This window comes from Eublepharis macularius, chromosome 7 (genome assembly GCF_028583425.1).
Source record: "Eublepharis macularius isolate TG4126 chromosome 7, MPM_Emac_v1.0, whole genome shotgun sequence".
Taxonomy (NCBI): domain Eukaryota; kingdom Metazoa; phylum Chordata; class Lepidosauria; order Squamata; family Eublepharidae; genus Eublepharis; species Eublepharis macularius.
The window spans coordinates 63,599,484-63,743,662 of record NC_072796.1 but is presented as its reverse complement, the minus strand read 5'-3'; positions in this window follow the sequence as shown (position 1 = coordinate 63,743,662).

The following is a 144,179-nucleotide window of genomic DNA, read 5'->3' as shown; positions in this document are numbered from 1 at the left end:
GAGGGACCAGTAAAGACTGTCAATTAGCACATCTGAAAAATACGTTATTGCAGTTTATAAAGAGGATGTGATCCAGATACAGTTAACTTACCTTGTTCAACATTCACAATTGGACTGTGAGTCTCTGGAGAAATGTCCTTCACCCAAGAATGCATCCCAATATTCCAACAATTGGGACTGTGCTCTGTCCATGTGCAGGAACTCATCTGTAAGCTTGGAGCTGGCAAAACAGGGGAAGAACCTATCAAGCTGCAAGAACAGAAGACTCTAGGTCATGCTAAAGATTCTGGCTGAAGTGGGACAATGGTTTATCACCCCACATCCTGCTGGAAGGCAACACCCAATGATACAGAGAGAAGAGTCAAATTACAAAAACATATGATTTCCCTCATAGGACAGGAGGAAGAAAATGTCACCAGGTGGACAGGGTGGATTATGAATTCTCAGGACAAAGGGGAGAAACTGTCTTATTTTTAGCTTTTAGCCCCTTGGATGGGTGTAAATCATGAATGACTAAGCTTTACCTAGGAACTCCATATTTTTCACATGGCTGGGGACAGAGGGGAGAAGACCAAACCCAGAGAGCTAAAGTAATGTTGAACTCTAAACTACAGCAGCTTCAAGTCAAGCTAGCCTGTTCTGCTTAAATATTGTTTAGGATAAACTCCAAGCATAAGGTAGGGAAAGGGGAATTCATGCTTTCACCATTTCTTTGTACCCTTGCTGTCAAGAGCCAGGCTGGGGCAGTGCAAGCCACACTGCCAGAAAATGGGATGAGTAAGGCAAGGGCACCAACTCAAGCAGTGTAGTCAAGGTTCGGTCCTAGGTCAAGGCATCAAATCAAGAGCCATCAGCAGTATGGTCCAAGGGTCAGTCTATACAGCAAGGTCTGGAGATCCAAGAGTTAACAGGTAGGTTCAAGGGCGAGACAAAGGCAGAGTCAGGTGACAGTGTGAAGATTTACAGGAGCCCAGGCAGGAGCCAAGGCAGGAGTGACTGTCAGAGAGATTCCAAGTTGTTACATCCACACCTAACAGCCTCCTTTGGCTGGTTTTTATAGCCATATGTTGAAGTATCATGTTTGCAGCCAGCTGTTTGGGAGTTATCTTGCAGCTATTCATTCTACTATCAGCAAGCAGCTGGCATCGGGCCATGATGTGTGCACTTTGTCATCTCTCCTGTAGCTCCATCCTTAGCATCCGTTTATGGTGCTCCACGTGTGTGGGTGACATTGGAGGGTTGGAAACAACCGAGTTTCACCTGTTGCATGGGGCAGAGAGTGTCAGTGGCTCTGCATCAGTTGCTGACTGTGAACCCTGACAAGCCTGCAGCTCATCTTCCTGCTTGCCAGCTTCTGCTGATTCAGAGCTGGCTACATGGGGCAACTCTTCTTCCTCATTGTTGCTGAGCCCTGGCTGACCCATGACACTTGCTCAGCCAGAATGATTGAATAGAACAAGGGTACTCCTTTTATTTATTTGTTACATTTTCCTGTACTTTGAATGTTTTAAACCTGGTTCCTGGAAACATACCACCCCTATTCAGTCGCTATTTGAAGTGTGGCAACTGGGAGAGGCCAGTAAACTGGTCTTCCCTGGAGCACAATAGTTCACAGTTGTGAGGGATCACCTGCTGCTAGCTTATAGGAGCAAAGTGGGAGGCACAGCAAGTACACAGAACATCTAAATATCAACACAGACACTGAATGCTAAATGTGTGACAGTTTGGCAGAAGAGCAAGATTTGAGTCCAGTGGCACCTTAGAGACCAACTAGATTTCCAGGATGTGAGCTTACAAGAGTCAAAGCTCCCTTTGTCAGATAGCTCCCTCAGCATCTCTCAAAAGCTGATCTCGAAAGCTCATACACTGGAAATCTTGTTAGTCTCAAAGGTGGAACTGGACTTGAATCTTGCCCTTCTGCTGCAGACCAGCATGGCAACTTGTCTGAAATTATCTTCTATTTAGCAGGATATACTAGTTTTCTGGTGGCAGAAGAATTACTGGATTTGTTTTTGGTGCCCTTTGGAAGGCTGGGAAAAGGCAGTGACCACAGTGGAGATCTGGGGTGGCCACAGGAACCATGTTTGAAATGTTTTCATGTTTTAGTTTTTGCTGCCTTGGGGACCCTGAATTGCATTGAAAAGAGGCATAGAAATGTCATGAATGAAAAAGTGACTGGAAGAAACGGGAGCGATTTACTAGTCTATTTACACTGGGATACGTGATTTAGACATGGGCATGGCTTTAAGCAGCACTAGGTGTGTAGTTAGCTTTCTTATATCAGAGTATTAATCAACTGGCAGGAGTACACAAGTGAGAATATTAGTAGAGAAACTTGCCTCCAATTTATATTTACATTCAAACATAATTTTTTGCACAAAATAAATTCACTTGAATAAACCATAGATTTTACAGAGATCATTAAAGGAAAGTGATTATGAGAGCCCGTTAATATGTCTTACCAAAAGTACGCAAGTTCAAAGAAGGTGCTCCAGATCAATTCAGTTTCCCAGATTTATAGGTTTTCAAAATCATCTTCTAACAGTACCTAACTGTTCCACCTGTCAGGGCTCACAAGCTTGGTTAATTATTTTATAACTTCTAAGATCATATAATATTATTTATACTCAAATATCTTCTTACAATATATAAAAGTTGTGTTCATTCTTGTTATTTTTTATCATAACAATTAATATTAAAAATAGGGATTGCAAGTCTCTCATATTCCAACTGATTCCAACTGATATACTCATCTTTGAACTATATCTTCACTTCTATATCTTGCCATACTTAGATTTTTCTTGCACTTGGGCCCAGACATATATCTATTGATATTAATTATATTATTCCTAATCTATTAAAGACCATATTCTTCTGTTACTCCTTTGTTTTTAACCCTCTCCAAGGCTGTTCTATTTTGTGTTTCTGGACTCACTATATGGTATGTTGAGCTGAAAGGCCGGCCAGCCCTGTCTCAGGCCTGCAGAAGCATCCTCCATGATTGTTTGGTCAAGACCAGCTAGTGCTTCCCAGTATTCCTGTCCATTTTTGTGTTGATAGGCTCAGATTGCATTGAGCAACTCAAATAGCTACTGAACAAGTTTGCAGATGCCTGTTGGTCATATGCTAAATCACATCTGATTGGGGAATCAGCTGGGGGTCAAATTCCCCACCAGCACAATAGCTACATAGTATACCGGCAAAAAGGAGAGGAGAAGGAGCTTGCTTCTCTTCTCCCTCTTTGAAGTTGGGCAGGAACAGAAGCATTGCAAAAGGCAGAGAAAGAGTTCATTTTTCTTCCCCATACATACTGGGCATGAATAGAAGCCAACTTCCAGCTGATCCCTCATCACCTGGGAGTCAGCTTCTGATGGTTGCAAGTAGCATGCTTCTGCAAACTGATGAACATTGATTGGTTGGCTGCCTAATGACCACTCACAGATGAGATGTGGGCAGAACTATCAGAGATTTGAGCATCCCTAGTTCTTTGTTGATTTATGGGTGTTAATGTAAGAGAATGGTCAGTGAAGTATTTGGTCAGACATCTATTAAGGGTTAAAGTTTGCTTAGTTGCCAAATGGGGGAAAAGGTTAATAGCATTCTATGGCATTTTTATATTAACCGATTTATTGTAGCATTTTTTTCATCATATGAAGTAGGCTATTGCCTACAAAAGGTCATGCCATAGTAAATTACTACATTACAAAAAAATCTATTATTTACCAAGGAGATCCATTCAAGTGAGGTGCTTTTACTGCATTGTTGTAGATTTTTATTTATTTAGTACATTTCTATCCCACCCTTCCTCCTAGGAACTCAGGGTGGTGTAATTGTTATTCTCTCCTCCATTGTATCCTTACAACAACCATATGAGGTAGGTTAGGTTGAAAGTATGTGATTGGTCTAAGGTCACATAGCAAGCTTCCATGACTAAATGGGGATTCAAAACTGGGTCTCTCAGATACACTGTGACCATTAAAACATGCTGGCCTGCTGGTAGAAATGTGGTAAAAAAATGAACTGTTCCTTATGATGTTCTAAGATCACAGATTTACCATTTGTACTTTACAAATTTTCTGTCAGAAACACTGGTGTGACACTCATGTACCTATGGCGGCCATCATTGTTTTATGAACTATGGAATTAATGCTCAGCATCTAAGCATATTTCATGTTGTTGCAAGACTGGAACGCGTGCTTAACTTCAACCCATTGACAACAGTGGGACTTAAATTTCCTTAACTTTGGCTCTTAGTAGTTATATAATATGTTAACATATTCAAACAAAAGGGAGGAGAATGATAAAAGCCAATTTTGGGTCCCCATTGGGGAAGGATGGGATATAAATGAAATAAATGAATGAAATAAACTTTACATAATTTAAATAATTATAAAAACAGCTCTTTAAGATTGGACAATACTATGGAATTCACAAATATGCTGATCCTTGATCAGGTGACTGAAAAAACTCTATTAATTGGCCCTATAAAACATTTTTTTAGACTTCTGGATCTTACCTCCAGGCTTTCATGTTGCATAATCTCATTGAATCCTTCTTTCATCTTATAGTAGCTCTTTTTCTTGCTTACTATAGAATCTTAAGTTGCAATGTAACACGAGTGATTTCAAGGAATCATTCATCTTCATGATCTTTCACTCAGTCTGGAAATGTTGATCCAGGATGTTTGAAATTAACTAAAATAGGTATACCAGACCTGGTAATGATCTCTACAATGGAAGACAAACAGAAGCAAGGCAGTTGTCCCACTATGCCACATGGTTATGCCAATCTTGTAAACTGAAGACTAAGTTGCAAATGCTGAGTGTACTAGTAGAAAGGGGTGGAAAACTCAGTCTGAAATATTTAATACTGGGCAAAAATTTTCTGAGTTAAATTATACTTTCATTTGAATATCTGTAAAATTTCTGCCTTCATATGAAATGATAATTACTCCTGCCTATGCAAACCTTGCAATCACTAAATTCCAGATGGAATTTGTGAAGCTGGTAAACATTATGCACCATCTAGATAAATGTCCAGCTTGGAGGAATGGCAATATTGTGTTTAGAGCTTCATTGCTATGAAAGTTTTGAAATTTCTTATTACGTAGTTTAAGTAAAATCACATCTGTGATCATTTTTTAGTGGCTTTACATGGTATTTTTTAGTATGCAAAGTTCTTATCAAATTTAAATTAATAGAAGGATGCTACATTAAGGCTATTCCTTTTGCAAATACAAAAAATGCTTGCACTTTACAAACTCACTGTTGCAAAGCAATTCTTTTAAACAGACACACTATTTGTACTTAATGTTTTCTATATTGCTGTTGAACTCAGAAAAACTACATGAAGCATTCAGATACATTATAAAAATCATTAAAGATCAAGCTTTTCCAATTACAAAGTCGCACTTGCTAGACAATAGGTTGATACAAGAAAAGCATGGCTGGGCAGTTTCATATTTGGAATGAGTTTGCAAAGAGAAGATGGGGTATCTGAATTTATTAGGCATGAATATTGTCCAGTATATGTTTTAGCAAAGTTAGTTAATTTAGAAGAAGTATCATCCTAAAACCCTGATGCTGACATATCCTTGATGCCAATGTCATGCTAGCACCACTAGTCAGTATCGTATGCCCACTCTGCTGGAAGGATGCAAGTGATAGAAACATTCCTTGCCAAGGCGCAGAGAGCATAGTGATGGCCCTGGAATCCACAGCAACCTTTGAGCATCCTCCAATCGTGAAGCAGCTTGGTATCAATTCCTCCACATGGACACAGCCCACGGACATCAGGCAGCAGCCTCCCATACATAGAATGCATCAAGGGAAGAACGAAAGAGAACATAGCTCCCTTTCTTAGAAGGAACATGGCTGCATGACCTGTAGGAGTCCTGGAGTGAACACACTCTAGGGAGCTCTATAGATGTGAGGTCAAATCTCTTCCTGTAGCCATTTCCCCTTTTGTTAGGAGGAAACACAGGAAACATGGTTGCTCCAGCCGTAGAATTTATATGGTCCTCCTGAAGCTTAGCAGACGCAACCATGACATGACATCCAAGACCTGTTTCATAAAGAATTCAGGTCTCAGGCAGGATGAGGAATGAGATCATTAGGCAAGGGGAATACAAGCTCAGGCAGCAACACAGGTTTTCAGTTCTAATATATGCTGAGTATAGACCAGATTTCAGTGGCTGGACTCCTGAGAAACCTTCATAGGAAACAGACAAGCTACTTTCCTCTTCTGTCTGGCTGTATGAGCATTATAACCTTGACCCAGAAGGTGGGAATACAAGAATTGATTCACCTGTATTGAAAGCTGTTTAATAGCATGCATTGATTACAAATGCTAGCAAATCCGAGAAAACACATTGTCATTTGGAACGTCTCTGAAATTAAAAAAGTATGACTCATTGTAACTCTTTCCCTCTATACTTCAGCTATAAAATTTGTCTTTCGATAAAAAGCCTTCAGGCCCTTTTAATTTCCTATTTGATCTTAGTAGGCCAATACTATGTTCATATTTTTTATTTAAGCAATGTCATTCATGATGTAGCATTCTTGGGGTCTTACAATCATGTTATACCATCCTGCATTCCTAAAAATAAATAAAATCACTGTGACTTTCAAGAACACCTTTCTTTCTTCTTTGTGCTCTGTAATGTACTTAGCTCTACACTATTAAAGATACAAAAATGAAAAGAGTATATTATTTTACCTTTCATCATTCATTGGAAAGATGTTTCAACTGAAAGGACCTTTGGAATCTATGATAATTTTAATTTGTTTAATGAAATGTGCCTAGGGGAGATGACGTCCATTGTTAATACCAAATTCACCACCAGTTCCCTCTGTGTGTACATGTATATGTGCTCATTTTTGTCCTTAATATAGGACTTCTGAAGGCACATTTTACTGGGGCCTTCTTCTGTATAATATACTGAAATGAATGGAAGCTATAAAAAAAGCACAGCAGTGATTTTGCACAACTTCCATTCATTTTAATGGAGCTTGAGCTGGAAAAGTTCCCAGTATATTTGCCTTTAATCATCCCTTGAGAAATGCTTGCATGCCATTGGAATGGTAAAGATTGTTCATGAGTCTGCCACCCACATTGTGTTTGCATAGATTGGTGCATAATTTGTAACTGTGCTGTGTAATTACTAGAATTAGTTAATACCAATCTCTTTTGTCTGTCTTTTAAATAAAACTCTTCATAAGCACCTATTTGTTAAGGCATTAGGGCACCATTTTGAGGGAAATAACATGGATTTAAAATATCAATTCTGAGGACAAATCACATAGACACTCCCATGAGGTAGACATGATTAGGACTCAGTTCAGTATTTTGCTTTTAATAAAGTAAGCTGCTCCCATCAAAATCCCTTTTATGTAGAGGTAAGCATTGCCCAGGGAATGCTAATTTTAAAAACATCTATGAATAAACCTTAGCTGAGTGTATGAATTCAGGGGTCATAGAGAATTTTTTCATTTCCTTTTCCTTTCCCCAAATGCTTTCATTTCTCAAAGCACTTATCTCTTCTCAAACCTTCCACTTACATTGCTTGTTTCTGCTCCTGAGAGTATCATCAAATGATCGTAGGGTCAATTGCTTGTCAAGGGTAAGACCTGGCAGTCCCATTCCTATCGCGAATACGTTGCTGTACACAGCACTAGTCCCCCCCACACACACACATCTTCTAGAAACACTAAAATTGGAGTTGTTACTGGAATTAGGATCTGAAACCCTAAGCATATAAGTTTGCGCAGGTATGTAGCTGGCCTAATGATTGCTGGCTCTGGAGACCTTTTGAAATGGTCTTGATTATTTTAATTCCCTTTACATAGCAACAGAAACAAACTAATCTAAGAGTCAGGTTTGCTTCTGAATGAAAAGTCTATGATGTCTATGTTTACTAACAGTCTTCAAGCATGCCTGTTTTTATGTAGGAAAATATAATGTGTGAACCAAGTTATGACTGAATAGTTCCATGTACTTAATAGCTCTCAAATACCCTTTCTTAAAACAATAATGAACACATGACATGAACACATGAAGTTACTTTATACTATCAGTCCATTTGTCTGTCAAGATCAGTCTTAGTTAAGGATGTGCAATTCAGGTTTGGTAATCCCTTAAAAATACCAACTTTAACCTGATTTGGTGAAATTCGGTATTACTAAATTCAAAAGGGAATACTGAATCAGATTTGGGTTAATTTGGTAAATTATGGTAACCATGACTGGACTTTTTCTTTGTTGTTCCTTTGTTAAAGAACAGCAAAGAAACACTTTTCCCACTCTTTTTTCCCAGATGGGAGAGGGAAGAGAGACAAGGGGAAAGGGAGGGGGAAGGAAGAAGAGGGGGAGTGAGTGGCTAATCCTTGCAGGAGTTCTCCTTTTCCGGTCAATTGAATTCTCTAGAAGGAAAGTGCCTTTTTAAAACTGCCCTGCAAGGAGTTAAATTAGGCAAGTTTGCCTCACTCAGCTTCTGTTTTGCTCTGGCCTTGAGATCGAGAGACACTGCCTGCCTGCTGCTGGCTGTTGGTTTTCTCTTTGTGTTTTGGCTGGCTTTGGACTTGTGGACTGGATCCTGCTGCCCGGTGGATGCCTGCTACTGCCTGCTGAGGACTTGTGGTGCTTGATGAGGTCTTCTGCTGCTGCCTAGTTTGAGAGTTGTAGACTCACTGGGTTTTTTTCTGTCTTTGGGGGGAATGGGTTGGCCTGGTATCTGGGAGGAATAGGGGTGGGGGGAAGGGGAAAGTGTTGTTAAGTTCTTTGTTTGCTGTTTTATAGTTTCTGCTTATCAGATTCACTTGTTCTTTGGTGGGACAGGGGCGGGGCGTCTATGTTTTCCCGTTATATTGTTTTTCTGTACATTTTTGCTGATTTTGGGGGGGAGGGGCTGTTTTCCCCTGTTGTTGTGGTTGCTCTTTCTTTATAGTAGTTTGGTTAGTGTTTCTGTTTTCTGTCAGTATAGAAGATTGGCTTGTGTAGATTTTTGTTGGTTCGTTGTTCTTCTTCCAGGGGATATGTTTGTAAGGGTGCTGCTTGGTTCACTTTTAATTAGTCGTGTTTGGGTGTGGTTTGGGTATTCAGAGAGGGTTGTGTGAACTTTTAAAAATATTTTTTAAGAAAGGCTAGTTGTAGGTTTTGTAAAGTAATACTTTATTAGCTTTTAGGTACTAACAGAGGTTTTTTCTCCCTTTAATAGGCTTGTGCAAAATTAAGAAGGGTTCAAGTGTGTTCTACTCAAATTCTTTTTTTTTTATAAAAATTTTTATTGGATTAGACACATATAAAATTTATTACAATCACATTCCCTTAAATTTTCCAATTCTAACCCCCTCCCTTTCCCCCCCTTTTTTGACTTCCAACAGTTTTCCAACCCCTTGTCTATTCTCCCTCTACTCATTTCAAACTTATTGTACTTATTATAATATACTTTCAAACTCTTCTAAGCTTTTCTATAGTAACATAGTGCTATCTCTAATTTCCTTCCCAAATGGGTAAAAGTATAACAGTCTTAACTTATCTTTTTCAATAATAGTAATAATAATCATTTTGGTATTCTGTACTCTATCTTACTCTTTCTAAGTACTTCAAAATGGGACAAACAATTTGTCCCTCTTTATGCATAACTTCACATACTTCTATAAACATTGCATACATTTATTATAAATCAATCAATTTGACTTGTACTCTATATGTTACTCTTTACTTTCTTTTACATGTCTTGTCCTTTTTGATTAACTAATTTCTCCATTATAAAACTACACAACAAACAATTCATGTACACATTCAACAAAAGTCTATCAATTAGACCTATATTATGTATGCTAATGTATATTAATTCTTCATTGTACAGTTATCTGCTGACTTAAAAAAAATTAATTAAATTCTATCCTTATAATCCTTATAATAGTAACACTATTGCTACCCAACTATTCATACTAATCAAATAAAATAATTGCTTAGAATTTTTTCACTTTACTCTCTCCCCCCGGTATAGTCACTCCCCTCTCCTTTTGTTATATTTCAATAATTATCAAACTGCCACAGTCCTCCCACCTCCCATTTTTTCACCAAATATCGTTTCAGCCTCTCCCAGTCTGTGTTAAACTGTCCCGGGTCAAGGTCTCTCAATTTTCTTGTCATTTTATCCATCTCCGCCATGTACAGCAATTTGTAAATCCAGTCCTCAATAGTTGGCACTTCTTGTACTTTCCATTTCTGCGCATATAAGAGTCTAGCTGCTGCTGTCATGTAAAATAGCAATGTCCTATGTTGTGCTGGAATATCTTCCATTCCCAAGTTCAGTAGCAGGAGTTCTGGGTTCTTATTAACTTGAAATTGTAAAATCTCACTCATTACTCTTATTATTGCCCCCCAGTACTGCCTAGCTACCTCACAAGTCCACCACATGTGATACAGAGATCCCTCATGCTTTTTACATTTCCAGAATTTATTAGATGTATTCAAGTTCCCTAGCGCAATTTTCTTTGGTGTCAAATACCAACGATAAATCATTTTGTAGAGATTCTCTTTGATACTGGTACATGTCGTAATCTTCAATGTATTTTTCCACAAATATTCCCACGCCTCCATTGTTATTTCTTTATTAAAATTTATAGCCCACTTCACCATTTGCACTTTAACTACTTCATCTTCCGTATACCATTTTAACAGTACTTTATATATCTTAGAGATTTCCTTTTTTTCTTCTTGTAGAATTGCTTTCTCTAAGTCTGAGTTCTCCATTCTTATCCCTCCCTTCACACAGTCCGAATAGTAAAGATCTCTAACTTGTCTATATTGAAACCAGTCATAATTTGGAGACAACTCTTGTTGCGTCCTTATTCTTATTTTAGAAAGTTCTATTCGCGTTAGCTCCTTGTACGTTAAGCACTGTTGTTCATTATCAACCGTTCTCGGATCTATTACTTCATATGGAACCACCCAGGAGGGGATTCCTTCTTGCAGGTAGTCTTTGTACTTCTTCCAAGTTAAGAAGAGGCTTCTCCGAATGTAATGGTGCAAAAACATAGAATCTGCTTTTACTTTGTCATACCATAAGTATGCATGCCATCCAAATAATTTTTTATATCCCTCTAAGGCCAGCAGTTTGCGATTTTTCAGCTTCATCCAATCTTTCAACCATACCAAACAAATTGCATCGTAATAAAGTCTCAAATTGGGCAATTGCATTCCACCTCTTTCCTTTGCATCCTGTAATACTTTCATTTTCACTCGAGGCTTCCTGCCTGCCCACACAAACTCCGATATTTTCCTCTGCCATTTGTCAAACTGCTTAGAGTCCCTAATGATTGGTATTGTCTGTAACAGAAACATCACTCTTGGCAACACATTCATCTTAACTACTGCAATTCTTCCCAACCATGACAAGTTCAATCTATTCCATTTAATCAAATCCTGCTCTATTTGAGTCCATAATTTCTCATAATTATTCTTGAATAGATCTATATTTTTTGCAGTCAGTTCAACTCCCAGATATTTCACCTTATTTGTTACTTCACAGTCTATTAGTTCCATCAATTGCTGCTGTTTTAACTTAGTCATATTTTTGCATAATATCTTTGATTTCTTTTTGTTTACATAAAAACCTGCCAAGTCTCCAAATTCTTTGATTTTTTCTATTACCTTAGGCATGTTTTCAATTGGATCTTCCACAATTAACATTATATCATCTGCAAATGCTCTGACCTTGTAGGAAAAGTCTTTTATCTTTATTCCACGGATTGCATTGTCTTCTCAAATCTGTATCATTAAAATTTCCAAAACCAAAATAAACAACAGTGGAGACAACGGGCAACCTTGTCTAGTACCTTTGCCAATAGTCAGTTTTTTAGTCAACTCGTCATTCACCACAATTGCTGCACTCTGGTCTCTGTAAATTTCTTTCACTGCTCTTATGAATCTTTCTCCCATTTGTAGCTGTTCCATAGTGGCAAACATAAAGTCCCAGTTCAAATTGTCAAATGCTTTTTCAGCATCTACAAAGAAGAAACCAACCTCCTTATCACAACGCCTATCGTAGTATTCAATAGCATTTATAACTGTCCTTAGGTTGTCTCTGATTTGTCTGTTTGGTAAAAAACCTGCTTGTTCTTCCCCAATAACTTCGGATAGCCATCCCTTTAGTCTCTCTGCCAAGACCTTCGCAAAGATCTTGTAATCATTGTTAAGTAAGGAAATAGGTCTATAGTTTTTAACATTAGTCAAGTCCTGTCCTTCTTTAGGGATCATGATATATTAGCTTCAGGTATCTGGAATTCTTTGATCTCTCAAAACACCATTGATCACTTCTTTTAGAAATGATGCCAGCTCATTGACCATTACCTTGTAAAATTTAGCTGTAAGTCCGTCAGGTCCCGGCACCTTCCCCAAATTTGTTGACTGTATTGCTTTCCTTATCTCTTCCTCTGTTACTTCACTGTTCAATTTAGCTCTCCAATCGTCCGAGATTACTGGAAGCTTAATTTTCCCCAAATATATCGCTATTGAATCTTTATTCACTTCTTTTTTGTCACACAATTTAGCATAAAATTTATAGAAAGCTCTACTTATAGCAGTCTGTTCCAGATGCACTTTATTGTCCTCACATATTTTATTAATTGTCTTTTTCTCCTTTCTCTTCTTCAATTGCCATGCCAAGTATCTCCCAGGTTTATTTGCACCTTCAAACGACTTTTGATTCATTCTTTTAAGATTCCATTCCAATTCTTTATTATTCATTGCCGTCAACTGCTCTTGAAGGATTTTAATATCTTGATAGATTCTCTTTTTCCCTGGTCTTTTCTTTAATTGTATTTCTTTTGCTTTTATTTTTTCCATAATCTCCTGTCTCTTCTCCTCTCTTTTCTTTCGAGCTCTTCCATTTAATTCCATTAGTATGCCTCTAATTACTGCTTTATATGTATCCCATACCTTGTTGGTTGGTACTTCTCGATTCATGTTATGCTGTATGAAGAATTTAGTTTCCCTTCTCAACATCTCCATATTTTCTCCCTCTTGTAACAAGTCCTCATTTAGTCTCCATCCTTTCCTCTTAATTCTTTTTCCAAACTTCCACATTACTGGGTTATGATCTGAGCCTACCATGGGCATTATTTCTACATCCTTAGTCCAAAGCACTAAGTCCTTTGAGGCCCAGATCATATCAATTCGTGATAGGGTAGAATGCCTTGCGGAGAAAAATGTATAATGTCTACCTGTGGGATTCTGCATTCTCCACACATCTTCCAGAGTTTCCTGTTGCATTAATGCAAAAAAAGTCTTTGGTAATAGTCCTCTTTTCTTTTGTGCAGTTACTGATTTTTTATCTTGTTCTAAATTTGTAACTCCATTGAAGTCTCCTGCAAGGATTATCTGATCATAAGAGAGTTCATCTAAATGCTTCCTTAAATCCTCAAAGAAGCTCTCTTTTGCTCCATTTGGTGCATAAATTCCAATCACCAACACTTTCTTTAAATTCCATGTACATTCCACTGCTATAAATCTGGCTTCCGCATCTCTAATCATTAGCTTTGGCTGTAGCTCCTCTCTTATGTATAATACCACTCCCCTTTTTTTCTTTTTTGAGGCCGCTACAAACTCATTGCCCAACTTGCCCAATTTAAGATATTTTACATCCTGATTTCTAATATGGGTCTCTTGCAAGCACACAATATCACATTTTTGTTTTAATAGCCAGTGGAAAATACTTTTTCTCTTATTAGGTGAATTAAGTCCATTTACATTCCAAGATAGTACTTTACACTCCATATTCATAGCCTTGTTGTTGGTAAGTCTTTTTCATTGTCTCTCATAAACTTTTCCATCTCAAATTCAGATCTGATGCGCTTTTTCACTCCTCCGAATTCGAAGGATATCCCCTCCGGTAATTCCCATCTGTATCTTACTTTCATGTCCTTCAAATTCTGAACTAAGACTTTATATTTTTTCCGATCAAGTAGCACCGATCTGGGTAACTCTTTCATGATGATAACCGTCTTGCCATCAACTATCAATGGATCTTGAAACTGCTTACTCACTATCATTTCTCTTGAATTCCTTGTCGTAAATTGCACAATCACATCCCTTGGTAGTTTCCTCTGGGTCGCCAATCTGGAATTTATTCAATACACCACATCAAGGATAGCCACAACCTCCTCCTCCTCCTTTCCCAGGTATTCAGCTAACACCTCTGTAACCTGTTCTTGTGCTGTCTTTCCATCTATTTCCGGCAAACCTCGAAACCTCAGCTGCTTCTCCATGTACTTACTCTCCGCAACTGCCATCCTTCCCCTCATCGCTCTCATATCCGTTCATTGCGTCTCTGTAAGATTCTCCACCACCTTCTCAACTACATTGACTTTTTGCTGCGCTGCTTGCAAGTCATTTTGTATTGTTTCCATTCCCTTCTTTACTTCTGCCAATTCATTTTTTACTGTCTCTTTGAAATCTTTGACTTCCCTCACCAACTCCTGTTTTGTCTCCTTCAATTCCTTTAACATTTCCAGAAATTTTTTATCCAGGTTCTCAATAGCCGTTTGCCACTCTTTTTTCGACATCGTGGGGCTTGATTTACCTCGCTCCCATGAGTCTGCACGTTTCCTTAGCTCCGTGGCATTTAAATTTATGTCCCTCTAAATTAATTTAACTGTCCCGATTCTTAAAAAAAGCAAAGGATGTTTCAAGAAGTCCAAAATGTCGGGCGTCTTTTCTCTATGGTTTTTCTGTAGTCTTTTTGCAATCCAAGATGTCCTACTTCCTCTCCTGTTGAAGTCAAAGTCCTTCCCTTTTCAAAAATGGCGATTCCCTTCTTCCTGTCTCCAATAAGGGTCGTCTCTCTCCAGCAGCTCTATCACTGTGACGCACTTCCTGTTTCCCGTCTCTCCACTGCAGCTCTCGCGATGATAGAAATTTTCTCACAGCCTGCTATCACTCTCTGACCACAGGTATGAAAAACAATTGTTCAGTTTCTTTAATAGCTTCATTTAACTTGGTCCTTTTTCTAAACTATTTCTTGCCGAGTCTTCCCCTCATTATATTCCGTCTGTTGCAGTTTAAAGTTTCACTTTAAAAGTTCGTTACTTTAAGCAATCCATCCCAATTCGAGAGATAGTGATCTTTACCTTTTCAAGCGTCTTTCTGGGTTGTAATCACTGCTTCGATCTCAATTTCTTTTCCACCTACTTTTCCCCTGTTGAAGCTTGGGCATGTAGGTCTTATGCCAGCCGCACTGGCCCCGGTTCTGCCGCAGAGATTTTAGCCGACCTGTCTTAGGGTGGGACCTCAAGGGACGAGAGAGAATCCTTAGCGCAGAACCCCCCCTTGCCCGAGATCGACGCGCCCTGAGGTCTTTGAGCGTTCTTTGCCTGTTCTCCGCCTGAGAGCAGGTGGCCGGGGGCTATTTGTGCCCCTCCGGCCGCTGAAACAGCAGCCCGGTCAGCTCTGCACTTAGAGCTGCGTTAGACCTCCATGGATCCCAAACCGGAAGTCTCGTGTTCTACTCAAATTCGATAGATTAATAGGGTGCCAATTACTGACATTTAACTAAGCTTTCTTTGCCCATCTCTGCCTCCCTTGGAGCCAGGCCAGGCACATTAGAAGTAGGTTGGGTTTTTTTTTTTGTCATAGCCTTGCCTATAGATTAGGATTCAGGGTAGCTTGATTCCATAAGAGGAAATCAGCTGCTCACTAATGTAGTGCCACTACACGCCTAAATAGGGCCTTTTAAAAAAAGATTTGTGTCCATCTCCAGGTTTTAACCCACAAAAAAGCAAGTTTTTATTTTTTTTTTAATAAAATTTTATTGGAATTAGAATCATATAATTTCACATTACAATCAATTCCCGTTTCCCAATTTCTAACCCCCTCCCTTTCCCCCCTTTTCTTTTGACTTCCAACAGTTTTCCAACCCTTTGTCCCTTTTCTCTTACTCATTTTAAATTCATCTATCTAACAAACATATACTTTCCCTTTGATCTAAGCAATAATTCTTTAACTATTTTTAATACTCTATACCTTATCTTTGAGTCCCTTCTTCCATATTAGACAAACAATTTGTCCCTTTTTAACATAATTTCATAGTTTCCTGGTTTCAAATATTTCTATAAACCATATACCATATAAACCATATAACCCATGCATTTGTATGTCAACCAATTTAACTTATATTCCGTATATTGCTTTGTATAACTATCCTCAAAAGTTATCAATCAATTTGATCCATATATTTCTTCAGGTAGGCTCATTCAGTTTAACATGTTACACGTTTATACCAGAAACAATGTTAATTAGTCAGTCCTTATAGTTAATTATTTTCTATCCATTTTCTATATATTTTTCTATATATAACAATCTAACAAAATAGCTGCTTAGACATTTTCATTTCTCTCTCTACCCTCCGGTAAAGTCACCCCCCTCTACATTTTGTCATATTTCAGTAGTTCTCAAACTGCCACAGTTCTCTTCCCACTTCCCATTTCTTCAGCACATATTGCTTCAGCTTCTCCCAGTCTGTGTTGAACTGTCCTGGGTCCAGATTTCTCAGTTTTCTTGTCATTTTGTCCATTTCGGCCATATACAGCAATTTGTAAGTCCAGTCCTCAATAGTTGGCACTTCTTGTACTTTCCATTTTTGCGCATACAAAAGTCTGGCCGCTGCTGTCATGTAAAATAACAGTGTTCTATATTGGGCTGGAATGTTCTCCATTCCCAGGTTCAGTAGCAGGAGTTCTGGGTTCTTATTAATTTGAAATTGTAGAATCTCACTTATTACTTTTATTATTTCTCCCCAGTACTGCCTGGCTACCTCACACGTCCACCACATATGGTACAAAGAGCCCTCATGTTTTTTACATTTCCAGCATTTATTAGAAGTGTTCAGATTCCCTAGCGCAATCTTCTTTGGTGTCATGTACCAACGATAGATCATTTTGTAAATGTTCTCTTTAATATTAGTACACGTTGTAATCTTCATTGTGTTTTTCCACAAGTGTTCCCATGCCTCCATTGTTATTTCTTTATTAAAGTTTATGGCCCACTTCACCATTTGTACTTTAACTATTTCATCTTCAGTATACCATTTCAACAGTACTTGGTATACCTTGGAAATTTCCTTCTTATCCTCTTTTAAAAGTGTCTGCTCTAGTTCCGAATTCTCTGTTCTTATGCCTCCCTTTGCACAATCCGAATTGTAGAGATCTCTGATCTGCCTATACTGGAACCAATCATAGTTGGGTGATAACTCGTCCTGTGTCTTTATTTTAAGTTTGGAAGATTCTATTCGGGTTATCTCCTTATATGTTAAACACTGTTGCTCAGTATAGACAGCTCTCGGATCTATTACTTCATACGGAACTACCCACATGGGGGTTCCTTCTTGTAGGAAGTCTCTATACTTCTTCCAGGTTGCATATAGGCTTTTCCGTATATAATGATGTAGGAACATAGAGTTCACTTTTACTTTGTCGTACCATAGGTATGCATGCCATCCGAATATTTTTTTATATCCCTCTAGGGCCAATAATTTCTTATTCTTCAACGTCATCCAATCTTTCAGCCACACTAGGCAAATTGCGTCATAGTAAAGTCTTAGATTGGGCAGTTGCATTCCGCCTCTTTGCTTTGCATCTTGTAAAACTTTCATTTTCACTCGAGGCTTCTTGCCTGCCCAAACAAAGTCTGATATTTTCCTCTGCCATTTTTCAAACTGCTTAGAGTCTCGGATAATTGGTATTGTCTGTAACAAAAACATTACTCTTGGTAACACATTCATCTTAACTGCTGCAATCCTTCCCAACCATGACAAATTCAATCTATTCCATTTGATCAAATCTTGCTCAATCTGAGTCCATAATTTTTCATAGTTGTTTTTGAATAGATCTATATTTTTTGCAGTCAGTTCAATTCCCAAATATTTCACCTTGGTTGTTACTTCACAGTCCGTTATTTCCATTAACAGTTGTTGTTTTAAGCAAGTTTTTAGAGTGGGTAGGTAGGTTTTTAAAAAACTCTCATTTTTGGCTCAGTGGTAGGTGGTTTAACTGTTTAATAAGGGTGGTTACTAGTAAGTGTAGGTTCCAGAGGGCAGAAAAATGAGTAACAGGAGACTCAAGAGGAGCCCTGGTGGAAAGGCAAGGGATAAGAGTAGGTGGGGGGGGGAGAGAAGGCTCGACCCAGCACAGCTGCTGTTCACTAGCTTGGCTTCTGGTGACAGCAAGAGAGTTTGCAAGGTCCTCTTTCCTGAGGTAGCTGCAGGAGCACCACCCCCACAACACAGATGACTGAAGCAGCAGCATATCTTTTGGGATGGGCTTGGGGATGTGAGTTTTCCATCCCTCGTGTTCACTCCAAGGACCCAGAGGATGTTGGAGGAACTGGTGGAGGGGCCCACCATTGGTGAGCCATCCTCAGTTTCCTCTGATGCCAGAGGCAGGCCTTTCATGGAGAGGCAGGAGGAGAGGATGATGGAAGAAGAGGAAGAGTGTGTGGAAGTAGTGACTCCCTTTAACCTCAGCCATCTTCTTTTGAGGGCATGTCCTTGGTGCCTCTTGGAATGTGAGGCACATGAGCCAGGATTTAGTGGAGACAATAGTCAAGAATTACCTTGCAGAACCCTGTGAGTTGCTGTCCATTGATCCACTGAGCTACTGGGCTGAGAAAGAGGTGGAATGGTAAGTGCCATTTCCAGCTAAAATAAAGAGGGCTTCTACTTTTCCCTGTCAGTTTCCTGGGCTGGACTAAGAAGCCAAAATTATATAGAACTGTCTGTGTGGGACAAAAAGACTTTCAAACCACTAAGATGTTACTTGGGGCTGCTCAGCAAAAGCAGGCAAACTGAATTTTATTGGGAAAATCTGCCTCACAGTGGGGGATTGAAGGGGTAGTGTGCCTTTAGGAGTGTTCCTCTGGTCATGGCAACCTTTGTCCATGTGTTTCTGCAGTAGGGATCAGCTTGGAATTTTTACTCACAATAGGAACAAATGGTGTGGCTGGGGGCACCTTTTTCGGGGGCCCACTGAATTGGATCACGGATCTTCCCCCAAACTTGGTTATCTTAAGAGGACAGTCAGGAGTTTGTCCCTCGAAAATTTGGTGAAATTTGATAACCAAATGACACACCCCTTGGCCACTGGATAAACCCAAATTGAATTTCTCATCAGAAACAATGGCCACATTTTACTACATTTGCTCTGTATTACCAAACCAAACTAGGGAATCAATTCTGTTTTTGGGGGAAACCATTTTTTTTTCCAGTTTGGCATCACCAACCTGAATTTACCAAATTATTTTTATTTGCACACCCCTAGTTTTGGTTACTCTGACAAGCTTTGCAGGGTATCAGGTAGAGATAGTTCACATCACCTATCACTTGATCCTTTTAACTGAAGATGTTAGGGATTTATTTTAGGACCTTCAATATGCAAAGCAGATGCTCTGCCACTGAACCAGAGCCCCACTAAATTTAATTTCTTTACATGATCATACCCATCACTATGTACAGCCATTTCAGTTCTGAGAATCACATTATCACAGCAGTAATGATAATAGGCGCAAGAGCCTAATTCTATATTCCAGTTTATAATCTTCTTGGAGATCACCTGTAATCTACTCTGAGTTTACCAAAACAAGGGCGCATGATATAAGTACAATAGAGTATAAAAGGACGTAATACATTGCAAAAGAAACCTGACACACAAAGCAATGGCAATAGTACACAATGATTTGGGACTGTGTTTACATCACCAAACTCAATAGTTTCAAACAAGGCTGAAGGAAAGCCTGGCTTTCATTGGAAATTCCTAAGTGAAAATGATCAGTATTGTCAGAGAAGCTTCAGCAAAAGACATCCTGACTACAATGACTCATCCACAATATGCAATTGTGAGAAAGTGTTTTCTAGGGTCCACTTTAAGGATCATGCAGGACATCAAACCAACAGCCTTGGCCTGTATTGCCCATAAACTGGTAACACTGGAACTATTTTTGTAATATTCAGGGAATATGCAGCATATAACCTGAAATAAAGATGTAGAATGCATTATATTTGGCTTCTCTTAGGTTCATCTATATTCAAGAAGCCCAAATTTTTCCTACTTTTTTTCTAAAATATATTCTGCTTCATGAGCGATGTGAGCTGCCTCACTCCCTCCTGTATGATTTACATCCACTGCCCACCCTCAGTGGGTCTCAGAATGGGGAGGACATGGGTTAGGCTGTACTCTAATGCTTCTCTCACCTTCCTAGTATTGCTCCTTCTACTCAGGAGTCAAGGACTGAGACTTTCCCACTGACATCCTTCTTCAGTCTTTTAAACTCAGCTTGGCCTCATCCTTCCCATGGGATGTTAGGACTGGACTCTCATACATTGATCACCTATCCTGCCTAAAACTCTGCCCTGGGGCCCGGCCCTTCCTGAAGTTCTGACAGGCAATTGCTTTCCCTTTGTCTGTGAGTAGGTCAATTCTCCCCTTTCCTCCCAGCTGCTGCTCAGCGGAGTATCAGCTGGGAATTTAAAGGACCAAGTTGCTCAAGCTGCAGATGGCTCTTGGTCCTATACATAGGCTGCCAGGCCTTTCATTCGGGCTACCACCACCACCACCACCACCACCATTATCCACATCAGTAGTGCTGTAATGTCACTTCCAGGGAAAACCCAGAAATTATGGCAGAGAGCTTCAGGAATTGCTGGAAATTCTATGTTCTTATTATGGTTTAACTGTAGAGTTTGGCAATTCCTAGAGCTACCCGCCATCACTTTCCAGAAAGTGACATTGTGGTACACATTGACACCATGCCTCTCCCATTTCCTCATTCTCGAAGCTCCCACCAGTTGCCAGGCATGGTATGGCAATCCTCGCTGGCACTATTACTTGTACTAACAATCAGCTGGATCAGCAAGGGCTCAGGTATCAAACTGCTGCCCACTGGCAGACGAGGTCCCATTCCCTGAATCAGATGGACAGTGGTCTCAGGCTGGGCCTTAAAGGGTCTGCCTAGAGTATAAGGGACTCCTCCTTCCCACCTACAGTATCCACCAGTCAGGTGGTACATTGCCATTGTCCCCTGACATGCTGTTTCACCAATTTTTAGTCAGCCATATGCCTTATTCACACCAGTTTTTCTCCTGTCGTTTTTAGTGTTTTGCACTTTTCAAGTTGATTGCAATGTCTCCTGATGTGTAAAATGCTCCAGCACAATTTGCAGATTGACAAAATAGGAAGTTGCCTGGCCAACTGCAAAGTACTTTCCTTTAAACGTTACCAAACTATGGTAGCCTAGAGCTTCTACTGCTTAATTTACAATCATCCAATAAAGGTTGGCTAGTCATCAGCATAACAAAAGAATGATCAATCAGTAGAAGTGCATGGTTAGAAATAAGCTATTTAATCTCAAAATCTTGACAACAGACTGCATTAATACTGAATGATATCTATTTTCTGGGATTTCTTCTGCCAGTTAAACAAAGGGCTCATGTCAGCATACCCTGAGGAAGGGCAGCTGCAAGGCTTCTGGCAAGGCCAACTGCTGCCACCCCCCACCTACATTCCTTCTTCCCTGCCAGCCCATGTACCTTCCCCTGCCTGCTCACTTGCTTGTGCACCATCCTGCCCAGGCTGTCCTGCAAAGTGTTTGCGAATGGAGTGGGTGGTTGGGAGTGCAGGTGGTGAGCAAGAGGGCAGACTAGTGAGTGGCTAAAGAAGGACACATGATGAGCACGTTTGTCTGGGGAAAGCACACAGGTAGGATGGGAAGGATGTGAGGGCAGGGGCAGGGGCAGAGCAGGAGAGAGGGCCTAGGCATTCTCTGCCTGGGACTTCCAAAACTTGAAACTCACTTTGGTCATACATGTTAAACATCTTAACATTCCTCAGCTTAAAAAAAAAGAAAACACTTCAGCCATCAAGTCTATGCTGAGTGAATATGAGCAATTCTTTTATGTCCCGATCATCAATACAGAAAATTTGAAAAGTAGAGCACTGAAAGGTGGTTAGGTTGGTTAGGGATCTAAGTGACTGATCAACCCATCTTATTCATATTCATTCCAAAGTAAAAAAAAAATCAGTCATTTCTTCAGTTAAAAAAAATTGATTGCTAACTAAATTAAGGCCCTGTTGGTAAAGATAACCAGTGCTAACCAAACAAACTGCAGGAGCCAGCTGTTTAATCATTACCCTGTGGTGCATGAGGATTTTGGATCAAGGCCACTGCATCTTGTAATGTTTTCACATCATCCCTTTGTGCAATGTCTCTTAATTAAACTTAAAAGCACCTGCAATCTTATTTCAACATTATGCTGTCATTTTACCTTTATAGATCTTCTAGCTTGCATGTAAAACACTTAATCAAAGGAGGATATTAATGTGTGTAGTTTAATGAGTGCTGCAGAAATTAATTGTTATTGCTTCATCATTAACAAATGTCTTGTTTATAGAACATTCTGAGAGGTGATTGCATATCTTAGAGAATGAATGTAAAAGATGCAAATTTTTTATGCTTGTTTATGTTTTGGTTGTAAAAAAAGGAAGTTAAAAAAACCCCTCAGGTTCATCATTTTGGAAGTATGTGTTTTAAAGCTCATAGTATTATTAGAGGGTAAGTTATCTAAATCTCATACATGTAATGAAAGTTTCTTTAGGTGTTAAACTACTGAATCTTCTGTCACTGTGATATAGGGAGGTTAGACAACAAAATGGATTGAGTTGTCCATCAAAATGTGCTTGAAGAAAATGTCAGTGACTTCTTGTGTAGCAATAAGACTTAAATGTAGAGCAATGGTGATATAGCAGATACCAAATCCAGAGTAACTCTTGGTACTTACACAAGAGAATGTATATATTGCTTCAATGAAATTGTTTGGGGACTGTAAAGATAACGAATGTAGAATGCAGAAAGTAAGCATTGCACAACCAGGCTTGCTTGGATTTCACTTAATGTACTTCATTATAGTAATAAATCAAACAGCTAAATGTCAATCAATAATAATAGCAAATTATAATTATTATCATTCTTATTAAACTCTGTCAGATGGTAAGCAAATATAAAACCCGCAACTGGAACCATGCAACTCAACCCAGCAAGCCCCACATTAGTTTTAATACATTCACACTTCAGATTATTTGGTAAGAAGGGAAGGATATTACAGAGCCGCATATAAAAAACTCTATCAAAGTATAATGTCCCCAGTGAAACCGCCATGCTGTATTGCAATCTGTCAGTGCTCCACAACCTGACAGGTACCTACTTATTCATCACACACATTTCTGCCAAGAAATCAGACTAAAGCATCGTTCCACCTGCTGAGCCATTATTTACATCCTTGCATCCTGGAAACCTAGTATACCCAAGGGCACAATCCAACCAATGTTAAACACTTGCAGGTCACATTGATTTCAATAGGAGAGATTTAAACATAGAATTAATGCTCCCATGGCAATCGATAAGGTGTTAAAATATTTAATCCAGGCTGGTTTGTGTTCAAAGTTGCTTACAGCACTGGGCTATGGTATTCTTGAGCTGACTGGAAGTGATCTGAGAGGGGGAAACTTTATTATCTTGCCCCCCTCCCACATGGCAGCATGTTAATGATTGTCTTTATCCAAACCAGAATGCATCTACAACCACAAAATAAACTACCCATATTTACCCAAAAGATTATCTTGAATCTCCCTCCAAAAGATAATACACTATTTTTATTCAAGTACATAAATTAGGGTTGCCAACAACCTGGAGGAAAAATGTTCTGTCCCTTTAAGAGAGGCTTGACCAGGGGATGTTACCTCCATGCCATGAAAATCTTCATCTTCCCATTTCAAATTTTGGCAAATTTGTGAGCAGGAATTTATATCCCATTAAAACAAAGTGTTCCATTAATTTTCTCTGATACTAATTGTTGTTTACAATAGAGCCATGCTCTTTACTAGGATGGTAATGAAAGCTCATTCTGGACATTAGTAAGCATTCTCCAAATGAGTTTAGCTTTCTCCCATAACAGCGGCTGTCAAAATACAGACCACAGGTACATGTCTACATATGCAAAATGATAACGTGAGAAAGGAAGTTGTGGGTACAACCAAATAAAACTGCAGACTTGCTCCAGCCTATCAGTTTCCAAGGGCTTAGACAGGAGTAACTCTGTACTAGGTTGCACTGTTAGAAAAGGAAAGCCATCAGTTGCATCTTGAATCCTGACATAGAATGAGGAAGATACAAAATAAATAGCAATACAATTGCAAAGTCAGCTTTTGGACAAGTTTGGTTGTAGTTTGCTATACACCTTGAAAATTGCTTAGACTTGCTGAAACTTAAATGCACTGCTTCTATTCTTGAAGGACATGCTCCTAACACCAGACTGGCTGTCAGTGAGCTGGAGGAAGTCCAAATGTTTGTTTCCTTGAATCTCCAGCCTGTCGCATCTTCAGGGCTTGGGATAGCTAGAGATATAATAAGCCTAATGAAATCAAAAGCATGAAGAAAATATTAAAGCACAACTAAAATACTTAAATATTATATACTATATTGAAATAGAATTATGATATGCTTTTCTGACTCCATCAATTAAAAGCTCATCTATATAAGCACTCAAAGAAATGCAGAGGTTTAAAATTTGGTGAGTCTTAAAGGCAAGTCACAAACAAAAAGTCTTATTTTTAATTTGGCACATGGCTGTATAAGAACATAAGAGAAGCCATGTTGGATCAGGCCAATGGCCCATCTAGTCCAACACTCTGTGTCACACAGTGGCCAAATACCAGGTGTCCTCAGGAGATCTGCCAGTGGGGAAGGGACACTAGAAGCCCTCCCACTGATTCCCCCCCCAAACACCAAGAATACAGAGCATCACTGCCCTAGACAGAGAGTTCCATCTATACCTAATAGCCACTGATGGACCTCTGCTCCATATGTTTATCCAATCCCCTCTTGAAACTGTCTATGCTTGAAGCTGCCACCACCTCCTGAGACAGTGAATTCCATGTGTTAATCACCCTTTGGGTGAAGAAGTACTATCCCACACATAATCTTGTAAACATCTATCATGTCATCCCTCAGTCGTCATTTCTCCAAGCTAAAGAGCCCCAAGCGCTTTAACCTTTCTTCATAGGGAAGTGTTCCACCCCTTTAATCATTCTAGTTGCCCTTTTCTGCACTTTTTCCAGTGCTATAATATCTTTTTTGAGGTGTGATGACCAGAATTGTACACAGTATTCCGAATGAGGCCATACCACAGGGTCATTATGATACTAGCTGATTTGTTTTCAATTCCCTTCCTAATAATCCTCAGCATAGCGTTGGCCTTTTTTATTGCCATCGCACACTGTATCGACATTTTCAGTGAGTTATCCACCACGACTCCAAGATCTCTCTCTTGGTCAGTCTCCGCCAGTTTGGACCTCATCATTGTGTATTCATATTTGGGATTTTGGGCCCCAATGTGCATTACTTTGCACTTGGTCACATTGAACCTCATTTGCCACATTGACACCCACTCACCCAGCCTCGACAGATCCTTTTGGAGTGCCTCACAATCCTCCCTGGTTCTCACCACCCTGAACAATTTAGTGTCATCAGCAAACTTAGCCACAGCTTACTCCCAACTCCAAGTCATTAATGAACAAGTTAAAAAGCACTGTGGTACCCCACTGCTTACCACCCTCCACTGTGAATATTGCCCATTTATACTCACTCTCTGTTTCTATTCATTAGACAGTTTTTGATCCACGAGAGGACTTGTCCTTTTACCCCATGACTATTGAACTTACTTAGCAGCCTTTGATGAGGAACTTTATCAAAAGCTTTCTGGAAGTAGAGGTAGACAACATCTATTGGTTCCTCCTTGTCCACATGTTTGTTCGCTCCCTCAAAGAACTCTAACAGGTTCGTGAGAGAAGGTCTTCTCTTAGAGAACCCATGCTGAGTTTTCCTCGATAGCTTTTGTTCATCAATGTGCCTACTAATTCTTTCTTTAATAATGGTTTCCACCAACTTACCCGGTATTGACATTAGACTGACTGGCCTGTAATTTTCTGGATCTTCTCTGGAACCCTTTTTAAAGATAGGGGTAACATTAGCTACCTTCCAGTCCTCAGGAATGGAGGCGGATGTTAATGAAAGGTTACATATCTTTGTCAGGAGATCCACAAGTTCACATTTGAGTTCTTTCAGAACTCTTGGATGTATGCCATCTGGGCCTGGTGATTTGTTAGTTTTTAAATTGTCTAGCAGTCATAGGACCTCCTCTCTCGTCACCTCAATCTGATTCAGGTCTTTCAATACTCCTTCTGAAATCAGCGGTTCTGGAGTCGACAAGCACTTCTCATCTTCTACAGTGAAGACAGAGGCAAAAAATGCATTTAGCTTCTCATCCATTTCCCTATCATCCTTCAGTAATCCTTTTACCCTTTGATCATCCAGGGGCCCTACTGCCTCCCTGGCTGGTTTCCTGCTTCTAATATATTTGAAGAAATGTTTATTGTTGGTCTTTATATTTTTTCAACATGTTCCTCATAGTCCCTTTTTGCCCGCCTGATCACAGACTTGCATTTTCTTTGCCACAGCCTGTGTTCCCTTTTATATACCTCACTCCGACTAGCTTTCCACCTTTTAAAGGAAATCTTCTTACCTTTTATAGCTTCCTTTACTTTGTTTGTTAACCATGCTTTTTATACTTATTTGTGCCTTTCCTAACCTGTGGTATATATTTTATCTGAGATTCTAGGATTGTAGTTTTAAATAGTCTCCAAGCTTCCCCAAGGGTTTTGACCCTTTTGATCTTTCCTTTCAGTTTCTTCTTCACATGCCCCCTCATCTCAGAGAAGTTACCCCTATTAAAGTTAAAAGTGGTTGTGTTGGTCTTTTTGGGCAATGCCCTATCTATGCAAATGCTGAACTCAATAACATTATGGTCACTGTTCCCAAGTGGCGCAACCACTTTTACATCTCTCACTAGATCTTGGGGATTACTTAGGACCAAGTCCAGGATCACCTCTCCCTGGGTAGGTTCTGCAACCATCTGCTCCATAGCACAGTCATTGAGAGAGTCTAGAAACTCAGTCTCTTTCTCTCGACTTGAGCACACGTTGACCCAATAATGTGTGTGTAATTGAAATCGCCTATTACTACACAGTTATTTTGTTTAACTGCTATCCTTATTTCTTTCATCATGTTATAATCATCTTCTATCTTTTGATCCGGTAGGCGATAACAAACTCCTAGAGTTAAGTTTCCTTTTGGGCCCATTATTTTAATCCATAGCATTTCCAGAAGTGAATCTAATTCTCTTACCTTCTCAATCTAACTGGACCATATACCCTCTCTGACATACAGAGCCACCCCGCCTCTAACCCTTCCCTTCCTACCCTTACAATATAATTTATATCCCAGAATTGCCGTATCCCACTTGTTTTCCTCATCCCACCAAGTTTATGTAATGCCCACATGTCTATGTCTTCCCCCAACACTAAGCATTCCCTGATTTTACCTCGGACACTTCAACCTTCGTATATAAATATCTATAATTTCCCAGGCACGTTTGGCCTGCAACCTTTTTCCTGCTGCCTCGAGACCTTGTCAGGCAGTCTAAATTGTTTGTCACCCTCTCAGTGGACAACTCTAATCCATTTCCCTGTAGAAAAGTATCAGCTAACCCTTCATCTCTTTGAGATGAACCATCCCGAACCAAAGAAATTTCATCTCCTGTCGGCCTTTCCCCAAGATTCAGTTTAAAAACTGCTCTGCCACCTTTTTGATTTTAAGTGCCAGCAGCCTGGTTCCTTCTTGGGATAAGTGGAGACCATCTCTTTTGTACAGCTCCCACTTGTTCCCAAAAGCATCCCAGTGCCTCACAAACTTGAACCCTTCCTCCTCATACCATCGTCTCATCCACACATTGAGACTCCTAATCTGAGCCTGTCTCTCTGGCCCTGTATGTGGAACAGGTAGCACTTCTGAGAAGGCTACCTTGGAGGTCCTGGCCTTGATGTAGTCTTAAGATGGCCTAAGATGTAGTCTTAGTGCATTTTAAGATTATAATGGGTTGGCTCCAACCAGCTTTTTATTCAATTTCATTCAGTTCTCAAACTTACTACAGCACTCATCCCCTATTGTTTTGTATAGTTAGATCCCACAATCCTCAGAATAGTCTTTTGGGGAAGTCAAAAGTGATCCTTCCTTTTTTCACCAGCAGGAAAAGCTGCTTGGATCTAACCCATAATAACCAAGGGTGAAAATAACTTATATTTACTGTCTTGCCGTGTGTGTGTGTGTGTGTGGGGGGGCGTTTAAGCAAAATATAGGAGGTACAATTTTGGCCAGTTTCTAACTGGTACTCTGTACTAGCCCATACCTGCTTAGTTTTTACCCTTAAAAAGGGATGTAAAGGATAATAATTAGATAATTAGACAAGAAATATCTGACACAATGGTATTTCACCAGAAGGCAATGGTTATATCCAGCTAAATGTAGATTGAAGCTGATTTAGGCCAAATGGCACTTGCTTAATAATTTATGTTCACATTGCGCCGGTAGTGTATGCATGAACAAAAATCACATAGAAAGGTGGTGCGAGTGAGAGAAAACTAACTATGCAATTCGAACATACCACAGAACACCACTGTGCCAACATACAAACTTATTTATTTATTTATTTTTATTTATATCATTTATAGTCGACTTTTCTCACTGAGACTCGAGGCGGATTACACACTGTGAGATTAGTAAAGTCAGTTTCAAGGATATTTCCATAAACAGTGCCATAGAGTAAATAAACACACATTTACAAAGATATAACATTAGTAAGAATCCAATACAGAGTTGAAGAAATGCTGAAACAGAACATAAGCAATTCTAGGGCTGACATTAGAAGCATTAGAAGGCAACACAGTAGTGAAGTCTATGGTCCCTAACTCATTAACAAAGCATCTGAGACCCCTACAATTCAAAAGCTTTTTTGAATAATTTGGTTTTGCATTGTTTGTGTTTTAAATTTTATTGGATTAGAAATCATTGAATTGTACATTACAGTCAATTTACTTTAATTTCCCCAGTTCTAACCCCCTCCCTTTCCCCCCTTTTGTTGACTTCCAACAGTTTTCCAACCCCTTGTCCCTTATCCCTTACTCATTTCAAATTTATTATATCTGTCAAACATTAACTTTCACTTTCTTCTAAGCTTATCTATATAACACAGTGTATCCTCTGTCTTCTTACTTACTTTAACAACTAAATAATGCATAACTAAATAATACATTCTTGGCATATATTCTTTTAATAATAGTCATTTAACTAATTTTGGTACTCTATTCTCTATCTTATAATCTCATCTTCAATATGGGACAAACAATTTATCCCTCATTTAGCATAATTTTAGGTACTTCTATAAACAATACATTCAATATAAGTCAACCAATTTAACTTATATTCTATATATTACTTTTTCTGCACATCTTGTCTTCGTACTATTTTAATTATATAATTCCTCCATTATGCAGCTATCCACCAAAAGTAGTCAACCAATTTGACCCATATATACCTCAGTCAGTCAATTTAACATGTAGTCTATACTATACATATAGTCTATTACTATGTATTTTCCCACCTTGCTTAGGTTTCTTCATTGCAATTATAAAATATCTCCATTATACAATTATTGCCAAAAATGAAATTAATTAGTTTCTATTCTTATAATTAATTAATTTCTATCGTTATAATTCTTATAATAACACCTATGATACTTAATACTATATATAATAGTCAAATAAAATAGTTGCTTAGAAATTCTCATTTAACTCTCAACCCCCCGGTAAAGTCACCTCCCTCTACTTTTATTGTATTTCAGTAATTTTCAAACTGCCACAGTTCTCCTCCCACCTCCCATTTTTTCACCAAATATTGTTTCAGCTTCTCCCAATCCGTGTTAAACTGTCCTGGATCAAGGTCTCTCAGTTTCCTTGTCATTTTGTCCATTTCCGCCATGTACAGCAATTTGTAAATCCAGTCCTCAATAGTTGGCACTTCTTGCACTTTCCATTTTTGTGCATACAAAAGTCTAGCCGCTGCTGTCATATAAAATAACAATGTCCTATATTGTGCTGGAATGCTCTCCATTCCCAAGTTCAGCAGCAGGAGTTCTGGGTTCTTATTTATTTGAAATTGTAAAATCTTGCTTATCTCTTTTATTATTTCCCCCCAGTACTTCTAGCTACCTCACAAGTCCACCACATGTGATACAAAGATCCTTCATGTTTCTTGCATTTCCAGCATTTATTAGACATATTCAAATTCCCTAGCGCAATTTTCTTTGGTGTCAAGTACCAACGGTAAATCATTTTATGAACATTCTCTTTAATATTGGTACATGTCGTAATTTTCAGCGTGTTTTTCCACAAGTATTCCCACGCCTCCATTGTTATTTCTTTGTTAAAATTAATAGCCCACTTCACCATTTGCACTTTAACTGTCTCATCTTCAGTATACCATTTCAGCAGCACTTTATATACCTTAGAAATTTCCTTTTTGTCCTCTTGTAGGAGTGCCTGTTCTAGTTCCGGTTTTGCATTGTTTGTGGAAAGCTAGGAGAGTAGGGGCTCTCCTGACTTCCTCAGGCAGGCCATTTCACAGGGTAGGGGCCACCACAGACAAAGCCCGTGTACAGGCTGCTATTGATTTCACTTTTGTGCAGGGTAGCACCTGCAAGAAACACTGTTCAGATAAGTGAAGCTGCCGTGGAGGAACAAAGGGAGGGAGACGGTCCTGTAGGTATGCTGGACCAAGGCCATGAAGAGCTTTGTGTGTCATAACCAATACCTTGAACTGAGCATGGTAACTGATAGGTAGCGAATGGAGTGACTGCAGAATAGGGGTGATGTTCATGCTTCTGCTCATTCCTGATAACAGTTGAGCTGCAGCATTTTGCACCAATTGGTCTTCTAGTGAATTTAGATGGAAGACCTATGTATAGTGCATTACAATAATCAAATCTTGATGTTATCATAGCATGGATCCAGGTGGCCAGGTTGAGATAAGAAGCCATCTTCCAGGCCAGAGCAAGGTTGTAAAAGGCATTTTTCATTGCTGCCTTAACTTGTTTTTCTAGTAGTAGCACTGGATCCAGTATAACCCCTAGGCACTTAACTGAGTTTGCAAAAGTCAGACGAATTCCATCTAAAGTGGGGAGTACAATGTCCTTCAAGATCTCTGCCTTCCCAACAAGCATCACTTGTCTTGGCAGATAATGTTCTAGCAGCAAAATAAGTCAAGCATCAATCTTATTGAAGTCATAGAGGTTAGGAAATGATATACAATTCATAAATTACGAATTCCAGCACCATATAGCAAACCAGTCATCGAATTACTCTATTGTGCAGCCACATTTGTTTTTACATGTAGTATTTTGTTTATTTATTTAAGTATTTGCCCTCCCTTTCCACATAGTTCAAAGTGGCTTACAAAATTATATTAAAAATTCCAAATTGTAACCAAGATAACCACCTCAACCCGCCCCCCCGAGGTTAAAAGATCCCTGCCTTTCACACCTCCTCAGAAGTCCTGCTAGATGTCATATAGATCAAAAGATCTCAAATAAGTGGCAGAAAGTAATAAATAGACATGGGCACAAACCACATTACGAACCAAAAAACCCCCACGAACCGCCTGATCGTCTGTTTGCGAACCAGCGGTTCGTGAGGGTCCATGGCCAATGAACTAGCGTTCGTTGGAAGCCCGGTTCATTGCGTTCGCCCGTGGTTCATGAAGGTAGACAGTCAGGCACCATCAATCAATTCCCTTGGAAATGGAGCTGGGGGAATGCCTGAACTCTGTCTGCACTCCTTCTGTCACCCTGGAAACCAGAATGGAAGCCCAGCTTACCTTGATTGGCAGGTCTTCCTTCCAACCATGGAGCTGCAAATTGGTTACAATTGGTTACATGGGAGAAGACACCCAGGGAGGGAGGGGGGAGAGGGTGTTCTGTAGCCATGGGCACTCCAATCTCATCCCTGCAAACCCTGATAGGCAGTTCTGACGGCCAACCCCTTGTACACTGGGCCAATGTCAACTGGTGGCTCTAATTGTATCGAATGGGAGTTTCCTGGGGGCCTCAGATTGGACAGGGTATAACTCCAAGATCCCTATTGCAATCTTGACCAACCTTGGGTGCTGGCTGGAGGAGAGCCTGCTAAACACTCCCTGGGAATATGGGCTCTCTAAGTCCAACGGGGGCCATTCTGACACCCATGAACCATGAACCTCGAACCGGTTTGTCAGCGGGAAAAGTTCATTTCAGTTTGTTAGTTCGGGTTTGTCAGCGGCACCAAACCACAAACCGCTGGTTCATTAAATTTTTTTGGTACGTGCCCATGTCTAGTAATAAATGATTTCATATGGAAAGGGAAGAAACCAAGGATAAGATTTAAAGTATTATAGGATGTACCGAATATCAAATTGTATCACCAAGCAGCAACATCAGTTTGGATAACAGATTGGATTACAAATTCGAGTAGTAGACACATTAAATTGGAGATAGCAGATGCTAAAGAAGGCATACATAATTATTTATGGCTTAAGAAATCACTGAAATCTATTCAAAAACAGAATGGGATCCATATACTAAGAGATGGACTACTTAAGACATTTTTTCAATGCAGAAATAAATAAATGCCCATTATGACACTTCTACTAGAAATAGAATTGATCTGCTTAGCTACGAATCTATGATTGATAAGAAAGGAAATGTAAAAATTTGGCAAGAAATTCAAGCTCAAGGCAAAAATATTCCATGGCTGATGTATCACCAAAAGTATCAAGGTTCAAAGAACAAACTCTTAAAGAAGGCTGCAGGTTAAGAGAAAAAACAGAATTTGAATTATTAATATCTGGAGATTTAAAGCATCTATTAGGGAAAATTTACAAAATTTTATTGCAATAAAATAGCACAGAAATGGAACAACTCTGTCAGTTTCACCTCCCCTTCTAAGAGGCGAAGAGGAAATAAATAAACCTTCTGAGCTGTGATCTATCTCCCTGGCCCTGTAGAGAGGGGAAATTGACAAAGCCTTCCGATCTCTTTTAAAATACAGCTTCCTGGCGGATTCGGTTTCATTTTCTCGGCCATGTCGGACGCTCCTCTCCGCAGGTCCGGGAGGAAACGTCCGAGCAGCCTGATCGGGCGGTTGACCTGTGAGGGTTAATCCCCAGGACTCCCAGTGAGGGGGCCAGGGTCCGGAGCGCGGCAGGAAGAACCCCCTGAAAGCAATGCAGGGGATAAATTGCCCGTTTGCTCCAACGGAGGCCGGCAGACTTGCGCAGCACATCGCGTGCCGCTGGGCCATGGAGAACGGCAGTAAGCAGATTTAAGGTGAAAACCTGTAAGTAAGCGAATCCCTTCTGATTTCTAAGCGTATGCGAAGGATTAGTGGGAGTTGAAGCTAAGAAGGCGCGGATTTCTTCCCCTCCACGGAGTTTCGGAACTTAGCTAGCGCCCCTCCCCTAAGATGGCGACGAAAAAGCAGAGCCCTGCGACGAGTAAATCGGTGATGGCGATGTTACAGGGGAAGGGGGAAACCCTGGAAGAGATGGTAAGATGAGCGGTCTTTGAAGCTATGCAGCCCTTTGTAGTGAAGTTAAATGAATTGGGGCAAAAGGTTGATTCAGTGGAAAGCGAAATGAAAACCATTAAAGAAACAGCGTCTGGAGCAGAGCAGTCTGCACGCGAAAACGTAGTACTCATGAAAGCAACAAGTAAAGAAGTGAAGCTCTTGGAGAATCAAATAATAGGATTACAAGTGGACCGTGCCCAAACGGTACTGTGTCTTCAGAATGTAAAAGAGGAGCAAAGTGAAAATTTAAAAGATTTGGTGTCGGAACTTTTGGCGTCATTCGCTAAGGCAACTAAAGAAGAGTTAAAAAGCGATATTCTGGAAGTCCGTTGGACATCTTCAAAATATGCAATGAAGCATCAGCTGCCTCGCGAGATTATTATTGACTTTTCATCTAAGAAGACTCGGGACACCATCTTATATAATTCATATAATGTGGACTTGGACTATCTGGGCAATAAGGTTAAGATATTGAAGGACGTTCCATTTTTGGATCGTAAAAGAAGATTTAAATATAAAAGACTTGCGGCTTTCCTGAGGAAATGTGAAGTAAAATACAAATGGTTGTTTCCGTAAGGCATCTGGTTTAGATACAAGGATCAAACCTACAAGTTAACATCGGAAGTACAGCTGAGGGACTTTTTGTTTAACCATCAGGAGTTCCAGCAAGAAGTAAGTTCAAAGCCTGAAGGGGAGAGTGGGGGGGAGGAGGGAACGAGCGCAGCTATTGTAGCTGCGCAGAGAGAACTAAGACCGAGACGCGGGGCGGGGGGGGGGGAAGAAGACCTGATCCTGAATGTAGTCTATATTTTATAAGATCTACCAATCTGATAGCATATTAGAAAGTTAACTTTAAAGAAAAATTGCAGTATGAAGGGAATACAAGACATGTAGATGTAGTGTGTGTTTTCTGTTTATATGTTGCTCTTCCCTCTTCCCCAGTCCCCTTTTTTCCTTTATATTTCTGTAGTTTTTTGTAGTTTTTTATGTTAGAAATTAAAAAAATAAATTAAAAAAAATTCAGCTTCCTGGCTAACATTGCGACTCCCTTCACGTGGTCCTCCTCATGTAATTCGTCTCTTGTAGCTTGGCTCTGAGTCCAATAAGCACTTTGTATACAGAGCCCAGAAATAAATTCCTTAGTGAGATCTTTAAAAACATTGTTTCTTCTCCTGCAGTGAAATAACAACAACATTCGATTTATATACCACCCTTCAACACAACTCAACACCCACTCAGAGTGGTTTACAAAGTGTGTTATTATTATCCACCCCGCGAGGTGGGTGGGGCTGAAATAGCTCTGAGAGAGCTGTGACTCACCCCAGGCCACCCAACTGGCTTCAAGTGGAGGAATGAAGAATGAAACCCAGTTCTCCAGATTACAGCCACACCACTCTTAACCACTACACCAAACAGGCTCTCCTTCTTAACCCTCCTACTTTCTGACCTGGATCTACACATCTCTTAGCTACACAGTTTGCCCTGGCAGCTAAGAAAATCAGGGCTTGAGCTGTGCTTCATAGCTGAGACTCCTTCACCTATGTATAACAAAGGTGCTCATGTGTTTTAATGTATCCTTATGTGTTTTTAAGATCAGTTTTATAGTTTGGTATTTATGTTTTGCTTATGTGTTTTATTTGTTTGATTATGGTGGCCTTTGGCCACAAGCAATAAATATTCTGGTTGTGACTCAATTCAATAAGCTTCCCCCCTTTTTTCTCACCTCCTTTCACAGGAGAAAGATGACAACCCAGCTGACAAATCTGCATGGACCTGCTGCTGCCTTCTTCCTGCTCTCTCCTGGCTTTGCCAGCCAGCCAGGAAGCCTGTGCTCCTAGGGCTATCTTGCTGTGCACGTGTTCTGGATGGGGGCTCATTGCTTGGTGTTAAAAATCGAAAAATCAATTTAAAATGGCATCAGCAGAAATGGGTTTAAACCTGTGCAGGCATCACTTCTATCTTGGGCCTGAGTTGACCTGTTCAGGATTGTGCTCTTAATTGTCCAGGGTCTGAGCCCCAGCCCCCAGACTTTCCAGGAGGGAATAGCAGGAGGCAAAAGGGAAGCAGCAACCCTGCCACCCCAGCCAGCAACCAGGGCCAGAACCTGCCTACTCCAGGGGGAAGGGGCCAAAGCCTCAGAGGGCTGGAGGGAGCAAGGAGAGACCAGCTAGTCCCACCCTCCAGGGGGAGGAGAGGGGGCTAAGCAGGCCAGAGGAAAAGGGCCAAGGCAGGGGGAATAGGGGCCCAGCAGCTGCCCAAACAGAGCTCTTACCTGGCAGGGAGGAGAAGCAGCCACAGCAGCTCAGTGCCATGCCCCAGCCTCCACCTCAGCTTGAAGACAGTAGCCTGGCTCAGGAGATGCTCACAACCAAGCCCCTCCAGGTGGAGCTGCTGAAAGCATTTGGTAGGAAGAGCTGGGCAGCCAGCCAAGGGACCACAGCTGGGCCTACCTTCAATAATTAGCTCAGCCAGAGAGGCCTGGCAGCCAGCCAACATAACACAGCTGTTGCTGATCCAGGCAGCCCAGTCAGCTACCCCAGCTGCAGCCGCTTGAGACAGCCCAGGCCAATGCTGGGAGGCCAAGGAGGGGTGTGGCCTGGCAGGCAGGGCCTGCAAGGTGGATGGGGTGCTGAGAGAAGGCCCTATAAAAGCTGGCTGGGAAGAGCTCTGAGGTGGTGGGTGTGAGTAAGGAGTGATACTGTGGAGAGCAGAGCAAAAGCTTGGAGGAGAGTTCTGGGAGGACGCAGAGGGTAAGCAGGCCAGGTTGAGCAGGCCAGCGAGTGGATTGAGAGGGAGTCAGGGTGATGTATACTGCCCCTCCTTCCACAGAGCAGGGTCCTGCAGCATCCCTGGTGCCCCTCTGATGTCAGGGCCGGCCCAGCTGGTGCCCTGCCCAGTGGCAGCAGTGACAAGCCCTGACATTAATTACATGTTTTGCAGTACTATCCACAGCATCCAAGTAAATGGGCTTAAAAGGTTGTAGGTCTGTTTAAGATTGGAAGTTAGGGGTGTAATCCTATGTATGATTACTTAGGAGTTATCACCATTGAATACACTGGGATTTAAAGTGCATAAGATTGCACTTTAAGTTTGTCACTCTGAAATCAAAATAATCCAAAATCTTACCTTAACCTACATCATAATTAATCTGAGACATATGGGAATTTTGCCCCATTCACTTGACTGCTTGCTTAAAATTCCTCAAGCTGCATGGTGTAGCAAACACCTCATTGCGCAGTGGGCTATTAATGCATGTTATCCTTGCTGTGCAAACATGAGTTAAATCTGCTTGAATCTAAGTATTTTATCTAACTTTGATTATGATTAAGGCCTAAGAATTATTCTTGATGGATTCTTGGTTTTTCGTTTTGCATCTGATGAAGAGAGCTGTGGTTCTCAAAAGCTTATGCTACAAATAACTTGGTTAGTCTTAAAGGTGCTACTGGACTCTTTACTATTTTGCAACTGCAGACTAACTTGGCTAACTCCTCTGGATCTGTTTTTTTTTCTTTCTTTCCATCAAGTAAAAAGCTTGGTGAGTGGTTATGACTGGTAGAAAGATTTCCATGCAACAGACAAGTTATATAGCTTGAATCATTGCATGTCAAGGCGGCCAGATGGAAAGCTCAATCTACAATTTATTTTATTTTCATTGATTTATCAACTATTTTGTTAAAAAAAGAGAGGTGTTCGCTCATAAAGTGAAAACATTTCATATTCTGCTCATAGTATCTACTGTATGTTTGCATTCAAACATTCAGACTTTTAAACAGTGATTCTTGTCTCTTGAATTCCCTTATTTTTAGCCCTTCATAAAAGTTAAAATTTTATTTTCCTCATCATGATGAATAGAATATGCTGAAGTGCAAGGAAATGCCACCAACATTAATTGTATTGTATAACCGTACCTTGTAGGGGGGTGCAGGAAAAAATTTGGGTTTCCCACTTTGGGAAACCTGAAGCAGGAAAAAAAAACCATAAATAAAGGATTTCTGAATTTGCAAGCTGCTTCGGGAATCACTTATCTAACCCACTTCAGTGTGCTCCATAAATATTCAGAGCACACTGACAAACTTCCCCACCCAGCAGCTTATTTCACCCGATGGGAGGGGGAGGAGGGAGATTCCCTCCTCCCCCTTTCATCGGGAGAAATAAGCGGTGAGGGTGTAGTTTAAATCCTGCGGGCCAGCTGCCTGGTAGGAATCTCCCTGCCAAGCAGCTGATTCAGGGGCTAAAATGTCCCTTTCCATGGTGCTGCACAGCACAACGGAAACACGCATTTTAACCCTGCCGGCTTGATTCAGCAGCCCATTGAGTAACTCCCTGCCAAGCAGCTGATTCGGGGGTTAAAATGTCCCTTTCCATGATGATGTGCAGTGCCACGGAAAGGGGCATTTTAAACCTGATGGCTTGACTCAGCCACCTGGCAAGGAACTCCCCACCAAGCAGCTGATTCAGGAATTAAAATGCCCCCTTCAGTGATGATGTGCAGTGCCATGGAAGGGGGCATTTTAACCCCACCAGCTTGACTCAGCTGCCTGGCAGGAAACTCCCTGCCAAGTGGCTGATTCAGGGGTTAAAATGCCTCTTTCTGTGGCACTGTGCAGCGCCACGGTAACAGGCATTTTAAGCCCTTGACCTGAAGCTTTCTGAAGTGATACAAATTGCTTTGGGAATCTTTGATTTGGGGTTTCCGAAACAGACCTGGCACGCTGGGGCCAACTCGGAAATCCTGAATCTTTGCAAAGTGGTTCTGATATAGGTATTTTTCCCGAATTGGAAACCTGAATTGCACACCCCTAGTACCTTGCTTTGCTTTCATAGAAATGTGTCTTAAGTATTCAGACTATGCTGGTTTAGCATTTTAATTAAACAACAATCACCCACTTTGCTAAAAAACAAAAAGACTGCCCAATAAAGCAATATCCACCAAATTATTGTTCAGAATATTTTTGTTTTGAGTTTTATATATGTTTTGCAATCGTGTACCATTGGAAGAGAGAGATGGCTATGAGTTTCTTTTGCTTTGTGATTTTTGCCCATTGGGTTGTAGAACTTTCTGGAATTACTACACTTGTCTTATTCTGATGATCCTTAATTAATCAGAGGTTGAAAGTAATAGCTACAAAAAGTTGGGATAAAATCAAGATTATGATCATCTAGCCCTGCTGATGTCCTCACAATTCCTGTGAGTGCCTTTATGCAGCTCTCATATAATTGTGTCCTTGCATGTTATATGTTATGGGCTTCCAAAGTCAAAAACTGGAAATAAATTTTCTCTCTCTGTGGGTAGAAGTTTCATCCTCCAAAGTGCTCTGTCAAAACCACAATGCTGTAATCATTCCCTTTTTTATTTTCCCTGATCGACAAGTTTACTCATATTTTTGAGACATTCTGGTTAATTCATGTCATTATTTCTGAGGTGTCACCTCACGGCTGTTCAGGACTAGCCTTACCTCAGATTTAATATTTCATATGCACAGTTTTTACTTTACCCAAGTGTAATGTTTGCAACGTCCTATTTTTTCTTATCTTACTGCTCCCCATCTTGACATAAGGCTATTTTCACTTCTCCCTATCTTTGCACCAGTCAAAACACAGCTTTCGGCTTATTATCACCACTAATGCAAGACAGCCAGCAAAAACAGCAGCTCTTTGCCTAATCTCATTGTACTTACTGAGGGAAATAGCTGTTATAGAGAGAAGCCTCACCTTACCTAGTATCAGGCTATCAAGCCATTTATCAAGGTTTCTTAGTATGCCTTTAGCCACAACAGAAGCTTGCTATACTAGCATTCTGCTAAAAAAAAAAGCTCTACCCATATGTGCATTCTTCACAAAGAAATGTGGCTGTTCCTTTAATTTAATGAAGATATACTATTTGGAATTACCTGCCAAAGCCAGGAAGTCACCATGTCATTAATTAGATCAAGACTGCCCCCAAATGCCTCCTCACTCAGCTTGAGACCTCTCTTTTGTTTCCCTATGTGGAAATATTCCCAGTGTACCTAAATCACCCTTTCTTGCTCTTTGACCTGTTAGGTGTCACACCTGACAAGTACCAATCTTGCCCTCTCCCCTCTTTCCAAGCCTGGGCCACTGCCTTGAAAACTAGATCTTTGCCAGGAACTGTATTGTTAAGTATCTATAGTGCCTCGTCCTCTCATTTTATCTCATTGGCCTCTTTCCTCCCTTCTTGAGTAGAATATATTGTGGAGGCACTTGGAACATTTGATTATTTGTAGAGGACTTAGCTAGTACTGGGTATAAATGCTTGGTATTATTTTTTACTTCCTGGGTTTACGAACTCTTCAGCACTTTGTACTATTTCCTGTGATAAATTTTATTTCTGATTTCACTCTGTCTGGAGTCTCAATATTCCTTTCAAGCTTGTAGAGACAACTTGTCACTTTGTAAGATTTCTGACAGCTGTTTGTGTGGGTTGCTGTCCATACTGCAGGTGTTCCTTTAAGCTTCATATAGAAGCTAAGAGTCAAATTAGGTGAAATGGGCTTCCCTATGTTTGTCTAAGGACATGCTACCATTTTAAAGACTGAGAGCAGAACCACAAGTGACAAGTCGGCCAACCCTCCTGCAGCATAGCTGATTAGGGAGGTGGCCGTGTTTTGCCCGCCCGGAAGGATGGAAGGCAGACCAGCCTTCCCGGGCATCCGGGGCTTTGCTGGGTGGGCGGAGCCAGCAGCCTCGTTAACGAGGCTCCGCTCACCCAGCCTCAGTCTGGCTTAACGCTCGGAAGGAGAGGACGTGTTTTTTCTCCTCCCGAGCGTTGGGTTGGGCGGCGGCGGCGGCGACTCCGGCTCCAGCTCCGGCGGCAGCGGCGGCTTTGTCGCAGCGGGACTGCCGGTGGCTGCGGAGGCGGCAACGGGCGTGTTTGCCGCGGCGGAGGCGACGTTGGTCGACGCGGCGGCGGCGGCGGCACGCCTTTCGGCGGCAGTTCCAGCGGCGGGCCTTTTGCTGCGTCTGCAGCAGCGGAGGGGCCTTCTCGTTTCTGCCGCGGCTGCGGCTGATAGGCGGGCACTTCGGCCTCGGGGGCCAGGGTCGGCCTTGGCTGCGGCGGGTCTCCCGCTGTGCGTCAGTGCGGCCCGTAGTGGGCTGCCGGCGCGGCGTGCCATTTCGGCCTTTCCCCCCCCCACTCACTCCTCCGCGAACCTTGCTGGGTGGCTGCGGGGTGTTGGGTGCCCCCCCCCTGTGTTACAGTGTCTGGGGGTATCAGCTTATTGCCCACCCTCCTCCTTAGCCCACTATATTGTGCCTCTAGGGCCCTAGTGGGCTCCCCATTTCTGGGGCCTGGAGGCCTGGTTGGTTTCCTGCAATAACAGGGGAACTGGGCCCCATCAAAAATTGGTGTGTTGGCCATTTTGTTGCCTTGCAGGCGGCGGCCATTTTTGATCCCAGGTTGGGGTGGTGAGCGGGCAGTCCTGTGTGCTGCCTTATGGGCAGTTGTTGTGGGGGGAGATTGTTTTGATTGGCGTTATGCCCCCTAAAAAAGGTAGTGGCCCTTCTAAGGGCAAGCAGCCTGCCAGGCGGGCGCCAGCCAAGCGTCTGGCTCCTGTGGCCAGCTCTTCAGATGATGAGGGGGAGCAGGTTAGCCAGCAGGACATTTTGGAGCGTATAGCTGCTCTGGAGCAGAGTAAAGGTGTATCCTTGGCGCCTGCGCCTGGTAAGGGCAGGGCTCGGCCCATACGAGGGGCTTCTAGAGATGCCACAAATAGGGAAATTCTTAGGCGTCTTTCTGTTTTGGAAGGTGTTGCAGGTCCTGCGGCGGGTAGTTCCAGTGGTACTCAGCCAGCTGCAATGCATGCGGAGGCGGAACCGGAGGTGGACCCTGAGCAAGAGGTGGTCTTAGACTCTGCACCCGTGGCAGTGGCAGTGGATCCTCAGGAGCCTGTTGGTAAGGAACTTGCACCTCAACCTGGACCTTCATGGCCATGGGGTCCTTTTGGGCATCCTTCCATGCAGGGTTCTTCGGGTGCGGCCCTTGGGACGGGGCAGCAACTTCCCTCGGCTTGGCCTGTTCTTGGCCAGCAGCCGTGGCAGCCCCAGGCTGCGGGGTTGGCTGGGGTTCCCCAGGCTGCACCATCTCATCCCCCGTGGGTAGGTACTGATGGCCTATGGGGACAGGGGCAAGTTGCACTGTGGCCTGGCTGTGCGGGTGGGCTTTGGGGTTATTACCCCTACTCAGCCCTGGCATATGGGCAGGTGCCTTTTAGTGCCCTACCCTTTGGGGACACAGCGCTTCCCCTGGGTGATCATTTAACTCAGGCCACCCGTGATAAGATTGTTAAGGGTGAATATGTTGATCTCTTTACCCTTCTTTTTCGTGAATTGGAAAAGAAGGATAAGGATGAGTTGGATGACAGGGATAAGGAACGTCTTAAGCGACGCCGTGTTGATAGGACATGGGCTAACTGGCTGCCTGGTTTCTTAATTTACGCAGGGGTGCTGGTGAGGGTTCAGCCTCATAGGGCTGCATCCTTGCTGCAGTACCTTGACATCATTTACAAGGGCTATACTGGCTTTTCGGGTGCTGCTTGGATGCAGTACGACGAAGAGTTCAGAATGAGGGCTGCCCTTAACCCCAATATTCCCTGGGATCGGATTCACCAGCAGCTGTGGCTGCAAGTGATGTCTCCAGCGAAGCCCAGCGTGGGTGACCGCTCTGATAGCGGTCACTTGGTTCAGCGTTCTACTCCAGCCTCTTCGACCGGCACTACCCGCTCTGCAGCGGGGCAGCAGGTTCAACCCCGGCTGCTGTGCTGGGAGTTTGCGTTTAAGGGGCAGTGCGGCCGTAAGCCTTGCAGGTTCCGGCATGAGTGCCCTTCCTGTGCCGGGTACCACTCGTATAATTCCTGCCCCAAGCTTAGACAGGGTGGCGGCGGTAGGAAGCCCGGAGGTGGTGGTGCTGCCAGCCAGCAGCCTTCTGGTAAAGGGTCCCAGCCCGGTAAGGCTGAAGGTCCTTGAGAGGCTGCTGCGCGACTACCCCAGGAGGCATGATGCCCTCTTTTTGTTTCAAGGTTTTAGTTTGGGTTTTAGGATCCCGGTTCAAGGTCCACGTTCCCCGTTTATGTCAGATAATTTGCGTTCCGTCCAGGGTATGGAGGAGGTAGTTAGAAGTAAAATAGCCAAGGAGTGCTCTGAGGGCCGGGTTTTAGGTCCTTTTGACTCTCCCCCGGTTCCTAATCTCCGGGTGTCCCAATGGGAGTAGTTCCCAAAAAGGCTGCAGGCGAATTCCGCCTGATTCATCACCTTTCTTTTCCTAAAGGAGAGTCTGTAAACGATGCCATTCCAGAGCATTTATGCTCTGTTAGGTACACATCATTTGACCAGGCTGTCAGGGTGGTGCGTCGGTGTGGGAAGGGAGCAGAATTGGCGAAATGTGATATTAAGTCAGCATTTCGTTTGCTCCCGGTCCATCCTGATGACTTTGAGCTCTTGGGGTTTTCTTTTGAAGGGAAGTTCTACATGGATAGGGCTCTTCCCATGGGCTGCTCTATTTCTTGTGCGGCATTCGAGCGCTTCAGCTCATTTCTAGAATGGGAATTGCAGCGCAGGGCGCGTACTCGCGACTCCGTTCATTTGGATGATTTTTTATTCGTTGGGGTGGCGGGGTCAGGACAGTGTGCTCACCTGTTGAATACCTTTACCCATTTGGCTAATGAGCTGGGCGTTCCTTTGGCGCATGAGAAAACTGAGGGGCCCTCCCAGGTACTGATGTTTCTGGGTATAGAGCTGGATACAGTCGAGCAGTGCTTTCGACTCCCCCCAGAAAAGGTCGCTGACCTTAGGGACAGGCTTCAAGGGTTCAAATCTAAGCGGAAGGTGTCACTTTTAGAGCTGCAGCAGCTAGTGGGTCACCTGAATTTTGCCTGCAAGGCAGTCGCCCCCGGTAGGGCCTTTTTGAGGAGGCTTTGTGATGCCATGTCTTCACTTCAGGCCCCCCATCACCGCCTTAAGGTTACTAGGGGGATGCGTGAGGATTTGGACGTCTGGTCCGACTTCCTCAGGGATTTCAATGGAGTCACCTTTTGGAGGGATGACCTGCTGCTTGAAGCCGAGCTGCAGGTTACGTCTGATGCATCTGGCTCTTTGGGCTTCGGTGTTTATTTCCGAAGGCATTGGTGCGCAGATCATTGGCCACCTGACTGGCATGCTTTTGGGTTAGACAAGGACCTGACCTTTTTGGAGTTTTTTCCCATTCTGGTGGCAGTCCACCTGTGGGGACAGGAATTGGCTAACCATGTTGTCCACTTTTGGTGCGACAATTTGGCGGTGGTTCACGTAGTCAACTCCTTGACTTCAAAATCTTGCCGGGTCATGAGGCTTGTTAGAGCCTTTACGTTGTTGTGTCTCCGGTGGAACATTTTGTTTAAGGCCAAGCACGTTCCTGGGGTGAGTAATGGGGTGGCGGACGCTTTGTCTCGCCAACAGATGGAGCGGTTTTGGCAGCTTGCCCCGGAGGCCGACAAGGTGCCAGCTCAGATGCCCCAAGAGTTATGGCAGCTTGGGAGTCCGAGGTATCCAGGGCCGTGAGGCTGGCGTTGGCTCCCAGTACTCAGCGTGCCTACGACAGAGCGGTAGGCCAATTTGGGGGGTTTAGGAAGGATTTCTGTTTGCGCCAGCTGTGGCCCATTCCTGTGGAGCACTTGCTGCAATTTTGTGTGCACCAAAAGGGTCGGGGGCTGGCAGTTAAGTCCATTCGTGGCCAGTTGGCCGCTTTGGCATTTATAAGCAAAGCACGGGGGTTTTCTGAGGCCACGGGAGACTTCCGGGTGCACAAAATGCTAGAGGGCTGGTCGCGTGAAGCTGTGCTGCGGACTGACCCTAGGGAGCCTATCTCTCCTACAATCCTGAAGGGGCTTATCAAGGCCTGGGGTGACATTTGCACCTCCGTTTTTGAGGCTAAGCTCTTTCATGCAGCAGCTTTGGTAGCATTTTTTGGTGCTCTGAGGGTCAGTGAGCTGGTGGTACAGTCAAAGAGGGACACATCTGGCTGAGAGGGGATGGAGTTACCCTCACGATTCGGAGATCTAAGACGGATCAGAAGCGGAAGGGGGCTGTGGTTAGCCTTGGGACCTGTGCGGACCCGAGTTTGTGTCCAGTAAGGGCCCTTCGTAGGTATCTTAGGGTGCGGGGTACTGACTGCGGGGTTCTGTTTCAGCATGAGGATGGTTTGCCATTGACGCGCTACCAGTTTTGGACGGTTACAGAAATGGCGCTGGCTAAGTTGGGGTTAGCAGGCGTCAATTTCGGCACCCATTCTTTCAGGATTGGGGCTGCCTCTACGGCAGCAGCCATGGGGTATTCAGTGCAGGCCATTCAGGGTGTTGGCAGATGGAAGTCATCTGCTTACCGTTCATACATTCGCCCTCTCAAGCGGTTTTAAAGGTTTTACTAATGATGTTTTCTTAGGTGCTGTGTCCTGCTCGGAGAAACGTCGGATTTTGATCTGCGGGCACAGTATGGTGTTTTGGGCCGCTCATCAAGCTAGGAGGACGCGAGTCGGGTCCCAGCTTGGCTTGTCTGAATGGGCTACGGTGGAGTGGCAAGGTCGTCGCGGCCTTCGGTGGCCCGGTTTGTTGCCACTCTTGTTTAGGGAGCGGCGGGGCCTTGCACCCCATATATTAGTTATTCATCTGGGAGGGAATGACCTGGGGCTTATTCATGGTAGGGCTCTCTCTCTGCAAGCAAAATGGGATTTGCAGGAGATACTCCGGCGTTGGCCGGGAGTGCTGGTCATGTGGTCCGCCATGTTGCCTCGAAGGGTTTGGCGGGAAGCGGAAAACCGCCCAGCTATTGAGCGGGCCCGCATGAAGGCCAATAGGGCCATACAGAAAGCCCTGGCCGAGGGTTTGGGGGTGTATTTGCCACACCCCAGGATCAGGGCCGAATTTGCCTACCTCTACCGGGGTGACGGGGTACACCTGTCGGAAACTGGCAATGAGATATTCCTCAACGATTTGCAGCTGGGGCTTAGGTTGGCATTAGGCCATTAGTGGGGCGCTCGAGCCTAAGCAGAGGCTTGGCTCTTGCGTTGGCGGTATGGAGTTGGGTTAGAATTAGCGGGCCGGTGAGCACCCTTGGCGTTTCCCTATTGGTAGGGAAGAAGGGTCTGCTAGGAGCGGCTGGTACTGCTTGTGACGGCTGCCAGCGCGCGTGGGCAGACTGCTTGGGGGAACCCCACGTGCAAGTCCTTACCTCACTGCTGTACGGCTGAGGCTTAGGAGCTTGAAAGGGGGGAACCCATTTGCCTGGCTGGCCGGGTCTTCTAGCCATCCACATGGAGGGCTCGCACCCGGGGTTTCGGGGCTCGCCCAGGCAGGTCAAGGCGGAGGTCTAGGTAGGACTCCGTGTCTTGACCTGTACCGCTTTACCCTAGCTGCAGTTATGTTAATGTTGTCGTTGAGGCTATTTAATAAAGTGGCCCTTAGATCCAACACCTGTGTCTGTCTTCATTCCAACTGGGGGGGCAAAAGGCACAGATTGGACACTTGCCTGCTTCCCTCAAGTTTTGATGGGAAATGTAGGCATCCTGGTCTCGCAGCTTCGCTCTCTGACTGCTGTCCAATGGACTTTTCAACTGTCACTTGTCCAACATTCCGCCAAGCTGCCTACATTTCCCATCAAAACTTGAGGGAAGCAGACAAGTGTCCAATCTGTGCCTTTTGTCACTTGTGGTTCTGCTCTGAGTTACCAGCCAGGAACTCCTTTAAACAGTCAGGAGCTCTGCACTACAAGAAAAGGAGGAGATCCTGCCTTCCTCTGTGTTATTTTTCCAACCTGAAATGACACTGAGGTATGTGAGCAGGGGAAATTTGGGTTGGAAATGAGAGGCATGATCCCCTCTTTTCTCCATGCGGTGGTGGTACCAAACAGAATCAGGATCCTGTGGCCTGGTTTAAAGGAGTTCCTGGCTGGCAACTCACTCTTTAAAATGGCAGTGTGTCCTTTGGACAAACCTAGACATGCTTGTCTTGCCTAGTTTGGCCCTACACCAGCAGTTTCCTTAGCATAAGAATGAGAAGCAACAGATCAAGGGCTTTCTTTCTTATATTCAGTTTGGTTGCCAACAACATAGAAAAAACCCCAGTTCCCTTTGATAGAGGCTTGATGTGTAGAAGCTTTTCATGGCATGGTAAATAACATCCTATAAAGCCTCTATTAAGGAGGTAGGGCATTTTCCCCTCCAATATATTGGTAATTCTATATTCAGGCTACCTTATGTGACCCTGTGCTCAGATTGGAATGGGGACCACATTCACATTGACTTGGGTACATGTATCTTCTGACCATACATGGTAAAAAATGAGTCATGAAAATGAACACTAGCTGTCTATTAACTTAGTAAAGGTAGTCACCTCTGCAAGCACCAAGTCATTACTGACCCTTGGGGGGATGTCGCATCATGACATTTTCTTGGCAGACTTTTTGTTCTGGGGTGGTTTGCCATTGCGTTCCCCAGTCATCTACGCTTTACCCTCAGGAAACTGAATACTCATTTTACTGACCTTGGAAGGATGGAAGGCTGAGTCAACCTTGAGCCAGCTACCTGAACCCTGCTTCCACCAGGATCGAACTCAGGTTGTGAGCAGAGCTTGGGCTGCAGTACTGCAGCTTACCACTCTGTGCCACGGGGCTCTTCTTAACTTAGTAGGTGTCCTTTATTTTAAAGAGCTGTATCTTGTTCCAAAAATATCATAGCTAAAACAAACCACAATAGTGCTTCATCAGATGATTACAATTCCACAGAATGGTAAGCAATACCATGAATACACAGGTATCACAGATCAGGAATGCCCTTTGCATTTGCCATTTCTGACAAACATCCTCATCTTGCAGCAGGTTACAAGAGCAACACTTTGTGTTCAGCAACATGAAGATTGATTTCCCATGAGAAGTTTGATCTACAAATCTACTGTCAAATTAAAGTAGTCAGATTTCAAAAATTGGGTTTCAGCCAAGAACCACAAGAGCATTGTGAAGAGTTATTAAACACACAGGTACTGTGAAGCTTTCTTCAGTCTTTCTAAAAAATACATAGGAATGGTAGCATGAGTCAAAAGGCTCTCTTGCCACAATAATTACTTGAGGAAAGCCAATAAACGTTTCTGAGGAATAAAAGTGAGAACTGGTTAATATAATAACAGCCTGTAATCCATCTGGCACTGTTTGGTTTCTCTGTCATATTTAAATAATAATGACAGATTTTAAAAAAAAATCCTCTTGTTTTTCCTGTGGTCTAATTGCCTTTACCTGAAGACACACTCGCTATAAAGGCTGCTGCAAAAGTAGTTGAATGTTTTCAAAATATGGTCAAATATTTTGCATTCTTTTAGCCAAGGAAATGTTTTCTATATACACTATATCTTTGAATACTTAGCATTCTATGTTATTTGTAAATCTAAATATTGATTTTTTTTCATCCACTTCAAGAGGAATTAGAAACAATGTATTATTCAGCAAATTATCTATATTATCACTCGAGAGCGAGCGAGAGATTGTGCTTCCTAGAATGAGGACTATAAAAGGGTAGAAGATGGAAGGATGCTAACTCCCATCAAATAAACTTTAAAAAAAAGTCTATTAAATTTGTTACACCAAGTTTCTACTGAAGAATAAGAGTTAAGAGGAAGTTATTTGAATTTTAAAAAGAATCTGTGATAGCTGGGTCTTCCCAAATAAGGGCAGCACTCTAAGCTCCATCCATATGATCCAAACAAATTGGCCCACCCTAGATTTCCACTGGTGGACTTTTCATGATCACTTATATTTATGTGACCATTTAGTTCTTATGGCAGGATTGGTTAGGGGCGAGGGTAACAAGGAAATTGATTTTTTAAAAGTTTGCTTGACAAGTTCCCCCTGCCCTCTCTCAGCTAAAATGGTTCCTTAATCATTATTGGTTCTCCATAAGTGTTTGTATTGAGCTTTTAAAGATGTTTTGAGGTTGTTCTGTTTTGCTTTATGTTATTACTGGGTTTTGTAGTTTATAATCATTTGTGTTTTTCAGAGATGATTATGACTGTTGTGAATTATTATATTGATGTTTTTATGATGGAAGCTTCCATATCAGTATTAGTATTGAGAAGTAAGAGCTAACAGTGCAATCCTAGGCAGAGTAACAGCCTTTTAAGTCATTTGAAGTCAATGGGGCTTTGACGGGTGTAATTCTGTTTAGGGTTGCATTGTAAGGCTACAGTCCTAAAAAAAGCCTCAGTGAACAGACTTGCTTAAGACTGCTCCCTAAGAGCCATAAACAAATGATCCCTCCCTTTGTTATTTAAACTTCTAAAAAGTGAGATAGACATCTGAGAAATAAGAGGTGTCCATAGCATACGTTAGCTTCGCTCAGAGGACAAAGATGCATGAAAAATAGAAAAGAACACTGAGCATAATTTTAAAAATGGGTTCTTTTGGAAACTGACTTTTAAAAAATAATTATTTGTGATAATTTGATTTGAATTAAGTAGGATCATAATTCTTATTTCTAACTTAAATTAAAAGCTATGAAAGCACATCTCTTCTATTCACAATTAGAAATTGGCTTATCAGCAGCTGCAGTTTCCTTTAATGTAACATAACCAAGGGTTTATTGTCATGAAATATTAGAATAACAGTATTTGAATTAGTGACTTGTTTACATTTTGTGACATGGGTGTTTGAGTCTCTTCATTATTTTATTTGCGATATTATCCCCATCTATTATTCTCAAGTGTAGCAGCAATCTTAACTAATGCAAACGAGAGTATGAAGAAACATGGTTTTAATTCACGCTAAATTCCATTCTCCTTTGTGATAAACAGGCTTTGCTTAAGTAGCAAGGGAATCCTTTTAAGCTCTAAGGCAGTGGTATGAAATTATTCAGCTCTTCTGAACCATTAGAGTGGCTTCTGTAATTCATTTTGTGCATGAGTCTCATGCCTAAGCCCTTTTGCAGACCCCCCCCCCCAAAGTTTCCCAATGCAGCAAATGGTCAATGTTTTTACTGATTATTTGTGGTACCGGAGATGTCCAATTAGGATGAGTTTATCTATTGCTATACTTGAAACCTAAAGTCATATACCTGGTCAGAATCAAGTCCTAGGATAAAATAATGGTCCTAAGATGAAATAATGCTAATGTTCCACAATGGGCTCTAATTTTGCCCCTTAGCATTGGGGAGGGTGTGTATTTCGTGAATGTATGTGAAGAAACAGCAGAGAAAACAGAGAACAGAGAAAAATAGACCTCTGTGGGCTGTCTAAAGAACCTTCGGAGTAGGATCTGGCATAGTGCATCTATAGCCCTATAGAACTGCCTGTTTGTTTCAAACTGTGTATCCTTGTATGTTTGTAAAGAGAGCAACGATTCCTCCATGCTATCTCAGAGCCAAGCTACAAGTGACTTTTTTCATGTGAAGAACACTTGATTGTTTTTGCAAGTTTTCCTGGGAACTGAAGTCCAAGTGTCCTTCCCCTCTCTGTTAGAATCGCTGCCTGAAGAGCCAGAGGAAGCCGGCAGCAGCAGCAGCTTTTGCAAATCGTTCCTCCAGTCACAAGCCTGCTGGACAAGAGGGCTCTCAACGATCGTTTGGGGGTGGGCAGCTGCTACTTTCTCCCTGGGCATCCTGCTCCCGGGGAGCTGCTTTGGAGAAAGCCGCCGTGTCGTTGAAGCTCTAGCCACAGCAACCATGGAAGAATCTGCTGCTGCTCTAACATGCCCTTCTCCTGCTCCTGAGCTCCTGAGGAAAACCTGGAATGAGCGCATGCCCCCACCAGTTATAATAGCCTTAAAGGGACAATTGATTTAATATAGCTGTAAAATGGTTAGTCAACTTAGATGCAGTTTCTGAATGGTCTCCAAGGACAGCCCCATGAAAACTTCATTATAGTATTCTAACCTCAAGGTTACAACACTATGGAGTAGTGTGGCTGGATCAGCTGTATCCAGCAGGGGATGCAGCTTTTGAGTGAGATGTAATTGAAATTGAGGAATTCTTGGCAACAGCACCAACTTACTTATCAATCTGCCAAGCCAGGTCTACAAACAGGTTTTTTTCTTGCAGTGTGTCCCTGTACTCAGTATTGGCGCCTCTTTTCGCTGGTGGGCTGAACATCATGAGTACTTGCACCTCTTTCTTTCTTTTTAAAGAAAAATCACTTTCCATAAATACTCCTAACCTCTTAACTGGATTTGCCAGGACCAAAGATGGGGTACCCCTATCTAAAGCTGGTAATAAAATACCTTCTCATGGCATCAGACTTTACAACCAGCTTCATTTCCATTTTTTCTGGATTCAGTTTTAGCTTGCTTAACCACTTAGCTACTTGACCACAGCATTTAGGCTATGGACAAGGATTACTTGTTTCCTCACCTGATGAAAGTTATGGCTTAGCTTAAAAGGGTGCGTGTGCTTACTAGAGATGGGCATGAACAGCAATACGAACTAAAAAAAGCCATGAACAGCCCACAAACAAGCTGTTTGTGAGGCCCCATTCTAAATGAACAGGTGGTCATTGCAAGCCCTGTTCGTTGCTGTTCGTCAAGCCAGACAATCTGACACCTGCAATCAATTCCCTTGGTAACCAGAGGCAGTGACTGCCTGAACTCTGTCTGAATGCCTGCGGTTGCCCTGGAAACCCCAATCTAAGCCCAATTTAGCTTGATAGGCAGGTCTTCCTTTCAAGTGTGGTGTTCCAAATTTGTTACAAGGAAGCAAAGAGCAGGGGTGGAGGGGGGCTCCCAGTTCTGTTTTTGCAGACAGTGAAGGAGAGACAGTTGCTGTTGGCATTTTGAGAGAGAGACAGGGAGAGTGCATTGGAGCTTGAATTTTCTTTGTGTGTAGTAGGATAGGGATCTACCTCTCCAAGTTCCAGGGCTGCTGCCAGGCTCTGGGCCAAGCTATTATTTATTACTGGTACCTTTCCTGCTGCCTGCTCAGGTAAGGTTTCTGGGAGTGGTGTGGTAGGGATCTTGATGGCTGGAGGAGAGTCTGCTGGCCCCCATGAACAACAAACAACAAACATGTTTGTGAACAGGTCATGTTCGTCAATGTTCGTTGTTCGTCAATGGCAATGAACAACATGTTCATTTTTTTCTGTTCGTGCCCAGATAACTAAGGTTATCTCACCCTGAGATAACACAAAAGTCTTTAATGTAAATGCCCTGAGATATTGAATAATACTAAAGCTACTGCATTTCATACACTGCTTGTCTACTGATCATCAATGCTCTCACACCTCTGCTACTTAATATGGCCAGCATAAATACTTGTGAAATTTCCCCAGTTCTCCAGGGTACTATATGCTCTTAAAGAACACCTCATTTTCCATTGCGCAATACCACCTCCTTTTGTTCTCAATGGTTAATTTGTTTTCTTTTCATCATTTTGTTTGTGGGGTATCTTTTATTTGGACTTAAACTAATAATTTTCTAAACCTAGCTTTATCTACTTGTTTGCCCCCCTTGGAGTTTGTTTCTAACAGCCCTGTGAGGAATTGCAGGGGAACTGCGAAGTTCCTTTTAAAATCTCCATCTTCAGATTTCTTTAAGCATGCAGTCTCCAAATTTAAGTGTCCACAGGTGGGTCTACATTACAAATTAAACATATTGATAAATACTGCATTGTTAAAAATTAAAATTATAAATATAATTGAGACAATCAAGCCACACTTTAATTCCCACTGATTTCAATGGAATAAAATTATGCCTATGCTTCTGCTCGTATAGAAACTAAAGGGTTTTAAGCTTGAACTCTGGTTAAATAATGCTCCAAGTAGCAATGCTTACTGAAAGTGAATCAGCAAAGTTGTTTCACTTTTAAAATTCTGTCCTATTTTGCCCAAGAAGTATGGAAAATGAAGGAAGAAAAGTGTTTAGCTTTTAACTCTAACTTCAGTTGAAAACAGGTAAAAGGAACTGTCAGTTTCTCTTAGTATCTAAAATGCCATCTGTACGCTGTCATTTCAGTTCAGGGAAAAAACTCTGGTTGCCATTTGTTGAAGGACAAATTCTGTAGTATATGCATTTGCTTTTTACAAATAAAGCTTTTTAAAGAAGTTCCTTAATAATACCAATATAATTTTATATCCATGTTATTAATGATGAATTTTTCAACTTACTCATCTGGTTTTGCAGATTCAGTGAACTTTCAAAACATTATATATGGAATAGCTTCCAAATGAAATGAAATATATTTTCAAGGACTTCTGACTTCACAGCAATACTGACAAGGGGGACTTGTGAGGGGATAGCCAGGGTTCCCAGGCTGTAGTGACTCAGTGTGGTTGGGATTTATGAATGGTAGGTGAAGAGCCAAGATAATGCAATACGTATTGTTATGAGTTGTTCGTGAGAGAGCTCTGTCATGGGCTACATATGCCCTGATATGCATCTAGTGTCTGTTCCCCAATGAGAATAGTAGTTTTTTCTGTCATGGTTGTAAAGACAAGCACAACAAAGAAGATAAAATTATCTCGCATATCAGTGGAATACAATCCATAAGAAACAGCTGTAACAAGTATTATCTTAGTGCTAATAGGAAATGAGGTGTATATGCACTATGAACATCTCCCCCCTGAAAACTGAGGTTATTTTTTCAGTCTGTGCTATTGAGACCACATAGGTTTTTGAATCATATGGAAGATCCTATGCCTGTACACTTACATGCATCTAGGATGCTTCGCAAATGCTTTACGGAATAAAGACATGATGCAACAGGGCCTGTTCTGTGCACATATAGCACTAAAGGAAGTTCTCTTTTCCATCTGAAGAAGCATTTCTATAATGGGATGGAGATAGAGGGCGTGGGAGAGGTCAGCATTCCCTTTCTACCCTTTAGTTCAAGGTTACTTCATAAATGCTCCCTTTGAGACAGAAAACAAAACATGCAGGTGTTGATTCTGTTAACTTGTTTTTAGGCATATATTTCTGAAATGGAAGATAAGTCAAAAATCTTTGCAAGATTAGTTTCTTCTTAGGTTCATTCAAAAATAACTGTATTTGAACATCACAGTTTCCCCTATCTATACTTCTGAAGTTTCAGGTGGGTAGCCGTGTTGGTCTGTACTGTAATAGAAGAGCAAGATTTGGGTCCAGTAGCAGCTTGGAGACAACTAAATTTCTAGGGGTGTGTTTTTGATACTGCTCTCTCACAGCCATTGGGAGGCAAACCTTTTCTTGCCCACAGACAGTTAAACAACTTCTCACTCACAACAATTGATGTCCCAACATGGACACAAACTCTGGGACCAGGGCCTGCAATAAATCAAGATGCCAACTCTGCCCACATATCCACTTCAACACAATAACTGGACCTAAGAACATCAGCTATACCATCTCAGGCTCATTTACTCATTCATCTTCCAATGTTATATATGCCATCAAGTGTCAGCAACACCCTTCAACTCTCTATATTGGACAAACAGGTAAGTCCCTTCACAAAAGAATGAATGGGCATAATCTGATATAAAAAAATCACAAAATTCAAAAACCTATGGGAGAACACTTTAATCTGCCAGGGCATTCTATTGCTGACCAAAGAGTAGACATTCTCAAGCAGAGAAACTTCAAAGGAAAATTACAACATGAGATTGCTGAAATTGAATTTATTTGCAGATTTAGAAAACTAGATCCCCCAAGGTTGAATAGGGACACTGGATTTTTCTCGCATTAGAGATGTTAATCTTCTGCATTTTGCACTCTGCTCTGTTTAGCTAATTGCAATATGTATTTTAGCCTGCTTCCTGACAATCCAATTTGCAATACTCCGCTTGCCCTCTGCCTAGGTTTTAAAGATGTCTTCCTTTTTCCACTCCATGTATCTGACGAAGGAAGCTTAGACTCTCAAAAGATCATGCCCTGGAAATCTAGTTGGTCTTTAAGGTGCTACTGGAACTGAACCTTACTATCCTTCCCAAGAGTCTCTTCTCACTACTATGTCTGTAACTGTATACACATACAAAGAATTCCTTGTAGTAAAAGTGGAAGATTTGAGTCCAGTAGCACCTTAAAGATCAACTAGATCTCTCCTACTGCAGACCAACATGGCTACCCACCTGAACCTATCTTGTAGTAAAAGTGTCACTCAGCTTCTTCCTGCATTCAGGTGCTTCCTCAGAACAAATAAACTGTATGCATGTTTGCCTTAATGACAGGTAAAACAACAATATGCTCTCAGATTTGAAAAGGCTTGTTTTTATAGACACTGACACTGATCATGCAGACCATTTTTAACTGTGCTCTTTGTAATCAAATTACCTATACCTCTTGGGAAGCATTATTAATCATAATTGGCAGTGGTTTAGTCCTCCCCACTGATCTGAATCCATTCACTCAGTGGGAACACACTGTGCAACAACCTAGCTGACAATGGTCACTGTACAGAAGAAAGATGCAGCCACAGTGTTGAGCAGCTTCATGGACAAAACACAGATTCACAGGGAAGGTGGAACCCATTGCTATGGAGTTTGTACCATCCTCAATATGGCTGCATGGTGAACAGCGGACTGGCTGTCATGATGACAACAAGGCTGCAGCTGGGGGAAGCCCCGGTGACAGCTTAGAGAAGCTTGTACAGATATATTGCTATTTTAGCCCTTGTAGGAAATGGCCAAGAAAGACTCTCTAGGCGACTGCACTCGGGAAGACAGGAAGTGAAAGGAGGAGGAAGACCAGGGCATTTTGTAACCTCCTCCCTTCAGAGGCTGTAGACGGCCTTTTAGGCTGAACAATACTTTATATCACTGCTAAGAAAAGAATGTGCCCATCACAGTTATGGAAACAAATAAATCCTGTATACATGAGCCTTAACTTTAAAAATGTCAAGAGATATAATATCCCTGTAACTAATCTTTCATTTCTCGTCTTGTTTGACTTTAAGTATGTCTGATTGACTGTTGCTTCTGTTAGTGACTGCACATTAAGATGTCATGTCATCTGGATCCGGGGACGCAAGCATGGCATTTGCCTTCATGCCCTCTAGACTATTTTCCTATATGCCGGTGCATGTGAGCAAAAATGCTGCCTCTGTTGTCAACTCCACTGAACAAACTTCAGCATTACCTGCCTGCCTATACACTAATGTTTGCAAGTGAAGCATTTGCCCCTGTGCCTAGGAAGCACAGCACCAGAAAGAATAGAATACTAAGAATTATTATGCAGCTTCCATCGCATCAGCTAGCTCACACCCGGCTAAATTATTTAATGTGGTCCGTTCACTGGTCTCCCAATTAGGTGGAGACCATAAAAAGTTGGATTCGGAGATAAGCTGTGAGGCTTTTGCGAGCTTTTTTACGGATAAGATCTTGCGTCTCCACCACAACTTACCAGCCACAGTTGATACAGTAAATGAACTAGATGCCCCTTGGCCGTCTTCGGGACCTATATTTGATCATTTCAGCCCTCTTTTCGGGGAAGAGGTGGACAGGATTCTGCAGCTGGCACGGCCTACCACGTACCCCTTGGACCCGTGCCCATCATGGCTGGTGAAAGCCAGTGTTGATGGGCTTCGGGATTCCTTGGAGGCGATTGTAAACCTGTCCTTGAGCTCTGGGGTTTTTCCCAAGGCGCTGAAGGAAGCTGTGGTATGGCCTCTTCTGAAGAAATCAACATTAGATCCTGCCGACCCGCTCATTTACCGACCAGTTTCCAATCTTTCATTTCTGGGGAAGGTGATTGAGCGGGCGGCAGAGAAGCAACTGCAGAATTTCCTGAAGGAGACCTCGGCCCTAGATCCCTTCCAGTCTGGCTTCCGCCCGGGACATGGGGTCAAGACACTGCTGGTCGCCCTTACTGACGATCTCCGCAGACATCTGGATCAGGGCGGATCAGCACTGCTGATTTTATTGGATCTGTCAGCAGCGTTTGATACGGTCGATCACGAGCTCTTGACCCACCGCCTTGCCGATGTGGGGATCCAGGGGACAGCACTACAGTGGCTGGTCTCCTTTCTCCAGGATCCGGGACAGAGTGTGGTGCTTGGGGAGAGAGTGTCATCTCGTAGGCCGCTGGTATGTGGTGTGCCACAGGGAGCGATACTCTCTCCATTATTATTTAATATCTATATGCGCCTCTTCGCCCGGTTGGTGCGGAGTTTCGGGCTTGGGTGTCATCAATATACACATGACACCCAGCTTTATCTGTTGTTGGACGGGCAGCCTGGATCGACCCCTGATGTCCTGGAGCATGTTTTTGAGGCTGTGACTGGTTGGTTGAGACAAAGTTGGCTGAAATTGAATCCCACAAAGACGGAGTTCCTGTATGTGAGTTGTGGGGAGACAGCTTTGGGACCCCAGCTTCCTACACTTGATGGGGCATCACTTACATTGGACCTAAGAGTAAGGAGCCTGGGGATGATTCTGGACTCCTCTTTGAAGATGGAGGACCAGATCACGGCAGTTGCCAGGTCCTCCTTTTATCATCTTCGTCAGGCCACGCAGCTTGCCCCTTATTTGCCTCCCTGCGACTTGACTACAGTGGTCCAAGCAATAGTCACCTCTAGGCTGGATTACTGTAACGCGCTCTACGCTGGGCTTCCCATGGGTCAGATTCGGCGGTTACAGCTGGTACAGAGTGCAGCGGCGTGGGTCATTACTAGAGCACCGGTGTGGGAGCATATTACGCTGGTGCTACACCAGCTGCATTGGCTGCCAGTGGAGTACCGAATCAGGTTCAAGGTCTTGGTGTTAACCTATAAAGCCCTATGCGGGCTGGGACCGACGTATCTGCGGGACCATCTCTCACTGTATGAGCCCCGGAGGACTCTTCAATCTAGTGGAAAGTATCTTCTAAATGTCCCTGGCCCTAGGGAGGCCCACCTGCCATCGACCAGGGCCAGGGCCTTTTCGGTCCTGGCCCCGGCCTGGTCGAATGCTCTGTCTTGCGAGACTATGGCCCGGCAAGATTTGCTAGCATTTTTCTGGGCCTGTAAGACGGAGCTATTCTGCCAGGCATATGGCTGACGCCGGGCGGTGCCCCCCCCGTGGAGGGGGGGGTTAAACTATTCCCCCATGTGAACGCAGATGCTGCTGCCACACTTATTATTACGGTATGGATTTCCTCTGGTAACACCACTGTGTGATATACTAAACTTTTGCTATGTGTTGCTTTTAAAAAATCTTTTAATTATTTATATGTAATAGATGACTCTGTAGTTGATATGATTGTGTTTTAATGTGTTTTAATGATGTGTATATTTGTATTCTGTTATCTACCCTGAGCCTGCGAAAGCGGGGAGGGCGGAATATAAATACAATCAATTAAATTAAATCAAATTAAAGAAACCACTGCTTATATAGAATCAAAGTGGTTTCCAAGTCAGTGAGTCAGCAATGGGATTGGTCTACACAACTCTTGAAGGGCAGACTCCCAGTTCAATTCTCTTTTTTGACAAGATCTTTGTGTAACTTTGCCAATTAATGAACATCGCTGTCATTCTTCCTTCTGACTTTTTAAAACTTTATGCCAGACTGTATTTGAATATTTTTTTCTCAAGGAGATCAGGGTGTTTTTCGTTTTATTCTCACAACTACCCTGTAAGGTATAAAATCCTGTAAGATAGCATGACTGTCCCAAGGCCATCCAGTTATTAAGTTTCAGTTCTTATATGAACAAAGGAATTGTTTTAGGTTTTGACTAGTTAATATATGAATGCATATCCTTTCTACGATGTGCAGCTGAGAGCATGGGAAGTTGCCAAAGGGGGTCTTTCTGCTGTTAAATAATATTTAGTCCCATTCGTTACAAAGGAGCTTCTGCCTGGAGAACACTGAAAAATGGTCCAAAGTCTACCACAATCTGTACAATCATTGCAATAACAAAGGAAAAATTGATTTTTTATTATTGGTTGTTTCCCTTATGACAAAAGCTGCCTGTATGGCATGCCTTAGCTCTAACTGTGCCATTATTGTTTCTAAAATTGGACTTTTCTGTACGGCTTATCTTTGAAGAAAATTGCAGAGATTTGCTTCAGAGGGGGAACCATTGGTGGTTATAGCATAATACAGCTGCATAAAACCCTTATTTCTGTGGAAAGGGGACAAAGAGAATAATTTGTTTTTGTAATGGCTCTTTGTAGAGTACTCCATGGTCTACCAAGAAATGGCCTGTTAGCAAATCTGTCATCCCACAATGATCTCTGGGTAGGAGAAAATAATATAATACAGGGGACGGCTGAATTCATTCTAAAATAGTCAATAGCCTTCTCACCCTTTCTTTATTTTACGAGGTGTCATAATTTCTAAAGGCCTTTTCTTTCTTTTTTAAAAAAAGTTTATTCAGCAATAAGTTGCTCATATGGACCATAGATTCATTCACACTGAAAATCTGGCCAAGTAGGGAATTATACGCTGGAGAAATATTTATAAGATCCATTGTAATTCTCCTCCAAGGATGTATAGCCAAATGTGTTCTCATGCCCTCATTTCTGAAACTGATACAGTGACTGTTTTGTTCTCCCTTCGGTCATATTCAGCTAGTAAAATATTGGGGAATTCAGACGATAAAGAATAGGGTTGATGCTTCGGTTATTGCATCAAGAGGCTCCTACAAAAGCCAGTAAGATGCAGTAAATATAATGCTTACGCCCAGCAAAGGCTAGCGCTATCACACAAAAACCTATTCTTAGATTTCACACTGTACACTGGCCACAGTTCCCACTATAGACTTGCTGAATTTTGTTTTAAAAATGAGCTCTGCATTCCGTATTGAATTCCTGTCCAGTCTCTCCTTGCTGCAAGAACACAGTGAATCCCTAGGGCTATGAACATGTGATATGTTATTACAATCTCACAACTAGGAAAGCCCAATCAAGTATATAAAAATTGTTTTTCTTAACCTTGGAGAAGGGTCATCATGGCAGATGATAGAGTACATTCTTTGTATTTAGAAGGTCCCAGATTTAGTCCCTTAACATTTCTGGTCAAAGGACTTCAAATAGAAGGAGAATGACCTTTATGTGATAGGGTCTTTGGAGCTTGGAGTGAGGCCAAGGTGAATAACTACCATGCAGTCCTAAATATGCCATTCTTGAGTAAGGTGATTCAATGAGTGGTTGCTGGTAAGCTCCAGGGCTTCCTGAATGAAGCTGGTTGTTGAGATATGGACAGGGGGAGAGTGACCCTGTTAATTCTCCTGGACCTCTTGGCAGCTTTTGATACCATTGATCATGGTATCCTTAGGGACCACCTATTGGGTTGGGAATTGGAGGCAATGCACTTTAGTGGTGCCAACCCTACCCTGAGTTTAGGTTTCAAAGTGTGGTGTTAGGGGCCTCTGGCCTATGGGCTGCCCCAGGTTCCATCTTGTCTCTCATGCTTTTCAACATCTTTGTGAAGCCACTGGGAGAAGTGACCCAGAGTTGGGCTGAGTTGCCATCAATATGTGGATGACATTTAGTTCTATCTTCCACTACTAGCAGGAAGTTTGTGGAAACTGTGAACAGGATCCCAGAGGCACTTTTGGAGGGAATGAGAGTTAACAGGCTGAAACTTAATTCTGACAAGACAGAGGTGCTACTGGTGTGGGGGGAAGGCCTGGCTCAGGTAATGGGTTATCTTTTGTTCTAGATGGAGTTGCACTCCCCCTAAAGGAGCATGTTTGTAACTTGGGGGTGCTGCTGGACTTGAGCCTCTCATTAGACAGTGGCAGTGATTTCCAGAGGGGTCTTTCCCCAGCTTTGGCTGATGAGCCAGCTGCAGATTGTCCTGTGTGGGAAACATCTTGCCACTGAACTATGTGCCCTGGTAACATCTAGATAAGATTACTGTAATGTCCTTTACTTGGAGCTGCCCTTGAAGACTGTCTAAAAACTATAGTTGGTACAGAATGCTGTGGCCAAAAGCAGAAATTAATTATCTTCTTATGCAAAGGCTTTTATGAAAGGGCAAAATTTAACTTGTTTCAGTTGCTTAAAACTCATCATGGAAAAAGCCATGCGACGCCTATAGAGACCATATCTCTACAGTCTTGTTCTATCTGCATTGGCTTCCAGTTTGCTTCCAGACCCAACTCATGGTGCTGGTATTGATCTTTAAAGCTCTAATGACTTGGAGATAGCATACCTTATGGACCAACTTCTCTCATATGAACCTTTCTGTTCACTCTGGTCGTCTTCACAGTTCCTGCTTTGGATGCCTCTACCATCTGAGGCTAGATGGGTGACAACTAGAGAAAAAGTCTTCTCTGTTGTGGCATCAAAACTTTGGAACTACCTCCCCAGGGAGATTGTTTGTTGCTCTCTATTGCTGCCTTTTGCCGGTTGGTAAAGACTTTTGTTTTGTTTAGGGTACCCATACTAACCATTACTGGCCCTCCTCCCTATTCTTTGTGTTGTGCGTTTTTATGGAATTTTTATACATTTTTATACATTTTAAAATGTTGTTTTAAATATTTTAATGCTTACTCCCCTGGGGACCCTATTTGGGTAGAAAGTTAACATACAAATGTTTTAAAGAAAGCAAACAAACAAATTTGGGGGTGCTACTGGATCCAGGCCTACAGGCACAAGTCTCCTCCATGGCATGTAGCCTCTTTTTGAAGCTTTGACTGATACACTATGTCTGCTCCTGTAATCTGACCATGGTGGTCCATAGAATAAACGGTGTCATTATTAGGGTTTTTTTTTCTGGGTGTGGTACGGCTGGCTCAGATCTAATCTATTTGGATATTACCATGAATTTTGGTCCCACTCTTTGTGATGAGGGCTTCTAGGCTCTTTTCGGCAGCTTTTCTTTTTTTTTGCAGTTAATGACACCAAAATGGTGCCTTCTAAAAATGCTACCACGTAAACAGATAAGATCAGCAACTGCTTGTGTATACATTTTCTTTGTGGTGGTTCCCATCTTGTGGAATGGCTTACTTGAAGAGGTCAGGAATGCCTCTACTCTTCTATCATTCCATAGACATGTTCAGGAAGGCATTTTATAAAGGGATTAAAACTGTAGTACAAAGGAAATACCTAGCAACTTGATTAGTAATATAGAGATCCCAGTCAGAAAAGAGATGTATTGCTTATCATGATAACTGAGCTGATTAAAGACTTCCTCAACTCAGTGTAAAAATTATAGTAAAGCAAAACATGAGATAAAAATTCAGGCATTCTAGCCCAACATGGGTAGTTTCTAATTTTTGACAATCTGCCATAAAGAACTGCTGAAGGCAAAACATTAAACCTTGTAAGCAGAAAAGCTCTGTGGATTTGTGTAGATTTAAGGTGCAATAAATAAGCAGCTGGAACCTCATAATCTTGTACTATACCATGTGCAATAGGGAAGCATGCCCTGTTAGCTAATGAATACAGAGTTTCTCTCTCAGTATCCAGCAATCTCTGACTCAACAATGAAAAAGCTTGTTGTTGTTGTTGTTGTTGACACTAATAGATGGTTGCAAATTAGAATAGATGGTTTCAAACAAAATAGATGATTTCAAAAATGAAGCAGAGATTTAAGTTAAACACGACAAAGAAATGCAATGATAGAAGAAGCACCTAGGGAGAGAGTGGGCAATTAATTTTTCCTTAAAAATTCTTCTGGTCAGAACAGAGGACTATACTGTGTGACCCACTGGGCCCTTTCTGATTCTGTGATTAGACATATACAATGGAAGTCTTTGTGGGAAATTAAATCTATGTCAAGGAAACTGAGAAGTATGCTGGACAGATCTAAAATGTAGCCATCTTCTCATTTTAAGGGAAAAGTCAGGTGGAAATGATTGCCCTGGTTAACCTTACACTGTTCATTACACAGGCCAAGTGAAATCTAAGAATTATGATGTGACACAGGCCATATATTTTATGGCATTGATAGAAAGCTGGGGGAGTTATGATGAGGTGCCACTAGAATCTTCTGGGATTTATGCTTGGATGTGAAAGTGACCATTCACATTGCAATGTCACAACAGGAAATGAAGTCTTTTTACATTTCCCATGGTAAATGTGAAAGATCCTGTGTAAATCACAATGCCCGTAAACATCAGCAGGATTTATTATATGCTCTACTGTGAATGAGTCCTTTTATCTGTGGTCAGAAGGCTGACCTCTTGAATTCAGTACTGAAAGTACATATTTGCTTAAATTCCTGAGGTGCCCATCTTTAGAAATACAAGTGCTATTATTAGCTGCTGAGGGTATCTTTTGAGTTGTAGGAAACAATGTTTTTCACAAGTGTTATTTCCCTATGCGCTATTGAACAAAGACACTGACCTGTCTGGTGTGCATATAGCTACAAACTGTATTTTGAAATTTTGAAACAAATCAAGGACACTTTTCTATGAACTTAGAAAGAAGAATTCAAAAATTTATTCTTGAACAAAACTTTAATGAGCACTTTGTTGAGGACAGGAAAGAATGGTCATGTTAAACTGTTTTCCCCTCCACTTTGTCTGCCTTCCCCAATACTGTCCTTTGCTTTTATAAGCTTCTTTAGCTGTTTACTCTGTGAACACCTTTCTCCGGCACCCTTATCTACTATTTATGGAACACTGTGCTCTAGAGAGTCCGCAGGAGGACCTAGGATGGTGCTTGTGGGCCTTGATAGGGTGATGCCAATGATGATTCTAGCCTATTAAAAAGCAGTTATAATAAACAAGATTAAAATGGCAAGGTGCATTAAAAGTCACAAAAGAATTTTAAAGTGAAAGGCTCTAGGCCCATATTTACTGAGAGACAATGTCCTAACAACTAATAAGTGAATTGTAAAAAAAAAGTCTAAAATATGTGTAAATCCTGCACGAACAGTAATCTAAAATTGAGTTATGTATATATACATATTGTATACAGGAATTGTTGTATGAATGTACCCATCAATAAATATGTACAGAAAATTGAGTCTATTACACTAGGAACATCTTTTAGTTTCTAGTGAAAAAATGTTACCATAACAAATTTGATTTGAGCTAGACTGAACTACATCTGCAAAGAACTGGGCTTACAGTGAACTAATATGGGTAAGATGGTATGTCAGATCATAAGACATTAATTTTTTTGCCTTTCAATGAGTTATTATGGCCTCAAGCCATTACTTCCAATTAAAACAATGACTTTTAGCTTCAGTCCTTATTTGAAAGGACTTGTACTGGGGACAATAATTAACTCTTTTCTCATTTACAAGAGAGAAGGATCATGCAGTTCTTTTTATAATGTCCATTGTAAGGAAAACTGCCAATGGAAAGTAGAGATTAACATGGATGGAAAGTATGATCTTAATGCTCTTTTACTAATCTATAGTAAGAAAGAATATTTCTACATGCAAATGGTTTTTACCAATAGTGGTATGTAGTCTCACGAAAGTTTTTTTTTAAATAAATGAATCTCAGAGATTTGTGTTCCATCTGTCTCTTTTTTGATTTCCCTTTGCTAAATTACATCCTTCCTCAGAGGTTTTACCTGATAAAATCAGTGCCGTGTGCAACGTGAGGTCTATGAACACCTTGCTCATTACCAGCTCAACAGAATAGTTATATAAAGAGCAGATATGTGCAAGCTGGGAAAGTGAGTACAGTAATGGGGCATTCTACATTTTTTAAAACTTTTCTATTACGAGTTAGGTTATCTAAATTGCCCTAATTGTACCCTCCACCAGTTATGCTCCACATAATTTACTTTATGTTATTATTGTGTTGTTGTCCCAGCCTCACCTTCTGGCTGCAATGTAGCCCACTGGTAATTCAGCGAGCCTCCTTGCAACACTGGCTGCAGTTCAGTTTTTGTTAGTACAATTAATGGACTTAAAATTCACTTCTGTACTGCATAGTAACTACAAACGTACTCCCTAATAGCATACCATCATGTTATCAATATGACTCACAACTGCAAAAGAGACCCTGCCTTAACTCCAAGGTTTTACATAAGTTAAGAAAGCAGCTGGTCAGAACTGTTTCTTCTCTGTGGTGCCACTGGAAGTTCTATTACTCATACTTGTTGGTATTTCTTGTTGGTATTAAAATGTTTAATGAAAACCCTTGCAATTTAGGAAGGCTTCTGTGCTGGCTGAGGGTAATTAAATGTAATTTTTCTTCTCTGTTGATAGTCTTAGTGGATATTTTCATGTAGGTATGAGCTTATTATTATTATGAGGATTTTAAAAGTTTTTATTAAGATATTTGCTGCTTAGGAGGCCCTTTTATTGACACACATTTCTGTACAAAATGTTTAAAATGCATATGCTCCATTCAACCACTTATTGTGCCACAGATGGTCACTTTTTGTCACCCATGCTGTTGAAATGATCTGTTCTGCTCTATGACATAAAGAATGCACCTGTGGACTGCAGTGATTGATTCTTTTAAAAGTCAAACTTCACATTGAATTAATTGGGCAGAGTGGCAGATTTAAAGCAAAAATTTGACAAAAGGATGCTAAATTATAATGAAGGAAATCAATGGAAGAGGATGGAGAATTGATTTTTTTCATAAGAAAAGTTTGTCACCATGAGCATGTCCACAATTTGTTTTGCTTTTCCATAAGTTTTCATAAACATAGTATTTCTAATAAAAGAAGATTCATCATCATCTTTGTTGGAGTACAGGTTGGCTTAGTTCCACTTTAACAAAGATTCCTTGTGCTTGAGTATTAACTGTTTTCTTAACATCAGTGCAGAAAAATGACAAATGAGTGACATGAACAATAGTAACAATTGTGCTTTAAGCTTATTTCTGTTGTTGAACATGTCCTTATATTTTATTTTTAGAAGCTGACAACAAAACTTTCTGGGAAAAAATAAACTAGTATTTTATTATAGTGCTATTAAAGGCAGTTTTTGTGAAGGCAGTTCTATGTAATCAAAGCAAAGTGAATTATATATGTGTATTAGTTTAACTGCCTTTTTAATATGCTAGAAATGAAATTAGGAATATTTTCATATATTTTAAAATAATTATAAAATGGTACATATACGTATATAAATTACTTTCCCCCTGGATTATAGTAACTTCATAGTTGCAGTAATGCTAAAGTCAAGGGGAAAGCAGAAACTATATAAGCTCATAGGTAGGATTATCATATGTCCACTGGTGGCAGGCGATCTCTGCTAGTCTATCTGCTCAAGTAGATGTAAAGATCTTATAATCCACATTCAACAAAAATATTGGTCTAAATGAGCTTGGATTTGTAGGGTCCTTACCTTTCTTGTAGATGAAAACTACCTTTGCCTGATTCTATGTGGCTGGAATATCATCATTTCTTAAGCATTCATTAACATTTTTAGCATAGGAGTTAGTATTACATCATTCATTTTTAATAATATTCTGCGGTAATACCATCCAAACCAAGAGATAATCTTTTTATTACTCTCAAGCTAATGGGGAATTTTTTTTAAAAAAATTGTTTATTAAGACAAACTAATTAAAAGGCACAAACCTGGGGCATATGTTTACATGACATTAAAACCAACATGTACATTAAAAGTGTAGGAATGTATTCTCTTTCTGCTACATAGAAAGCTCCTAAGCTTTTATATATACAAAAGTTGTATAATTTGATGTCCTAAGGTACAACAAGATATTTATAAAATTATTTTATACTAAGTCCTATTATTCCTCCCCCCCGCCATTTTACTATGTAGTCCAAGCCCCTAGAACCATAATGCTCTGGGCAGCAGTCTCCTAATTCCAGATGTCAGCCTCAAAAAGTATAGACTATGGTGCTTTTACATTGACATATTGGGTATAAAGACAAACAGTACGCTTTGACCTGCTGAGGATTGCCAGCATCCCACTAGAGTCAAAATACTGCCCACCATTGCACCGTCATACCCTTATTCTGATCAGGCCATCTCACTTTCTCCTTTCAATTAGTTCTGAACTCAGTCTCCAGTGGAAAAGTGTTCCACCAGGCCGTGGCTAGGGCAGAAAAGGCCCTGGCCCTAGTTGAGGCCAGCCAGATGCCCCTCGGGCCGGGGACCACCAGGAGCTGCTTATCCACAGAGCAGAAGGCCCTGTGGGGGACATACCTGCATTGAGTAGGCAAGTCGATTCCATTTCATAGTTTAAAAAGTTGTCATCTAACTTAGGTTCACCATCCTTGGCAGGAATAGCTGGAAGCTTAATTGACTCATGGCCTTTCTTCTTCATTTCCCTTCTGAAGATTATTTGCTGCTAATAGGATATAACCGGTTTAGCTGATGTACGTAGGCAGGTTAACACATTCTCAAATTCAACCTACAAACAATTCCATCTGGGTTATTGCTGGTCGATGTCCCAAGAGAAAGGGAAGAAGAAATACATTTGGCATCAATTAAGGGTTTTGGATGGCTGTGGGAACAAGTTGGCTCCTTTACAGAATTAGGACTTGGCTTCCTTATAGGCCATTCACTGCTATTACCTGTCACAGGGAACTGATTAACACTTCTTCTGACAATAAGCAGCTGAACAGTCATATCACGAAACACCCGAATGGGAGTGATTTGGCAGGAAAGTAGAAAGGTATTCATTTTTAGCAATATTAAGGGGAGAGTAGATTATTTAAAAATCCAAAGCACCCTCTTAACTGCTGAGTGCTGACATCATTGGCAGCCAATTAATGACAGATCTACTAACTGAGGGTCTATTTGAAGGAGTTTATTTAAGGAATTGATTACCTTTCTATGTGAGGTCTAGCATTCAGCGTTCTGTCCAATGCAAAACGTAACCTGGTTTAGCTACAATATCCTTTTGCAACCCTGAAGAACACCATCAGCCTGAGCAGAAGTTTGACAATGATTTAAGGGTGCAATTGGATACATTTGCAAGTTAGCTACTCTGTTATCTTTTTCAAAATGTGGTGCCTTGGCATTAGAGGTGGAACAATAAGTTGAAGAAACATGTCTCTCCAAATATTTTCTTGTGAAAACTTCATATGAGGTTTGTAGACATTCAGCTTTGCTAGACACCGAGGCAAGTTGTTTCTAAATGTCAAGTACTGTTTTGGCTGTCAGTAAACATTGCTTAGACACAAATTCCATGACAGCAGAATGCTGTGTATCATTGCTAACATGCTTTTGTATTTTTTCCAAACTGTCCTGAATTTTCAAATAGGTAAGTTTCACCCAGTGATACAGAGCCATATGAGGACTGGAAAGACTCTTCTGTTTCAAGCACAGCATATATATTCATTAAAGTGGCTGCGACAAGATTTTTTATATCCTCCCTCAGAAATTCAAATTTATTAGTCTTTAGTTGTTTTGTTGGGGGAGGTGACCCAGAATTGGTACGACTCCACTTTTTGCATGTCATGAGGAAAGAAGAATAAATGAGGAAACTTCACTGTCCAACAGCCAACTCCTCACATCTGGCCTGAATACAGCAAAATGCTGAAATGCAAAGATTCTCTCAAGTTGTGTCTGTATTTTCAAAATAGTATTTCACTTCATGGCTGAATAAATGTCCCACAGCTAACTGGAAGCTGTAGGCAGCAGTCTATGGAGGCTTGGCAAATTTTGGGTGATCTAAATATCAGGGAAAAAGAAAACTAAAATCTGTTGGAGAGGCTCAGCCCAGTGCCGCTACTCCATCGCCATCTTGCCCTTGAGTGGTTCAAATGGGGAAATTGAACTGTTTGACAGAAGCTTGAAACAAAGTTTGCTAAACTGGAAGGAATTTGGCCATCTTGGCCAGTGGCAACAGCCATTCAGGCCGGTGGCCACTCTTTGCCTCCTCGGAAGGAGGAAAGTAGAAGGCACACCCTGGCATCCAGGGCTTAACATTGGGGGTGGAGTCTGTAGCCTTAGCTGGCTCCTCTGCCCCATTGCCTTCAATTGTGCCTCGTGCTCAGCCCACCCACCTCACCCTATTGCGGTGCAGGATTAGCCGGTCGCCTTTTGGGGCCAGGTAGAATTTTTTCTCTCCTTGTCCGTGATTGGCACTTGGGAATGAAGTTTTTTCGCCTACCTTGCACTGTGAGAAGAGGAAGGGAATTGGCATGGTGGGACTGAGGTAATTCCCTGGTGGCAGGATTTAAGTTAGGGGGAAATTTGAGCGGGCCGGTAAGCACCCTTGGCACTTCCCCATTGGTGGGGAATTAGGGTCTCTCAGGAGCTGCTGGCTGCCGTACGGCCCAGTTGCAAGGACAGACACCCTTGGTGGGGAACCTCTGGACAAGCCAGTCTCCCCCCGCTGCCGTATGGCCACCCAAAGTGGGTGAACCACTTTGCCTGGCCAGGCTGGGTCTTAGCCATACCATGGTCGCACCCGGGGCAGCGGGTGTCTCGCCCAGACAGGTCAGGGCGGGGTCCAGGAGTGACCCCAGGGCCTGACCTGTACCGTTAGTTAGGCCCTTGCCGTAGTTTGTTTAATTGTTGTAATTTTAATAAAGTGGCCCTTTTTAGAACCCAAATACTGTGTCTGCCTTTCATTTCGACTGAGGGGGCAAAAACATGGAATGACTTTAATTTTCTCCAAGCTTACAGGGCTATACAATATGCTACAATACAGAAATCACCTGCAGAGTTATTGCATCAGAGAAAGAGATGCATACTAAATTGAATATAACTGGACTTCTCAAATCAGGGACTGATGCATCTTTAGAACCTATGTGTGAGGCACAGCAGTACGGAAACAAGAAATTACATAGAAGGCTTATACAGACAAGGGTTGCAGAGCAAAGGAATGAAAATTTGACCATGATTCTTTCATTAGAGTAAGAAAACCTGGAATTTTGCATAAATTCTCCTCTCAAAATTTCTGAGAAAAGAGGAACTTACACCTACAAGCTTTCTAATGACCATGTATGGAATGCTTCCCATCTTGGACCAGCTTATCTGATGCAAGACAAAACTGGCTCAGATCTTCACCCTTTGATAGATGACTTTAACCCCACAGCTAGCACTGCAAGATGCACCATCAGATATTAGGTCTGAAAAATGGGCCTCCAGAGCCAGATGACCACCAGTGTGGACTAGAGACAATGTTATGTAATGTTTGACAGTGGTCTTAATTTATTAGCCTACCTTTACTATCTTTAGCTGCCTGTGGTATATATGACATGAGAAGAAGTAGATATAGATATAATGTAGATAAAGATATCCCTTGGTTGTATTATTACATAAGCAAGTTTTATAAATATAAGAATTTCTTAAGAGGGGGAAGGTGTTATGTTTTTAGATACGGCAGTGGCTATAAGCAACCATTGGTTGGGCGTGGCCTGGCAACCGAGAGGAGTCTAGAGGGTGGGGAGAGGGATGTGGGGAGCATTGTTGGTCAATGGCAAGACATTACTTCTAGGGAAAATCTTGAATTGGGGAAAAATCAATCTTAATGTTAGCTACAATTGTCAAAAACTGAATTTGTAATGAATATCAGACTTAAGATGCCCTCTGGTAACAAAGCAGTAGCAGATCCTGATATACCGATAAATTTGGCTAAGGAAAATTAAGGCTCTCTGTATTGTCTCTCTTGTTTCTGAAGATTGGCAGAAGATGGCTTGCTTGTAATTCTTTCTTTTCAGGAGAGATGACTAGAAGCAGATCTTTGCTGTGGTGGCATCTCCTTCCTGGACCTTATTTCCAATAGAAGTACACCAAAGCAGTTCTCTCCTGGAAAATAATTGACTGTTGTATTTAAAAGAGGAGAGGATTGAAAAGCATGAATATACATGAAAATACAAACAAGTGTTAGTATTTGAACAACTTTCTGATGCTGTTATTTTTATAGACTGATGGCATTCTGCTATTTTTAAATGAAATGTTATAGAATAAAATAATTTTATTTTTGTTTTATGCAATTTTACTGTAATTTTTTAAGCTTAGTATTGGATAGAAAAGGAATAATATCAATACTATTATCTGATTTAGACTGGGCCCAAATCGTATAGTAGGTGCTGGCTGCTGTTGGTGGTATGCTCATAAGGAACAACTTTTCCAGTTGTTCCTTAATTAACTCTTAATTTGGTGTGTGCCTGCATGCTATTCTAAAGCAGCCAATGAAATACACAGTTGCTGAAAAGTCAGCATTCAGTTACAGTTATATTTTTAGCAACCTCTGGTTCTGTGGAGTTTTTTTCTGGGTGGGTGGGCATCTCTACTACTTTCCATTAAAGCATTTCAGAGGCAACCAGAGTTCAAAGAGTCTTTAATGAGTTTTAGTGGGTAAAGTTGCTTCCTAGCCTTTTCTGCAATCAGATGCTGGAATTTTACATACCCTCTCAGAAAAGACCCCAGACTCCGTCAGGGAAAATGTTTGTGAACTGAACCATAGTGAAAGCAGAAGCTGCTCTCCTACTGTGTGCACCTGACCTTGACAAAGTAGGATTATTAGTTGAAGAGGAAATTAATTGTTCAGTTAAGCAAAAATGGTTAGCACTCTCTGCATTTCGAAAAAAGGAAGGATAAAACAAATTCAGTGAGCAAGAATAATTTTGTGTATGTCCACTAAAAGACAGGCAAGCGAGGCTGGAATTAAAGATCCACTTCTGAACGGCCCAAAGGATACCACATATGAGCTGCATGCTCTTCCTGGGAAGTGACAGGCAGGAAATGCTCTATTATGGCATTGGATACCTCAAGAATGACAATTCCTTTGCTCCCCCCTCCCCCCAGCTACAGGTAATGGCTTACCCATCCAATTACCTTCTTTTGTCTTCACAGAACTGGGGATAAATGATTTCAACCTCGTTACAGGGGGCACTAGAAACCAGAGTTATTTTTAGGGGAGAAATAAATCCTTTCATGTACGAGGTAAGAGTTGTTGCTCCTCAGGCAGTGGAGGGGTTGGGGGATGAAAAGCACATCAAGTCTTTTTAAAAGCTCAGTTCTGATGTTTCAGCTGGAGATCAAAGAGAAGCTGGGAAAGGAGGGGAAGTGGAAAGTTCCAAGTAAGCTGCCAGTATACACACTACAGTCTATGCATCCTTTGAAGGGCTTGCCATTACATTCCCTGATCTTTGAACTCAATTTCTCATTCCATGAAGGTGAGCTGCATTTTTCCACGTTGTCTTATTTCAAAGCTAATCACTATGCCTTGACGAAGTCAGAGCTAACGTTAAAAAACAGAAGGAACACAACACCTTCTTGGGATTTTATTCAGGCAGACACATTTTTATTTGTCTGTGGTAGGAAAGAAGATGGCAACAAATTGAAAAGATTAATATATTTCAAGTATTTGCCAGGTTTTTTAAAAAGCCCTTATTTTGTGTTTTTATTCTCAACCAAGTTTTTAGATCATCATATAATTTAATCCTGATTCCTTTTTCATCTGCCTGGTCCCCCTCACTGCCCCCAGCTCTTCTCTTAGATATTAGAATCCAAATGTGGACTTCAGTATTTTTGTTGTTGTTGTTCATTATTGCTTTAAACAAACTCCAAACTTTGACCAGCTTCCATGTAGACTAACATCAAGCTAAATTAGTTGGTTCTGGCATTTAGTTTGCATGCTGTGCAGTATTCCTGGCCTCAAAGAATGATAAACTCATTGGAGATAAGTTCTGATATCTCTCATTTTCTGTTGGCTTGCAGGGGGGAAAATACACTGAATGATATATAGTTCAGGACAGGACTTCTGTACTCATCAGTATACAGAACAAGCCAGTGAAACTGGATGTAAAATTTCACAGCAAACTGTACTGATCTCAGTTATAGTGTATTCTTACTGTCTCCAATAGTCATCCCAAGAAGACTTTATTAGGACATAGAGTATCAGAAGTAGATGCCAAAAGAAGAGAAATTGTGATATAATCTTTAGGATGTGAGATATTTGATGTTTATAAAAGAAAATGAGATTACAGACATAAAGGGCTGTGATTTTTTTTCTACACAGTACTATATTTATTTCGATGATTTATACTAGTGTTGTTAAGTCAAATTCTCTTAATTCTTCTTTGAGCAATGTCTCCCAAAAATCCAACAATCCATTTCTTTCCCTCTTTTTAGAAACACGGAGTATGTTTTGAATCAATTCCTTTTTTATCAAAAGAGAAATCAGAAGAGAGGAAGGGAGGTTTTACAACTTTTCAGAATTTCACTTTGCAGATATTGCTCAAACACAGTCAGTGCCTTCCTTGAAAGTCTGAAACAGTTTAGCCATTCCTTCGGGGAAAGGTGCTTTAATGTTCTTGAGCATTTTGGCTAAACCTTTTAGCTTCTTTGCTAATTCTATGATTAACTGGATTAGGCAGAACAATCCTGAGAGCTGCTGAGGCAGATGTGGCTGACCACCAATGCAAAAACAATGCAAAAAGCACTGGTTCATTCCCTATGGACATTCTGCCAGGGAAAGGCAAATGTTCAACCCACCAGAAGACACAACTGGCAAAGCATGCTGATGTCCACAGCAACCCCAGCAACATTAACCAATCAGGAAATGGCAGTCATTGCCCCCTTTGTGAGTGGCACACAGAGGTATAGCTAATCCAAGTTCCCCTTCCCAGCCCCATGGGGAAGTACATCCCTGAGGCAGACCGGATGCCCATCCCTTCTTTAGCAAGGGCCTGACTAGTAATAAAAGTGCTGCACAAACTTCCCTGCTCTGAGTCACACACACACCCTTTGTCTCCAAAAGTAAAAATATGGCAACAAAAGAAACACAGGCCAGCCTTGCACCCACAACCCCCCACACCTAAGACCAGCATCCTAGCCACAGGGCCAAGAACCACTGGGTACTAAAAAAACGCATGCCAACATGCACTAGGTAGTACCCCACTGAAGGTCTGATGTTACCACCAGCCACATTGGGCCAGGCAGAGAGTAGGGCACAGAGAGGCATAACTCAATGGGAAGGCCAGGGCTCCCGGTTTGATGGCTGGAGAAGAGCTTGCTGGCCCCTTCAAACAGCCAACCACAAACCTGTTCGTGAACAGGGCCATGTTCATGATTGTGAGTCCCTGTTCATAGATAGCAACCAAGAACAAACATTATATTCGTTTTTTTCTGTTCATGCCCATCTCTAGTCACTACTACTTCATACTCCATCTATGGATGTGTTTTTTGTCCCAATCTGTATCACTCTATACTTAAATTGAATCTCATCTGCTGTTTTGTTGCTCCGTTTACCTATCTAGTTTTCAGAGATCCTTGTATTGCTTTTCACCCTCTGGTTGTCTTTTCACAGTGCTGAATAATCATTGTCATGAACAAACTTTTCCACTTCAATTGTCATCCCAGATCCCAGATAATTTATGAATAAATTAAATGGCACAGGTCCCAATACAGATCCTTGGGGATATTACTGCTTACTTCCCTTCATTTTAAAAACTATCAATTTGCTTCCACTGTGTGCTTCCTATTAAGCAGACAGTTTCTTTAATGTTTCCTATTGAGTCCCTGGTAAGAGACTTTTGGAAGTCTAATAATATTTTGTGTACCATCATATTATGCTGCCCTGGAACTTTCTTCTGAGAAACAGCCCAAAAATTATTTAAATAGATAAAATACCAGAGCAGTCTTATCTGATGTAATATTCATAATCAGTCCATTTCATGTTTTATATTAGTTCTAAGTAGGGCTTTTTTTTAAAAGAAGGACTGCTTCTTATACATGGTTGCACAGATTTCCACCAATTCTCCCCTCAGGTCTTGAAAGAGCACCCCCAAAAGTGCCAGTACTCAGTACCAGTGAGAGTGTGCATGCATATATGCACACACAAGCTCTAGTTCCAGGACACTAGAATCTGGACCAGTTCCAGCCCACGTTTTACTCACATATCTTTGGATAAACTGGCTTAAGAAACTTCTATGAAGGACTCTGTTAGGCCTTGTGTTCTTTTATTTATTTCTCCCAAATAAAGTTACTTTATGTTTATTAAAAAGACCTTCAGCATCTTCATTGATGGTTGCAACGTCTTACATCTGGGTGATTATGAGTCTCTCAAAAAACTCTTTAAAACTGGTAAGTTCTTTCTTCCTTAGCAAGACTAGCTCTTTCATATCTTTCATGACTCTAGATGTATAAAGTTTTCATCAAATTTTATGTTCAATGTCACACATTTTATTGTGCTTCAGATATAGCCAGTCTCTCTTATATAGGCATGCCTTGCTTCTAAAAATTTCCAATGGTTAATCAATCAAAATCTTTCCTCCTGGCACTAGCAACTCTTCCTTTTGGACTGGCTCTTCAAATGGGATTTCTGAATACCATAGCAGTAACAACATGCAATCTAGGAGCATAAATTTCCTTCTAGGATGGATGGATAAGTTTCTTGATGCTGTTTGTGGCAAACTTAATCTTGACTACTGACTAGGGATACTCGACACTTGTTGATTTGGCTTATGACCCATTTGCCAGTTGTGAACAGATAATTTTTTGGTGAGCTGTTCATCAACCCATTCATTGCTCTTTGGCAGGTTGTTTCAATTATTCCTAACCACATCTGCAGGGAAGGGAATGGCTTGCAAGTCAGACTAATGACAGAAAACATGTGCAAGCTTTTAAGTTCTCTGGAACTCTATATGTTGACCTGGGCTCTCACACAGAAACCCTATAACTTCACAACCTTGATAATCATGGCCAAGTTGCATTACTTTTAAAAAATAAAATGGTTAGTTTTATCTTGGGCCTATAGTCATTATAAAATTATCCCAATTTTTAAAGAAATTGCCCAGTTTCCTGGAACATGAAGTGGTTGCCATGGGGAACTGTATTCAGAACCACACACAAACTGTCAAAGAACTACATGTGGCTCCTGAACCACTGAGTGCATACCACTGATCTAAGATCATAGCAATGATAATGGCTGATGATCTGTTTGGATTTGCAACACTTTTACTCATGGACAGTTTTGCAAAAAAACAAAACAAACAAAATAAAACACCCACCCTGATGAAAACCTGTTCAGCAGGCATTCAAGTGGTTTGGTACTGAACTGAACAGACCCAATGATTGGCATATGCCTGACTGACACAGTTTAACAAGTTTGTTGTGAAACTCACTGCATCTGTACTACGAACTCTGCCCTGCACCAACCTGCCAGCTAATCTACATTGGATATGATGTTGGCAATGTTTGCATCAGGCATTCATATCATTATATGGTCAACATGAATGTCACAAAACATCTGCCTTTGTTCTACCCTGCAGTGTCCGAACATATTGGATTGTGTGACATTTAGTGCCACTGTTTGAATTCGAATGGTTTAAATTTTACCTGCATTGTATGAGATGGTATTTTTGATCTTTATCTGTATTTATTGTATGGTTTAATTTATATGTGATTTGATGACATGACTTGCCTTAGCCTGCTTGTGGCAAGGGTGAGCTAGAACAACAACAACAACAACAAAAATAATCCTAACTAAGAAATTTACCACTACTATGATATCCTGCTCCTCTGAGTTATACCATCGATATGAGAATATAGCAGCTCACCCCTATGAAATAGGTTCCTCATAAGGCATTGTTTCCTTTTTCTTCAAGATGATACCCTCCTGCCCTAAGATATGTATTCTCTATGACAACAAAAGAACTGTCAAAACTGCCTACCACATCTGGAAGGTCTCATCTACATACTTCAGTGTTATATCACCTTTTGTATGTCAGACACCTGGCCTCAAAGGAATAAACTTTTTTGGTAATGTACAAAGCACCATAACTTTTGTCCAGTAGGCAAACAGTCATACATGAATCATTCTCTGCAATACTGGATAGCTCCAACATTCCTGCTGGCTTCTTGGATAAGTAGTTTTAAATAATATGTAATTCCTGTTCATATATTGCAGATGGAAAAGCAAAAACAAAGAAGGGTTAAATGTTTGGCTCAAGGTCAGGGAAATGTCAGCTGCAACCACAGTAATGAAATTTTAAATATTTTTTAAATATTTTAAATGCAATGCTTTTCCTTGTTAATTATTGACATGATGTTCTGTTTAGAGAAATGCTATGTTTTGCAATGTGAAAATGACAGTAATGCAATAAGCAATATTTTTGCTGGCACATAGTAGAAACCCTGGGGAGGCGTTGAGTTGGTTTAGATGAGTTGTTGATGGACAGCAAAGGATATGTTTTGTTACTTGTAGAGGATATACTGTTTTTGAAATTAAAAAAAAATGTGATACTTGTTTCTGAGCAGCACTCCCTGTCCATTTGCTGTGTACACAGAACAAATTCGCAGGTATGGTGTGTCAGGGAACTATTTCACCCTCTGGAATGTTAAGTGTTTCAGTGAGCCTGAGCTGTCATTTGCATCAAACTGACACTCCTTAGTGTAAGGATGCCAGGCACCTCTCAAGAGACTTCACTTCATGAGTAAAAATTCTTCATTGATAAGATGCTAGTTTCATTCACTTATGGCATCCTTGCTAGGACTGGCAGCTACAGACAAGTATCAAGCAGATATAGGTTCCCCAAGGCTACTCCTACTTGTACCACCCCTTTCTCGTAACAATCCTCTAACTCTGCAGACAGGAAAACAGGCTGTGTGATTCATAGACTGTTCAAGGTCAAGCAGGCTGCCAGACTCAGAGAGATTACAACAGGAACAAACACCTCAGTTTCCCATCCCAGATTCAAATAACAGAATCACCCCAACAGCATCCGCTTCAGCTGCAGGGGGGTATTGCATATGACAGGTGATCCTGAGCACCTGACACTTAGTGGGGGGAAAGAGAGAAACCTAACATATTGTTCTAACAAATATGACTATCAACCTATTGTGTCAAATGTATTTATCAAATGTTTTCTCATTAGTTTAAGTAAGTTACAGAGAAAGAGAAAGCTAGCTGCAGGATTGGTTAACTGTTCCCACATCACTGAAATTAAATCCTACAAAGATGGAGGTCCTGTATTTGAGTCATGGGGGGTTAGGTGCCAGACTCCGACTCCTGACCCTCGATGGGGCACCGCTTATGCCAATGTTGTTGGTTAGGAGTTTGGGGTGTGATTCTGGATGCCTCCTTGAAAATGGAGGCTCAGGTTGCAGCAGTTGTCAGGTCCTCTTTTTTAAAAAATCTACAATGGACCAGGCAGCTTGCCCCATACCTCTCAATCAGCGACTTAACTACTTTGATCCAGGCAACAGTCATCTCTAGGCTGGACTACTGTAACTCGCTCTATGTGGGACTTCCCTTGAGCCTGACCCGGAAACTGCAGCTGGTTCAGAATGCAGCAATGCTTGTTATTGTAGGAGCACCGACTGGAGTGCATATAACACCTATATTATGCCAGCTGCATTGGCTGCCAGTTGAGTACCGGATCAGGTTCAAGGTTTTGGTATTAACCTACAAAGTCCTATGTGGACTGGGACCAGCCTCTCTCCATACATCTTTGAGACTGCCTCTCCCCATACATGCTCCAGAGGATGCTCCAATCAGGAGAGAAACGTCTATTGGTGGTCCCTAGCCCCAAGGAGGCCCCTCTGACCTCGTCCAGAGCCAGGGCATTTTCGGTCCTGGCTCCAGCCCGGTAGAACTCTCTGTCCACTGAGAACAGGGCCTGGCAAGATGTGTTATCATTTTGCTGGGCCTGTAAGACAGAGATGTTCCACCAGGCATATGGTTGAGGTCAGGCTTGGCCTCCAATGGCCAAAAAAATTGGAGAAGAATAAAATCTGAATCCTTCCCTACTAGGGATGTCCACCACCTTATCTTGTCAAGCTGTGTCTGCTGTTATTGATTGCCGCCATCTGACTGTATATTTTTACATGTGAAATGTTTAAAAATCTATTTATGGTTTTAATTGTATAAATTAATTTTAAATGTATTTTAAAATGCTGTAATCCACCCTGAGCCCTTCATGGGGAGGGCAGAATAGAAATCCAAAGAAAATAAATAAAATAAAACAATGAGAAAGTCAGAGGATTATTTTCTTTTGGATGAGAGAGAATGCATTAGGGACTTAGGGTGTCGTTGTGTATTTAGACAGAGGTGTCTAGTACTATGAGAGCCACCCAATTTCTAAATCAGATAACACAGCTGTTAATGCTTCATCAGAGTGTGTTAAAAGATCCCCAAAGGAATGAAAACTCCCAAAGGATTCCTCTATTTTATCCAGCCCAGAACTCTCCAGTCTCTGCACCTTGTGTATGACCAAATAGACTTTGCCACTGTTCCTAGCTGTCTTTCTTTTCTTTGCTCTTCATGAAAGTATATTCTGAAGGAAAGTTTCCAAAACACTAAGGGTCATTAAAGTCTGTTTGTTATAAATGATCATGCATCATGGTTATCAGGAAAAATGATAACAACAGGCCCGTTCATGGAATTGAGTCTGCCACTAGACTCAAACCCCACCACTAGACTCAAATCCTGCTGTTCTACTGCAGACCAACATGCTACCTACCTGAAACTAGGCCAGTTCATGTTAATAAAGATAATTCAGACAGCAACATTCAGTAGGGATGCTGCCAAAAGTCATGTTCACATCTTTGAACTTTGAGCAATGGCAGCTCATAAAACCCTCCATCAAATCCTTCTCTGGTTCCAATAGTAAATCTTAAGCAGAAAAGTACTCCCTGCCCTCCCACCTTCCTTATTCCTCCCTCTGATCCTATTGTGTGATGACTGACTGGTGGTGATGGCAGCTGAAAAGCAGAACAAGAAGAGTCAGTGTAGGCTTCTTGGGCACTACAATTTAGGAGCATACATACAGAAAGTAATTAATCAAACCCTGAGTTTAACATGCTCTATTTTTCAATTTTGGAAAGATAACTAACTCAACTAATTTTTCCTCCAATTTTCAGTTCCCAAACTGACTTGGCTAGTACTGGCCATTTTTTCGAATGGTGCAATGTAGGGATCTCCAAATGTCAATGTGAACATGCTTAACTGTTAAACATATTGTATTTAAAAATGGCAATCATATGTGAGTTGATCATTTGGTGTGTTCAGTTTGCACTGAGCAGCTGTGAATGCCTGCTGAAGCAGTCTGCATTGGCTGTTCCCAAAACTGAGCATGCACAAAGACACTGCTGAATTTAACTGACTGGCAGCCGTTAGCATCGCTAAGGACTACATAGACAAAAAAAAGCAGGATTTATTGAAACACAGCATATATTGATGCCTGATTTATAGGATTTATGAGTATGCTGAACAATGGGTGTATGTGACATCACAGCATCCATCTTGTATGTGTTTTAGACATCTCACAATGGAAGCCAACTAAGAAAATGCCACAGAGGAGCTGATTCTCCCAGGGGATAACCTAGTCCACACCACAAAGCAAGCAGAAGGGTACAGGAAGAATAGGGCATGCTTGACCCCCCCCCCCCAGAACTGGACTTATATCTGCGGAGGAATTCTGTGATCTAGAGGCAGAGAGCGGAGAACAGTCCAACTCCTTCTCCTATCTCCAGGGGTCATTTCTTAGAAAAAGAACTGCAGGAACTCATTAGCATAGCTCATTAGCATATGCCACACCCCCTGACAACACCAGAAGTGTGTCAGAAGTGTAACATCCACCCCTCAGGCCCCTTTCCACAAAATCTCCAGGTATTTCCTTAAAGCAGAATGAACTCAAAGCAGCTTGCCCTCCTCTGGAGAGCCAGCCCTGCTTGCACCCACGCACTCTCTCTCACAAGTCACAAATGAAAATAAAGCAGCATGAATTCCAAGCAGCTTGCGTTCCTTTGGAGCCCAGTCCCACTCAGCTTACACCCGTTCACTCATTTTCTCTCCCCTCCCCCACAAGTCACAAATGAAAGTAAAGCAGCAGAGCAGAATGAATCCAAGCAGCTTATGTTCCCTTGGAGCCCAGCCCCACTCAGCTTACACCCATTAACTCATTTTCTCTCCCCACCTCCAAGTCACAAATGAAAGTAAAGCAGCAGAGCAGAATGAAGCCAAGCAGCTTACGTTCCTTTGTAGCCCAGCCCCATTTGGCTTGCACCCATTCACTCATTTTCTCCCCCCCCCCCACAAGTCACAAATGAAAGTAAAGCAGCAGAGCAGAATGAAGCCAAGCAGCTTACGTTCCTTTGTAGCCCAGCCCCATTTGGCTTGCACCCATTCACTCATTTTCTCCCCCCCCCACAAGTCGCAAATGAAAGTAAAGCAGCAGAGCAGAATGAATCCAAGCAGCTTATGTTCCCTTGGAGCCCAGCCCCACTCAGCTTACACCCATTAACTCATTTTCTCTCCCCACCTCCAAGTCACAAATGAAAGTAAAGCAGCAGAGCAGAATGAAGCCAAGCAGCTTACGTTCCTTTGTAGCCCAGCCCCATTTGGCTTGCACCCATTCACTCATTTTCTCCCCCCCCCCCACAAGTCGCAAATGAAAGTAAAGCAGCAGAGCAGAATGAATCCAAGCAGCTTACGTTCCTTTGTAGCCCAGCCCCATTTGGCTTGCACCCATTCACTCATTTTCTCCCCCCACCACGAGTCACAAATGAAAGTAAAGCAGCAGAGCAGAATGAATCCAAGCAGCTTACGTTCCTTTGGAGCCCAGCCCCACTTGGCTTGCACCCATTCACTCATTTTCTCTCCCCCCTCCCACGAGTCACAAATGAAAGTAAAGCAGCAGAGCAGAATGAATCCAAGCAGCTTATGTTCCTTTGGAGGCCAGCCAAGCAGCTTATGTTCCTTTGGAGGCCAGCCCCACTCGGCTTGCATCCATTCACTCATTTTCTCCCCCCCCCAAGTGACAAATGAAAGTAAAGCAGCAGAGCAGAATGAATCCAAGCAGCTTACGTTCCTTTGGAGCCCAGCCCCACTTGGCTTGCACCCATTCACTCATTTTCTCTCCCCCCTCCCACGAGTCACAAATGAAAGTAAAGCAGCAGAGCAGAATGAATCCAAGCAGCTTATGTTCCTTTGGAGGCCAGCCCCACTCGGCTTGCACCCATTCACTCATTTTCTCTCCCCCCTCCCATGAGTCACAAATGAAAGTAAAGCAGCAGAGCAGAATGAATCCAAACAGCTTACGTTCCTTTGGAGCCCAGCCCCACTCGGCTTGCACTCGGAGGAAAAGGAATCACGTAGGTGGGGCCAAAACCCACGTGACCTCTTTTCAGATCTACTGGAAAACCGTTCCAGTGTGTTCCGCCTCCAAATGAGCCCTGCCTATCTCACATGTACAAGAAGGAAGAAGGTTTCATTGGAGACATGGTCACTATCCTCCCCACCCCATCATCAACAACTGTCCTTTCTACTCCAGGGCATGAAGATTAATCTTTTAAGCTTAAATAGTTGAACATCATTATTTTTGTAATGTGAGACTTTAAGATCTCTGTGCCGATGCATTGACCAGAGGTGCAAGGGAAGACCCAGGGGCAGCAGATGGCTGCACCAGCACCAGGCCCTGCAGCCTGGGGGAGAGGCCAGCCAGTCCCACTGATGGAACAGCAGCAAGAGACCACCCCGCTAGGGCTGACTGCCCACCCTGGCCAAGATCAGGTCAGGTCGACACTGCCCAGCAGCAGCTGGCCATGCTGATGGAGCAGCACACTGGGATGGCCCCACTCAGGCCAAAAGTCTACCCCTGTCTGAGACCAGGTTAGGCTGATATCATCTGGCTGCATCCACCACCCCACCTGCTCCAACCCTGGTGCTTGGTGGCAATTGAGGAGTGGCTGATGCTTCTGGCTTGCAACCAGCCTTGAGCAGCGAAGACCCCAGCCCAGGTGAGGTTGGGGGACAGGAGGCAGGTCCTAGGGGGTGGCAGGAACATCCCTAGAGAATGCTGTATGGCAGCCAGTGGCTCAGATTTTGTTATCATTATCCCCACAACAATCACCCTGTGAGGTGGCTGAGAATGAGAGAGCTCTGAGAAACCATGATTGACCCAAAGTTACCCAGCTGACTTCAAGCGAAGCAGTGGGGAATCAAACCCAGTTCTCCAGATTAGAGTCCTGCCACTCTTAACCAGAAGGCTCAGAGGAATGGCTCTAGAGGACAGGGGACAGATCTAATTAGCCATTTGGTAACGGGCAAGGAGGGGAATGGTAGAACTCAGTTGAGCTCTGTATGAGAATGTGCATGCTCCAAAGCCGCCCTATAATGCATGGTTAGTAAGGAATAAAATGGAAAAAAAACCTCTGAACACTCATGAACCAATTGATAAACTATCATGCCAATAATCTCAAAATCAAGTATCTGTTTGCAACCAGTGAACAGGATGTGAACCAAACGTGCAAGCATCCCTTAGTGCAGTGATGCCTGGAGAAGTGCTCTGCTTTCAGTTTCCATAAATTATGACTGTTGGGGTAGCCAGTTGTTTGTTACAAACACAATATATTATGGTTTGCCTGCAGATGTTTTTTAGTGCATATGATATATTGACCCAGAAAAGACTGATAAAAGATTTGGGGGAGGGGGGATAGCTGTCATAGCAGCACTTAAATTTTTCAATGTTCTTCATGTTACCATTCATTTCCTTAAGGTTGGCTATGCCCAACAACACTGTGTACAAGAGCCTCTAAAGATGTCTTTCACAAGGCTAACCTTTCAAATTAGGGAATATGCTTTTCCTGATGACCAGTTTTTACAAAAGCATTAAACAATATTTGTGTATTTGAGAACAAGGGAAATAGAGGACACTGTACATTATTTATTATACTGTCCTAGATTGTTGTATGTTGAGCCAAGATCTAGATTTCTGTTGAAGTTGCTACAGCCTTTTTCTGAGTATTCTGATTCTGTGTGGTTTGTTTCTTGTTATCACATCAAGATAATTATGTTGCAGTCTTTACTGCTGTTGCGGCCTATAACATTCAATGCAACTTTGTGCAGTCAATCTCGTCTGCTTTAACTATTTTACTTTAATGTAGTTGATAGATATTTCTTGCTTTTTCTTTCATTACGCTCAAATGATTGTTTGTGTGGTTTTGCTGAATATTTTATTTGCACTTTGCTATATTGAACTAGTGATGATGACTCATAGTTAAAAACAATAAACCTGAGCTTCCAATTTATTTCTCCAGTCTAATATGCATTTGTTGTCTGATCTCTCTTAATGAAGCCTCCATTCACAGTGTTCAAAAGAAATATTCCTGTGCAGATAGGCATCTGGATGTTATTGAGGAATTATTTTGACATCAATAAACATGACTATGTCTAATTGCAGATTGGCAGGAAAACCAAATCACTTCCTCCAGTAATAGCACTATCAACCTGGAAACAGAAAAAATGTTTTTGTCTGCATGGGCCAGACAATGCTAGAACTAATGGATGCTTCTTTGTATGGGTGAAGGAAGACAAAAGTTTTTCTTCACACCAACCACATTATAATTACCACAGCTGAAAATGCATGTATAATTGGCCGTCCATTCCTCTCCTCCTTTTCTACAAAGTGATGGTCAGTTGGGAGGCTTCATCTTATTATTCCAAGGATATAGCATTCTTGTTGTTAGGTTAAGTCTCCCACTTAACAGCATCCACTTAAAATAATAATCAGGGATGTACAGTTTGGCTTTGACTTTGTTCTGAATAGACCAGTTATCTATCCCTGAAAGGCTGATTTATCTGGATTAAATCAAAGTAAGGTAGTGTAATACATTACTGCTAAAATATAATATGATACAAATATAATGTAGTGGGCTTTTGGGGCTGAGTTCTGGAACTTATTCAATGTTAACTTTCAGTCGAAGAACATGGAAAATAAAGAGAATGCATGGGATCATGGGCAAAGTTCCTTCGTCTCTCACTCCAACTTGCTATAGACCATCTAGTGTAATTTTTTATTTCTTTATTTTATTTAACTACTTAGTATGTGCTATCCATATAGATATGTACTGCTTCTAATAGTTAATTGCTTCTAATAGTTAATTCTAATAGTTAATATAGTACATTTGTCCTTTGCATGGACACCAGAGCAAATATAATGCTGCACTGCTTCCTGTTAGTTGGAGTCTGTTAAAAAAATTACTACTTATTCTGCAATGCCCTAATATAAGTGGCACCATGAAAACAGAATCATTACTGCCTGCATCTGGGTGACGTCAGAAATCACACGAAGAAGCCACCAGCGTTCTGTGAGTGGGATGCTATTTTTAAGATGTGGGAAAACAGCCCAGGTTCTCAGAAAAACTGAAAAGTATTTCTAAACACTTGCTATTCAGAACCCTTTCAACAGGGATGGCAGGGATTGAACCCGACTTCCTCTTATCCCAACAATTAGCAACTTTCTTAGCTTCCAGGTACTGCTGTGTATTCTACAAGTGGGAGATGATGGAAGCATCTAATGTAAGACCAGTAGCTTCACTCTCAAACTCAGTCTGCATGTTCAAAAGTTTCCCATTCTCAACCTGGCTAATTAAAGCCCTTTTAAAATGGGTGCAGAAACATGAGGCTTATATGTAGGTAACTTTGATCAATGAATCTGTGCGTGGAATGGTTGAAGAAATCCACAGCAGAATTAGAGAGAAATAATTTTCATGATATGACAAAGGTTAGACGAATGTAGGAGATCTGTAGTGCACCATCATGGTTAAGCTCTGTTAATTTCATGAGATGTGAGTATGCTTTAATGTACACTGGATTGTTTCTCTGCTCCATAGTAATAAATTTGCTACTGATTTATGATATGAATTCTTTTCAAGTCTTACCACTAACCAGCTACAGGCTTTTTCCACCCCCCATCTCAGCCTGTCTCCCCCCACCTCTAACTTGGGGGGGGCTGCTGTGGGAATGTGGGAGGGGGTGAAGAGCACCCCTGTGCATTCTGGAGTGCCCACACATTGTGGCAAGAATGACCTCATTCTTAGCATGACGTGCAAGTAATGGGTCATGCTAGGGGGCAAGTGAATAAAATTTGGCCCCAATTTAGTTTTTGGAGGTGATTGGATACTGGCAGAACCCATTACTGCTGTGTCACACCAGGAATAATATTTCTGGCACAACATGGGATGCTCTGAAGTGTGCATGCATGAGATAACTACCCCCCAATACCCCCCCAATCCACTATCCCATGCTTTTGTCCCCTGGGGACCAGGCAACCCTACTTTTCAGCTATTCCAGTTTTCAGAAATGTTTAATGTAAGCTTAAATTATGTAACACAGATGTTGGAATCAAGGGTAAATGGTGAGTTCATGGTTTAGGATCTCCTTTCTTAAAGTACCACACTTTCTACTCACACACCGTGGTATAAAACTGTAATTTATTTTAACAAACAGAACTTGCAATACTGGATATGAAACCTCACTAGGGTTGCCAGGTTCCTCTCCACTTCTGCTGGAATGGTAGGGTGCCTGGCACTTACCTCATGTCAGGCACGAGGTTGTTATTTGCGCATGCGCAAAGTGCTCATGGCACCCAGGGATGGCCTGGTGACATCTCTTCCAGAAGCGATGTCACTGTGCTGACCACGTGAGTACTCCCACACTCCACATGGGGCTGATTCGGCCCACTTGGAGCCCAAATCAGCCCCAAATGAAGCATAAGAGCGAACCCCCCCTCAGCTGGTGCAACAGGCTCACTTCTGGAAGAGACGTTGCCGCATCCCCAGGGAGCACACACATGGCACCAGGAACACTCCCTCAGATGACACAATGACATCATTTCCAGAAGTGATGTTGCCGCACCCCAGGTGCATGTTCCCTTAGTGCCTGCCAGTGGTGAGTAACCTCTGAAGGACTTGCTACCTCCTGCTGATCACTGGATGAGGGGGCAAATCCCTGGGACTTTGCCTGCCACCGGTGGGCACCTGGGAACCCTAAACCCCACTCCCCTGCCTCTGAAAGGCCCAGTGTCTCAAGATGAATAATGGCCTATCAAACCAGGGCCTTACTCACAGTCCTGTAAGAGTGCAGATAATGTCCATGGGATGCTTCACATCCCTCCAAGATTACAGAGAACAAAGTAGCAACATATACTACTCCCAGCACTGAAATCAAGAAGTTGCTTTGCTCTACTCAACAGCATATATTCCTACAGTTAAATTAAATGCTTTCCTAAACTTAGATGCAGGGCTTTTTTTCAGTCGGAATGCACCAGAACACCGTTCCGGCGCCTCTGGCAAACACCCACATGCCCGGTAGCCCTGTCCCTGGCGCCCAAAGACCCATGGGCTCGCCTCCCTGGGTGGAGCTTCCACCCTGGGTGTAGCTCGGGTTAGGGTTGCATCCTGAAGGGTCAGGGAGAGTGCAGTGTCTGCTGTTGCTCTGCTGCAACTCAGCTGTTTGGTGGGCTTGGCGGCGGCAGCAGCAGCACTACTCCTGTCACCTGCTTCCTCAGCCTCTTCTCGAGCCTTTCCCTTCCTTCCTTCCTCTCTCCCTTCATTTCTCTTCCTTACCTTCTTTCCTTCCATCCCTCCCTCTTTCTATATCTTTCCTTTCCTTCCTGTCGCACTGCTGTGCCTCTCAGCTGTTTGGCGGGTGTGGTGGCGATGGCAGACTACTCCATGGTGCCTGCTTCCCCAGCCTCTTCCCCATCCTTCCCCTCCCTCCCTCTCTCCCTCTCTCTTTCCATGTCTTTCCTTCCTTCCCTCATTCCAGTCCATGGCTGTGCCTGTCATCTGTTTGGCAGTCTCGGTGGCAGCGGGCTACTCCTGGGCATCTGTTTCCCTGGCCTGCCTGGGAGGAGGAGAAAGGAAAACGCTGCAGCTGCCCTCAGAGCCTTCAGAGGTTGTGAGGGGGGATGTCAGGACAACAGGTCCTTTCCTACTGAAGGAACTGGATATGTTTAGAATAGGGAACAGAAGGTGCTTCAGCTGTCTAAGGAGTATCACAAGGAAGGGGGCAAAGACTTGTTCTGTGCTGCTCAGGAGGGCAGGGCTATGTCTAATGGGCTTGCATTACAGGAACAGATACTTGGGGGGACAGCAGATGCAACAAGCTAACAAGAGTTGTGTGACAATGCAGCCAGATCATGTTCCAGATAGCATTTGGTTGCATCATCTTGACGGGCATTGGTGGTCTTGGTTCTCGCAGTATTAAAGGTTCAAGGAACATCAGTACTGGTGCTTGTTTATACCATGTGATGAGGAGAAATAGAAATAGCAATGTAGGGTTACCTTCTCCTGCTTGGGAAGTTCCTGAAGATTTGGGGATAGAGACTGGAGAGAGCAAGATTTGGGAAGGGGAGGTACTTCGCTGTGGTATAATGCCATAGAGTCCACCCTCCAAGCAGCCATTTTCTTCAGGGGAACTGATCACTATGGCCTGGAGATCAGCTGTAATTCCAGGAGATCTCCAGCCACCACCTGGAGGCTGGCAACCTTAAATGGCATGGTCTTCAGAAAATAGGAGACTGTGAATACATGTCAGTTGATTTGTGCAATGCAATCACATCTTCCAGGAGGGCTCTAGGAATACATTTCTGAGGGCACTCTGGAGGGAGATAAAGCCTCCTCCCCAGTGTAATTTAATGTAATCAGGAAAGCTTCTTATTTTTACTTTGGCTAGATGGGCGTCAGAGCGGTTGGCTGTATCTGCTGCATTCTGGAGTGGCTTTTGCCTCTGCAAGACTTGTAGAGTAATGAACACAAGCATTAGCCCACGAGTTTCCTACATGCTAGGAGGGAGGTCTTTGCTTCTAATCATTTTTAAAGTCCCTAATACCCTCTAGCAGTTGCCACTTCATGGGGCAGTGAACTCCATATATTACAGATGCACTCTTTAATATCCAGAGGAGCCAGTCGTATTAGTCTGTAGTTGCAAAATAGTAAAATTCCAGTAGCACCTTTAAGACTAACCAACTTTACTGAGGCATAAGCTTTCAAGAACCATATGCATATGTGGGTGTCAACATATTGATGGCACACAATACTAATGCCTCTGACAATCTAATTCAAAAGTCTTTTAATCAAACGGATTCTGGTTTTGGAAAAGGCATGCTCAAAACTTGCAAGTTGCTGCTCACAAAGTAGATTTCTGGCTAACAACATTGCTTAGAGTAAACATTGCTGCCAGGTAAGGGGTGGGAAGGTGACTGGGCCCGAGGAAGTGGCTACACCTTGCATGATGATGCCACTTCCTGGAAGTGGGGTCACTTCCTGGAAGTGGGGTCATCACATGTTTCTGGGAGCTCATGTGAGCTTTGTGTGTGCACATATGATAACAAAGCGTTTCACCACCAGTTTTCCCAGAAAAAAATCCATGCTTAGATGTGAACTGTCCTTACTGTTCTGCTATCCCACCTTCCTCTTAAAAACTCTTCTAAGATATTATTGGATGTTTTGTTAAACAGATTTTAAAGGCTATGTGGGATGCACAAAAGAATCCCTAATGGATGCCGTGCAAGCACTGTAATGCTAATTTGAAGAAAGGAAAGCTAAAATAAAGTTTCTATAACTGGACTGACCAAATGAGCCAACAAATGCAGGGTGCACAGAACGTAACTTTTTAGAGCCTATATTCACCTTTGATAAACATACATGATTGCATAAAAAGAGTGCTTTAAAAAAAATTATTGGGTGCTAACATACAAATTAATTAATATACATTCTATTACCCCACCTATTCCTGTTTCCCCCACCCACTCCCTCCCCCCTTTTCTTGTTAGACTTCCAACAGCTTTCCAACCCATTATCTAATTATATCTATTATTCTAACCAATACATTGTCTAAAAAAGAATGTTATTTTATACTACTAACTTACTTTAACTTTCCAAATATTATTTCCATCGGTAAAGACAACCTACGTCCCCCTTTAATAGTTGTCCAATGACCACACTTTCCCCTTTACGTCCCATTTCTTTTCCAAATAACTTTTAAATTTCCCCCAGTCCATAACAAATTCTTCTGAGTCTTGTTCTCTTATTTTCCTTGTCAATTTATCCATCTCTGCCATGTACAGCAATTTCTGTATCCAATCTTCCATTGTCGGTATCTCTTGTGTCTTCCATAATTGTGCATATAACGTCCTTGCTGCAGTTGTCATATAAAACATTAATGTTCTATCTTGGGTCGCAAAATCTTCTAAACCTATACATAGCAATAACAACTCTGGGTTTTTACTCACTTTTTTCTGTAATATATCTGACATAACATCAACAATATTCCCCCAAAATTGTTTAGCTTTTTCACAAGACCACCACATATGATAAAACGACCCTTCATGTTTTTTACATTTCCAACATTTATCTGACATTTGGCTATTCCCAAAGGCTAATTTCTTTGGTATTAAATACCATCTATATATCATTTTATAAACATTCTCCCTTATATTAGTACATGTTGATATCTTTAATGTATTTCTCCACAAATGCTCCCATGCTTCCATTGTAATATCTTTGTTACAATTTATTGCCCACTTTACCATTTGCACTTTAACTACTTCATCTTCCATAAACCATTTTAACAAAATCTTATATATCTTAGATATCGTTTTTTCCCCTTCTTGTAGTAAACATTCTTCTAATTCTGAATTTTTTAATCTGAATCCTATTTTCCTACGAACTGAATCATACAAATCTTTAATTTGTCTATACTGAAACCACCCATATTGAAATGGTAGTTCTTCATTTGCTTTAATTGTAACTGCTTTTTGTTCCATTCTCAAAATTTCTTTGTATGTCATCCACTCCTCGCCATTGTATTCCATTTTAGGATTTACAACTTCCGCCGGTACAATCCACAATGGGGTTTCTTCATCTAAATATCTCTTATATTTTTGCCAAACCATAAATAAACTCTGTCTCACATAATGATGTAAAAACATAGCATCTGCTTTGACCTTATCGTACCATAGATATGCATGCCATCCAAATATTTTATTGTGTCCTTCCAGGGCTAGTAACTTATGATTCTTTAATAACATCCAGTCTTTCAGCCCCACTAAGCAAATTGCTTCGTAGTAAAGTCGCAGATTAGGCAATTGTAGTCCTCCTTGTTCCTTGGCGTCATACAACACTTTCATTTTCACTCTAGGTTTCTTTCCTGCCCACACAAAATTTAATATCTTTCTTTGCCATTTTTCAAATTGCTTTTTGTCTTTTACTATTGGTATTGTTTGTAGTAAAAACATCACCCTTGGAAGTACATTCATTTTTATCACTGCAATACGGCCTAACCATGACAAATTAAGATTATTCCATTTCATCATATCCCTATCTATTTGTTGCCACAGTTTATCATAGTTATTCTTAAATAAGTCAATATTCTTAGCAGTGAGTTCAATCCCTAAATATTTTACTTTATGTACCACCTCGCAATTTGTTTTCACCATTAGTTCTTGCTGTTTTTGCTTGGTCATATTTTTACATAACAACTTAGATTTGCTTCTGTTGATATAGAACCCGGCAAGGTCACCAAATTCTTTTATTTTATTTAACAGCTTCGGCATGTTTTGAATTGGATCTTCAATTATAACCATCACATCGTCAGCAAATGCTCTTACTTTATATGAAAAACCTTTAATTTTCATTCCTCTTATATTGTCATCTTCCCCTATCTGTCTTAATAAGATTTCTAGTACCATCACAAACAACAAAGGCGATAGTGGGCAACCTTGTCTTGTACCTTTTCTTATCTCCAGCCTTTTTGATAACTAGTTATTTACCACAACTGCTGCACATTGATCTTTGTATATTGCTTTCACTGCTTGTATAAATTCCTTGCCCATCTGCATCTTTTCCGTAACTGCAAACATAAAATCCCAGTTCAAATTATCAAAGGCCTTCTCTGCGTCCACAAAGAAAAAGTCAACCTCCTTCCCCAGATGTTGTTCATAATATTCTATTGCATTTATTACCGCTCTCAAATTATCTTTAATTTGTCTATCTGGTAAAAAACCTGCTTGTTCTTCTGCCACAAATTCCAGCAACCAACCTTTTAGTCTTTCTGCCAATATCTTAGCAAAAATTTTATAATCATTATTTGTTAGAGATATTGGTCGATAATTTTTCACATTCAATAAATCTTGCTCCTCTTTTGGTATCAATGTAAAATTTGCTTCATTCCACGTATCTGGCAATCCTTTTCCTTCCAGTATTCCATTCATTACCTTCTGCAACAATGGTGCCAAATCTTTAGCCATCATCTTATAAAACCTGGCAGATATTCCATCTGGTCCTGGTGCCTTTCCCAATTTTGTTGCTTGTATTGCCTCGGTAATTTCCAGTTCTGTAATTTTAGCATTTAATCTCTCTTTCAATTTATTCGGTACAATTGGCAAATTTATATTCTGAATATATTCATCAATCAAATTGATGTCCACAAGTTTTTTCTGGTACAATTTGGCATAAAATTTATAAAATGCTCTACTTATTGCAGGTTGGTCTATCAATTCTTTCCCATCTTCCACAATTTTACTTATTAATTTTCTCTCTCTCTCTTTTTTCATTTGCCATGCTAAGTATTTTCCAGGTTTGTTGGCTCCTTCAAAAGACTTCTGCTTTAATTTTTTCAACTCCCATTCCAACTCTCTGTTTTCCATTGCTTTTATTTGTTCTTGTAAAATTTTTATCTCCTGTTGCAATTTCTTTTTTCATGGTCTTTTCTTTATTTGTTGCTCTTTTTGGACAATTTTCCCTTGTATCTCCTTTAATTTCATTTCCTTATTTTTCTTGTCTCTTGTATTTAAATCAATCAATACTCCCCGAATGACCGCTTTATATGCGTCCCACACCTTCTGGATTGGCACCCCTTGATCCACATTGTACTGAATAAAGTATTTTGTTTCTTTTTGAAGAACATTCAAGTTACTCTGATTTTGGAGAAGGTCTTCATTTATTCTCCATCTTATTTTTTTACATCCCATTCCAAATCTCCATAAAATAGGATTATGGTCTGAGCTTATTCTTGGCATAATTTCCACATCCTTTGTCCATATAGCTAATTCTTTAGATGCCCAAATCATATCAATTCTTGATAGTGATTGATGGCTTGCTGAAAAATAGGTATATTGCTTCACTTTTAAATTATACTTCCTCCAAATATCTTCCAAATTTTCCTGTTTCTCCAGCTCAAAAAAAGACTTTGGCAATCTTCCTGTTTTATTTTTAACTGCCTTTGATTTTTTGTCTAATTGTAAGTCCACAACAGCATTAAAATCTCCAGCCACTATCACCTGATCATATGTCAACTGTTCTAATTGTGTCACTATTTCTTTAAAGAATTGTTCCTTCAATCCATTCGGGGCATAAATTCCCATAATTAGAGTTTTTTTGGCATTCCAGGTAAATTCCACCACCAAATATCTACCATTAGTATCACTAATAACCAATTTTGGTTGCAATTCTTCTTTTATGTAAATTACGACTCCTGTCTTCTTTTGTTTTGCTGAAGCCACAAATTCCTTTCCCAATTTCTTGTTTTTTAAATATTTAGAGTCCTGATCTTTTATATGAGTCTCTTGCAGGCAAACTATATTACAATTTTGTTTTGCTAGCCAATGAAATAATGCCTTACGTTTTGAAGGTGAATTAAGTCCATTTACATTCCACAATATTAATTTGCTCTCCATATTCAAAGTCTACTTACTTTAGGTAAGTCCTTTTCATTATCTACCAGGAAAGCCTCCATGTCATGCCATGATTTGATCACTCTCCTCAAAGTTTGGAATTCAAAACACAGACCTTCCGGTATTTCCCGTCTGTACCTTATGTTCAGGGTTTTTAGTTTCTGGGTTAGATCTCTGTATTTCTTGCTCTCCAACAAAATTCTCCTTGGTAGCTCTTTCATAATTCTCACACGTTTTCCTTCGATCACTAACGGGCTCTCAAAATGCTTCCTGATAATTTCTTCTTTCATTCTTTTTGTAGTTAATTGGGCAATGATATCTCTTGGCAGGTCTTTTTGCAGTGCATAGCTTGAATTAATTCTGTAAGATATGTCTAAATTAGCTGCAATCTCTTCTGGTTGTTTATTTAAAAATTCTACTAGTATTTCTGTGATTTGCTCCTGAGCTGATTTTGACATAGATTCCGAGACGCCTCTAAATCTCAGTTGTTTTTCCGTAATTTTACATTCCATAACTGCCATCCTGTTGCTTAACACTGAAGTCTCTACCTTTAAATTTGTAGCCAAATTTTCTGTTTTTTCCTCCACATCCTGAACCTTCTGTTGGGTTACTTGGAGCTCTTTTCTAATCTCATCAATATTTTTTGCCAGTTCCGCCACTTCTAATTTTATTGCTTCTTTAATATCCTTTAGCAACGTTTGTCGTGATTTTTGTATAGTCTCATTAAGCTCCTTATTGCCCTCTGTTAACTTTTTATCCAAGTTTTCAATAGCCGTCTGCCAGTCCTTATCTTTTTTCGACATCGTTGGGCTTGCTTTAGTACCTGCCCACGAGTCCGCTCTCTTTCTAAGCTCTGTTTTCTCGTTTGTCAATTTTTATATTTGTAGATACCTTTTCAAATTTAACACAGTTCCAAAATTCTTTTTTACACTAGGCAAAATGTCGGGTGTCTTTTCTCTATGGTAAACTCTATGATGAAGCTTTCAACCTTTCCTTTCTTAAAATGGCGTACTTCCGTTTCCTCTTCTGTTCCTCTGTCGATCCTCTGATGTTTTCCATCCGTTGGTTCTCCGATGTACTTCCTGCCTTTCTTTACATGTCTCGTTGATCTTATAAACGAACTATCCTCTCACGATACTTCTGCCACTTCCCATGCTCCTTTCCTTCACGTTGCTATCTCCCAAACCACAGGTATGTAAACAAAAAAATTACGTTTTAAAGTTTTTCAAAATCTCCAAAATTTTTCCCTGAGTGGCATTAATAGTTCTTCCCCTTTAATTAGATCTTTGATTCCCTATTAGAGCATTAGTCTTTAAGCCGAAATCACGTCCATATGGGGAGATAGTAATCTTTACCTCTTAATCTCTTCTTTCGGGTTGTAATCACTGCTTCTTTTGCCAATCTTCACTCAGATCTGTTACTGAGGCTTGGGTATGACGATCTTATGCCAATTTGTTGACTCCAAAGCTGCTGCAGAGATAAAAGCCGCATTTCTTTGAGGGGACCTCAAGGTGGGGGGAGAGTCATTGATTCAGAACCCCCCCCCTCTGCTGAGATCACTCACTCTCGGGGCCACAAGCGTTCCTGCCAGCTTTCTTCCTGGAAGCGGGGGGCTGCAGGTGGTCGAGGCACCTGCCAGCCTGAAAAACAGCAACTCGGATGGTCCAGCTCCCTGGACCATGTCAGACCACCATAGATCCAAACCGGAAGTCCCATAAAAAGAGTGCTATGGTCATATAATGGTTTGAGTGTTGGAAGGATGGGATAAAAATGTACTAAATAAATAAGTGCAACTTGTTTCATCAGCTAATGCCAAGAGCACACAAGTATGGTCTCAATGCCACATCAAGACTGAAAATTAGGTAGGAAGGATGAAAACTTTGCCACACATTCCATGTTCTCTAGGATACAGAATCTTCCTCCATCCTCCAGAGACAGAAAGTAATAGGCTGGAGTATCAGAATCAAGGATTAGGGTGTTTTGTTTTTTTTTAAAGCAGTGTTTGAATAACTCAGATTTGAAGTTGCCCATGACCTCTGCTTTGGGTCTCCTAATCTTCATAAATCTACAAGGGTGTCTTGAAAAGCAATGGGAAAAGGGATTCAGGCCCCTGCTGTAGGCTGAAAATTACTGTTTCTGTCCAAAGCACCCTTGTGGTGTTAGAATTACATTTGAAGATCTCTTGCAAAGAACCCATTTTTGATAACTTTCCATCTCCCTTGATCACTGTGGTTGTGCGCCATTGATTTGTAAAATTACTGATAGGAGAAATGGGTGTACCAACGTGTTTGTGTCTTTTAATGGTAATGAGCAAAGGATGAGGCATTCAGAGCCCATTAGTGCTAAGTGGGGTTATTCCTATGAGTCCTCCAGGTGAAATATACTTCAAAAGATAAAAAGTTCAAGGTATTCTACTCTGCAAAGAACACACATTCCCCCAAATAAATGGCTGCCTTAAAAAAAACAACAGGGAAGCAATTTGTGGTGGATGTGCGCTCCTTGCTCTTGAAGATAGCTACTGCTTGCTATTTTGCAATGAAGAGGATCTTAAGGGCTCTCTCTCTCTCTCAAGCTTTCTGTTTTATTGGTGTCCAACTTCTCAGTCGGGAAACGTGCTTCTTTTGTGCTAAACTGTTATTGACAAATCTCCCTAGTGACTTGAGCACAGGAGGAATTCCATCAGCAGAATGTAGGGTTAGATTGTGGTTTACAGGAAATTAAGGTACATTCAGCTGCTTAAAAAGCACAGTTAATGCTCTGTTTGTAAACCAAATATCTTAGGATAGGCCAGATCAATATTTGAGGGAATCCCTATCTGTTTATAGTATTTATTAGTTTTGGCTTGTATACAATATGTTCTCCTCTACATTGTTCCTGTCGTAAAATAAAGCATAAAACACATGCTTCAGTGAAATCAATGTGAAACAGGGTTTTGAAAGAAAATCTCATGGGACATAGCAAAAGCAAATAGTTGTTGAGTTAGGGAGGATAGATATATAGAGAGGTATAGACTCCAGCTGATTTGTGCTAAATATGTCATAGTTGAAGATTTGGCTCAAAATCACATCAAGTAAGTGACAACCCCACCCCTCCCCAGATCTCCAAAGTGATGATAATAGAGGTTATGAGATTTACAAAGCTAAAAAGCAGGCAGGACTGGGAACTAGTATGCCAGCAATCCTTTAACATAGTGCTAAAGGAATTTTTTGCAGAGGGTGATTTTGCCTCATTGCAGCTCTGAGTCTGTATATGTTCTTATGGGTGCATGGCATGGTATCCAAACCACTGGTTTTCTCAGCCATTTTCATTTGATTGCATAACAATCCATTTTCATATTATTCTTTGAACAAAAGGTATTCCCATTTTTAAAGTCATGCTTCAGACATAACACCAGACAATACCTTAGTTCTATGAGGATAAGGCCTGTGCTCACGTGTTCTTTCTTCTCACTCCTTCATATCCCTTCTTCTCACTAGCAATTTGTAATATCACATGTTGTGTGGTATTGTGTGCTGTTGGAAAAAAAGGCTGGAAAGACTCTTGCTAGATTTACACAAGTTCCTGGTGTGCCTAAAGCAGCTTTCCCCCTCTTTTAGCCCAGCTAAAAAAGAATATGTTGTAAACCAGTCACAGGATTTTGTTTTTGAATACTTGCATATTAGCAGCAATTTTCCATTACCTCATCCCAGTTATTGTTCTCCAGGGAATCAATATACTCTTTTTGAGTCAATGATCTTTCTTTGCATATGCATGCTCATTCTACTTAAGCATCTCAGATTTACTTAATGTTCACTAATAGTGAGTTATTCCAGTTTCAGCAAATGGGAAATAACTACCTGGGAAATAATTTTAAATTTAAGAACTATTTTTGCACATAGCTGAAAAGTATATTTCAAATTTCTTAGCTGCCCAGGTAAACAGCCTGCAATTATCCCAGAGGAGTTAGCCATGTTAGTCTGTAGTAGCAAAATCAAAAAGAGTCCAGTAGCACCTTTAAGACTAACCAATTTTATTGTAGCATAAGCTGTGATTCTCAAAAGCTTATGCTACAATAAAATTGGTTAGTCTTAAAGGTGCTACTGGACTCTTTTTGATTTTGTCATTATTCCAGCTCTGATAACAATGCTACCATTGGTGTCAACGTCTGGGCTGCAGGGGAATTTCTAATGCCATGTGCTGCATCTTGTTACTTTGTGCCCAGTTAGGTTTGATTAATGTTCCTAAGTGCATCAGGTGTGGGTTGGTCTCATCCCTCTCTTTTACTGCTATTTGGCTTCTTGTTAGCCAAAAGGTATTTCCTGTCTTTTTGCAAACAAACTCCTTGGCGGGATTTGAACCTGTGCCCCCAAATTAGCACATGTATGTTTTGCCTCAGAGAGTTATTGGGAGATGACAGGAATGCCTTATAAGTTTTCAGTTTTGTGTCCTCTTGTAAAGCATCTGCCTCCAAAACCTTTCCCTTTAAGAAACTTTGCAGTGACAGTTGAATGAAGGATTCAATTACATACTCTGTGCTGTTTGAAATTTTGTACCTGTAATTTTATTTTTTTTTAATTTTGTATTTACTGTGATTTTAAAATGAGAAACTGGAAATTTTAACATCTATGAATGTAATCCACCCTGAGCCTGCTGGTGCAGGGTGGGCAGAATAGAAATTGAAATAAATAAATAAATAAATAAATAAATAAATAAATAAATAAATAAAATGCGAATGTCTGAATTTCCCCTTGCTTGGCAAAAGCCTAGTTCACAGCCTCTTGCCCCTGACCCTACCCAAGACCTGAACCCAAGTGTGGGGTGTGTGTGTGTGCATGTGAGCTGCAGAGGCATGTAGGTGGTGTGGCTGGACTAGCCATGTTTTCTTCTCTGTCTCCACATCTGGGAAAAGGAAACATGGTTGCAGAAGAGGACATGAACTGCATCTGTGGGTGCCATGGTGTGTACTTATTCTTGGATTCCTCCCAGTTATGCCACCATCCTCCTTACAGAAGAAAGGTTCTCTTCTTGTGTGTTGCATGTTGGCAGTACTAAACTGATATGAGGGATGTAGCCCCATCAGTCTGTACTGTTTGGGTGCTTCTATCTCTGCCTTTCAAGGAGACACCATTGGCACTAGCAGTTTATGGGGTGGGAAATTTCTTTTTCTGAAAATCACTTTTTTAGATATAGTCATTGATTCCTCTTATTTCTTGTTTTTTTCTCTTTTGAGAGCAGGATTTGTCTTTCATTTCTCTTTGAAGAGTAATGAAAGTGCTCTTTTGTAACTTCAACCCTTGCAATTATTTTATGTTATATAGCTCATGGTGTTCTATCAGAAAAATAGGAAGGCTTGGGAAGACATTGCCTACCTCTGAGCATCTACAGAGTGACATTCTCTGTCTCCCATCGTCTCCTCATCAGGGATTTGTTGTGTTAAATTAGGTCCCATGTATAAGCAGACTAAAAAAATCCCTTTGCTGCCTCAGAACGTCTGTTCTAGTTCTTCATCTGTATGACACTCTACATATGGCAGGCCTGAAATTGGGACCGATTTTGGTTGCACCCACCTGGTTTCATGCTAATTCACCAAATGTTGACAACCAAGATTCCCAGGCACGGAATCGCTAGGATGCTGGAAGTGCAGAGCAAATAAGAAATCAAATACTTTATTGTGGTCTACAGACACAAGCTCTTGCCTAGCCATTTCTCTTTGGCTTGCCTGGATGCTTCCAAAGTGAATTGTGGAAAGAGGAACATGAGTGCTCTGTCTCCATCCCCATACTTTCTTCCCCAATCCATTAACTGCTTTTTGAACTTTTCAGAGTTTTAGGAGTAGATTCAAAGTTTAGGGAAACCATTTGCAAGAGTGAAAAAAAAGGGGACAAATAGATGGGGGTGCCTCTTTTGTGCTTTGGAACGCCTGCTGTCTTTGCCTAACATTTTCTGCTCATTCTGTTTGGATAAACTTGTACAGAACTTCTCGTCATACTGTGTTCTCCATGTGCTTTCACTGCAACTTTTTTTGTTTTTGGCTTGAGAGAGGTGTTTGGCAAGATGAACCACTGTGTGAAGCAAAACTTGTTTGTTGTTCTTAATTCTACTTCTTCCTCTCGTTAATTCTCTCCACATTCAAATATTACCATCATCTACTGATGCTGAATCTCTCTGAACTTATTCTGTCCAATTAAATTTTAGCACCTTTTGATCCTGTTGTCAAGACAGGCATATGTTGTCACAGGAATAGTATTCCAGCTAATAGGTGTTGCAAAGACTTGGGAGTGGGGGAGGTATTACTTTCAGCTTTGGTGAAGGAAAAAGGTGAACTATTTGATATAACTAATCTAATGAATATTTAACGTAATGTGTACGTTCTTATATATATTACAAACTGAGTTATTCAGTGACAAGCAGGCAGTAATAAGGTTAAATGAAAATAAATCTGCAATCCTAAAGACATTTTCCTGGGTGTAGCCCCATTAAATATCATTGGACTTACTTCTGAGTAGACTTGTTAGGATTGCTCCCTAAAACAGTTATTTGGGGTTACGTAGCAGGTAAGTAACTACATAACCAGTAACTAAAGTCTCCTGTTGAGAAGAATACCTATGTATTACCAATACATCAGTATCGGTTCTTTAAACTAAAGATCTCCACTGTTTCTTCAGAACAAACAAGATGCTTTTGCAGACATAATGGGTTAATTCAGTGTAGGTCAGATAGTGGCTTCATTTATAAAAATGCTGTTTCTACTTTTAACTTCAAAGTGAAGAAAGAGAAACAAAAAGCTGTTGGATTTTTGAACAGCTAGATTTCATTTGGCTTCAGGGAACACACTGAATGAACCAAGCTTCTGAGCCAGAGGATTCTTTTATGTCTACTATCCTAATATTTATGATTTGTATAACATTTTAATGGTTGGATTCCCCCATGAAAGAGTTATTTATACTTCTGATTGGGAGGGACTCTTGTGGAATTGAACATATGAAGCTGATACTGTGTCACCCTAACTTGAATTTCTCCCTTCTTAGTCCTTGGCTTTAATGGACTTAGAAGAGTGGAACTCTGCTTAGGATGGCACTGTTAACCCAGTACTGTTAATTCTGATAGACACTGGCTCTCCAAAGTTTCAGACAGCATCTGTGATAGAACATGAGGTGTGGAACAGGTACCTTCATGCTTTAAAATCCAAGTGTGAAAAGTACCAAACTGAGGTTAGAATCAATACTTTCTGAACAAAGATATTGTTCAGAATATTGACTCTACGTGTTAAGAAAGAAGAGAGGGGAAGAGGACTTACTTGTTCTGTCATTAACTCTAGTTTATTTGTGAATTCTGAGTATATAAAAAGACCCTTTGTTCATTGATTAATCAATTAATTATATGTATACTTCACTTTCAAGTCATGTTTGAGCCTTAAAATGGCTTACAAAAATTACAAAGAACACAAAGGTACAATGTATGGGGGGGGGGGGTACATCTGTTGCTGACAATCTGTTCTGATTCCTGGCAGCTGATGACATAGGGTAGGTTCTATGCTCTTCCTTCCAGAGGAAGGGAGAAGAAAGACGTTAAGGTATGACAATTCCCAAGTGTACTTAACATTCTAATGATACCTTGCATATTTAAAATCTAACTGCTATGTCATGTCGAGAATTTGTTGTGGGCAGTTTGCCTGATGAAGTATCCCTCAGAAACGATGTCTTTGTCTTGTTTTGCTTTCCGTTCTTCATGTCACTAGGTTTGCTGTGCAATCATAAAAGAGTTATATCTTTGAAAACTAGTTCCTTCAATTTGTTGACCAGGGATGAGCTAGGAAAGGACCTTGCAGGGATGCTGAAAGGGTGAAAGGAAAAGGAGAAGGGACGGGAATTCCAGGGGCCCTGCTCACTCTAGGCTTCATGAAGTTGCTTTCCTATGGTGTTGTGTCTTGGTGGTGAGTGTTGGAGGTCCCAGGAAGAATTTTTGTCTAGGGCCTGTGATATCTCTTGGTAGCCCTGGGCCATTACTCTTATTCCAATAAAATTCTTATCATCTTGTAATTTGCATCTGGGAAATCATTACACTAAGTATTTTTAGTACATCAGTGATCTGTTACTTAATTATCATGCTGTCCTGTTATAGTTTGAACCAATTAATGTAAAGTTTGGTTGGGGCTGGGTCTAATTATGATGGCAATGGCATTTCACAAATTCAATTAAATTTTATTTAGTAAAATCAATTATTATTAAATTGCAACTGAGCAATAAATTATTTAAGTTCTTAATCGCTAAACATCTGGTATAATGCTTTAATATAAAAAGGATCACTGTTTTTTGTTCTGGACAGAAGGCCACTAACACTATTCAAATATCATATCATATATGATATGATATGTCATATAAAATGTCACGTTCTCAAGGCCTAGGATTCACAGACTGCCAGACACTTTCCCTCTCCCCATGCTAGATTCTCTCCTTAAAAAGGACACACATGCAGACAAGCACATGTATAGATACTTATGATGGTTCAGTTAAAATCTGGCTTTCATCAAGGCAATTCATTATATAGAGAAAAAATAACATCTTGGCACAAGATGATATTAGGGGTTTATTGTTTGGGTAGGATATTATCAGTTTGGAGGTAAAATCTGTGTTTGTGACAGTTATATTCAATGGAAAATCTATTTAAGGGTCTGAAAAGCTGTTTATGAAGTTAATGGCACCAAATTTGTGCAGAACACAGTTCACTCTCTAATCTAAATACTTCCTAAAACAGATTGAACAAAGGGGGTGATTTTACAGAATCCCGAAGTAGGGTCCTCTGTACACCCCACTTATTACTCTTACAAGAAAAAAAAATCACAAGGAGGGAGGAAGAGGAGGAGGAGAATGGCAGCTTGGATTGGATGGGAGTGCTCTTTGCTCCTCCCTTGCCAACGACTGAGTGGAAGGGAGATAGACTGGAAGTGGAAAAGGCCCAGAGAGAGGATGTGACAGGAAGAAGCAAAAGGAAACCAGACAGTTTGCAAAGACCTGATCAGTTGCAGATCTAATCAAGTACCAGTAAGTAATTTGCAAGCTCCAGAACAGTTGCTAAGCAACCAGCTCTCTGCAATGTATCAATTTTCTGCAAAGCATATCTCAGTCAGTGCAAAGCATAGCTCAGCTCAACAAGCTCAGTTACAACTTGTATAAGCAAGGGGATCAGGGCTGCAAGAGAGGCCTGTGCTGAAAGAGAGTTGGAATTCTACTGGCGCTTGAGCAACCAGATGCTTTTCTACTTTACAAGGAAAACATTTCCAGCCCACAAGGAAGGAGAAAGGAGAGTGGGGCTAGAAGAATGGCAGCTCTATGCAGTTTGGATTGGCTGGGAGAGCTCTTTGCTCCTCTTTAGCAAGGGTTTGATTGGAAGAGAGGAAAGACATTTCCAGAAAATCAATTCAGAGAAAACAATGTGCTCATTTGGCATGGCTGGTAAGGATAGGAACTTGCAGGGAGGGTGGAATGGATTTTCAGGGGGGGGGTCCTTATTGCAAGCATCTTGGGTTTGTAGTTACCATTCCAGTTAATCAAAGTAATAATACAAAACAGCAATTTTTGTGTATATTTTTGGCTCAAGTGTTTCCTCTTGCACATCCCTAGCTGATATCCTACTTGAGCTCACCTGAAAACAGTCAACGGAGAGGAAAAATGTAATAAAAAGAAGCACATTCTACTTGAGCAATAAGCTTGAACAATGCTTTCTACTGACCAGCATCTTCCCCTATTAACTCAAGGATTTAGGGAAAGACAACAGTGACTCTTGAACTTTACATGCCAACAAATATAACTTTGATCAATGTATAACCCAAAGAAAAGTTTCTGATTTCTTCAGAGCAAGTGTTTCTGGAAAAAAAAAGCTTGAACAGTCTCTCTTAACCATATAGTATCCACATCTAAAGTAAACTTTGATTATACAGCCAATAGGATTTTTCATGTCCTTGAGAGAATGGCAACTTTCTGCTCTGTAACTGATTGATAATAGGTCTGTTGTAGCTTTTAGGTCAGGTTCAGGATTCAAAATATGAGACCATAGGCTTTTAAGGACAAATATTATGTAAATATATAGGAAAGAGATATACATTAGGGGTGTGCATCGAGAAAAATTCTGTTTCTGTTTGGATTATGGTGGTTCCAGAATAATTTTGTGCCATTATTAGTTTGTTCCGGGTTGCCTAGTGCTGGTTTGGATCTGATCTCTTTGGATTATTTTTGTTTTCACGAGTTTTGGCCTGTTGTGCGCATGTTGGTTGCCACATGCACAAATACATTCTGTTCTTTTCGAGGGGTGGGGGAGGCTCTGTGACAGCTGTTTTTGTACTTAACCAAAAACAGCATCAACTATTAGTTCTCTTCCCAGTCTAAACCATTGATCTACTGAGTTTTTCACAGTAACGCACACACACAATAGATCCACAGAAGGCAAGTGTTGGCAGGTGGGGCGGTGGCAGTGAGGTGCTCCCAATAGGTGAGCATTCCAACAAGAGCAGTGCAGCAACATCTAAAACAATCCTGCTTCATGTTTATGGTCTTCCTTTTCTATAGTGCCAATAACTTATCACCTTTACATTCTGCTGTTGCAAAATACAAAATGAAAAAAAACACAGAAACTTTTTGGTGGGAGGGAGTCATTATAATTTAGATTCCCGCATATTTATAATTTAGATTCCTGCTGAACACCTGTTCAGCATTCCAGAAGCTGATATACTGAGTTGAACCAGCAATTTTTGTGTGTATCTATGGCTCATTTCCCCATTATGTAGATTTGGGATAAGACCATGTTAAGTTTTGTCCATTGATCTAGCTGTGACCTCCATTCCATTCTGCCTGATTTCCAGGTTAACTTGGAGAATTTCTAACTTTAATTTTGAAACTGTCCCAGTTTTATTTAAGGTGATTAACATGCATAATTGCATATATGAATTAATATACCAGAAACATAGATGTGATGGCACAACTGCATTATTTTGGAATGTGACTGATTTGCACTTACTCTTCTGCATACTTGCAGCCAGTAACAAGTAAAAGAGATTCAGGCTGGAAACTGCACAAACAGCTCATCCACAGTGATATGAACAATCCAGAAATCAAGACTGACCACAGGGATCAAAACAATTTCCATACACGGAGTTTTTCCAATGTAAAAAAAATGAGCAGAGGTTGACCTGCAGTTCCTACCAGATGCTATGGGATGCATTGGTTTTGGCACTTAGTTTAGGAGTCCGCTGCATGCTAATCTGTGGCCTACAAAGTGGGAGGCAGCTAGTATTATAGATGATTGGACATTATATGAAATGTTGTAGTTGCTGGACACATATTTTGCAAACAAGCCTATCAGTCTAGTCAATAAAGTTCAAACTGTGTTGCATATCAACACCCATATACCACAGTAACCTAGATTAATGAAGCTTGTCAAGAAATTAGTCCTTATGTATCTTCAGTAGAAAATCTTACTTAGTTTCTGAGAAGTATGTGCCAAGCCCAAGCAGCAAGATAGAGAATGCCCTGTGCTGTCCAGTTAATTAATTTAGGAAGCTTGCCTTGGCTGATAGATAGTTGCTGACAGACAACTGTGTGTTTTAACTTCACTCTTAGTATTCAAGCCACTTATGAGAGACACATTAAGTCTGAGTGGCTATGGGATAATTCCTAGCATGCTCATTTTGCATTGTGGAATTTCTCTGAAACCGCCAGACTTTCAATCCGACATGATTAGGAGTATGTTGACAGTAGAGGTATGCAAAATTCTGTTTATTTTCATTTAATTCATAATTGCATTCATTTGTCATTTTAGTTTATGTTTTCAATTGGTTTCACTGGGAAATGTTTCAGCACACTATTGGGATTAAGTATTCAGAGACTGTTTACTTGCTGATGGTATGATAGCAGAGTGGCTTCTAGCTTTATAAGTTATTCAAGGTCAAAACATTTCTGTTAGTGACTTCTTGATTTTCCATCTGACTGGGATGAAATTCTCAGGAACTGTACCCCTCTTGAAAAGAATAATCCCTGGCAAGTTTCAAGACTTAGGTGAAAGGGTCTTCAGTCTAACAGAGAATTAAAGTTCTCATACAGCGAAATAGATAACGGGAAGCATTTGGCACCTGAAAAAGGCAAGCAGAGTTACATAGTGAGCCTTAGTTCCCCAAGCAATACACTCAGAGTTTCACAATGTGTCTACTTGCATCTGCTAGTCAGTATACATCCCGGTATATCAGTAAAACTTTTATTCTGAACTAGTGACTTGATTCAGGATACAAAAAAAGGTCTTTCTACTTCCCAGATCAGATTCAGTTTAATTTCATGGTAAAGCTAAAATAAGTACAAACACTGGACTGTTCTCTTACCAAGAGGAAAGAATCTTCTCATCCTAAAATTCATTGACACATTTTCCTGACTTTTAACAGATGCATTGTTTTGAAGGCAGGCTCTTAAATGAACACTACATTTAGGAGTTCTATCTTTATAAAAGATGGCATGCATTGGACTGTAATGGGTAGCAGATGGTATTCTTTCCAGTGGAATTAATAGCAACCAGAAGCATTGCTGTCTGCTTTGTTTTGTAAATTTATATAACTTTTTTAAAAGCAAAGAAAACCACTTCACTAACATAGTTTATGGATGCCAAGTGGGAATTTTTTTTGCTGGCCTGTATTACGTCAGTTGCAGGCAATGAGAATGGTGTGAATGCCACTCCCCTTCCCCAACATTGGGGGGAAAAGTTTATAACATTCTGAAAAAAAGTTTATAACATTCTGAAAAAAAGTTTATAACAGAAAGTAGGCTATTCCAGTGCTTGCAATATCTGTATATAGTGTGATATTTCTATGTGTGGAAGGTTCTTCACATAACCTGAAGTGTGACAATTCATGGAAAGCTTGACTTCTGGATCTCAAAGCACATTTTTGTGGTATTCTTCTTAACAGCACATTCAGACAAGGTGATCATCCATTATCTCAATTCATATCTGTGACATATCAAATTTCTGGATCTATCTGCTATGGGTCATTTTCACACTGCCTTATTTTAGTGGCATGTTAGTGCTGTTCTGCCATTTTAGGCACATTTGTTCACTTCTTTGCAATTGTGCCATGCACAATCCATGAACAGCCCACTGTTCTGCCACTTTAACTTGTAAAGCTCTTGTTCCGCTTTTTCAAAGTTATGACGGGTTTTTACTGCTATTCACCCCATGCATGAGAACACATGAAACTGCATTTTCCCCGAGTAGCACCACAAATGGGTATTTAGCCACTCCCATTGTTGCTAACTTTGAGTCAGACTAGAAGAGACAGCAGGTTGGTGCAAATTTACCTGGGAAGTGTAGGAGGCTGGAGCTGCTGGCTTCCTCCAGAAAGGGGAAGGGCAGCCTCACTCGCTGAAGTCTAGGAGACTCCTTCCCCTTCCCTTCTCCCTTATGTGAGATCAGCCTGCCAGCTGCAGGCTTTCCTCGCTTGCTGATGAGCCGGAGAAAGCTAGCAGCTCCAGATGAGGGATCTACTGCTGCTGCTGCTCTGACATGCTCTTGCTTCTCTGACTCAGGGCCAAGCTACAAGTGACGAATGACACTTGAATGGCAAGTGTATTTCTCCCTGTTCACTTGCACTCCACTCAATCCACTTGCCATTCAAGTGTCATTCGTCACTTGTAGCTTGGCCCTCTGTGTCTGTCTCTGTAGCAGCTCCCCGGGGCGGGCAGGCTTCCAAAAAGGGTTTCCTAGGCAACTGGCTATTGCCATTTTTTTTATTCCTTAAAACTCTTGAGCTGTTGTAATGTTTTGTAAAGAAGGGGGTGGTGGGTGGTGTTTTAAACTAATTCAAGATCACAGAAAGATCAATATAGTGCTATTCTGTCTTTAAGAAACAAAAAAAAATTGTGGGCGTTACTTTGCTTTCATCAGCGCTAACATTTCTGAATCATCCTGAAGAAATGGCACTCTTTTGAGCAGCATGAGAACAGAGGGAAGCATGACAGAATCGGTATATTCCTGATGGTGTGGACACGATTGTGAAAAAACGGCACTGGGAATGGCGCAATACAAGCTGAAAAATAAGGTGGTGTGAAAACAGCCCTGGAATAAATTACTCATTGTGATTTCACAATATTAGTCATTACTACAAATAGTTATCTGAAGGAACTGTTACTCAAAAAGGAGATCTTCTTTACTGGTAGGGGAATGAGAGTTAAAGAGGCAAGTGAGAGGGAGTAACTGGGATTCTCTATCTATGTTTATGGGGATTATTCCCTTAAAGAACTCTCAAATAAATCAGGCAGATGTTCAACCGGAAAGGTTTTTTATTAAAAGAGAAATAAAAGGCAAACATACAAAAAACACACACAGCACACATACAAGGCTGAGGAAAATGGGAGAAAGCAGTTCAGGGAGGGAGATTGTTACCGCTCTTGAAAAGCAGAGGTTTGAGGAGGCAGCAAAACATCCAGCGTTTCATGAAGAGGAGTAGTCCAAATGGATTTGGGGGCATGTGTATGGATCTAGAACACAGACACAGTACATGGCTAGGGAGCCCAGATATAGGGTGAAATGCTTCCTGGAGCAAGCTGATGTCTTTGACCCCAAAACAATGGGCTGTCTCCAAAGGTGGACAATAAGTTGAGAGAGGTTTGATGGTTCCCATCTGAGGTAGACTATAGGTAAAAAAGTGTTTGACGATCCTTTAAGCACCAGACTGAAAAGGCTTCCAGGTTTTCTGAATAGCTTTGATTAGGATTAGATCCCCTTCTGCCCCCGGCAGCCTCTCCATGGAAGGAGAGGAAAATTAGATGTCCTCTGCAAGTCCTTGCAGGTCCTCTACTTTGTATCATCATATTTTCCAAAAGCTGAGAGCCGTAGTGTCACCATCTTTTTGTGAGGCCAGAGGTTTCAAGTGACTTATGATCATGCTGACAAAAAGATGCCTGTTTTTGGTTTGGCATACTAGTCACCTTAAATAGCACCTAAACCTTAAATGACATTTGAACATCCTTACAGTGAAAATGGAGAGGTTGCATTTTTTTAAACATCAAATATGTCTGTAAGAGTAAAGTGCTCTCATCAAAGTTATTTTCTGGTGATCAGAGTCTGTACCTTACCGATTATCATAGTAAGCCAAAAATAAAGTTGCAAAAATCATTTTGTATTGCTGATACCTGAAATGAAAGGTGGCCTTGTATCTACTTTTGAGTCATCCAGGTGCTGGCACAGTTGTCCTTCTGAGTCTGCAATGTAGATTGCATGGCTTGATGATCCATAAATGATGTATAATGATGGATCTTTGTGGGATCATGCAATATGGTTGCATATTGGTAAACACTAAACAGTCAACAGATACAGGGATTTAAATCTGTGCAAGTGCATACTATAAGCTATTTTATGATTAAATTTTAATGGGTCAATTGTCAACAACCATAGGTTACTCTATTGGGAGGTCTACCTCCCACTTAGAAATCGTGGGGTATAAAGCAACACTCTCTGAAAGACAAGAAAACAAGCATACTTGTTACTTGTTTCCATGTAACAAAGGAATGAGATCCAAAGAATTACAAAGAGGTTCTTACGTTAAATATTTAATCCTATGATTTCTGTATAAAGAACATTCCTGGAAACGTAGGGCTCTTTTAACAAAATAGACTGAGAAAGAGAAGGAGCAAACAAATTCTCAGAAAGCCACTGTAGTTGCCTACTTGTGCCAGTTTTGCATGTGGCCTGAAAAAGCTGGAATCATAAAGGCAGCAGTAGCATAAAATATGGGACTCATCTATACAGAAATCAGTGGGAGCACAATCAATGGAAAAATTGTAAAAGCTATTTCACTATCTCTTTAATTGATGACTTTTTCAAGAGCCAAAGAGCATTTTAAAACAGTGCTTTTAATTTTATTTCAACAAGGTTGTTGATGATGATGAGGGACAAAATTATGCAAAATCCAAAATGACTGATTTCCTTTAGAAACATTAGGTGAATGCTATTTTTCTCATATGCATATTCAAAGTTCCAGTATCAGGCACCCAGACCTTTTGCCCCCTTTTAATGGCTTAGCATTTAGTATTTTGATCTAAATCACAAAGATGAGGGAAGCTGAACTGCAAAATTGGTGTGCTGTCAGTCTATCCTACTCACATTCCCATCATCATATTGCATAGAGTGAAAAGTTAAATATTGTCTCTGGCAGTCAATAAGCACTTTTTAAGAAAACAAACCAATACACTACTTAAATGCTTGAGAAATAGTCCTAGACAGAGGTCTAGCAACCTCAGCTCAAACATATACACATTGAAAAGGAAGAAGGCTGCACTTCTTGTATAAAAGTTATTCTTTTATACAAAGAAAGTTATTCTTCTCCAGGACATCAGGTAATTTTTTAAAGAAAGGTTCTGCTGACATAAGATAGCTAGAGGAAGCATTGTCTGAAATAGTCCTGAGGTCAGAGCCATATAGACCAGCTCACGGCCAGTGATGTGGCAGGCTTGCTCTTCAATTATTTTCCAAAAGACCTTGACTAAACTGAATTATTTATGTTCAGAGTCATCTTAGATCATAATGGTTGACTCTCAATTGCCTAGCAAACTCCATGCAAAAGCACGAGAGTGTTGTTGACAAAGTCAACATTTTTTTCTTGGAGTTATTGATCTCCTGTGTGTTAGTTTCTGCACCTGTGCTGAATTGTTTATCTGACATTCCCACTATGCATTATTACTTGTACCTTCTTAGGTCTTTTCTTCATCCCATTTATGATATCTCAGATCCATACTTTGTAGATACACCTTGCCTCATACTGGCTTTGTGATTTACAATGCAATCCTATGATTCAGTTCAATTTTTCAAGTTCAGAAGGCTTGAACTGAAGTAACTTGGCTACATGCTCAATAAACTGTTTAAAAAAATATCTTGACATCATCGTCCTTTTACCACTCTTATCCTTTCCATTGAATGCAGGAATGAAATTGAGAGCATGTGTTGCAGCACATGTCAGTAGGCATCTGAAAAAAGTATTTTTAAAGATTCTTACTTTGATAACTTCCTTTCTAAAATATGCCTAGATTTTATTCATTTTGTCAAAAATGTTACGCTCTCATCATTCTACCACAAAACACAGTAAATAACACTCTAATTTTATACAGAATATTAAATTAACAGATACCAGAGTTCATTCCCTAAGGGTATTCAAACCAAGAGCTGGTTCAAAGCTACTCATTGCAGCTAAACAAACAGAATAAAACACAACCCTTAAATGATTATATTGTATGCTAAAAATACTTAAGTAATACATCAAAATGACCCTTGTTCACATATTTGTTTCTTAATTTCCTCTGGGAATATTTTTTTAAAGGAAACATTTATCCCAATGGGATGTTGATCATGCTTTTTATTTAAAAATAGTTAAATGGTTTTAAATAGAAAATTAATACAATTTAAACACTGTTTACCCTTGACTTGCCAAACTAACCAGTGATATTTGTATTCCATTTGGTTCAGCAGAACTTTCCCACTCCAACATGCCTTTTTTTTTAAGTTCAGAAAGGGTTATAGCCATTCATTAGGACATATTAGGGGCTCATATTCCTCAAGTGCATGGAGATTTAACTCATCTGTTAAATGCAACTGAACTGAAACTAACCTATGAAGTTTGCAGCCAAGTTCCTCATTGCTTGGGGTGGGGCAGCCCAGTGTAGATTGCCAATTGCATAGGTGACGTTTCCTGTCAACTGGCTGTCTGCTACAGTTGGCACTGGGAAACTACATAGAAGCAGGACACTTACCTAGGCTACTGGACATCTCTCCCTCTTCTTATCTTTTGGCACTATGCTATATTTTAGTTCTGAAAGATAGGGAGACGTCTCTCTGTTTTCTACACAACTGATCAACTCCTGATATTTGTCATTTCCTTAAAATACTGGCACGCTTCTGGAATGCTGGCAGCTTCTTCGCGCAACATGCAGTGAAAAAATGCCCCACATCCATTTTTTTAAAAAAAACATTGCGCTAAGTAGCCACCAGCGTTCCGGGAGCGTGCTGCTATTTTAAGCAAGTATGAAAATGGTCATTGAGTTATATAATGGAAGACACAAACACACAGGACCTTCTTCTTGAAATTGGTACATTTTTGGCTTGGCATAAAAACATTTAATGTCTCCCAGACCTCCAATTTAGCTCTGCATTTTCTACTTGATGGTACTTTGTCTTTATTTGGAAAGGGAATTCAGGGGAAAGGGCAATGGCTAAGTGGCAGAGCATGTGCCTTGCATGCAGGTTCAATCCCCAGCATCTCCAGTTAAAAGGGTCAGGTAGTTAATAGGTGACCCTGACCTGGATAGCCCAGGCAACCTCAATATCACCAGATCTCAGAAGCTAAGTGGGGTTATCCTTGGCTAGTAGTTGGATGGGAGACCTCCAAGGAAGATCAGGGTTGCTATGCAGAGGAATGACAAACCACCTCTCCTTTGCCTGCCCACACAGCAAAATGAAAGGTTATGGGAAAGTGGAGGTTTATTTGGGTGTGTGTGTTTGGGGGGGGGGGTTGATGCTGCCTGCTTCCTGCACTTAGAGATTAGTGGCAATTAAGGTGAGACAGCCCATTTTCTAGCAGAACCTTGAAATTCTCTGCCAACTGCCCCTCATTGTGGAACTAGGATAAAACTATAAAGAAGCACAAGGAAACATGGCAGCAAGCAACGTGCAAGGACACAAAGGTAAGAATAATTTATTAGCATTATCATCACTTGGGTCCTAACCTGGATTGCACAAGTAAGCCCAATCTCATCAGATCTCAGAAGCTAAGCAGGGTTAGCCTTGATTAGTAATTGGATGGGAGACCTTCAAAGAAGATCAAGGTTGCTATGCAGAAGCAGGCAATGGCAAACTGCCTCTGTTAGTCTTTTGCTTTGAAAATCCCAGCAGGTTTGCCATAAATCAGCTATGAGTTGATGGCACTCACCACCACCCCAGTACCCAAGTGATGTGAAATACGTCTGCCAATCAAAAAGGATAATGCTGGTCTTGATAGGCCATTGATCTATCTCAGTATAAGTGTGATCTCACTTTTAAGTATGCTTTCCTACTTGTTAGGGGCTTAGCTAGATGTTTCTATTTTTTTTAATTATTACATTTGTACCTTTCACCAAACAGCTCAAGTTATGCATAAGGCTGCCAGTTGGTCAGGATACTAATAAGCCATTGACCACTCACCTTCAGAGATGGAATTATGTTAAATTATTCTAAATTAGCCAATGATCACCAAACACACCACAGTTTGTTCACAAATTACAAGCACAATTCTTGATCATTAAAACAACCTCAATCGGTTTTTTTTCATACACTCAAAATTGTTCTCAATTGTGCTGCTACTAGTTTGCCCTGTGGCTGTCCTTTTCTCCCCCTCGTTTGCCTAACCCACTTGACAGAACTAACAAGGCATTGTGAACAAGGTAAGCTTGAGCTGATTTTTGAACATCTTATGTGAACTTGAATCATCCCTGCTATCAAAACAGGAATAACTTGAGGAATGTACAGAGAATTCCTCGGGGTTTAGGGAATTCCACATCATCATCTTCCTTAATATTCTGGAGATTCCCAACATGATTCTTGCTTAGATAAACTCTGAATCCTCTGGGATCTGTTGAAACATATAAATGATCAGGAATGAAAATGTTACCCCAGAATAAACCAGTGAAATGTTTCAGGTCTTTATAATTTTCAAGTATACACATGCCTTGAAAGTTAGACCTGAGAATGTGTTAGTATTTCATGTGAAGTATAATATTGTAAATGTGTGTGTATGACTGTGAAATCATATTCCTCTTTCTTTTGATATCTCTCTCCAGTGGAGGGTAGCCTTGAACAAAAGCAGCCTGCTGGACAAATTTTCAAGGGAAGGTAACAGAAAAAATAGAGTTCTTAAAGCCCCTTTATCTGCACAGAGACACAAGGGTAAAAGAAGAACTCATCATTACAACTCTTTTATTGCCATGATTGTCCTCTTTGCACATTAAATTATAGTGGCAGGATAAAACTTCAGGTTTTTCGTTTCAGTACTTGCTCTTACAAAGATTACACAGCAAGGAAACTATTGCCTCCACAATAATTAGATGGAATTATTGGGTTTCATCAAGGCCAGCTGCAGAGAGGGAGGAATATTACCCCAGGAGATATTCTGATTCACTTTGTTACCCTTCCTGTAATCCCTTCAAAGATTATAGACCTAACTTATTCTGGTTGAAGTGTCAGGTAAGAACTGTGAAAGTACCCAAAACATGTTTTACTTAAACAGAAATAACTTCCCTGTGCATATATTTTTGTAGGAGCTAGAAAAACCCACAAACTTCAGAGAAGACTTTGGCCTAAGTGTGGAATTTAAAGCGGAATTTGCAAGTGCACCATCTATGGATAATATCATGATTTTTCATACAGTGGATAGGTCCATGAAAATGTCAGCTAAGTGTGCAATGGCAATGAAAGGCAAATTACTTGTTAAGAATTATTTGGGAAAAGCTTGAAAATAAAATGGAAAAAGATACTTTCAACTGTAGAAGGATGATTTGGTGTTGGACAAGATACTTGAAAAGGGCAATAGAAATGAAGTAATGGTTGGAGCTCCTTCTTTACAAGCAAAGACATTTGTGGCTTTTTAGTTTGAAAAAAGGCAACTAAGCAGGATATGGTAGAGGTTTATAAAATTATGCACAGCATGGAGAAAGTTGGTGGAGAGAACTTTTCTCTTCCCATGGTACAAAAATTGGAAGCAATCAATGAAGCTGATGAACAGTACCTTGAAGCTATAAAAAAGTAAGCACTTCACATAACATATATTAAACTTGTGGAATCCTGTACCATAAAATGCAGTGGTAGATAGATCTATTTGTTTATATTGGCAACAATTGCTGCATGACTTCTCTATTTTAAGCATCTGAATACTAGTTGCTGAGATATAAACAACATAAGAAAGCTGTTGCCTTCACACATTATTTGTAGACTTCCTAGTAACTAGCATGATAGATGGACATTTGATATGATGTAAGAATTGCTCTTATCCATAGTTCCAATAATCACTAGGCTAGGCATATTAAGTCCATGCCTGCTGTGATTGTATTATAGTTAAAATATCATGGTATACCTATATGAGTTAGTTCCTAATGAATTTACCTATATGTATAGTGAAAGTTATCAGTAGGGGTATGCATACAAAACAAATGAGCTGGAAATATATCTGGAAATTGCTGTTTTATTTTGATAAAACAGCTTCCAGAGTGGTGACCTAAATCAGGGAAATGACACCCTCCCACCAAAAAAGTTGTGTGTTTTGGTTCAGTTAAGCACTTAACGTTGCAATGGTAACAGCAGCAGGCAGGCATTGGACTTGCATGGTAGCATCTTGTTTTCCTTAATGACATTCACTAATTGAATCCTAAGGGGAGAGAGCCTCATATTACTAATTAACTCTGTTGGCGGGAAGATGGGATGTACACAATGCTTATGAGTGCATCTTTTTTTCCCTTGAGAAATGGCATTGTCTCCCTGTCAATTAGGTCTTTGCATGGGGAGACGCCTCCCCACCTACTGGCTTTGGAAATGTTTGGAAGGAGGAGTATGCAGACTTCAATCATAAGTTGCAATTCTAAAAATAGTTCCCTGGGAGTAAGCACTATTAAATAACATGGGACTTACATCTGAGTAGACCTGCATAGGAATGCTTCTTCCCAATCCCGCTAGCCATTTGCCTATGCTACCGTTTAGAAAACAATCCTGCCTGCCCACAGCAAAAGGGAAACATATGTGAAAAAAGGCCTTTTTAGGCAGGGGGTAGGATTCAGACAATCATGCTGCCTGCCTGCCTGCACTTGGGCAATGAAGATTGGCCACAATTAATGCAAGAACATCACCTCGTTTTGGGAACAAAACTGCAAAGCACAAACATGGCATCAACAGGCAACAGCAGAATGTAAAGGTAATAATTTATTAGCACTATAGAAAAAGAAAAAATGAGCATAAAGCAAGATTATTTTTAGTATCGTGTAACCACTCTATTACCAGCCAATTTCCCATAGTGTGCACCTGCTAATATTCACCTTTTTCAGGGTCTGTTGCTGTGTGTGTGTAGTGTAACAGAGGAAAAACTTGGTGGGTCAATGGTTTAGAGGGGGGACTGTGTTCTATGCAATTTTGGTGCTGATGAGTGCAAAAACATCTGTCCCAAAGAGCCTGGAAGACCTCATTGCAAAGAGCGGGCCAAAACCCATAATAAGGAGGAAAAAGCAAATGGATTAGATCTAAGCTGGCCATGCCACAGCCAAAAAAAAAAACAATAACGGCACGTAGTTCCTTTGGAAATCCCATATCCTCAACTGAGCTGGAAACTTTTTCAGTGCATAGTCCTAGTTACCAGACATAGTTACCAGACATATAAATAGTTGCGGATTTCTGTAAGAAAGATACATGTGTAAAAACATCCAAATTCAAAATACAGAGAATACAAGAATAAAACTTTATTTTATTATATCATAGATCAAGGTTTATCAAAGTGAGTCACTCTGTGTGTAACTATCATTATGAATTAGTGCAATGATGGTTGAGGAAATTCATTGATCACTTGCTTTCTTTAATTTAGTCACATGCATGTTGGAATGCTTGACCACCCAGAAGAAAAAGAAAAAGTGATACCTGCTTGGATTAATCTATGGTTCCAAATCAATCTGAGAAAACGAAACATTCTTGGAAGTGATTCCTGCACTTTCCTGAAATGTGAAAATTCTTCTGCATCAGTAATTTTTTTCCTGAAACATGCTAAAATATAATATATTTATGAATTTGATGGATCTGATGGATATTTCTAAGTATTGTAATACACCAAGAATTTGGCAACCAGTAATATACATTGTTACATTTTCTGTCTGAGTGAAGTCATCAATACACCCAGTTTTCCCTAGTAATTTACCTGAAGTGCTGCCCAGTTCTATCATTTCAATATGCAAGCCATTTAATCTAATCACTAGACAATACTAAAGAGTCATTTTGGCCCCAAACAAATAGATAAGGATATGCTTTTTCATAGTATTTGAGTGATTGCCATATTTGATTTCTCATTATTGTTCAGCTGTGCATCAATATATTGATGATACACTAATACTCAGACATGTAAGCAACTGAAATGTTAATACATTTATACATATCTATAGAATGCAAATTTTACAGCAAAGTGCACATCAATATTCCAAGTTTCATTCTGAAGCATGAAACGATCAAAATAAGAAGCATGAAACAAGCTATTTTCATGATAAACAAAATAGAACATGGATTTTAAGCTGCTTCTGGATCTGCATCACTCTAGCATATCTTTATACTTTCTACCACTGCATTATTTGTGTCATGTTGGTATGCCTTGTGAGCTCGGCATACTAAAAGCTGTATGCACATACATATTACCTCTCATGTTTATGGGGCTATGCTTTGTATTTCTAAAGCAGCCTTAGTATCCTCAATGCAAAATGTATATATGAGGCTGCACACTCCTCTTAGGTACAACTGATTTTGCTCAGAGACCAAAATATTTAAAAAAGGGGAGGGAGCTGGAGACGTTACCATGGATTGCCAGATTGTTAGCAGCCAACCTTATGCTTATGAATATGGCTATATCATAAGCCCCTCTCCTTATATGTTTCCAACACAGAAGTGCTGCCTTGCAAGGCAGAAGATGGTTGTCAACCCCCAGCTGTGAACTGGAAAATTACTGGAATGTGAGTCATGGGTAAGACTGACCATCAGCCCCAACACCCTGGAGATGTGCAAAGTTGTAGAACAAAAGAGATCTTCCAGAAACTCCTGCTTTATCTCAATCACACCCTTCCAAATCTCCCCTCATCCTCCTTCCCCATCTGGGCTGTTCAGGGACCTGATAAGCCCTTCCCATCCAAATATTGTGGGTCATCAATCACTATTTTTACCTATAGTTGTCTAGATATGCACAAGCATACCTTTCCCAGTTTTATTGTCTCACCTCCTGAGACCGTCATTAAGCTATTGTTTTGGGGGCAGAAGACTCATTCCTGCCTCAGGGTATGTTCCACAGTATAATTGGAGTGCCCTGCCCGGTGCTCAGTTTGTGTGTGTGTGTGTGTTCTGGACCTATCCATGCACCCTCAGACTACATCTGGGCCCTCTCTCCCCTTCAAGAGATGCTGCGTCCTCGCTACCACCTCCATGGACCCCCTCCTTCTTTAAGACTGGTAACTATAGCCCTCCCTGAAACTGCTTTCCCAGTTCCTCATTGTTTACTTAGCTCCATATGCCTGCTGTGTGGGTTTTTTTCTTTGTATGCTTGCCTTTTACTTTTCTGTTAATAAAGTAACCATTCCTGTTGAACATCTGCCTGTTTATTAAAGAGTTCTCTAGAGAAATTATCCTCATATACACTGGTGGAGAAATCTTGCTTAGTTACTCCCTCTCACTGCTTCTCCTTATATGCTAATTCCTCCTACTCACAAGGAGTTCACCTATTAGGGTAACAAGATAAGTAACATTTTTAAAAAAACAAACAAACATAGTAGAAGCAAGGTGCTAATTGGTGAATAAATGGCTACGTGCAGATTTGAGTTGCAGAGTGGGAGGTAAAGATCAACAGTGCCATCCTAAGAAGAGTTACATCCTTCTAAGCCCATTGATTTGAATGGATTTAGAAGTATGTAACTCTTCTTAGAAGTGTGCTGTAGAAGGCTCAATAAATGTTTTGGGAAAGGACTGGAACTTTGACTGGTTTTTAAGGAACTGTGAAACTTTTCTTGAAATAACTATTGCTAGCATTAGAGAAAATCATTGTAAGTTTGGCACCTTTTAAAAATGAGATAAATAATTTCAATGCTAGAATACCAGAAGTGCAACACCAATTAAGGCACAGAGCATTGTGTGCAAGTTTTACAGACTGCAGTGTTTTACAGTAGAAATCTAGAAAAAGTCATTTGATTGCGAACATAACCTTTGGGAATGGATGTTGCATGATTTAAACCCATTTATAAAATGTATGGAAATACTCTTGTAAAAACCATGTCAGTCATTTTGCCTGGAAATAACTTCATTTTTGTTTGCCAGAAATTCAAATTTGATCACTTAAAGATCTCAATATCCTATATACGCATGGTTGAACAGAAAATCAATTAAACAAAAACCTTACTTCAGCAACAATGAACACAAATGATCATGCCATAATAATCTGAATGACCCTGCACACCTGTACACTGTTGGTGGCAGAGAAAGTGAAATAAAGTGAATATACTGGCTAACAAATGGCTATACTTGTTGGCTGAGCAAATATTTTACCTTTAGGGTAATGATGACTTCTTCAGATCAGTGCTCATTTTTGCCAGCTGAAAATAGCTTGACTGAAACTCATCAAACCATAAAGGGAAAGAATTTCAAGGTCATAATAACTGATTACAAGGTTTCTGATTTGAAAACAAGCTTCTCAAAGATACTGGGAGAAATTGATATTCTATAACCTTTTGGATTAATTGAGGAAACAGGATCCAGATGAAATCCAACTTTTTACAAAAAGCATCCCTGAATGAATTGAGGAAACAAAAACTTGGCTGGAGGCCACATCAAATAGATAAAGTGGGGGTGGGTGAGTAAGGTAGAATAAAATATGCTATTAAAACTTTTTAAAAACCCACAATGTCTTAATCATCCAGTCAATACCAGGTTAAAAAAAAATTCCACCAGCCAGCCAGTGAGAAAAACTACACATACATATTACAGAGATAATGTTAGTAGTGTTCTATCAGGTCTCTTGGAGTGGTACTTCTTTCTATTTGTCTCTTAAAGATTCCACAATAAAAAGAAAAAAAAGTTCAGTCTAAAAATACCCTGTACCAGGCTCATGTCTCAGACCTGATTATAAATATATCTGTAGTCTTGTATAGTGGCTAGAGTGACAGACTAGGATCTGGGTGACTCAGGTTCAGTTCCCAGCTCTGGCATAGAAACTTGCTGGGTGACCTTGGACCAGTCACGTAAATCTCAGCCTAACCTATCTCACAGGGTAGTTATGAGGGGAAATGGATGTGAGTAGCCTTGGGTTCCCACTGGGGAGAAAGGCAGGGTATAAATGAAATAAAATAAAATAAAATAATGTGTCTGGCTATAATAATATATTATAAAATTTATTATAGCCAGACACATTCGTTTTATTTATTTTATTTTATTTCATCTTAATATATTATAGAATTTAAGATAGCAGAAAGCCCTGAATCGAGAAAAGATGTAAGCATGATCTTATGACCTGCAAGACTTATAGAGAGCCAATGTGGCCTAATGGTTGGAATGTCCATTTAGGATCTGAGAGATCCAGGTTCAAATCCCCACTTTGCCATGGAAGCTTGCTAGGTGACCTTGGGCTAGTCATACACTCTTGGCTTCACCTACCTCACAAGATTGTTGAGAATAAAATGAAAGAGAGGACAATGTTATTTGGGTCCCCATTGGGAGAAAGACAGCATATAAATGAAGTAATTAAATAAATAAATAGTTGGTTTGAATGTGGAGCAGTGAACATCAAGCCTCCATGAGTTCATGTAGTAGATCTGAAAAAGTCAGTACAAGTCAATGAGACAAAACAGGAAGGCTTGTTTCACTAAAAAAACAACACCACCATATCACCTGCAAAATTCTCCCTTTGGCCTGCATTGATAATTTAGGGGAAATATTTTCCCATTCAGAGTGAAGGTAAAGATGTCCTTAGTCTGATTTGTCCTTATAACATCATCACATAGTCAAATGAGACTTGCTGTGTGGTACACTAACATCAACATACAGGCTACATAGTTCTTGATTTACTGGATCATGCTAGACCAGCCAATGAACACTAAGAACAAAGTAGGTGTTAAGAATAGACAGTGGTCAGGAGGAAAAGATATAGAAAAATATTTTGGTGGTCTCCAAAACTCTTGTTTTCATGCAGAAAAAGAAGAGACCTTGGCCTACAGAAACCTGGCATTTACGCTTGACAGTTGTACTTAGATATGCTTGAACACTGATCAATTCAACTCACATCTTGCTTGTAGTCTTGTGAAAAGTGAGTCTAGGGGACTGCGCTAAAAAAAATCCATTTCAGTTTTGGATATAGATTTTCCAAAGGAGCTATACATCATTACTGTTTTTTCTAGCTGGGGTGTTGCCTGCTAAGTTCTTATCCGTTGTTTTTTACATTATCATGATCTTCAGCCCTATTCTTTGCAATGAGGGCTTCTAGGCTTTTGGGGGCAGCTGTTCTTGCACTTAATGGCACCAAAACAGCATAAACTATCAATCCACCACGTTTTTCTCAGTTACAATGCACACACACACACACACACACACACACACACACAAAACAATGGATCCTGAAGAAGGAGGGTATCAATGGATACACAATACGATAGGGTAGCGGGGTGGCCGTGGCTGGTCTAATGTCATTCCAATGTCATCCAGCAAGCTTCTGTGGCACAGTGGGGAATTGAATCTGGGTCATCCAAATCATAGTCCATCACTCTAGCCACTACACTACACTATGCCCAACAATAATTTAACTCAAATTTTCTATCATCTAGGATATATGATGGATTCCCATTTAGCACATCTTTTACTGGTGAATCTATTTGCATTTGTCCTCAGATGAAAAAAGGGCTTCTTTTCTCCCAAGGTGATCCATAGTTTTGCTTTGTTTTTGTTATTGTTTCAGATGCTGAACTTGGACAGAGTGAGAAAGACAAGGGTTTACAAAATCAGATTAAAAATACAATGTCACAGGCCTAAGAACATCTAGCTTTCAAGGGCGCTTCTTTGAAATTTATTATATTTGTCAAAAGTTGTAACATTATATACCTGCATAGAAGGACATGGTTGTAGAGGACATGGGTACACTAGTATACCTTTATTCCTTGGTAGATAAAGAAAAGTTTGGGTCAATGTGTTTTGCTGGCTTGCAAAAATTGCTTCAGCACTGCCCCACCCCAGTCAAGAGTTATAGAAAAGATTTTTATTAGACAATGTTAATGCAAGGATGAACACAAGATGGTTCCAAGCTGTATTATGCACTTTGATTATTGATAGATTCTTGGCTGTGCTTTCCTCTTAAGTAAATGAAAAGTCTGCCTAAATTGCAGCTGCACCTTCAAATGCAAGACCACCCACAGAAAAGCTGTGTTGTTGGATATTTTCAAAATGACACAGAAGAAGTGAGAACTTGTATTTCAAAATTAAGGATTCAGAAATCTGCCTTATATTTGTGCCCTTGAGAAGAGTGGAGATTGTAAAGCAGATGCATTCTGTAATAGCAAATCCTGGTCAGTTTTATTTCCCACAGATCAGTTTTATCTCACACACTGCCTCTCTTTTCCTAAATATTTGTACAAGCTGATCTATCCTGGAAAGCCAATGTAATCTCCTTTGCAATGTCTCTACAATGTCATAGTATCTGATGCTGCATAAGTGGTCAGTTGTTCTTTTTAGTTGTTCACTGCTATTTAGATTCAGGATTGGACCACATGGTATTCATTATACAAAGGCAGCCTACAATGAAGTTTGTCTTGCAAATATTATAGAACACCTCCACATGCAAAACTATGTACAATCCAAAGAATGTTTCATGTAGATACAGCCTTCTTAAAAAAATAAGACACAAAAGAGAATTGTTTCTCCTACAGGAAGCAGAGATGAGGGGACAGAGGATAAAAATCATACACAGGTGGGTTGAACCCGGCCACAATGTTATTGCTTAGAATGTTTATGATTTTGTTTTTATGTACATGCTGAGGATACAGCCAGTGAAAATCCCAGACTGCTTGCTAAGTGACTCCTTTAGACAAGGAGATTCCTATGTTCATTTGACAATTTTGTGACTGTTGTTCTTAATGGACTATTTACTTACCTGTGGACTCATTATTTGTACTCTGTGAAGTGATTGACTACTTACCTGCTACTTCAGTGATTGTTCCCTTGCACCTTTGTATGCATTGATTGTTTATTCTTACTGTATTGACTTATTTAACATTCAAGAGTATTATTTATATGACTTGTTATTACAGTGTTGATTGCTTTTTGCCCTACTTGTGTGGTTCACCCTTGGTTGCATATTCGAGTAGGGACCTCTTTCCTACATGCCCAATTCCAGTTCTGACAGTGAACACACAAGAGTACATCTATGAACAACTTCTGTGCAACATAAGAACATGAGATGGATAAAAGAACGAATGTATACTAGTACTTAGAGTGGGAGAGAAGAACTAGGAGAGCCAGGCTCAAGTCTCCTCTGTGAGGATGCCAGGCAGCTCTCAAAAGACTTCAGGAATTAAAGTTCTTTAGTGATAAGATGCAAGTTTCATGCTCTTACGCAATCCTTGCTAGGGCTGATGGCTACAGACAAGCCTAAAATAGATAAAGCTTCCCCAGGGCTACTTCCCTCCTCCTAATCACACCAGGTTGTGTGAATCATAGACTTCTCAAGGCCAGACTTTCAGGCTAGGGAGAGATTACAGCAGGAATCAACAACCTCTTCCCGTTCTCAGTTTCCCAGCCCCCAACAGCATCAGCCTTAACTGTAGGAGTATGACAGGTGATCCTGATCCTGAGTACCTGACATCCTCCTGGTCATGAAGATTTATGGGGAACATGGGGCCAGTCACTCTCTTTTTAGCCTAATCTACCTCACAACATTTTTGTGTGTGGTGGGGATCAGGGATAGGGAGAACTGGGAAGGACAGGCCATATATACTGCCTTGAGCTCCTTGGAGGCAAAAAAGGATTAAAATGTGCTAGACAGATAGATAATTTAATATGAAGAAGGCAAAATCTGAAGCCCCATTCATTGGTCAGGATTAGTAACTTCTCATCAGTGCTGACTGGGTCTTAACCAAAGTCTACTACAGATGGAGCTCTATGCCCCAAACTAGGATCAATTGCCAGGTAGATGAAAGGGAAAGGCCTGGATACTAGATTGAACCAGGGCATCACTGAGACTCCAGGCATAGTTTGGAGGAGAAGCCTCCATCTGATCTGCCTGGGCACCTCATTCACAGGCCAGCCAGCGCTGAGTTGATCAGCCAGATGAAGAGCTGCAACATAGATGGCCCAATTTAAGTCTCTGGACCTTTTAGCCATACCTATTCCCTTCCCCCACCATGTTGGGCACCTTTGTCTGAAAGGAAGAAAGTTGGCACATTATTTTAAGGAGTTTTCTCTGTTGGCTATTTGTGGATTTTGGCACAATTAGGAGGATTTCTGTTGTTAAGGGCTCCTGTGTCTTTAGCTAGGTTGACAAGCAGTTGAAAAAGCAGGCATGTGAAGCTTGTAACATTGGCATATTTTAATAAAAGAAAATGAATCTGCTTATGAATATCTGCCACAGTGGTGCCGTTACGGAATTTTAGACTTTGGACTTAATGACTCCCCTCTTTACCACAAGATCTTATAATTTAAGAGATGCTGTTGAAGTTCATTCTCCTTTGGCTCAGAGTATAAAACAATCTTCTTTGTTAACTCCTCCCCCACCCTATCTCGTGTTTATCTACCTTGTTGATGGGGAATGATGCTGTGGCAGTGGGAGTCAGCTAAATTTATAGCAATTTTTTGCAGAGAATTTGTCTTTCTCTATCCCTTCGCTTCCTCCCCCAGTACATTTTGAGAACAGTAATTTCCTCAATGGCATAATGGGAACTATGGTTTCCAGAATGTATTAGGGATATGGTTACCAAGTGTCCATTGTACTCAGGGAAACTCCTGCCCATGTCCTCTGTTGCCTGTCTTCATACTAATAAGCAGCAAGAGAAAATGGTGGGGGAGACAACAATATTGCTGTTGCTTTAATATCACTTGCAGGTAAAGACCTAGAAGAGATATTACACACCCCTTCCCCTGTACAGCACTCTAGGAACTGATCCAATCTCTATGGTATTTTCCATAGAGATTTAGGGCATTCCTAGAGTGTCATGGGGAGCTGTGACATCATGACGTAATGTCAACGCATCAGCAATGCTTTTTGTTCCCAGGATCTGGCACTAAACAGTCCCTGGGGAGTGTGAGCCTGGGAACCCTAACAATGAGGAAAGGTAATACTACAGGAAACAGAAGGTTTCCTGAATACTACAGGAAACGGAAGGTGAGTTGGACAGAATTCATCCAATACGTAAGTAAAGCCTTCATTCAGGACCTCTTGTTCTGAGGCAGGATGGTCAGGGCTCTGGGCATTCTTCTCCAAAATCCAACCCTGATGACATCACTAGCCAGCCTACCAAAGGAAGCTGGCAATTCTGACCTCAGTATTGTTGAATGATGATTGGACTTTTCTTTAGTGAAAATGAGATCTATTTAACTAGGGGTTATATTTTCTAATGACTGGCAGAAAATCTGTGCTTGATCTCTCCTTTCTGACAATCCACAATTGCAGATGGACACAGAATAAGAGAAGCTGACACCAATATCTGGGATAATTAAGGGGCAACCTTATTTATTTTACAGTAAAGTAAAGATCTTGAGTATACAAGGGTAAAACTGATGGGATCTAGAAGAGTCAGATCTACTCTATTTGGTATCTCTTTATCTTAAGCAAGGCCATCTTGTCTCTGAGCCTTGAGAAGTCGTGTACTGCTCAGGCTCCTCCTTGCTCTAGGGAAGTGTGCCATGTCCTTTCTCTCAAGCTCTGAGGTCTTTGGGTCAAGGATAGCAGCACCTCCAAGGGGTTCCTCTCCCTGACCAGTTCTATGAATGCATCGTAACTCTCCTTCATCCTTTAAGTGATGCCATGAGTGCTCATCTGTTTTGCATGTAACTTAACCCATTTTCCCCACATTGATGTTGCCATCAGATGAAAATTATACCAAAGGCAACCAACTCACAAGGGCGTGGGTAATCCCACTCTCACAATCTTCAGAGCAGAGTAGGTGAAAAAAGCCTCCCTAACTAGCAGCCAATTGGGCAAGTAAAGTTAGAACTGTCACTTATATGAGAAGACTAGCATCTGTTGTTTCTGCAAGGAAACAGGGCCCTTTTTTGTGCCAGTACTCACCACCAGTACTGAGTACAGGCACCTTTTTCCAGGGCTCTCCCAAGTCCTGAGGGGGGAATTGGTAGAAACTGCTGAATCTTTTATAGGAGTACTGGCACATTTTTATTAAGTACAACAACAATAAAAAAAAATGGCAAACAGGCAGGGCTTTTTTGTGGAGGTACTCACCAGTACCGAGTACCAACAGCTTTTGGGGGATCTCCCAAGTCCTGAGGGAAGATTGGTGGAAATTAGTTCAATGATATAGTTGAATATCAGCTAGGGATCCCATTCCCTCAGTGAGGGCAGGGGATCCCCAGCTTTTACCTTTCACTCCTTGCCACCACTTACTAGGCCGGGGGCGGGGGGAGGTGTGGGAAAGGGCCTCCTAAGTGTGCTCCTGGAGTGTGCAATGATTTCACTTCCTGGGAGTGATGTCATCATGTTGCCCAAGAGCACTCACACGTCAGCTAATTTGGGCCCCAAACTGGTCTACTGTGAATTGTGAATGGGCCTCCATGCCTGCATGATGACATCATTTCCTGGAAGTGATGTCATCACATGAGGAGTGTGATGGGGCTGCTGTAAAGGTAAGCATCAAATCCCCCCTCCTGCTGGGAGGGAAAGGGGACCTGGTAAATCTAGTATTAGCACTTAAAAAAAAAAAACCCTGGAGACAGGCATGATGGTTTTCCTGTCTTGTTTGAATTTTTATTGTGTGCGAGCTATGGATGACTGAATTCTTATCATTTTCCTCTTTAGAAAGATCTAATGAAGAATTTTTAAAAAGCAAGCATTAAGAAATCTGTGAGAAGAATCCATTTTCTGAGTGACTCTATAGGTTTTGGTTTGCTTTACTTGGGAAAGGTCATTGGGAGGTCAAGAGATTTTTGATCATTCTCTTTAAATCTGTTTTATACCTTCAATAGAGTTTTCAATAGAATTTGGGATTAACAGGGCAAATTCTTTCAGAAGATGCCACACCCTCATGATCATGAGAAACTTTTCCATTAAGTTTTTATGCTGAATTTCATATAGCAAAAATTATTCCAAAGTTTAATAGAAGCCTTTAATCAATTTTTGTCAAAAATCTCATTTCTGTTATTAATAGTTTACGTCACTTTTTGCATTTAATATGGCGTTCATATTTTCTGACAGTTTTGAAACCCACACGCATGGAAATCCTGGCCGCAGGATGAAAAATGCATTGTTCTTTTGCCACTTTCTGTTAAATGCATTCAGCGAAGCATTTTGATAAGCTTGATTACAATGGTGTTAATCAAGTTGTGATTTCCATTTTAAAAATCAACACCATACAATGATGTTTAATAACTTATAATTCCGGTACACCATATTGCTGCAGCAATTTTGAGAGGAAATCTAAAAAGAAGCTAAAAGTAAACAGTATACATATGAGGATGGCATATCTCAATGTATAAGTGTGACATGGAAGTTCTAACAATGAGAATTTGTAATAACCATTAAATAATGAAAATGTATAATACAAGGCTATGCAGCAAACAATCCAAATCTTGCACAATTTCTTTGTCCTTCTGAGGAATATGGATTTAAAGAAAGGGATTTTATATACCAATTCTGTGCCTTTCAGTATTACATGCCTTGCACTTTTTCTATGCTCAGGAGCCAATGTAGTATTTGTAATACAACCTGTAAGAATATGACACTTGAAACAAGAAGACCAAAGAAGAATGTATGTTAAAACATGTTAAAACTCTGTAAAAACTTATTAATGTAGCAAACTAGGTCAGCCGATTTTAGTATCATCTCTCTCTCAAGGCTAAGAAAGAGAGAAACAGGCACAAGGACAGATAAGTGGGGGAACATTCCTTTCCACCCACAGAAGGTGTCCTTCCGAGGGGAACAGGCACAAGGACAAGATAAGGAACTGCAAATCTTGGCATTTCCCCAATTACGTAGCTGACCTAGACTTGCGTCTTCCAATCAAACCAACCCTAGACACCTGTGTCAAAGACTATGAGCCAATAAGATAACAAATATTAGAATATTGTAATATTATTATAATTAACCTGAGGGTATTAATTGCTTTGCACTTCTATTGTAGCTTTGATGAGCTTTGGACACAAGGAGACCACCTACTCCTGTGTAAATTGCTCATTCATTGTTTAAATTAAACAATCTATTCTGCTTCAATTCAACAGGACTCCATGGTTTGTGTCTCTTATTGTGATTGGCAAGAGGGACACCTAGGGCACAAGTTTGTGCATAACACTTCCATAGTTTTGCTGTTTCCATTTGCCCTCATATCCCACTTTTGATCTTTCCCTGCCTTTTCTGCGGCTTTTCTCCAAATGCAAATACCTGAATTTTTTTCATTGAAGTAAAGGCTTTTTAAAAGTACATAATGTTCTCTTCAGTGTAAGACTTGGCCCTGCCTTTTACCCTCTTTTGCTTCCTGATTAGTTGAACAGCAATGTGAACACCCCTCTCCTTTCTTCCCCTACCACCTTTGGCTGTCATCCTTATAAAAAAAAAATTCTTGGTTTTGTGTTGTGTGTGCATGGTAGCCTCAGAAGTTAACCTTGACAGTAAATTGTGTCTTCTCAGAACACAAAAAAGCTGCTATCAGGCAAAAAGCCCCTCATGAAAAGATTTTTTCCCGTTTTTTTTTTTTAAATTAAACATCAATGTTCCAGCATTGTTATTTTACCAAAAAAATAAAATGAAATGAAGGGGTTTCAATGGAAAAACACTGCAAAAGCTAACATAAACTCTGCAGAGATCCCTGAATCCCACTTAATATTTCAAAAAAGTTTCCTTCCAGAACACATTGGTAAATCATACAACCCCTTCTAACATCTAAACATTACAATGTTGCTACTAGAGGTGGGCATGTACCGAATAACAGTCCTAAATTTTACACGAATTTGCCATATTCAGCATTAACGAACAGGCGGGCTGTGGGACGCATGTTTTTTCATTGAAGTGACAAATTTTGGGGCATTTCATTCGTCTTTCTGTTGGTTCGTTAATTCAGAAATCCTGCTGGCGCTGATCAATCAGTTCCCTAGGCAATGTAGGGGAGTGGCCAGCAGACTAATCTGCTGCCTTTGGAACACACCAATCTTAGCCCTGAAAACCTTGGCTGCCAACCAGAGATCTTGTAATATGCACTGCTGAGCTGCATGCTTTCACTTTCCAGCCAGCAGTTTTAGTGAGAGAGGGATCTGCTGCTGCTGCTCTAACATGCCCTCAATCTGGTTTTCCTCCAGGAGTTTGGGGGGCAGGGTAAGGGCATGTCTGAGCAGCAGCAGCTTGTTGCTGTGGCTGGAGGTTTACTGACAGGCAGCCCTCTGGGCACAGGGCGCCCAGGGAGACAGCTGGCTTCCTCTGGCTCTTCAGCAAGCAAGGGGAGGCTGAAGCTGGCAGGCAGCTCTCACAAAGAGGGGAAGGAAAGGGGAAGGAGTCTCCTACACTTCCCAGTTAAACTTGCACCAACCCGCAGCTTTTCTCCCTCTCAGAGTCAGTGCTTCCAGCCTCCCCTTGCCCACCCTGTTGGGGAGATTTCTACTCCCCCAAGTAGACTCTCCTTCCCCCCAAGATTAACCTCCCCTCATGGACTGCCTCTGTCCTTTCCTGTACAGGAATATTCCTGTCTCCCCAAAGAACATCTAGTCCTTCCCCCCAAGTTTAACCTCTCATAGATTGATTGTCTCTGTCCTCCTGTCTTTAAAAGGATATTCCTCCTGTCTCCCAAGAACTTATGCTGCATCTTATGAAGAGAGCTGTGGTTCTCGAAAGCTTGTGCTGCATCTGATGAAGAGAGCTGTGGTTCTTGAAAGCTTATGCTATAATAAAGTTGGTTAGTCTTAACGATGCTACTGGACTTTACTATTTTTATTATTGTTATCATTATTATTTAGAGCACCTGTCCTGGCTGGGAAGGTGTTTCCACATTAAAAGGCTTTTCCTTTCTGGCTTCCAGGCCAGGCCCCTGTCTCTCCAAAGAACATCTACTCCTCCCCCCCATGATTAATCTCCTCTCATAGATGGTCTCTGTCCTCCTGTCCTTAAAAAAAAAGTTCCTGTCTCCCCAAGAACATCTCCTTGCCTGTCCCCTCAAAGAGTACTTCTGTCCCCATTCCAGCTCCAGAGCAGTTTTTCTGCTTCCAAGAACCATCATTTCACTCTGGGGGCTGTCGTTCCAGCCCCAGAACACTTCTTCTACTCCAACCAGTCATTCTAGTACCAGAGTACACATTCTGTTCTGAGGGGCTTGCATTGCACTGGGGTGGGGGTGGGGGTGGGGCTGTCATTCCAGTCACAGAACAGTTTAGCTGCTCCCAGGGACTGTTCTCAGAGGAAGATTCTGTAACTGCATCACAAGTTTTCATTGCAACTTTTTGCTGCTGTAATGTATTTCAATGGAGCCAACGCAAGTCAATTGGCAATGGAACTTTCTTGGGGGCACCTACTTTGGGGGCATATAACTCAGACATCCAAAATCAAATCTTCGCCAAACTTGGAGGGTGGCTGGAGGAGAGCCTGCTGAAGACTCACTGTGAGTTTGGCATCTTTGAGTATGAAGGGGGTGGTCCAAGGGCCCCTGGAATGAAGGACCATGGACCAATAAACCAGTCCGTGAATGGGATGGGTCCATGAAAAGTTCATGGTCCGTGGTCCATGAAACACAATGGACCATAGTCTAATGCTCCATGGGCTTTTCCTGGTCCATGCCTATTTCTAGTTGCTATGCATGTACAGAAAGCAAACAAAAAAAAATCACTGATGAAACAGCTGAGGTCTTCTCCTAGAAAGCCCACAGCAGAAATAGGGCATTTTTTCTAGTGCAGAAATAAAAAAATAGACACCACTTCAGCTCAACTCCCTCAAAGTGTGAAATTAAAGAACTGAAGCAGTACTGGGCCTGAAACAATGACTAAAGAGAATCTGATCCTCACAGACTGGATACCCAGAAAGTCCTGATGTAAAGTTCATCATGTGGAAGTGACCAGGGTTACAACAGCATATTATATCATTGAGAGGAGACCAATCAATGATAATGATGAGGTTAATGGTACACAGATCTAAAATCCAACTTTCCTCTGAAATCACATTTGAATGTTTATTTTGGGATAAAAATTCATGACTGATTTCTAATGCACCAAATCTTGATTTTAATAGAGCCAAATAGAACTTCAGTGTAATACTAAAAGGATTAAATCCTGCGTATATTGGCACATCAAAACATTTAAGGGTAAGAGCCAGTTTGGTTTAGTGGTTAAGAGCACAGGACTCTAATCTGGAGAATCAGGTTTGATTTCCCACTCCTCCACTTGAAGCCAGCTGGGTGACAGCTTCTATTTTCCCATCATTCCATTGTTTCTGTCTTTATTTGTAACAGGCAGGAAGGGTATATGCAGCAGTGTTTCCAAACAATTTACGAGAACTCACCCTATATTTGGTGATAAGTAGAGATGAGCATGATCGGCATTACGATAGAAAAATACCCACAATAATGGCGTTTGCGCGATCGGGACCCGGCGGATCGGTGCTGTCCACGGTGACCGATCCAGCATTCAGGGGGGGGGGGCTTTATCGGGGCTTGATTGGGATGATTGGTATCTGATCAGAGATCCAGTCACTCTGGCGCCAGTAATCTATTCCCCTGGCAACAGAGCCAGGGGAATGCCTGAGCTGAGTTTGCCCTACTTCTGTCGCCCTGGAAACCCAAATGGAAGCCCAGCTTGCCTTGATCAGCAGGGCTTCCTTCCAACCACGGAGCAGCAACACACTCACCAGTTGGAAGACAGCCAGGGGAGGGAGGGGGAAGGGGGTGTTCTGTAGCCATGGGCACTCCAAACGTTTTTTGCTTTTTTAAAAAATGGGGCTTTGTAGGAGGAATGGCTGTTTTTCTGTCTGTCACTCTGTTTTTAACCTGCTTTTAAAACACTGTATTTTGTGGGAAAACCTCATTCACGGCTCTGTGTGTGTGTTTAAAATATGCTTTTGGAAGACTGGCTGTTTGCTTTTAAAATCGGGTGGGAAGGAATGGAGGATTCTGTCCCTGCTTTTTTAAAAAGCTGGCTGAAACATGTTGACGGGGTGTCTCTCTCTCTCTATTTGGAGAGGCAGGGATGGGTTAAAAACTCCCCCCCCTCTGTTCTAAGTGTGTGTGTGTGAACATCCCCTCCCTGAGAGGAGGCGGCTCGTCGCTGGGTTAAAAACTGCCCCCCTGCTCTGTGTGTGAATGTCCCCTCCCTGAGGGGAGGCGGCTTGTCACCGGGTTAAAAACTTCCCCACCTCTGCTCTAAGTGTGTGTGTGTGTGTCTGTGAATGTCCCCTCCCTGAGGGGAGGCAGCTCGTTGCTGCCTCCCCGTGCCCACCAGACCCGACGGTCGCCGCCACCACCCACCTTCCCACATAGCTGGGAACAGTGGGGCGCCCCTCCGCTTTGGCCTCCCTGATCCCCGATCCACGGATTGGAAATGGGAGATGACCGGTGTGGATTGGTGATTTGGGGTCGTCGCCGGCGCCGATCCCCGATCAGCTTGATTGGTAATTTTTTTTTGGATCATGCCCACCTCTAGTGATAAGTCACAGCTTATAGGAGCGCTCTCAGCCCCATCCACCTCACAGGGTGTTTTGTTGTGGGGATAATCATGACATACGTTATAAACCACTCTGAGTGAGCATTATTTTGTCCTGAAGGGTGGTATATAAATCAAATGTTGTTGTTGTTATATGTCCAGATGATGTTAACTTCCCTCTCTGCACTATGCACTTTTTACAAGAAACTGTTGTGTACTAGCTCAGGTCTGCTCCAACACAGAATAGCATACACTCTTGGATCCCATTAGTCAGCATGCTGACAGAGGTATCATGATATATTTGCTGGTAGAGAAGCATTTCCCCCACCATATAAAAAAGCCACATTTGTCTAGGCATATACATCTATAGATAACAAGAAAGTCAAGCACTTTGCCACTGCTTCAATATGTGCTAAGGCAAGTCTTGCTGCATGGCTGCTTTGGAAACTTTGGGGAATTAGATCCAGGTTAACTGATTCCATGTGCCACCAGGACAGCTTGCAGGAAGGGTAACTGCAAGCATGATCTCTGATACTCCACAGTGCTACTCCTGCAGATGGCTAGAGTACTGCATTTTCCAAGTCTAGAGGGATTAATTGATTTGAGGAGTCAATAAAATCCTATTTGCTGTTTCTGGCCTGCCTTGTCAGTCTAAGTGGCTTATCACCAAATATAGGGTGAGTTCCCGTAAATTGTTTGGAAACACTCCTGCGTATACCCTTCCTGCCAGTTACAAATAAAGACATAAACAATGGAATGATGGGCTAATAGATGCACTGGGATAGGAGCATGTCAAGGAAAATTAGAAATCTAACATGTTAAATTATAGGAGCTACATATGAATCCATGTAAATCTGAATGAAACCTCATTTCTAAGGGGCAAGGTTGCATCTAGCTACTATGCACTGGTCTTTTGTTTCACCCTGTCACAGAATGCATATCTCAGAATAAGCTACACTTGTGATGAGAAGCTCAGAGTTGTTCTGTATGTCTTAAAATAAACTAAAACGGAATTTTTCATTTCTTATTTTCAGTGGCTTGCCCACATTGAACAGCAATTGAGACAGAAACATTTTTCCACTGTCTAAAGTCCAAGGAAGCCATACTGCCTGAAAAAGTCTATTGGGGAGCACTTTGTTCTTTATTTATGCCTAATTTGTTCACAGGACAAATACTGGAATCTCAACTGGTGGAAAGGAAAGGTGAGTTTTGTTGGACAGAGATTAATTGCTACTATTCTTAATAACAATGGCACAAGAATGCAATTTGGTGCTACTTACACAAGCAAATTTGTTCATTCAGGTTGAGTGAAAGTTGAACAAACAGAATAGTTAGCACAAGAAAATGAGTACAACAAAAGACAAAAGCAAGTCATCAACTAGGTAAACTTTGTTTTTATTTGGTTTCTTGAACTGCATGGCCTTTGCTGATGTTACAAGAGTACGTAGTTAAAACTTAAACCAAAATGTAGAAGTTGGCATTATATAATGCATTGCTTTTTGAAATTATAGATTATGTTTCAGGATGGAATCCTAAACAGGATTATTGAAAAGTAAGTCCCACTGAAAAAGGGAGAATTCTGTGTAAACATGCACAGGATAAAAAGTGTTAGAAGAAATAAAGCTACTTTTCAATTTTCTTTCTTATGAACAAATAAACTTTTCCCATAGAAAATGTTAGACACAATTTAAAGTAATAACAGTATTGACCTGTTTTCTATTGTTTTAGTAAATTTCCTGTTGTGTTTTTTACGTAAACAATAGTGCACACAGTATAAATATTACATAAATGATATAAAATGGCATGAAAACGCCATAAAAGAAAAAAAAAGGAAGGTTTGTCAAAGAAAATGGGCAGAATGAAAACTGATTTCCAACCATGCAGGACAATTAAATAACATAAAAACAAAAATTTATACATTAAGAGCTGTACAAACATACCAGGAACTTAGAACCTTTGGTGACATGACAACATGCTCTAAAAGCAGTTGTGATCTGATGTTGTGGTTCGTGTCTAAGAGCCAAGCTACAAGTGACGCCTGACACAGGTTGGACACTTGTCAGCTTCCCTCAAGTTTTGATGGGAAATGTAGGCATCCTGGTCTTGGAGCTGTAATGGAGAACCAAGCTGTAAAACCAGGATGCCTGCATTTCCCATCAAAACTTGAGGGAAGCTGACAAGTGTCCAACCTGTGTAAGGCATTACTTGTAGCTTGGCTCTAAATGGGATAAGGTAGATCGTCCAGCTGAGGTATTATTTTTTCTTAATAAGGTTAGGGCAAGCATAGTTAAAACATTGCCAGGCACTATTGTAAAAAGAACCAAGATTTACTTTTGATTCTGAGAATACCAGAATTTAATGTTTTTGTGATTAATTTTTATTTTTCTACATTCAAACTGATTTGCAGCTATGAGATAATGACTTTTTGTCTCTTCTGTTGGATTTCCCAGGCATTATGAAGTCCTGAGAACGTAACGTGATGACAGATTGGAGGGAAATGTGTCCTAGTGCTCTTGTGCTTCAGTACACAACTGGAATTCAGGTTAGCTGGACCCTGTCTTTAGACTTCTCTTGATTTATTGTCAACCTGTCTCCATTGTAATATTCAAAAAAGCCCCAACAAATGCTTTTACAATTGATCAGGAAAGGGTTTAAAAACATAAAAGATCCCCCCCCCCCCAGTATGTCTTAATGAAAGCCAGTCAGATTTGTGAATCTGAAATCTTCAGGTATTTGTTGTTTTAGAGAAAAGTATTCCAAACTGCTGTGCCACTTGTTTCAAAAATCTTATTCTAAGTAGTGTTAAGGTTTAAATCCCAGACATCAGAACTGAGGCCTACAAATAAGCATCCAAGCTGTGGTTTGGAAAGACCTAATACATTACTTTAAAGCAGAGGAGTTTTAAATGTTGGCTTCATCCCTCAGCAGCTTTATTTTTTGTCAATATTTGAGTTAAATTCCACCAAACTGTTCCATACTACTGGAGTGCTGCCACAGCTGAAAGTAAGGTCTGCCTCTCTCTTCTAGCTGGTGTGATGTACTGAGGAGTGTGGGGTAGAATTTCATAGATAAAAGCCTTAAAGTTTAAAGACAACCTTTGACAGATGACAGTCATGGGAACGGCAAGCTAGAAATAGACCATGGAAGTTCAAAGAAGAGGGTGACAATCTCTCTTTTCAGTTGTTATCTCTCCTTTAAGATACAACATCTGTCAAACCAACACGAACGTGAAGTTGAGGCAAATTTGCACCCCCAGCACAAAAACTGCTTGCTTTTGTTTCCTCCCTTCTGCGGGGGACAAGTGGAATGGTTTTGTACTTTCTGATCTGTGGGAAGTCGCACAGAAAAAGCTTTGTCAGAAAAAGTACAAAGTCTGTGTGTTTCACCGGTTGATTGCTGACTTCGATTAAACTAAAGAAAATCAAAGATGCAAAAAGAATGGCAGCTCTAATTAGATGAGAGCTCTTTGAACAGGGTTCATGTCAAGGAAAACCATAGTGTCATGTAAGCCCAAAAGTACACTACCTTAATGACAGTGATAAGACAGAACTATGTAGTGGCAGCTCATGCTGTGGTTCCCTGAAGGACTACTAGTTTCTACCATTCAGGGTTACTGATCAGACATCTTTCCAGAACAGAGGGTGTCATTAGGTGATTACCAGCACCACCGAAGCTGCTACCTCAGCACTGTTTAGGCATCTAGTTGCTGAATCACTCGCTGTGGATGGCATGAAGCCACAATAACTTGTCCAGGTATTAGACACTGCTACCCACTCAATATTGATTTGCCTGTATTAGTGGTAAGGAAACACCTCCAATCCCTCTGTTATTATTTCCTGCCACCTTCAAATGACATTGAATTTCTCCTTCCCTATTCAATACTGCTGCTTATTCAATGAACCACTGTAGGAGCCACTGCAGAAAAATATGGCTGCCAGGAGCAATAACAACTCCATGCTGATTTCTCTCCTTCCTCCTTCCCAATATGTAGTTTAGCTTACATAATGTCTTCATCACTTTGAGTGTTATGCACAACCTGCTACATATAAATCATTGCATGTTGAATATGTGGTTTGGGAGTTGCATTTGTGAGCTTTCTTTGCATAGTGCAGAATGTATGGTGAGTGAACTATTTCAGTGCAGTTGGAAGCTGGGAGACATGGGAGTGGGATTTATTAAAGGTGGCCAGTATTGGGCAAAGATGCTCATTGCTTATCTAACCACTCTAGTATTTGAACAGTCAACAATGCAAGGGCCACTACCTCCTCCACTGCTACACTATTATGCAATACCACATCTGTAAGGAACAAAGCTGCAGATCTTACTGAGACAGGAAGAGGAAATAGATGTGACCGGCATAACAGAGACTTGGTTGGAAGAAAATGATGTCGTGTGTCTCCTCCTGGCTATGTGATCCTACACCAACCTCACAATGGCTGAGAGGTTGCTATTATCCTTTGTGAGTCATTCAACTTCTGCAAACTGCCCATACAAACTATAGCTGGCATTGACTGTATGCTCCTTTCACTTGGAACTTGCCTGGGTATTTCTGCTTGTTTACCAACCATCCAATGCTGCAATAAGTACCCTTTTGGAGTAGACAGAAATACTCTTAGATGTAGTGTTAGAGGCACCTAAACTGATTGTACTGGGTGACTTCAACATTCCTGCTGAATGCTCCATATCAGGACCAGCCCAGGAATTTATAGCTTCCCTGGCAGCCGAGGGCCTCTTTCAAATAGTGATAGGCCCCACTCATGAAAGAGGCCAGACCATAATATTTTGCAAAGCGCCTTTGAAGGAAGGTCTTGTTTCAGGGTAGTAGATTTGACCTGAACTGTGGTCTGACCATTATCTTCTGAAGAAAAAAGTGAATATGGCCTGACATTCTCAAAAAGGATAACTGAAGGGGCATTTATTTTAGAGTACTCTGTGTGCCAATTCAATGCCCACCCCCTTCAACCAATAACCTCACAAAGAATTAAGACACCAAAACATGGTCTATAAAGAGAAATGGGGTTTTATTGCTTATCATTTTATTGTAAAACCCAGATACACATTGCCTCTCTCTGGATCATATACATAAAGACCAGTTACATGCGAGAATCTTATATTCCTTAACACTAATTGTTTATAGAATAATTGCTAATTGTTTACAGAATAAAAGATCAAAACGTTTAATACAAACATTCCTTCAAAATGATGCAAAATGATGCAAAATGATGCATTTTCCAGAATGCATGGCACTTGACAAGCTTGAGTGACAAATGAATTATACAAACATCTGAAAAGCTGGAGCCATATTTTTATTATGGCTTATTATTCTTGCCTACCTGAGACCTAGCTTACCTGCAGGATATTTCAGGAGGAAGAATTGTGACACTAGAGCAAGGCAAATACTGTGTACTTTTAGCTTGGACATATGCTCATAACAAGATTTTTGGAAAGAAGTCTAAAGAATCCTTTAACAATAACTCATTGAAATGGTTCACCCACAAAGTCTCATAGATCCTTCTGGACTCCAAAATGCCTTGGGAGATGTTAGGATTCTAAACACTTGCTCTATTGAGGCTGCAGTAGGAGATTGGAATGTGAAGCTCCTTGAACTATTGACAACATTGCTACTCTCCAACCTCTCAGACTACTGGGTTGGAAGTCGGCCCTGTAGTTTACCATGGAGCTGGGTGACCTAAAGAGGACTGGAAGATATCTAAAAAGATGCTGGCAGATAACTTGTGCTGAAACTGATAGAGTGTGCTACAGGACCATAGAAGACCTATGAAGCAGCAATGAGAGCAGCAAAGAAACGTTTCTCTGCAACTGTTGCATCAGCTAGGTCACAACCATCCCAATTTTCAAGGCATCTTAACATCTTCTAAATCTGAACCTTTACAGATTCAAGAACAGACAATTAGCTGTGATGCCTTTACAAAGGTTTTTGTTGTTAAAATAGCATGAATACAGTCTGATCTGGATGCCAGCTATAATATAGGCAAGGTGGGGAAAGATGCTTCATACACTGTCTGGCTCACATATGGATCACTTCGACCCAGTTACAATGATGGATGTTGACAGGATCCTAACATCTGTGAAGGCCATTGCTTGTATGCTGGATCCTTGGCCATCTTGACTGTTAAAATCATGCAAGGACTGTTAAAATCATGCAATGAACCCTTGAAGACTATCATCAATTGGTTACTTCCTCCCACTACTCAAACAGATGATTATCCACCTGCTAATTAAAAAAAATTCCTAGACAAAAATGGTGTGGCCAGTCATTGCCCAGCCTCCAATCTGCCCTTCCTGAGCAAAGTGATTGAGAGAGCAGTAGCTGACCAATTCCAGGTCTTCTTGGATAATTCTGGTGCTTTGGATCCTTTTCAGTCTGAATTGAGGCCAGGTTAAGAGCCCCATGGTGCAGAGTGGTAAGCTGCACTACTGCAGCCCAAGCTCTGCTCAAAATCTGAGTTCGATCCTGGCAGAAGCTGGGTTTAGGTAGCCAGCTTAAGGTTGACTCAGCCTTCCATCCTTCCAAGGTCAGTAAAATGAGTACCCAGTTTCCTTGGGTAAAGTGTAGATGACTGGGGAAGGCAATGGCAAACCACCCCGTAAAAAGACTGCTAAGAAAACGTCGTGATGCGACCTCCCCCATGGGTCAGCAATGACTTGGTGCTTGCACAGGGGACTACCTTTACCTTTTACCTGAGGCCAGGTTATGGGACAGAAATGGCTCTGGTGGCTTTAGTTGATGATCTCTACCCGAATGTAGACCGTGCTTCTTTATTGCTCCTCCTGGAACTATATGGAGCCTTTGATACACTAGGCCATGCCATCTTGATGAGGCATTTGAAAGCAGAAGTGGGTATTGAGAAATGTGCCTTGGACTGGTTTAAATCATTTCCCATGGAACAGGTTGCTGTTGGACCCTAAATCTTGGACTTGTTACATGGTATACATATATTTTTCATGAACTCAAGTTGGTGCATCTTTGATGTTTTTTGAGACAGATATGTTTTGAGTTGAAGCCATGCTTCAATGAAAAAAATGTTTTCAATAAAAATACCTTTTATTTGTTTGTTTGTTTGTTTAGGATATGTATTCCACCCTCCTCACGAAGGGCTCAGGGCAGATTACAGTATTTTAAAAACACATTAAAATTAATTTATACAATTAAAACCATGAATAGATTTTTTAAAAACTTCACATGTAAAAATATACACTTAGATGGCAGCAATCAATAGCAGCAGACACAGCTCGATAAGATAAGGTGGTGGACAACCCTAGTAGGGAGGGATTCTCATTCCAATTTGAGTTTAGAAGTGTCAATTCTCTCTGAACAGACAAAGCAAGTAAGACAAAAAGTTGTCAACAGGTGTGGGCTAGACATTCATAGTGGAAGGTTCGGCTTCAATGTATCCCAAACATATTTGTTTATCACAAGACAAAACTGCTGAAAAATTCTCCTGTTTTCAAATTTGATATCAGATAAAAAGTGGCAAACCTGGGATAGCAATTCATGGATAAATCAATGTCCTAGGGTTTCATTTATTATGTAAAGTTTTTACTCCACCCTTCCTCTATGGAGCTTAGGACAGCAATCATTGTACTCCTCCCTTCCATTTTATCCTTACCACAACTTTGTGAGGCAAGTTAGGCTGACAGTGGACAATTGTCCCAAGGTCACTAAAAAAAACCTTTATGGCTGAGTGGAGATTTGAATCTGGGCCTCCCAGATCCTAGTTGGACATTCAACCACTGTACAACACTGGCTTTCAATATCTGTACAATTTTTAGACAATTACAGTTAATTTAGTTCATTTTCTTGTACTACTTGGTTGGTTCCGTGGACTTGTGAAGTACCACAGCTGTGAGTGAACTGCAGATGAATGAGAACATCTGAGGTCTACAAAGAAGGCACATCCCATCCTCTCTACTAATGCTGCTTGGTTCCCCTTCCACAGTCTTGACCATGCTAAACAGGTTGCTTCATGTACAAAAGCATTAAAAATCTGCATATTTCAAATGGGTTTTATCAGACCTATAAGAAGATATGGGTCTTGTTGCACTCTCTCTATTGCCTCTCATTGAAGCTGTCTTATACAGAGTCAGACCACTGGTCAATCAGGGTCAGAATTGTCTACATTGTCTGTCCGGCAGCAGCTGTCCAGGGTATCAGGTAGTGGTCTTTCCCATCTCCTATTAATACCTGATCAAAGTGCATTGAGACTGATTTAATATTCAATATCAGAAATTATTAAGACAATGTTTTATAATAAGCAACAAATATAATGCCACTAAAAATCTACTAATGTTACATTCAGACATAGAAACCACAATGTGAAAAAGTAAAATGGTCTCATATTACTATGCGATCACTGTGCTTTTATCAGTGCTCTTCTATCCAGTGTCCACCCAGTTGGATTTATGAACTTCAGAAAAATGAAATGGCAAAAATGTAGCCCTAATTTTATGCAGTTTCACACTGCCATTCAGATGAATAACCCTATTAAAATATGGTTATATATTGCTGAACCTTCCTTTTCTAGCTTGGCTTTGTAACTGTGAATTGTGCTGGATAAGTTATTTTTAAAGTAACTAAGATTGTTCAAACAGGATCATACTCTTCATTTACTTTTCAGTACCTGCTTTGAAAACAAAATAGCACAAAAATCTTGGCCCAAAATTCAAAGTAATTTCTTTAGGCATTGAAAAATATAGATCACATCAAAGCTTAAGTTCTTAAACTGGGAACAATTACCCCTGGGTGGGAAGGAATGACAAGGTGACTTATGATTCCAATGAATTAATTAGGTTATTAACAAACTGCTCATTATTTGTGTTGTTATTATTATCAATAAATAATCTTTCATTTGAATTTCCCAGCTGCTACTACACATAGGGCAGCCATGAATTTCTCTACTGGAGGGTCGCTAGGACAGTTTGACTCTCTATATGGCTTTTCAAAATCTAAGGAGCAAAAGGAAGTTTCAGAACCTACCGGAAAACATTTAGCAAACTGTAGATTCCTTCTTGGTTGCCATATGCCAAGAAAGCCAACAGTGCTGTGGCTAAAGCACCAACATTTGTTACTTATTGATTCCTTTATCTTGTTTCTTGTTATGAGTTCTGAATTTAAATTGTGATTAGAGGGACATAGGATGCAGCTTTAAACCTATTCAGACTTAGGATGTAGCCCTAAACTAAGAGACTCTCTAAACGAGATGCATTACACAAGGCTGCTCAAGTGAAGGGAGACACCATGTTAGCCAAGAATTGTAGGGTAAAAAAACAGATTGGAAGGCTCTGTCATTTTCACCTCTCTAGAGCAGGCACCAGTTTGTTTATTTCCGCTTTGCCTCATCAAAGGGGAGGGGAAATTAACAGCCTTCAGGGAGGTGAAGTGAAAATTAAAAAACCCTTTGAGGAGCGATCTTTGCCATGCTGACTGTAGAGAGGTGAAAATGACAGAGCCTTCCAATTTGTCTTTTTACACTACAATTCATGGCTAACATTGTGTCTCCCGTCACTAGAGCATCCTTATGCTCCTTCCTGTATCGGGACTCTAAGGGCCAAGCTACACATGACGAATGACACTTGAACAGCAAGTGTATTTCTCCCTGTTCACTTGCCCTCCACTCAATCCACTTGCCATTCAAGTGTCATTCGTCATGTGTAGCTTGGCCCTAAGTAAAGTGGTTGGAAACTGGATAGGGGAATGAAAATATTGTAAGTACAACCATAAGACCATGGCTTCAGGAAAAAAACAATTATACAAAGATGCATTTTTACAATGAAGCCTCACAACAAGCATTGTTGACAAGTCCATTGAAAAGGCTTAATTCATTTTTTGCATTAAAGTCCTCCTTAGTACAGAGAGCATGAAACCCAGCACATTAATCAACCAAATTCTTTAAGAAGAATGAGATCTAAGATCTTCCCAAGTCAATTCAACTGGACACTTGTTCAGACAAATGAAGCTGCTCTTGAAGTTTCCTAGCACATTGATCTCTAGATCACTGAATGTAAGAAGTCCTATACAATCAGAGCCAAGCCATGTCTAGTAGAAGCAGCAGAGAAGTTGTCTTGATGGAATGTTCTAGGAACTTGGCAAAATGTTTATGAGGTAAACTTTGTAGTCTGACCTGTGGGTGGGACATGCAGTCCATTTCCCATGGCCTTGCTAGCCATTTTGGAAGGTGATAAGACAGGAAGATGTCAGTATATTGCCCAAAGAGTACAGGGTTTCTAAAATTCAGTAGAAGCAGCAGGCTTGTCCTTGAGGTGTAACAAACAATATATATCAGCGTGATTCCACTTTTAAACAACACTGTGAGAAACTGAATGTTTGAGATGAGTGAAGACATTTTCCATCAAGTAGTTGCAGAATCTGAAGCTTTGTGTTTTTACTTGGATGACTCAACAGATGTCATACAAAATTGCTTGTGTGCATTAAATTGCTTGTGTACACTCAGTAGGTTGGGTCCCATGTGCAAAGGGGGGCAATTTTTGCAGATTACTTCCCCCTCTTCTACTTTGCCTAATACTCCTCTTGGCATCTCATGTCCCCCATCAGCAGCATTATAAGGGGCATTTTAGGGTTGAGGGGAGCCTAACTAAATTTTATACTGGATCCAATGGATCCAATCCATCTTCTGAAAGGCAGCTCTATGAAGAACATTATCTGCTGTCTGAATTGCTGATTACCACTAGTGAATTCATTTGGGGTTCAGTTTGTATCCAGAGTCAAATTCATCCACCGAATGCTTCATCAATACGCTTTGAGAATGAAGGGACTTGCCACTAGTCTCATCAGTGCCTGCAAACTGATGAATCATATCTGAGGCACTGCCAGAATTTTCCTAATATTGTGTCAAGACATTCTGTGTAAGAGTTGGCTGATTATCACAAGGGTAAGTCTTAAACTGGGAGTAGGATCTGCATAACAGAAAAAAAAGAGCTGAAATTACACACGGAACTTGCTGGTTTGGCTCATTAAAGCAGATTCCAGAATGCTTAACCAAATCTGGGAAACGAGGCTGTAATGACTCCCCACCCCATCTTGTTGAAAAACTTGTTTTATTTTGGTATTTACTGTGCAGAGGCTGTGCAGACAGGCCAAGAAGTTGAGGATCATCTGGCAGCATCTTGTTTTCCTTAATGGCAAGTCTGTCTGCACATGCAACCAATTGGTTCCAAAGGGGAGAGACTGAGGCCTTAAACTCTTTTGGCTGAAAGGAGATGTGCATGGTGCACGAGTGCATTTTTTTCAGGGCTTCCTAAGCAATGGGGTTATGGTATTGACATCAAGTGGCTTGTAGGAATCAAAGGTTTGTTTTGAACCATGGAGAGGAGCAGCAGAAGGCATTGTGCCATCAGCACCAGTATTGCCATTGCCATCCTTTTCTGTGTGCTTTTACACATAATGCAATGAAAGGCTAACCCAGCAACATTCCAGCAGGTGTGCACACATGGTTTTGAGGAGAGAAGGGTCTCCTACACCCTCTGAGTCTGTGGTTGCCGCAAAGGCTCATGTTATGAAGATTAGGATGAAAATTGGAAATAAAAAAGCAATTATTAAAGGAGAGCCAGGTCCCAGGCATGGGGAGCTGGTTCATGCTCATCCAGTGACCTGCTACTGCTATATTTCCTTTAGGTGCTATAGTGCCCCAGGTCCATTCACTGTGACTTAAGAAGTCCTCCAAAGACAGTGGGTTGGGGAGCATTGGGAGGAATTTCATCTTGCTCAGAAAGCCTCCTGGCCTTCTCTGATTAAAACTATTAATGTAGTGTTAAATCATAGGGAGGTAGCAGGTGTGTGCATTGCACTCTCATGACCATGTGTGCGTGCATACACTCATGCACACACATAGATCTTTCCAGATCAGTATTCCATGCAGAAGAAGGACTGAGCTGGTCAGAATTTTTTCTTTCAGCTTGGCCTCCCATGATTTCTCCTTTTTCCTTTTCATCCAGCTCTGAGTTAATGGTTTTAGTCAGAAAGGGAGACTGGCAGCCAGCAACCTGTCCAGTCCCAAACTTTTACTAGTAAAAAAATAAGAAGAGGGCCATCCTCCCTGTCCTTCCCTTCCTGTGAAGGAAAATCCAACATCTAGCCTTCCCTTTCTGTGTGCTTTTATGCACACTGCAAGGACAGGGCAGCAGCCAGTGAGTTTAAACAGGGAGTCTTTCCCAGGCTGCTGCAAAGCAGATTAGGGGGATATCCCTCATCATGGAAAAGAAACTACAAGGAATAGGGAAACATGGCATAACACCAGTGTCTGGCACCGTTGGATTTGGCCCCGGGACTGCTGGTGCCACCCTCCTGCTCGGAGTGCCCGGTTCGCCAGGACCTGAGTCCGGCCAGCCTCCTTACCTTGTCTGGGACTGGCCTGGGGCACCCAGAAGAGGCCCAGCAGCGACGGGGCAGCCCAACCCTGCTGCCGAAGAACAGGGAGCTGCTGGCCTGGAGGATGCCGCCCACCGCTGATCAGCCATTGTGCAGGACACTGCCAAAGCAATCCCGGGGGCGGGGGCGGAGGCAGTCGGAGGAGGCTCTGCTGCCAGTGCCCGAAGCCCAGCCGCCCATCCCCTTGGCCAACCCAGTGGCGAGGAGCATGCTGGGCCGGGCAGCTGGTCATGAGACCGCTGGCCTGGTCAGTCGGAAACGTCTGCGCCTGGCTGGAAAGGGGCAGGCCCAGCCAGGGCAAAGGATGGGGTGGGGGCAGGAGATGGAGGGAGGGCTTGAGGGAGACAAAAGGGCAGGCAATTGGCCAAAGGGGGAGGACAGACCTGGGGAAGAGCCTCACCTCTTGGAGGGGCAGGGGGCGGGGGTTAGAAGGAAGATGGAGCAAGGGGAAAGAGGAG